Genomic DNA, 110,000 nt, shown 5'->3' on the forward strand with positions numbered 1-110,000 from the left:
ACACACACACACACACACACACACACACACACACACACATTATGCAAACCACTTCTACCACGTCTGTATCTGGCACTTAAACATGCATCAGTCGCACTCACATTCTCTTGGTCTCGCTCTCTCTCTTACACACACACACACACCGAAATAGACACAGAATTGCCTCTTCCTTGTACTGCATCAGGAGTTGTGTAACAGTGTGTGCGTGTGTGTGTGTGCAGCTGTCTCCGTTCCCCTTCGACCTGGTGAAGGCCGAGACGGACAAGTACCCAAATGCTGACCTGCTGTGGAGCCAGGAGGAGCACAAGAACCAGGGTTACTATGACTACGTCAAGCCCCGCATCCGTACCACCATCGACCGCAGCCGCCCCGTCTGGTGAGGCCTGGCGCTCAGCGCTCCTCGCTCTCTCTCTCTCTCTCTCTTGCTCTCTCTCTCTCTCTCTCTCTCTCTCTCTCTCTCGCGCTTGCTCTTTCTCACTTGCTCTCTCTCACACACATTCTCTTTCTCTCTGCCACATTCTTTCGATCTTTCACTGTCTGGTTTTTCTGGTTCCTCTGCTTTTCATACCTTGTCTTGTGTGTGTTTTGTTTCTGTCTGTCTGTTGCTCTGCCCATGTGTTTGTCTCTGTCCATCCATCCGTATTTATGTGTGTGTGTGTGTGTGTGTGTGTGTGTGTGTGTGTGTGTGTGTGTGTGTGTGTGTGTGTGTGTGTGTGTGTGTGTGTGTGTGTGTGTGTGTGTGTGTGTGTGTGTGTTCTCAGGTATGCTGGCCGTGGGCCCGCAGCAGCCCCAGCCACTGGTAACAAGAAGACCCATCTGCACGAGCTGGAGCGCTTCATGGATACGGCCTTCAACCTCAACGCCTTCGAGGGCCAGTCCTAGCCCCCCTCCCCCTCCCCGCTCCCCCAGCCTCCCCCCTCCCCCTCCGCTCTCCTCTACAAGCCTCTGCAGTACCGTCCCCCCTACCCAAATCACCCCTGCTATTCACCTTTTCAAACACAATTGAAAAAAAAAAAACATATACATATATATACACACATTCCGTGTTTATGTATATATATACACCTGTATAACCGGCCAGATGCTCTGGAGTTCTAAGGCCCAGGGGTTCTAACCAATGGCCTTCAAAACAGCCCAAAGAGAGCAATAACTTTGCAAAGCTGTGGAGATAAGATCACGGCAATCATGCCCACCCTAGACCAGACATCTCACCTAGTGCAAGTCGACGCAAATGTCTAATTCCTTCCTGCGCCATCCAAAACACACATACACACACATACACTGGTTAGATCTCAGTCCCTTTTGACGCTGGGCAGCCCATTTAGTAGTGCGGGAAACAGCACTCTCAGAGTACGTTTGCTTAGTTTGGGAGAGCACTTTGAGTATCACAAGTCTTAAGCATGTTTCCCTGCCAACGACCCCTTTAGCTGCGGAGTCGGAGTCTAAAATGCATTGCATTCTGGGAGTTATCTGCTTACGGCCGTGATTATGACCTCACAACCTTTTGCTCCTCTTCCGTTTTTTTTTTCTTTTCTTTTCTTTTTTTTTTTTTACAATAATTATTATTATTATTGCTATTTATGTTATGACTGTATACTTTTAAGGAGCACTGCTAGAAAAGACAAAAAAAAAAATACATTACAGGAAAGAAAAAAAACGCTATTTTTTTTTGCCATTTTTAGGGGGATACCTCATCAGACGCACACCATAGTGCTCCCTCAGTGGGGCATGGCTTATCTATGAATTGACAGGTGTTACAATGAGGAATGTATGTAACAATAAACCTTTTTTTTCAAGTACAATATTATTTGTAAATTATTCTTATTATTATGATCATTATTAAAAAGTCATATGTGTGTCCAACTTATTTGTTTGGATATGATTGACCCTGTTTAGGAATGGGAGTATGAGGGAGAAAGAGGAGTGCATGGCCGTGCATGTGTTTTATAAATGTATGACTGTAAAGAAAGGGATGCCATTGTCTTGGCTGATTGAGTGTTTTAACCCCTGGGACGTTTAGTGTGTCTACACCCCTACTGTGTCCAGATTGGCTCAGGAAGAAGTGGACGTACATGAACGTAACAGCTATCTTTAAACTTGGTGTGCTAGCAAATAGTGCTGTGCTTTCATAGGGTGCCTCTCAACATGCCTCCTCGATCCTCGATCCTCGATGCTCGATCCTCGAGGGGCGTTCCCACTGATCTATAACTAACACTGGATAGACTATCCCATTGTTTCCCCCCATCATTCTTTATGTAGATCAGTGAGGATCGAGGCCCGAGGAGCGAGGGAGGACGTATAAACGCTGCATGAGAGGCAACTATAGCCATTCAATCATGATTCTCGACTCCACACGCACAGCAACGGGTTTGACCCCGCCTTCACCTTGACACCGCCTCTAGCCCGCCTCTAGCCCCAAGTGGCCCAACGTTTAGGTTGTGTAAGCTACATCGCCTCTCAGCCCTCTTCTCCGAGTCGCCCTCTTTATTTCTTGCTCTCAATCCTGCGGCCAAAACACAACTAAGTGGTGCACCTGACCCCAGAACAGTCTCGTGCTCATAGTGGAAGCCATGGTGCTATGAAAATGCACTAAACACACACACATGATTTGTTGGTGATGACAGGAAAGGAGGTCTGGTGGGTGGTGTGGGGGATTACTCAAAGAGAATCAAATTAGAATTTATTATTTTATTAGTGTTCCTTCTGTTTCCAGACCAATCCCAGTCATTCAATAAAGTCTGCACGTTTCTCTCCATGCGTTTTTCCAAACCAATATTTCCCTTAAAACTACAGAAAAAAAGTTCCTTGTAAAGCGGCTTAAATGAGCATTATGGCTCCATAAATTACAGCTTATCAATATAATTTACAAGTAAAAGCCAAGTGTGATTTTACTCGGCCTACTCTGTAAGGTTAAAATTTAGTGAATGTTGGAATAAAACTATTAATGTGCTGGCTAAAGTGTGTTAGTGGTTTAGGTATGTAGACTACCTCAAACCATGGCATTGTTATGGTTCAGTATATGCTATTACTCACAAACAGGGCAAAACCTACAACAATCTTATTAAGGTCACTACCAGATAATTCTAAGTTGGTCCTTTTTCACATAGAATGCATTTCTGCTTGGGACATTTTAGTATGGTGCATAGGCCCAGTTCATGAGATAAAAAGATGTCTTCTAGCCACAACATATTCAAAATGTATCAAATGGTCATACAAAATTGTGCGTTTAACTTTTCATATAGGCTAATATTGCAGATACAGTAGGCATAGCCCTGTGCAAATTGGGAAAATCTAAATGTTATGAATAAATGTTCATTGTCAATGAATGAGTTATTCATTCGTATTAACTATGTGATACAAAAATGCCCCAAACAGAAATAGATTCTATGTGAAAAGTAGGCTACTGAGAAAAGCTTGGTATTGACCTTAATCAGATCCTTGTAGGTTTTGCCCTGTGTATCAGGCAAACCAAACCAGACACATCATAACAGGAAATTAAATCTGCATGCATCTGTGGTAAAGTTACATTTTGAGCATTACTTGCAGTGATGTAATGCGGTAAAATATAGCCTAATAATATCGGAATTTAATCCTGACAAAACTACCATTAAAAATAGGCATTTATTGTGTGTGTGATGGTTAATGCAATGTTGACTACTGATGTAATCAGCTGTAGGTGAGAGGTAAGGGCATTTATTTCCAATATTTTGCAACTTAGCCTACAATATTTGTGAGCACTTGCCATGTAATATCATGCCTATAGCCTAATACCGTTGCGCAGAAATATGTTTAGGTTGTTTCAGATTACGCTAGTTATTATCTAGTTATTATTTGGAAAGGACAAACAAATGTGACCAGCTTTCCAATCAGATCATTCTATTGAAGTCAATGGTGTTTCTTGAGTATGGTTCATAAGTTAGCTTGTGTGAGCTAAGCAGAGGCAAGTGAAGAATCAAAGTTGCAAGTGCAGTACTGCAATTGTGCCACTAGAGTGCAACATTGAGCAGGCACTAGTCAGTAATAGTGCCCTAAAAAAGTGCTGTTACTGTCACTGACCTGCTTCAATATTTACATTAATTAATTGGGAAAAAGAGTCTGCATTACCTGGGCTCCCTAGATATACATTTATGAAAACACTCATCCATGCCTTTATCACATCTAGACTAGATTACTGTTATTCCCTATATTTTGGGTAGGCCTACACCACTGTAGCAAGACTACAATCATTCAGGCAGGTTGAGCTTGCACTTGTTATCAACCAGACAGGATGCATAATTTGAGTGTCAGAATTGATGACCGACTTCATTTCTGAGTACATCTGATTTAACCGGTTTGTCCCGGGAATAACTGGAATCACTATTTAATCATACTTAAATCAATCTCATAATCCAATTTTATTTTGAATAATTTCATTATATTGTTTTAACCATGAACCCTGAGATTGTTCTGTTGTTTTCTTCTATTTCACTTGATTCTCTAAGAGATGAAGGCGACAAATCACTGGTGCCTAAAAAGAGTAATCTAACTCAGATTGACGGAAGACTATCAAAACAAAATACAATTGGTGAAGATGTGTGAGCTACTTAATAGATGTGTGAAATACTTAATAATATTATAAGACACAAGAACCACAACACGCAGTATAGTTTTTAGCAACGACTCCCGACCGAGAGGAGAGAGTGACCAGAGAGGAGAATTCTCCCTTCTCCAAAGCAGTCTCTGACCTCTCCAACGCAAAGAGGTTCTTTTATTAAAGCCAAGCAGAGCAAAACATGTGAGCACAACCTTCGGTTAGAACTTCATCATTCCTCCCTAAATTCATCCTCTCGCTCATCCCCAGTTTCTTATCTCTGCAGGTGCATAGCTTTCCTGTGAGGCCCCTATGTGTTCCTGTGAATAACAACTTTGAGCACACATGTGAAACTGTGAATTATAACTTTGATGCACACAAGTGAAGTTAACCATGATAATACATGTTATATGCATTTCTTTGTCATAATGTTAATCAATTATGGTTCATAGTAACATTAGGTAATCTTCGAAATCCAAACCCAAATCCACAAGAGATTGGAGGTCTGGCTATGACTAATGAAAGTGGCCCAACTCGTGGCACCAAGCATGATAACTAGGGCTGTCAAAATAACTGATTAATTTAGATCAATTCATTTGAGATAAAATAACTGATTAAAAAAATTAACGCAGATTAATCGATGACCTTTGACCCGGAGCCATTCTAGTCAGTAACCATTAGACCGTAAAATGGGGAGACGAGAATGTGCTGCCTGGATCATTGATTGGAACATTTACTTTTTAAAAAAAATGGCCTGACGGTGTTAAAAAGAAAGTGTTGATTAAGTCCTCTGCAATGTCTGCAGCACAGAATTTGCATATCACCGGAGTTCGTCAACTCTTAAGTACCACATTACTGCAAAGAAATAGTGTTGACATTGCGATTTTGCGATTACATTTTATATGCGATTAATTTAGATTAATTAATCACAGAGTATGTAATTAATTAGATTAAACATTTTAATCGATTGACAGCCCTAATGATAACACTACGACCAATGTTAACTGACTGGTCCGGACTTCAACACAGCAGCGCTGTTATCATCTGTTTAGCTCGCCTCTGGCCCACCTGGCTATATCAGATATACCGATGTGATTGGTGCAGCTCGCCTCTGGCCCACCTGGCTATATCAGATATACTGATGTGATTGGTGCAGGTCAGCTCCAAGGACATGGTTAATGAGCCTCATTACTGATTGCCAGAATTAGTCTGGCTATCACCATACTGAGCTCAATCTTTTAGGATTGAACATTAGTATGGGGAGTCTGTGCTTTATTTCTACTGCACAAGAGGCGTGATCAGTCTGTACGCTTTTGGATAGTCCTTAAGCCAATCAGACCGGGTTTGCCTTTTGGATAAGCTACAGTAGTTTATGATTAGACCCAGTCGATGTGGACCAGTCCAGCCAGTTGGATCTTTGCTCATTTTTTTAATTAAGGCATTAAGAACAATTTCCAAAACGTCGCTAACTTCTAGGTCTAGATCTAGGAGGGTGTGGCCAGGCTACTTGAATACGTGAAGTGTGAATCAGTGCCAGTTTGGGTGACCTCCTTTAACCGTTCCACTGTAAACCGCAACCGTATAAAGTTTCTGTCTGTACATCCAGATGTCTTTTTTTTTTTTTTTAAAGGAATGTTAAATCCTTCAAACATGTCCAAATTACATAAGGCACGAATTTGGCACATAATAATTTATTGTTTAAGTAGTGCAGTATATGGCTTTGTGCATTAGGCATCAGGCTCTGCAGTTTGGCTGCCCATTCAGAGTGAACTTCTGTTGTTCTTGTAAGTCTGTATGAAGTGATAAAGGTCTTGTGGTCTGCTTAATTTGCAGTAGTTGTCCAGCATGGTGTATAAGTCTCCTGTTGAGTGAAAGCAGAGAAGAGATAAATACACACAACTGAAATTATTCAAAAATATTTCAGTGATTTCACCACCCGGGTGAAACCAAAGATTGTTAAAGAGACCCTATGCAACTTTTTCATAGTCATAAAATCGCTTAGAAATCATTGTTTTGCTTGACTGACCAGTTTTTATCGAAAACAGTAATATTTCCTCCCGCCCCCAATGTCCCTATCCGCTATTGCAACCTTGCAGTTTGTTCAGGAGACGATCGTTCCCTTCCCATTTACATCTGGAAGGCTGAGATGCATAAAGAACAAGAAGAACCACACTGGCAATTTATATATTTATATATAGCCTATATATGTATAAATATACACGTTAAAGCTGTCGGGGAAGCTCTGCAGAGCTAATTTACATCATTGAAAGCAGGAAGTCCTATTCATGGATTTCATTGACATCCATATTTCTCCCATCTCAAGGCAAACTGAAGGAATGATGCACGACCATTCAAAAACATGACTGGTTTTCTAAAGATACAAAGCTTAATGCTAATCGGTGAAGTGTCCCTTTAACAATCTTTGGTGAAACCAAGCCAGATACGTAATGAATGTATGTAAAATACCACACAAAAGGAAGTGGTTCATAAAAGCAAAAATACAGAAGTACTATGATGTGGGGTCCAACCCAATATTACTATATATGGATATTGTTTTTTTGATGTTTTGTGTCTTACCAACGGTGGATTCGCGCTCTTTAAGAAGTGCGTGCATATTCCGCAGTTTCCTTTCCAGGTCTTTGTCTCTGAAAGAGAAGTATACCATGTCTCTCTGCGCCACAGCGGCAGCCATCATCTGAATGAGACCTGAAGACGCACAAATGAACCAATTGATTGACCAGTCATGACGGAGGGAAAATGTCATTAACTCAAAAGATCCAGGTCAAATGAGGAGTTATATTGTGAACTCACACCTCACTAAGCATCTACATACTGTAAATATCAGGCACAACATACATCAGCATCAAGTTATACATTCAGTTAACAGTGAACAGTATGTTACAGTATAGTATAGTAGTACTACTGTATATAGTAGTAGTAGTAGTAGTAGTATGCCCTCTGTAGTGCAATACCTTTGAGGATGGGATCTCCATTGAAGGCCCCACAACCCCAGTTCCCTGTGGCAACAGTTGGTATGTCATTAGCAAAACGGCCTTCCTCCCAGAACCCAACAAAAGCCTGCGAAAGAAAACAACAAGTTAGATATGTAATGTCATGACTCAGTCCTAATCAGAATATCGTTCAAAGGAGGTATGTGGAATTGTATAGGATTTGAGCCACACGGCTCTGTTCCATTGACTTGTATTTGACATAGTGCCACATGTGGTGGAGTGAAGCAGGCCAGCGCTAGCTGGTTTGCATGCTAACTCCTTTGGATATCTGGACCACACAGCACATCGGTATGTGTGTCATTTTGTCATGTTGAATCTTCACAATATCTTGTTATTCCTCTGTAACTTGTTCACATTTTAAATAAAAGAATTCCACATATCAATGCAGAATGCAGATGATACCAAGCTAATCCATGTCAGTCATTAGATTTGATTGAGGGGCCGTGGGGTGATAAGTGGTAAAGAGCAAAGCCCAAATACAATATGCAAAATATATTAAAATATAAAAAATATAATACAGGAACTCCTTCAGTCATATCATATTCATACTACCGTAATTTCCAGAGTATTAGCCGCGGCTTATACATTGATTTTGCAAAATTTCTTCCACTATGAGGTTAATACAGGGGGGCAGTTAATATGGTGTTAATATGGTTTTGTTTCTTTTAACTTGTATAAAACACTGTTCTGCGGCAATACACAATGCGGCTTATATGCGGGAAATTACTGTAATATACAAATTACACTGCAAGAGTAAGGGTTGCTCTAAACATCGTTAATGTAACTTATCTTCAAAAGTAAACACTGACCTTGTTCAGCTCACGCTTTATCTTTTTCAACGTATACTGCTCCATCGAATGTTTAAAGTTCAGAGCGTCTATGGCGACTATCTTACGATGAAGCCTCCTCCAGTCATCTCTAATAACACACAGTTTTCAGAGTTACAGGATTACAAAGTCAGACCTGCAAACTTTGAAGATTTTGAATAATAAAATAAATAATTTACATTAGCTCTTTAGCACAGAAATATACCCTTAAAAACTCACAGATATGTTCTTTTAAGCATACTGCCCAGTCACAAAACATTTCATACCCCAAGTCCAAATATGAAACAGCACATAAATAGACAGCAAGACAAATATTGAATTGCTTTTTTTTTTACTAATATTCATACAATTATGGCGCAATACACTGAATTTGCATTTTCAATAATTGTTCATTAACTCGTTCCAAACATTATGATAATAATTCACATGTCTGAAGCATTGTACAACACTGTACATATCAGGGGCCTGATGGCCCATTTTACAGTTCTGGTTTAAAGGAACACCCCAGCTTTTGGGGAAATAAGCTTATTTGCTGTCTACTCCAGAGTTAGATAAGTCCTTCTCTTCTCTGTGCGTGCAAAAACCAAGTCTGACACCATTAGCCTAGCATAGCATGCTAGGAATGCTAAACAATGTTAATTAATGTTCATGTTTGGCTTCACAGTGCCAACAATTTAGCGAATGCAAAGGATGATGCACGTATTTAACCCTCTACTGCATGAATTATCACCTATACTTAAAAAAACGTTTTAATGTATTTTTCTTTTTAAAAATTGTTTAAATAATGAAAATGTTGAAAAGAAAATGTTGCCATATGGCAACACTGTGCAATCGTGGAAAATGCTGTAAAATCCTTATTTTTCTTTAAAAACTTATTTGTATTTCATTATAAATATTTTAGAAATTAACCAAATTAAGCTTACATTAGTTATGCTCTGATACATCTAGTTGTAAACCTAACATAATACAAATTTAACTGTATTTTAGGCAATAAAGTGGTGTTGCCATATGGCAACAAATACATTTTGCCAATTTACAAAAACTAATTATATATAAAGTTGTTTTTAATGATAAATGCTTCATGCTTACGTAGTCCATATAGTGTTTTATTTTTTTTTTCAGAGGTAGCGCATACAGTAGGTGGTGATGGTCACCTAGGTGCCTGAAATAGAAGTACTAGCAATATATCCTAGTCATGTGACCCAACAATTATTTTCTTATATCAAAATTGAAATCCACTTTTTCAAATATAAACAGTAAAATGTAGGTTTCGTGTTACAGCCAATTAGAAACACTAAGATAAATCATTTGTTGCCATATTATGACAATGCCATGCAATGGAGCATTGAATCAACAGCTACAATTGGGAGCAATATCTCCAAAAACGTCAGCAAGCCTTGTGTGCTTGAACACATCTATCAAAATGGCGGGGCGTTTTTAAGCAACACACCAGTGAATCGCCAGAACACCAATTAGCCTATCTGTCCCCGGTGGACTGAGGACGGTCCACCAGCCTCTTGCTGTCAGAGATCTTAGTGATTCGAGGTCTTACAGCACCTGTAGGCTGCTGACATATGCTTATGACATATGCTGTGTTCAATGCCAAGAGTTCTTTCACCTTGACAATTTGTCAACATGGGGTCCACTCCACTCAAAGCTTCTACTGTAGCCTGTGTATTCGCTGTACTGCTGGGCTCCTGAATGGAACACAAAACACAGTGCTGTTAGACTACAGTTATAAGGACAGAGCTCAAACAAATGGTGAAGTTGGTATAGTTTAGGAGATGTGTTCATTTAGGAAATTAAATATGAGTGATGCACACTATCTTGAAGTACCAGGTATTATCACAAGTCTTTTACTCCCTGTGCTGTATCTTTACTTTCCTACATACCCACTCACATACTTATGCTTGGCCCTGGTTACCGTAATTTCCCGACTATTAGCCGCGGCTCATACATTGATTTGGCTAAATTTCTTCAGCTATGAGGCTAATACACGGGGACAGTTAATATGGTATCAATATGGTTTTGTTTCTTTTAACTTGCATAAAACACTGTCCTGCGGCTTATACACAATGCGGCTTATATGCTGGAAATTACTGTAGCCCTCTGACAGACGTGGGCAGTTTTACCTGTAATCTTGAGGCACTCGTTATCGCTGAGCTTCTCTGTGAAGAGTCTGGACACAATCAGCTCCGGGTTGATGAGGAAGAGGATCTCCTCCTGGACCAGCCCAGAGCCCAGCACGCCTCCCCCCACCATATTGCAGGCAAAATCCACCTGCACGCAGTGACGGCACCAAACATGGCAGGGCAGCCGCTAACGCACATAAACCTCACAGGACAGCCGCTAACGCACATAAACCTCACATTTCAGCTGACATTTGACATTCTTATCCATCTTTTTTTTCTGGGGGAACGCTACTGTGAAGAAGAAGCTGTTTGAGAAGGACATATTTCATAATGATAAATAGTAAACTCAGTGTTTCCCTACAATGTGTTCAGCAGTGGCGCAGCACCACGGCTGGATTTTCAGCACCACTGCAACATCTTCACTAGTGGTGGGGGGAAAAATCGATTCTGTTCAGTATCGCGATATTTTGGGCATGCAATTATATCGATACGAGTAGCTCAAAGTATCGCAATACTTAATTATATAATCTAATTATCTATTTTACTTTTATTTGAGGCGAGTTTACCCAGGGTTTACGCTGATCACATTAAATTAGCTAGATAGATAGATATATAGATAGATACATACTTTATTGATGCCCAAGGGGGAAATTCAAGATATTACTCTCACAAGGTGGCGCTTGTTGTGGCGTTTCATTGTGTATTCAACGGCAATTTCAAATCGAAAGTGTGGGTGTGTTTCGGTTTTCAACAAAAAGCAAATAGTAAGGACCTTGATATGCACCATGTCATGACAAAGTGTGTTGAACAGTGTTATTTTACTTATTTTTTGTAATGCCTTCGAATGATATGGGAGACATAAATGGCAATATATCGCAGAATCGAATCGCAATACTTGTTATATCACAATATGTTTAGAATCGCAATCATATCGAATTGTGGCCCAAATATCGCAATAGTATCGAATTGTCATTCTTTTGCCAATTCCCACCCCTAATCTTCACATGATCAGTAATGTCACCACAATTAGGCCTACTTCCACATTCTAAAAGCACAACAGTCAATGCCATCGTTGAAATTGGGGTACTTGACAGACCCTAGCACCACTGCTGGAACATTTTTTAGGGGAAACACTGAAACTGATGAGGTGAAATTAGTATTGTTCAACACACTCGCCTGCAACATCCCTTTGCCTTCATTTTCAATGGTTCCCTCAGAAGTGACACGGACATTTCCCAGGTGTTCAGTCTTCCTACGGCAATAGAGAGCAAAGTTAAGAGATGCAAATGAGTGGTGTGCTTTTGATAGTGATAACAGAAAAGAAACTAGAAAAGCACTCAGAGAGCACAGACCTCCGCCTGCATTGTTTTTCCTACATTGTCATACATTTGAACCTGCACTACTCAGATCGCCACCACGTGGCCATACCATGCCATTACACCACTAAGCGAAATACATAAACGGCTCCGGAATCCCGAGGGAATTAAAGATCACTCCCAAAATGTAATCGTTTCTTCCTTGGGTAATTTCTGACCTTTTTGAGTTATCTTGCTAACAAACAGACAGACAGACAAACAAACAAACAAAACGCCGGTCCCCGATGAAAACATACACCTCCTTGGTGGAGGTAAACAATGTGTTAGCATGTGTAAACACTGTGACGGTATGGTGGCTCTACAGTAATGTAAAAGCATTTGAACATCTCAAATCAAGTCCTTACTTTCTCCAATGGGGAAGTTGTTGATCTGGGATGCAACATCTCTCAAAGGTAACCAGCCCCTGTGGCCGAGAGCCTACCACAAACAGAGCCGAAATCAATGTGATTGGTTAGGCTGGACCAACAATTTCAAAGTTATTGCAAAATCTATGTCTATCACAATGCAAGTGTTGGAAACATTTCCCAATCGTGAGTCCCCAGACTCTATTCATGAAGAGAATGGGTCTGGTTTCAACCAGGCTGTTGGAGGTTCACATTCACATTACCATAATTTCCCGACTACCCGTCATTTCCCTACTATTAGCCGCGGCTTATACATTGATTTTGCAAAAAAAATTTATCTATGAGGTTAATACAGGGGGGCAGTTAATATGGTGTTAATATGGTTTTGTTTCTTTTAACCTGCATAACACTGTCCTGCGGCTTATACACAATGCGGCTTATATGCGGGAAATTACTGTATTATACATTGATTATGCTAAATTTCTTCAGCTATGAGGTTAACACAGGGGGGCAGTTAATATGGTGTTAATATGGTTTTGTTTCTTTTAACTTGTATAAAACACTGTTCTGCGGCAATACACAATGTGGCTTATATGCGGGAAATTACTGTAATATACAAATTACTGTGCAAGAGTAAGGGTCGCTCTGAACATCGTTAATGTAACTCATCTTCTGCGGTTTATACACAATGTGGCTTATGTGCGGGAAATTACTGTAAATATTACATTATAACAGCTACTCCCACACATAATGCAATTCATACACATCTGAAACCTCATCAGAATGACACTAGAGTCACGTGGTAATGGTATCTTACTTTCACTGGTGACAGTGTTGAAATAATGCACAATGGCTCTCAGTTTCTCAATCGTGGGGTGAGAAGAATTGCCAAATAAGCTGAAATTTTAAAAAGAGGCACAAATCGTTTCCGTCTCTCATGAAAATGATATTGAAATGGTTGTAATGACCTCCGTGTGAACATGTCCTTTTGTGTTCATTATGTACATCATTTCGTCTTTTTATGTCATAACTTTTTAAATTTTTGTTTAACTGCAGAAAGCAATAATGATCATCCTCCTACATAGTTACTAGCCTGACTCTCGCCAGACCCTTGTAGTTCCGCCATGCTCCACCAGAGGCTGAGCTCCACACAAGGGTCTGGACGCGAGGGCAACCCAAACCCCTGGGCCAGTGATCAAAAAATAAGCAACCAATCAGGAGCGCCGAAGCGAGTGTTTGATTCAAATAACAATGGCGGCACGCAGCGAGGAGTCTTGTGCTGACATTGATTCTGCTATTTCAACCGTTTTGTCGAATCTATCGAGTATTCATTCTTTAAAAGATTAACAGAGAATAGTTTTGAAGACATTTATTGGTGGCAAGGATGTTTTTACTCTTCTTCCGACCGGGTTTGGCAAGAGCTTGAAGAAGCCTAGCACGTCATTCAAGATAACAGGCAAGTGGTTTATCGAATCACATGCGAGGATGTTTTACAAGGACCCGCCTTCAGAAATACATCTCCTATCGAGAAGTCCCAGATCCTTGTGTGAAGCAGACAGCGAACTACAGGATCTGGCGAAAGTCAGGTTACATAGTTACAGTATGTATTATGGAATTACTACAATACACTGAGAACTGTGTGTGTTTGTCTGTATGTGTGTGAACCTGCTGAAGTTGATGGTGGGGTAGTTGCTATATTCCGCGTTCTTAGCACTGGTGTTGCGGTGGGGGAAGGTGCAGAAAAAAGCATTGGCCAACAGGGCGGCGATCTGGACCTGGGAGAGAGTGATGGAACGGCTCTTGCCCTGCTGAAGCAGAGGAAGGCCCTGTGTGGAACCCCAAAAAAACACACACTTGAATAGAACAGTTTACACAGACACCCACCCACTTTCAGTACATCTTGGAAGTAGATATAATTGTATGTCTTACCCGTGGAACATAGTCTGTCAGTTTCAAAGCCAAGTCTGCTATTTTGGGAATGACCTTAGCAAATATCTCTTTCTCTTCTTTTGGAATTTCCTTAAAAAAATACAATATTAATATATATACTGTATGTACATTATATATGCGTCTGTGTGTGTGTGTGTGTGTGTGTGTGTGTGTGTGAAACCTAAGGTAATCATTCATAAATCATCAATTAATCCAATATCAAATAGTTTAAACTGTATCTAAGCCTTCTACAGGCTTGCAATTAACAGCATTTTTCAATGTAAATAAAACAAATGGTCTTAGAGATTTTTTGTGATGCTTGCAAAAACATTCTTAAACAAACTCTCTTATCTCTTTCTTACCTCTAATCTGAGATTGTCATAGATTATTGAAAATAGTAGGCTTACCTTTTCATATTGCTGAAGTCCTACAAAGGACCAGGAGCTGTACTGAGGGTTATACTTCTTAATGGCTTTCTAAAATGGCAAGAATCACACACACACACACACACACACACACACACACACACACACACACACACACACACACACACACACACATGGAGACTTTCTACATACATCATACATTATGTCATGCCATTAAGCTATTAAAATATCTAAGTTCTTCACAAGTTTCTTGAAACACTTCATCAATGTTAATGTCAGGGTCTCAAGGTGCTAGTCATATGACATATGATCGGGCGGTAGGGATTTGTAGTTATTTGTACAGTAGTTGTTAGTTATGGGCACAATATGAATAAGAGTTCAGCGGGTTCAGGCGATGCCATGCCCAACACAATTTGATCTTCAAACCCGAGAGGGACTTCAGTCATACCTGTAATGTCATACAGTGTCATACCTCAATCTTAGCCACAGTCCCTGAGCTTGATCGAAGCTTCTGCAGTTGTTTGGAGATGGCATTCCAACGCGGCTCTTTCTCGCCCCCCTGATGTAATCCACAAGAGATCAAGAGTGAATAGACTCACCAGCAGCGGATGCTGCTCTTACATGGGACAGGAGAAGACGAACGTTCATAGAGGACGGTCATGTAATGGTCACTTAGATACAGTATGTATCAGTGGCCTGGCAAAAGAATGAAAGTCGACAAGATCGAATGCTCGACGATTCAAATGAGCTACAGGAGCAATTAGCTGTTACTAGGAGTGGTTAACTGAATTTAACGAGACGTTTATTGGATTGGAATCACCCTCTACCCCTTTAAGAGTAGCATGATGTTGATTTAAGGGTGCATCAGTTGTGAAGTTCTGAGTCAATAACAATACTGATGTTTAAAGGAGTCATAGAACGCATTTTTTGACCATTACAAATTGATCTTTGAGCCTAAATAATGTCATATGTAAATTTGTGGGGCTGAAAACGCCCCAGGAGCACTGCTAGATCGCCTAATACAAGGTCATAAATAAGCCTTGCAATGAAACAGTTTGTTTTTCCCGCCCACTCAGCAAGTTCATGAATATTCAAATGAGATGCGCGCTGATTGGTCTATTGGCCGATATGTCCTGAAAGTTGATTGGCTCAATCCACCGGTCTGAAGCTAGAGCAAAGTGAAACTACGTTTACTGATGGTAAATAAAGTCTTTGATAAAGCTATCAACAATGGATTTAAATAAGGAATACAGCCGTACATGTATAAACCGAGTCAAAAGAAGGTTCTGACGAAGATGAAGTGCAGCAGATTCCCCAACAGAATGAATGTGTTAGATTGGTAAGTTTTATCAGTACATTTCTAGTAACTCTCCAAAGTTAGCTGTAATAACGCTAGCATTACAACGTCTCTGCCATAGACCACATATCTAGATACTAGCATCGTAAGAGCAGTTTAACAAGAATTATTAATCGAAGGTATGCAAATGAGAGGGGGTGTATCTAAAGGGGGATGGGCGCCTATTACGTGCTATCTGAGCTCTGTTCAGATTGGAGCATTTCAACACGGCTGTTTCTATTTTCCAATTTGCATACGAAAACAGGCGGGGGACGCGGTAAAGTCTTTGGTGTTGTCCTTTGGACACTGCTAGCAGCCTAAATTCAACAGGAACAAGGTGAATGTGGTTTTGAATTCTAGGACTCCTTTAAAATAACAATTTGGCTGAAAACCTGCTGATATTTTTGTTTGTTTGCTTGTTTACTTCAGTATTGTTGTTAACTACACCCTTTATTGGCAAGGAAAATTAGTGGCTAAGGGGTTTAGCCCTTGAACATAAGTTAAAGATATTGTATGCTGCATTTTTAGATGAGGATATGGATCAACAAGGAAAATACCTTAGATTACCTTACCTTGGTCATGAAGATACTTTCATCGGCATGTGGCATTTTCACATGGAAGGCATCCCACAGTGGCTTTCCATGTATGGCTTTCAGTTGTCTGTCCTGAGTGAACACATTCACCTGTATAGACAGACAGATATGAAACAGGGCAGAAAACTAACCTGCATTTTATTCAGTCTTGACATTTTTGAACAATGTAGTATTGCTACAGTGAACAAAACGTAATTTGCTACTTTGACTGGATGCCATTTTAAAAGTACTTTATGAAGAATAACATGTTTCAATTCCTTTACAAATTGGCAAACCACGGTAAAACATCTCATGATAATGGCTTACATCTGGTACGGTGTGGCCTACACTTACATCAATCAGTACGGTGTCATCTGCACTGTAGAACAGCGGGGCCAGGACTAAGTTGCAGTCCCAAGCCATCCTGGCGTTCCATCGGGGTGCCTCCCTGGTGGTCAAGGAAGCAGCACCTGAGTGCTCACACTGCATGTTGTCTTCACTTCTTCTTGAAGCCCCTTCATCAAATCTACCCCTGTCGTTGTAACTAGAGGCGCTAACTGGTTTGGGTGTGTTTCTGGTTCCAGAAGCAGCACCTGAGTGCTCATACTGCATGCTGTCTTCCCTTGTTCTTGAAGGCCCTTCATCAAATCTACCCCTGTCGTCGGAACCAGAGGCGCTAACTGGTTTGGGTGTGTTTCTGGTTCCAGAAGTAGAACCTGAGCCCACTTGCTGTTCTTTGACCGTTTTACCTCCTGGAGTCCCTACCTCTGCTCCTGTTCCATCTCTGGACCCCCTCCTGGAACCAGAACCAGAATCAGAATCAGAACTATAGGCAGCTGCGCTGTGGGCCACTGTTGAAGGAGTCGGGTGGACAAAGCTGGTGATGGTGGTGAAGTCCATTAGGTCTCTCTTGGGGTCTTGGCGCGTCCAACTTCTGTGCTGCTCTGGGCCTCGCCCATCATCCTTCTGGCGTCCACCGGAGTCTGACCAGTTCAAACTGGCGCTAACCGCATCACTTCGATTTCTCACGTTATTGGCCATCTACAAACATACAGTGAGAAGATGTGAGGGTTTTAATCATAGCACTTTACCCTGCAATTTGATGGTCTACATCACAACAATAATGGTCTTTCAAGTTGCTTTATCTTTTCACCAAGGTGTTATGGTGATGCAATAAGTTTCTCATTACTTGCAAAAATTGTAGTCAAACACCTCCCAGCTCTGTGCAATTCTATGGTGGATTTGGAATTGTCACAAAGCCTACACAAAGATATAGCCAACTGTAGGCTATACTTGAGAGAAGTAGGCTATGAGAGGCAAAAATGCACATTACAATGTAAACACAAGGTGGTAGCCTCTGTTATCGGAGTGTCATACCGAAAGAGTTAACCCTCTATGGTACGCATTATGATCTGAGGGGGTAAGATTATTTTTTTTTAATGTTTTTCCTGCTTAGTAATAGTCACTTTAACAAAATTAATGAAGATTTTTTTAAAAATATTTTTTACTTTTAGTTTTTATAAAAATGTTGCCTGTAGGCAACGTTGTACCATAATGGAAAACATTAAACTACATGTTTTCTTATAAGAATATGGCATATTTGTTTAGAACATATTTTTATATAGCCAGAAACATAAAAAGCAGAATTATGTAGTTTTTACACAATAATATTATCTATTTCTTGCAAAAAAGTATCATATCATTTTCACCCGTTGCCCACAGGCAACATTGTACCACTGTGGAACACTATCATAATCAAACTATAATATGTTAAAATCATCATGTATATTATTTTAAATGACTATTTATTGAAATTACAAGTAGAAAAAAGCATTACAATGAGTAAAAAACACCCTCCAACCCCTAAATTATATAAAGTATGGCCTACTGTGATTCCATTACGGTACAATGTTGCCTGTGGGCAACATACAGATTTTTGCTATTTTCTAAAATATACATTATTTTATATTAAAAAAAAATATTGAAAATACATGTATGCTTGTCAATGAAGGCTGTCAATTTTTTTGAAGGATACAAACTTGAGGGAAATTAGTGAAATTCACACTTTTCTCGGGTGAAAATATGACACCCAGCCAAACGTGTGCATGTGCTGAAAGAAGTGTCAGAGAATGTCTAATAAGGGGAGAAGGACCACTTGCTAAATACTTCCGCATGGTACTGCAACTAGAGGGCGATCGCGAGCAAGTGATGAATGAATGGGTAGCAATGGAGCTGAACCCCCAATACCACATTTGTCTTTATATAATTTTTTCTCTTGAAATTGCATTAATGCATGCGATGCAGGATAACTTGACTTGACAATTAGCTGACCAAAGCAATTTTCAATATTTGTTGTTATTCCTAAAAACCCTTTCAAAGTTTTCAAGTCACGTGACACAAAAGCGAACCACTTTACGGCCATAGACCTAAATGAAGGTTCAGCCAAAGATCCTTAAATATTGACTCCGCTTTAACCCTCTCTGGTTCAGCCCATAGACTGTAAAAAATATGGACAAAGCATCTGTGACTTCACCCATAGATTTCTGAAGAACTCAAATGAAGCCGTTATCTCTAGATTAATCTCACTCTTATGGGTCAAAGCAAAGTATGAAAAATCATTTGGAAATAACTGGGAACTACTAAAATTTGAATTAGGCAAATATTTCAGAAAATTCGGTGCACTGCAAGCCAAATCTAGAAGAGCTGAAGAAACTAATATTGTATCAGAAATTACTCAACTATCACAGAAAAGCCTTGAAAGATGAACTGACAGAGCAGGACAAATCGAATTTAAATGACTTGCAAACTAAATTAGATGAACTATACAACCAAAAAGCAAAGGGTACATTCATTAGATCCAGATCAAAATGGCTTGAAGAAGGAGAACAGAATTCTCACTATTTTTTTTAATCTAGAAAAACATCGATCAAATACTGGGACTACTGATGACCATAAGTTGATCGCCAGCTACTGCAGCAATTTTTATAAAACTCTCTATACATCCGATTTTTGCCAAGAGTCTGCGGATACATTTTTGAACCCTCTAACAGTCAATCCTATAGATTATAGTAATATGGAGTTATGTGACGCACCAATTACATTAGAGGAGGTTAAAACGGTGATCACTCTCCTGAAGAACAATAAATCACCAGGAACAGATGGGCTTGTTTCTGAATTCTACAAGGAATTTAGTGATGAACTGGCTCCCTTTTTGTATGAAGTTCTTGTAGAATGCATTAGAAAAGAACATCTCCCAACTACTATGACCCAAGGTCTAATCACCTTAATTTTAAAGCCCAATAAAGACTGTTTGTGCATTGAAAATTGGCGACCGATTTGTTTGCTCAATAATGATTATAAAATATTTGCTCTATATTTGCTAGGAGACTCAAAAATGTATTGAATTCAATTATTGAGGAAACACAATCCGGGTTTATGCCAACAGACACATAACAAATAACATTAGATTAGTCCTAGACATTATTGATTACCCCGATCTAATTGAAGATAACGGTTATATTCTCTTCCAAGACTTTCGTAAGGCGTTTGATACTATTGAGCATCAGTTTATCTTTCAGTCTCTTCAGAAATTTGGTTTTGGCAACTTTTTTACCACTGCAATCAAAACCCTCTATAAAAGTAGTAATAGCTCGATTAAGTGGGCGAGTGGCACCTCTCCCAGGTTTAACCTATCCAGAGGATTTGCGACAGGGTTGTCCAGTCAGTCTGAAAATGGTGGGCTCAATTTTTTAGACTTCTGTACTTTGAATAATACATTTAAGATGAATTGGCTGAAACAATTTTTTAGAAATCCCTTTTCCATATGGAATGTAATTCCGCAACATCTGCTATCTCAAATGGGTGGATTAAGTTTTTTTCTTGTTTGCAACTATAACATTGATAAGGTCCCTATGAAACTATCTGCTTTCCATCGTCAGGCTTTCTTAGCATGGTCTCTCATCTACAAACACAATTTTTCACCTCATAACTATTACTTGTGGAATAACAAGGACATTCTGTATAAGCATAAGTCTCTCTTCATGAAATATTGGTTTGATAATAATATAATATGGGTAGATCAGTTATTTAATAGGGAAGGTATCCTCTTTTCTTATGAAGACTTTTTGTCAGAATATGGTATACCTGTAACACCTGGACTATGCCAAAGTTTTTGGTGCCATACCGTCTGGAGTCTGTATGCTTTTTAAAGCACAACAGAGAGCAGATCCTTTACAGTTGTCCTTGTTATCTCCATCATGTACATCCGTAGGTAAAATATGTTTTTCTAAGACCCATGGTAACAATAGATGTATAAGAGCTCTGCTTCAGAGAGATGTTACCTCGCTACCGTATGTAATTGCCTTCTGGTCTAATTTTGTTGATAATATTGTGTGGAAGAAAGTCTGGCTCCTTCCTAATCGCTACCTAATAACAAACAAGGTGAAAGAAGTGTCCTTTAAGATTATTCATAGAGTTTACCCGACTAAAGCATATATAGAAAAAAGATTCAAGAAAGATATAGATGTGAATTGCACCTTTTGTGGAAGATCTCCTGAAACTATGGTACACTTGTTCTGGGAATGCCTCATTGTAAAAGAGTTCTGGTGTAGTCTATGTCTTTTTATTGTGAATAACATTGATGAAAATTTTGAACTATTCTGGAAAAATGTACTATTTGGTCTTGTGGAAAATGAACAAAATTCTAATGCGCTATTCTTAAATGATCTACTTATTATAAAGGCTAAATTTTATATTCATAAAAATAAGTTTCTTGGGAAAATACCGTGTTTTATTGCATTTAGCAATGAGTTTAAGCAATACATTTGCTCTATCAGATTTTGTACTAAACCAAAAGCTTTTAAAACTATTAGCCTACTGCTTGTGATCTTTTCAATGTATTTCTTTAGACTGTTCCCCTGGCAATGTGATAAGTACACTCTGTTTTATCTGTATGGTTGATATGCTGTTGAATATGTACATGTTGAATGGTATATGAAATAATTGATTGATATAACATGTAACTTGTATTTTTGCAATTAAAAAAAAAAAAAAAAAAAAAAAAAAACTAGAATGCATTTCCCGGTGGGAAAGTGCGAAGTGTGCTTGCTCCGACGCGCCGCGAGAGCGCCCCGGCAGGATACGCGACAGCTCGCCCTCAGGTCAAAGCGCCAAAGTTTGGCCAAGACGCGAAGCTTCGAGTTTGGCGACGTTGCCCTCGATTGCCGAATTCTTACACTGACCTGACGAGTTGCCTAGGTTTATCAGTGGTATGTCCCAGAGCACCTCCAATGTAAAAATGTAGATGTCATCCCAAAGACGTAAAGAGATATGAGCCAAAATGCATTTTTGCTAATTGCGGCGCCCCCTAGTGGCCAAATTACATCACATTTACTGAGGCTACTTTGGATGGTGTCCAAAATCATCCCGCCAAATATGGTCTCGATACCTCACAGCGTTTCCGAGATTTGACCTCACTTCCTGTTTGGACGCTTCACCATCGAATTTGATTGGCTGTCACGGGCGAACGCTTTGATGTATGAAAATGAAATGTACACCTCTAAGGTCTGTAGACCTTGTGTTGAATTAAGTATGAGTTGTTCACGTGTAGCTAGCATGAAACACGTAACCACTGAAGGAAGGAGGGAGCCTAAGGCATTGTTTCCCAAAGACTGGGTCGCGACCCACAGTTGGGTCGTGAAAGATTTTGTTTGGGTCGCCTTGTCACGATGTAACCTATGCTTGATGAGAGCACTGACGTCTCAGATTGCGCAACCTTGATGGTTTACGTTAGGTATGCGTGGGAAACTGTATTTAATGAGGACTTGTTGTGTTGCTTGAATATTCCTACGGGAAGAGCAGATATTTCGCGTCTTGAACGAATGTTTGTGGACTTGACTGGGGTAATTGTGAGGGCGTAACGAGCGATGGGGCCGCAAACATGACAGAATTGTAACGAATAAGGAGGCAGCAGGCAAGGAGATTATGGAATCATTGTTTCATACACCACCAGGCATTGGCATGCAAGGGTATACCCCCCGACCTTGACAAAACACTTGGCAAAGTTATTTGCTTTGTAAACTTCATTAAGGCAAGCGCACTTAACAACCGCTTGATTATGCACAGACATGGAAGCAGAACGCACGCACTTATTGTTTCACACTGAAGTGCGCTGGTTGTCAAAAGGCAGAGTTTTGACCAGATGCTATGAACTTAGAAACGAAATCCATTAGTTCCTCATACTGAAAAAGACCGCTCTTGCCGAATTATTTGACGATTGGCTGCTCAAATTGTCTTATCTGGCTGATATCTTTTCATCGCTCAACGAACTAAGTTTTAAATTACAGAGACGGCACGACAATGTTTTCCAGGCAAATACTTTTTCACAGCACTGTAGGTCCACATTTTAATGTCCAAATGGGCTTATTGGATACCTTATTATTTTGCTGGGTCAATTGCAATGTTTTCCATTGTTTAAAACTTAAGGCCTAGTACTAATTGTTCAGAGAGGCCTGATGATTACTCAGCCTGAGATGGCTTATTAAAAATGGCATTAGGTCTTTGAGTTCTGACATAATAATAAAACATTGCTTATAAAGTTAAATAACAATGAAATATCATCATAAATGTTCAGAAATGGTCAAATCCACCTTTATTTTGTGATTTACGAATAATGTCTGTTGACTTGGGTCGCGATGGCTTGTGACTCTTAAAATATGGGTCCCCTGAAAAAAAGTTTGGGAAACACTGGCCTAAGGAACTAGGCATGTTTCTAGAACAAATACGAGTAATGTTAGGAGTATAGCTATCCTGTTATGCGGGAACATCCGCAGTTTACTCACTGTTGAATAAGTTGCAATGTGTTATAGCCTCAAATGGATGGTAAAATAAACAGGACGACTCACCTGTTCAGATGATGTAATAGGATCAAATTTGGTTTTGATATGTCAAAGCAACCAGGCTGTTACTGGTTAACGTTTCTGAATATGAAATCGATTTTGGATTGGTTGCATGTGATAAAAGCTATGCCATTTCCTGTCCAGACAGCATTCATATTCAGAAATACTGTACACCGGCAACAAAGACACACACACACACACACACACACACACACACACACACACAAACAACTCTTTCAAACAGAAACGTCAGTCCGTTACATCTGCCTCTTGTCCACAAACTGCATGTCGCTGAGTTGACTAGCAATGAAGACTTTCACATAAACACACACACACACACACACACACACTTACACACACACACAGACACACCACCCCTTCAAACACAAATATCTGTCTGTTACGTCTGCCTCTTGTCCACAAACTGCATGTTGCACAGTTCACCCACATCTACCCACAATTCTTTGATTTATAAATAACCCCAGCATTAAAAAACTGCAATGTGTCAAATCTTATTATACAACAATTGGGTTCTATGAAGCTGTTTCTTTGTTTCTGATTGGCCGAGAGACGTTCCATGAGTTGAAATATCCCACGATAATCCACTCTGACTTTTCACAGCTAATAATAAATCACTCCGCGATACAATGTCAAATTGTCAAGTGTAAAACGAACTGTCACGTTGCATCCAAGCTGAAATACAGATACTCAGAACATAGAATATGACGGAGGTGGATATTAGCTAGTTGGATGGCATGTAGGCTAAGTAAAATAGTGATGTTTCAAAGCTAAAAGCATGTCCTAACCCAGTGGTTCTCAAACTTTTTCTTTCATTCCCCACTTTAATCAAGCTTGGCTTTCCCGAGCCCCACCTGTCCATCATCGCTCTAAGAAAGTATAGGTCAAGCTCAAAATTGTCACATTTATAATGTCACTTGCTAAATATACATCAGTAACCAATAACAGTTAGGCTAGGCCTACTACAGATAAATATCAGTTAAAAAATAGAGAAAATAAAAATCTAAACCAATGACCAATAACGTCAGTTTTTTGTCATTGACAAGGTGTCAATCCTTGCTTCAAAAAAAAGCTAATTTCCAAAATTACAGCAAAAGGGCCAACTATATGCTACCATTGTGTTAGAAATGAAGTTCAACACTCTCACAACCTCGTTCAAAATCTTATTCAGCTCAAGCCTTGACGCGAGCGCTTCCCTGAATGAAACAGTCCGTCTGTTGCGCATCGGGCACTAGGCTACCCTCTTTATCACGACGATAGCATTTATTTTACCTGCTATCGTCTGTGCGCCAACCAAGCAAAGTCCCTCACAGTTTTCCCATTTGATGTCCTGTTCTGCGAGGTAGACTAATTGTTGAGATCAATGTTGAATAGTTCATCTGCAGTGGCCCTACTTTTGGCATACTCGCAGAATAGAATATCTTCGGCCGCTGTCAAGTTAACAAAGCAGACATAAGCTAAACCACCTTTGTAAAGTCAGTGGCCTTGTCCACTTGCAAGGCAAAACATGAGTGTTTGCGTTTGTCAAGCAGTTGTTCTTCGAGATCGCAGAACAGCAATTGTGTCGTCGGACAGATAGCCAAGATATCCTTCAATTTCACTGCGCTCGTCTCGAACATGAACGCTTTTTTTTGTTTCCGCTGCAATTAAAATTCCGACGTCAATCATTTTTTTCGGACTACGGTTCCAGGACAGACTAACATTTTCATCTGGTCAATGATAGCCCTACAAGACTCTAGATGACCTCGTTTGTGTTTGTTTTGTGAGATGAAGGTGCATTCTCGTAATTATCAATAAAGGAAGTAGTCAGGGAGCCATGGGGTCAGACCTGGCTTTGTCGGTTAAAGTTTTTTTTTTTGCAGAATCTAGTAGACTAGGGGTACCTCTTTAAGATTTAAGAGGGTGCCCGGTGATATCCCTTGGGCAATTTCGTATATTAAGCCTTTCTTGTCCAATGTGTTGACTATAAGGCGGATATACTACAGGTGAATAGGGTAAAAAAAATAACAAGCAGATATCACTATGAAACTTCACCAGTTGATTACTTAGATCAATATGAAAAATAAATGTATTACAAGTTTTCTGAAATGTAATGTTTGAATATGCAAATTAGGTATGATGTAATTAAATATGCGCTGATTTGCATAAACGTAAAAAGATCAAATCTGAACATTGGATAAAGCCAGTTTCAATTTTTTTCTTTTCATTTTGTTGACATAAGAGATGAAAAGTATTTTAGAGAGGGAATTATGGATATCTCATTTAGTTATTCAGTAAATCAGAAAATACTATACCAGCCTTTAAAAAATCAATTTTCGCCATGTTTTTTGGAATAAAATGTCATGTAAATCTGGCTAAGAATAATATATCAACAAACCCCTCTGCAAAAACCTTCTAAACATGGTTAGGTATAAGACTGAAAAGTTTGGTGTATGTAGATGCTTGTGAAGTGGAGATTTTGTTCTCCGAGTGAGAGAGGAAACTCATCCATATCCGCCTTATATTCAACACATTGGACAAGAAAGGCTTAATATACGAAATTGCCCAAGGGATATCACCGGGCACCCTCTCAAATCTTAAAGAGGCACACCTACTCTACTAGATTCAGCAAAAAAAAAAACTTTAACCGACAAAAGTGAAGTGTTCCTTTATAGTACAGGACCTGAGAGAGATTTGTATGCGCTTCATTTAGCGGAGAATATCTCAACTGTTCTAGACTAATATGACCCCATTGAACAACGTGGGATGTGTGCCAAAATCTCTATCCGGGACGAAAGTCCTGAAAATGACCACAATAGGTGACACTATAGATAACACTATTATTACACTAGAGGTGAATGGGACTTTTTTTCCCCTTTATAGATATCCTCATAAACTTCTACCAGATTAATGTTCATATTAAGAGAAATACTTTTTGTATTACACTTTGTCTAACTTGTTTTCTAAAATATGCAAATGAGGCAATATCTGATTAAATGCGCGTACATACTGTACACTCTTGAAGCAACAGCTTTTCTGAGGTGATCGCAATGTTTATCTGACCATGTAGTGTAAGAATTCTGGTTTGATATTTGGTGGTCTAACAGCAAAGCTGAAGAGTTTCGATACGCATAAGCGTTTATTCAATACAGCCAATCAAAATTGACTGCGAAGCCGGCAAACAGGAAGTGAGCTCATATCTCACCAACGCTTTGATATATGAAGTCCAAACATTGGTAAGGGGACTCGTTAACTGATTGTGATGACGCACTAGGAAATTGGCATCGTTTGGACTCTATAGGGGGCGCTGTGATACAGGAAGTAAGCTCGTATCTCAGCAACGCTTTGATGTACGAAGTTCAAACTTGGTATGTGGACTTGGTACCTGATAGTGAGGACGTGCTAGGAAATTGGAATTATTTGGCATCCATAGGGCGGGCTGCGATACAGGAAGTGAGCTCATATCTCAGCAACACTTTGATATACGATGGCCAAACTTGGCACAGGAACATGGTATCTGGTTGTGAGGACGCACAATGTATCTCTGCAACGTTTTGTTGTACGAAGGCCAAACTTGACACGGGACATGGGGTGCCTCTCATTTGGTCTTTTATACAGCCTCCCTTCCTTCCTTGATCCTCGTCCTCACAGATCTAGATAAAGAATGATGAGGTGGCAACAATGGGATAGTCTATCCAGTGTTAGTTATAGATCAGTGGGAACAAGCCTGGAGGACTGAGGAGAGAGTTTGAGAGCCACCCATGGTATCTGTTTAAGAGGACGCACTAGGAAATTGGCATCATTTGGCATCCGTAGGAGGCGTTGTGATACAGGAAGTGAGCTCATATCTCAGCAACGCTTTGATGTATGAAGGCCAAACTTGTTACAGGGAATTGGCACCTGATTGTGCGGACATGCAAGGTTTGTGGCATCATTTGACCTCTAGGGGTGCTGTAATGAAGGAAGTAAGCCAATATTTCAACCATTCTTTATGCAATTGCCGTGAAAATTGCTGTGAGTGCTTGCTCATGCCATGGCAATGCCATTTCTGCGATTTTACTGCTAGACCCCCACATTGCAAGTGTGTTGCAAGGTCAAACTTTCAACTTTTTCTCAACAGAGTCCAGATATGGGGGATGATGATAAGAACTCATTCGGTGATAGAATTTTTACATCTATTTCCTATTTTGCATTTGCAGTACTTGCAGCAATGGATACCAGTTACCTGATAGGGACAGCCATTCTTGTGTGCACACTTGCCACACGAGCAGAGATCTGGCAAACCTTCAGGCTTTGATATATTATATAATAAACTGCCCTTTCTCACAAAACCATAAGCATTCTGCATTTAAGACCAAGGTGGTGCATTTAAGACCAAGGTGGTGTATTGTTTTAAGTATGAAAATACTTACCTAGTGCTCTCTCATAAGATAATTTTGACTTAATTTAAGACGAGTTAGACTTATTTTTAAGTCTAAGACAAATATACTTACTGTACTGGCAGATAATTGTGCTTGTTTAACGACAAATTTACTTATTGCACTGGGAGATAATTTAGCTTGTTTTCAGGGAGAATTGATTAGTTTGATTTCATTAGACAAGCAGCTTTTTGCAGTATTGTATTTGTAATTCCACACAGCACAACACAGGACATCCTCCTCACACACACATCCACACTGAACATCTACAGAAACACAATTAAAAATATCAAACCAGAATTCTTACAATACATGTTCATTGTAAACATTGTGATCACCTCAGAAAAGCTGTTGCTTCAAGAGTGTATCTACGCATATTTAATGAGATATTGCCTCATTTGCACATTTAATTATTAGAAATGTATGAGGATATCTATAAAGGGAAAAAAAAGTCCCACCAAGTAATGCCAATTTCCTAGAATGTCCTCACAATCAGGTACCAAGTCCACATACCAAGTTTGAACTTCGTACATCAAAGCGTTGGTGAGATATGAGCTCACTTCCTGTTTGGCGGTTTCGCAGTCAATTTTGATTGGCTATATTGAGTGAACGCTTATGCATATTGAAACTCTGCAGTTTTGCTGTTAGACCCCCAAATATCAAACCAGAATTCTTACATTACATGGTCAGATAAACATTGAGATCACCTCAGAAAAGCTGTTGTGCTGTCAAGAGCGTATGTACGCATATTTAATGAGATATTGCCTCATTTGCATATTTTAAAAAACAAGTTAGACAAAGTGTAATACAAAAAGTGTTTCTCTTAATATGAACATTAATCTGGTAGAAGTTTATGAGGATATCTATAAAGGGGAAAAAAAGTCCCATTCAACTCTAGTGTAATAATAGTGTGATATATAGTGTCACCTATTGTGGTCATTTTCAGGACTTTCGTCCCGGATAGAGATTTTGGCACACATCCCATGTTGTTCAGAGGGGTCATATTAGTTAAGAACAGTTGAGATATTCTCCGCTAAATGAAGCGCATACAAATCTCTCTCAGGTCCTAGACTATTAAGGTTCTCGTGAGCTTTTGGCAGACCAGACCAGTCACTAAGCCATGGGGTCAGGTTGCAACCAACCCAGGTCAGACCTGGTTTTGTTGGTTAAAGTTTTTTTTTTTGCTGAATCTAGTAGAGTAGGTGTACCTCTTTAAGATTTAAGAGGGTGCCCGGTGATATCCCTTGGGCAATTTTGTATATTAAGCTTTTCTTGTCCAATGTGTTGAATATAAGGCGGATATGGATACGGATATAAGGCTGGTATAGTATTTTCTGATTTACTGAATAACTAAATGAGATATCCATAATCCCCTCTCTAAAATACTTTTCATCTCTTATGTCAACAAAATGAAAAGAAAAAAAATTAAGCTGGCTTTGTCCAATGTTCAGAATTGATCTTTTTACGTTTATGCAAATCAGCGCATATTTAATTACATTATACCTAATTTGCATATTCAAACATTAAATTTCAGAAAACTTGTGATACATTTATTTTTCATATTGATCTAAGTAATCAACTGGTGAAGTTTCATAGTGATATCTGCTTGTTAATTTTTTTACCCTATTCACCTGTAGTATATCCGCCTTATAGTCAACACATTGGACAAGAAAGGCTTAATATATGAAATTGCCCAAGGGATATCACCGGGCACCCTCTTAAATCTTAAAGAGGTACCCCTAGTCTACTAGATTCTGCAAAAAAAAAAAACTTTAACCAACAAAGCCAGGTTCACCTAAATTATGGCATTTGGCTCCCGGACTAAAGGCACAGGCTACAGATTAAAAAGAAATCTCCGGTTTTTCACGTCAGCTCGCGCCCCACCTGGCATGTCTCTGCGCCCCACAGTTTGAGAAACGCTGTCCTAACCAGACGCAATACGAGCTAACGTTTATTAGGCTATATTCTGCATTGCTTGACAACGGGAGAGATAGAACTAACGACTGGCTTTTGACCATAGCAACGTGCTTTTAGAACTAACGACTGGCCTTTGGCCATAGCAACCATCCATTTAGAACCAAGGGGGCAGCGAACGTTCTGAGAGTGTAGACAGTATGGCGGCCGCCATGCTAACGAGAAGACCGTGGCTAGCTGGCCATTCCATTGAATCCTATGGGGCGTAAGCGCCACTTTGACATCAAATTACGTTAGAGCTGAAGCCTTTTAAGCCTTTATATGAACATTTTCTATTGTCGGGGTACATACTACATTGTGAAATTGACATAATAATCTCGTAACTGTCTTATCGGCTGAGTAATTAACGTTTTTCGAAAGTCAATGCTAAAGTGTTAAAGGCGCATGCGTCCAGCGAGAGTAAAGCGTCGCCATAGGTCAGACTACGTGCCTACGTCACATGTACGACATCTGAGCCTGCGCAGGAGACCTATGACGGAATAAGAAGACCTAAAAAAACCGTTGAAATTTGCTTCCTCGATCTCTGCTGCTTTCTACGTGATAGCTCTGTCCATATCTTTTACTGTCTATGTTTAGAACTAGTAACGGCAGTTTGTCCTGCAAGTAATAGAACTTTGTGGCGGAGAGAAGTTATTTCTACAAACAAGACAGTTTTGGCGATTTACATTATAATGGGAAATTAGCGCAAAAAACAAGTGGTAGAATTGTTGTATAAAAGCAATATAGCACTTGTGATCGTGGGTTGTTGCTGGATATTCCCACGGGTGTAGTTGCCTGCGCCACTCGGCCTCGGGCCTCGAGGCTACGGCCGAACAACACCCGTGGGAATATCTAGCAACAACCCACTCCCACTCGTGCTATATTGCTTAAATATTTATACTGTATGTATATATACTGTATGGCCAATTCCATGCAAAACTGTCAAGTCCATAACCCCACACAGCATCATACTATGATGTGGATGATGATTTCTTAAAAGTTTACCATTTCGCTCGCGCAAAAAAAAAATTAATCGTTCCTACATCGTTTTTTTCATCGTTCCTACAAAGGCTTCGTCATTGTTTGAAGAACATTTATCAGAACCAACATTTCTAGATGATGTTGGGAATGGGGTAGGCCTACTATTACTAAAATAAATGCATAAGGTAGCCTATGCCTGTTTTTTACATCCTGACTATTTAATGTAGGTTTTAGGCTAAGCCTACACAGTGAGAGCAACAAGTTGGCCAGAATTATATGAAATAAGGGCCAGTGTTGGTAGTAACGGCGTTTAAGTATAACGCCGTTACTAACGGCGCTACTTTGTCAGTAACGAAGTAATCTAATTAATTACTTTTCTCATCGTTGCAACGCCGTTATCGTTACTGAGAATTTAAAGCGTCGCGTTACTACAATTTGGCTGAATGAAGCGAGTTCACTGGATAGGATCATATGGAATACCCTCCCCTGAGCTATATATTATGTATATTAGCCTAATCACCCTTGGCCTTGACAGACTAGGCATAGCTACCAAGATACTGTACATCAGAGTGGAATATGGAAATAATTTCATTAAAGGCACACTTCCAACTTCAGGAGGGGAAAAAAGACTTGAATAGGCTACTCACCAAATCCAAGCCATTTCATTTGCACGTAGCGAACTTCCCACGATAGCTTATAGGCATACTAGTGACAAGTAGGCCTAAATGTGCACTTTCTCTGTCTGTCGGATTTCTATAGTTTCTTGACAGGGCTACTTCACTGAAACTGAACGTTATCTTCAAAGGAGGACCCTATACATTTTAAAGATAGCCTATTTTATTTTTGAGGGCTTTTGATATCGGGGGTTACCTTACAGTGAAATTAATTATTAGCCTATTCGTCTCTGCTGCATAGCCAACGTCAGGGCCGTTCAACTGGAGAAGGGGTTGTTAATTTACTCCTGTAGATTGCAAATATAAACTTGCTGCGACTACCGAACAGTTTTGTGAGTGCTACTTTGTTAATATTTGGGAAACTGCGAGTAAGGGGCGGCCGCGACCGCGCAGCCCTGGCTGCTGAAGTGCCACGAGAGCGCAACAAATCGTCAGAAACAATATATTTAAGCTCACAATGATCAGACCGGCCCAAAACGTTAACGGCCCACCGGGAATCCTCCCGCATCTCCCGATAGCCACCCCGGGCTTGGGCTGGGTGGGCGGATGCCATGCGCACGTTCTAATTGTACCGAATAATTGGTTTTATTCTTCAATCAGTTATAGGCTATAATAAATATGTTTGACGTTAACGATGTTATAGAACATAAAAATGAACGTCAGTTACTTTGCTGAGTAACTAATTACTTTTACAGTGTGGTAACTGAGTTACTAACTCAATTACTTTTTGGCATAAGTAATTTGTAACGGTAACTAATTACTTTTTTAAAGTAAGATGACCAACACTGATAAGGGCATAAAGGGCATGAATAAGACAATTCCTTAGGAGGGGTTGGGAATGCCTGGGTTGAGTTTGAGATGCATTAGGCCTATAGCCTACACATGGATCATCACTATTTGTTTTGTGTTTTTATCCAACTTTGATAACATGCATATGGAGATTACTTTCTTTTCGCCTTTTCATTGTTATTAGCCTATGCCAATCAACTGAGTTGAATGCTGTGCATGTTGTCTCTACATAGGCTACACATATTGCTGTGCATGTTGTCTACACAGCCTATAGTAGCCTACACTGTTGGCTAATCTAATTAGGCTACACACTTTGCGATAAGGTGACATTTCTGATTCTGACACAACCATCATACAAAATAAAACGAACTCAGTCAAAAGCTTGTTGCAAAAGCCAAGTTCAGCGGCCACAACGTTTTGAAACTTTTCCTCCGGTTCCCATTCGGCTTATGTGACATTTGCAACGTTTAATCATCTTTAACATCGTTCATACCTTTACTGACCTCAATCACGCAGACCACCGCAGCATCAGTCTCTCTCTCTCCTGCTCCTCACTAACTTCTTGAAACATCTTTGTATCATCTAGCCAATGAATTGAAAGACAGTCTAAATGTTCCCATGCCAAAAACTAATGCTATACAATGTCATTTAGTTTTCACTCGCAATAAGAAGCTGTTACGCCGCCTTCACATTGGCACAGTAGATACGGCTGCGTAACGGCCGGAAGTCATTCATTTCCTATGGAGATTCGCAGACCGTATGCGAATGGGTCCGAACAGTGCGGTGCGAAAAAAATCGGGTCCGTTGGTCATCCGCATGCGATGAAAAAATTGAACTATGACGACAGCAACTGACGGTTCCTATCCGACGGAAGTTAGCGTTGCTATACAACTTCAACTTAAGTCTCACTCTATTAATATATGTAAAGCTAACGTCATGAACTTCACCAACACTGTGTAGTTAGGCTGATAAGCAAAGCAATTGTGCATTTTATGACTAAAGCATGAAAGTTTCACCATATAATCTTGACCCCCTAAGCTTTAATTTCAGACGTGGAGGCACTTCAGATCTGACCTCTGGGGCTAGATATTTGCTGTACAATATAAACATCTTTGAGGAGTAAAATATTTTTACAAGTCATTCCAGAATTCTACTGTGAAGATCTAGAACTTACATTGACTGCCATTCAAACGGGTAGCTTGAGTTCATTATGACAGTGTCATATGGAACCTTTAATTGGCAACATTCTAATCACCTGCAAATGTGATTTCTTTTTTCACCATTATAGGCCTACTGCTATTATGCCTATAGATACAGTAGGGAGCATATGTATTTGAACCCATGCTAAAGTTGAGTAAAAAGAGGAATATAAAATCATTTGACAATTGATCTTAATGCCTTAATTAAAAAAAAAATGAGCAAAAATCAAAACGCTAAGGACACCAATTTTCTTTGTGATTGAAGAATGTATCTTAAATAAATCAATGTTCTTCCTTAAATACAGGGGGCATAAGTATTTGACCCCTATGTTAAATCTATCAGCCTGTCCGCAACAAAAACAAAACCATGCATGGAAGTTGTCTGGGAATACTGAATGTAGGGGTGAGCTAACTCTCTGTTTCATTTGGCCCTTGGTTAAAATATAATGTAGCCTATACATTGTATTTTGCAGAGATGTAAAGAAGTAGAAATACTAGTACTCAAGTATGAATGCGGAGTGTTTGTACTTTAATTGAGTTTTTGTTTGGTTTTTCCTACTTTTACTTATACTTCACTTCATTCTTTAAATTAAATGTAGGCCTATACTTAAAGGAACACTTCACCGATTAGCACTAAGCTTTGTATCTTTAGAAAACCAGTCATGTTTTTGAATGGTCGTGCATCATTCCCTCAGTTTGCCTTGAGATGGGAGAAATACGGATTTCCTGCTTTCAATGACGTAAAATGATGATTTTTACATCATTGAAAGCAGGAAGTCCAACATTGAAATACGTATTTCTCCCATCTCAAGGCAAACTGAGGGAATGATGCACGACCATTCAAAAACATGACTGGTTTTCTAAAGATACAAAGCTTAATGCTAATCGGTGAAGTGTCCCTTTAATGAAACTGTAATTTCCCCTTGGGGATGAATAAAGTATATCTATCTATTTATCTATCTATCTATCTACTTGTCATTAGCAGCAAGTATAAAGTAGGCTAAAATAGTGTGCAAATGAAAAAAAAAACAAGTGACCCTAAGATGTTAAGACCTGATGTCACCATGGGACACGGCAATGAATTAAGATAGTGACAGTGTTAAGGCCCAGCAAATATAGCTAAGACATATCACACCATGTCCTGGTGTAAGGAGCTGAATTAAATTAAATGCTTTCTCCACTTTTGTTTACACTTTCAAATAAGATGGAAATAGGAACATTTCAATCTTTTTGAACTTCTGCACAAAGTTAAAGGAATACATGTTCAACATTCAATGTTTGGACAATTCGTTATAAGGCATAGAGATAGGTAAAGACTTATTTGGGAACTGAAATAAAATTGATATTGTGGATTTGCATACATTTGGATGGATTGTTTATGTATTATTTTGTATTGCATACAGTTGAGGGCAACATTATTAGCCCCCCTGAAATTTTGGAACACTACTCTAAAATTCTCCCTACATTTTTCATCCCTGAACAAATTTTAAAAATCAAACATTCACCAGTTTGAGCTTAATCTCAAATTGTGTGAAAAGTGGAGTGATCAAAATTATTAGCCCCCATGTCATTTTTTTTTTTTTTTTGCTTTTAAACACACACGTCACGACGCACCTTTGCAGTCAGTTAATGTCCAGACAACACCTGAACATCCAATCAGCATTGATTGTTTACCTAAAGACTTCAAGGAACAGGCCTACAGGCACTTGAACACCTGTCTGAGAGGGGACTGCCTTCACAGGCATGCTGAAAATGAAGGAAATCTGTCTGGACCTCAGAAAGAAAATCATTGAGGCCTATAATATGGAAAAAGGCTATACTGTAATTTCTAGATGCTTCACAGTCTGTAGAACAGCCATGCAAGCCATCATTACACAGAACAAAGAGTTCCAAGTTTGTTTATAACAAACCTAAGTGTGGATGAAAATGCTAAATATCTCAATCTATAGAGAGAAAAATCATCAGGGATGTTAGCAAGCATCCCCGCACATCTGCCAAAATGATAGTTGCAGACCTTGAGACCTCTGGGGTTAAAGTCTTGAGGAAGACAGTAGCGAGAAAAAAAAACATTACTCCGAAAGGGGCACTTCAAAGTCAGACTGAACTTTGCCCATTCATATTTAAAAGCTAAAAAATTAGTTTTGGAAAAATGTTCGTTGATCTAATGAGATTAAACTGGAGCTGTTTGGGCACATGGATGTTGCCTATGTTTGGCGAAAAAAGGGAAGGCCTGCAACGATAAAAATACAGTTCCCACAGTGAAATATGGTGGTGGGAGCATCATGTTCTGGGCCTGTTTTGCTGTCTCAGGCACAGGGAGCCTTGTTTGGGTGCATAGGATCATGAAAAAGAAAGATTATGTTGACCTTTTGAGGGATAACATCAAGACGTCTGCTCTTAGGCTTAGGTCGCCACCAGGTCCTTCAGCATGATAATAACCCAAAGCATAGTGAAAAGTGGTCTAAAACGCCCTAAAGGATACCAAAATCAAGGTGCTGGAATAGTCTACACAAAGACCAGACCTCAACCCCATTGACACGTACCACTTATCTAAGCATTGTTGCAGGAAACAAGATGGACATGGACAGCAAACATGGTTTGAGGAAGGAACATTATTCATCAAATAAATATACAAATACTGTATGTTCACTTCAGGGTTATTGAAAAAAGCATTGAGCTTGACAAATTATATGATGATCAATTCTGGTGATCAAAGATTTCCTTTTCACATTATCAAGCCAAACTATTGGTCTGAACAGTTCATTAATTATGTTATATGGGGTCATTGTAGTCCTTGACCATGAAAACATGGGGGTAGCTCAAGAGATGTGACACAAAGTACTGTATTAAGGTTATGGTGAAAAGTAAAATGGCTGCCATGGCCACCAGGAGGGATGCATGATGTTGTTTATGGTAGCTATCATAGTAAGCCTTGATCATCAAAACATAGGGGTAGACATAATCCTATCTGCTATCATGTTTTGTTCATTGAGAACAAAATGTCAATGCTGAGACAAATACTTGTGCTTTTTGAAAGGGGTTCCCTATTAAATTGATTATCTATTCTACTATCTATCTATCTATCTATACGCATAATAGCAGTATTAGGCCTAAAGGTGAAAAAAGAAATCACATTTGCAGGTGATTAGAATGTTGCCAATTAAAGGTTACATATGACACTGTCATAATGAACTCAAGCTACCCGTTTGAATGGCAGTCAATGTAAGTTCTAGATCTTTACAGTAGAATTCTGGAATGACTTGTAAAAATATTTTACTCCTCAAAGATGTTTATATTGTACAGCAAATATCTAGCCCCAGAGGTCAGATCTGAAGTGCCTCCACGTCTGAAATTAAAGCTTAGGGGGTCAAGATTATATGGTGAAACTTTCATGCTTTAGTCATAAAATGCACAATACTTCTTATAATGTGAGCTTAACCGCTCCACTATGTGGTAATACTACAAGATCTAACGTCTCTAATGAACTAACATGAGGCTGCACGAGAGGGCGTCACTAGGCAACCACACCTCAACAAAAGAAGAGTAGCCTACAGAGATGCTAGACTACGTCCTTACAACAGTAGAAACGCTAAACAGATTCTTAAGCTAAACACATGAAGTATTATAATTTCAGAGAACACTTACAGTATATTACTTCATGGAAATCATGTCAGGAGCAAGTTTAAGTGTATTAGCAAACCTCTTGCATACCAGTGAGAATTAAATCGATGTAAACATCAAACTTACTTTTCGTCAATGATCGCATCTCTGAATGTCAAGGACTGGATTACTCAGGATAACTGCAGGAATTGTCTAAGGGTAAATTAATTATCTCTTTTTTTAGTGCACAGCCGTCTTCTCATCATCACAACAGAAAACGAAACTTAACAGGAAAACAAGCGACGTTACGACGGGAGTGATTTACCCAGAATGCTCGAAGTCAATATTGGTAGGCCTATAGGCTATAACAAGAAATAAAATCTCAAAACATCACAAATATATGAAACGATGTCCTGTAATCATTACAATCTTTTAAATAGTAATTCATTACGAGGAGAAACTATTACAAATTGTCAAAAACGAAACACCGTCACAGTGAAAGCTCGTGTGATTGCCACCATAAATCGCAACTGGACATCCACAGAGATTATCAACGAGTAAGTCCGTACTTGCCTCTCGAGGCCATGGCGTCGTTAAGATCTACCCAGTCTCGGGATGAGACACGTTGCCGACAATCCAAATCGATCTTGTGCAGTACACAGATGTGGAACATCTCAGATAATTAGTTTAGACAAACACAATGAGAAGACGTTGCGGTATGACGGAGTTGGGTTGAATCGTGTTACAAATAGTACTCTATAATGGGACTTGTGCCAGTTCCTTTTGCAAGAATTGGCATACTTTGATTTTTTTTTTTAAATATCAACATTGTATCTTAAATCACTCTGGAATGTCCTTTTGGCATTACTTAAGCAATTTAAGATGAGCTATTCTGCTTAATAGTATACATTCGCCAACACACACGTTTTTGCTAATTATAGAGCCATCGAAAGACCAAATAACACCAAATTTATTGAGGGTGCTTTGGATGGGATCTCAAGTCATCCCACCAAATATGGCTTTCATACGTCACAGCATTTCCAAGATAGGCACACTTCCTGTTTGGCGGCTTCGCTCGCTGAATTTAATTGGTTGTCACAGGCGAACGCTTGGATGTTTGAAGGCGAAATCGAGGCAGTTGATCCGCCTTGGTCTGTAGATCACGCGTGCCAAGTTTCATGATGATCGGATGAACTATGCGGCCAGAGTCGCTTTACTTTGACTTTGGACAAAATTCAAAATGGTGGAAAATCCATCATGGCGGATAATTACGTCACATAGTGCGTTGGAATCGGCCGAGTCAGAGGATTCCAACAGTATAAGTTTTATCAAAATCGGCCATACGGATCAAACGTTACGGGCATTAACGTGTTTTCCAACTTTGACCAGTTGGTGGCGCTAGGGCGTGAGAGTGGCAAGCATGAAATCTGGTGGTGTCAATCAGGGTAGTCTCCTCTATCAGTGTACCAAATTTCATGACTTTATGTCTTACGGTTTGGGCTACAGGTGGACAAATGTATGGGCATGAGCGCTCAAAAATCACTTTTCCATTCATTCCTATGGGAAAAAATCGACCGGAAAAACTGGAATAACGGGAGAACGACAAGGCGTATCAAAAAGCTGTATACAAGCCACCATCCTCGCATCAGGACCGACGCGTGAGAGGTGGAACGGCGTCTCTAGCTCTAAATCCCTAGGACAAGATAGGGAGACAAAAGTTTGACTTAAGATAAATAATAAGTATATGAAACGCACGGAGAACAATAGTGTGCTTTTGCAAGCACACTAACTAAGCCGTTTATGGGGGGTATGGGCGGCGCCATCTTGGGAAATCATAACCACGCCCACATTCTGGCCAATCCAATCAAATGGGTGAAAGGGCGGGCTTTGTGCGAAACTGAGCCGAACAGGTGTTCTGTTCTGTTCTGCTCGGCTTATTCAGCTAATCAGCTAATACGTTACGGTTACGAGACTGGCAAGCTAGGCTACTGCTACGTCTACTGCGAAGCCACCGAAGTCGAAGACTGATTCTTACTGCGTTCATGCAGCTCGGAACCTCGGAAATTTCTGACCTCCGATAGCGGAAAAATGACATGAACGCTAGGTCGGGTTGGATTTTTTGCTCGGAGACTCGTGCGGAAGTTTTGTGCCCCGAGGTGTCCGACTTGACGTCACTATCATATTCTCCAACCACGACGGCCTCCCTTGCAACAACACAAGAGGTGAATTTCACTGTCATTACGAATAGGCAAGGTAATTTGTCACTAAATTAACAACACAGACAGAAACACTCGCCCAAGACAATTTCCTTCTTGCTCAACCATACTAAGCAGTTGTAATAAGGTATTTATGCGTTTCCTGTATTTATTTTCCGAACTGATCTCATGAACACAATTTTTTCGGAGGTCGGGACTTTTTAAAGGCAGGTCCTCCGAGGTTCCGAGCTGCATGAACGCAGTATCTAACCCACCTGAATTTGCTGGTAAGTTGAACTGTGTTCATGTATGTCTCTTAAAGGCATGTGTTCAGACATCTTATGATTATGTATCCTGCAAGCTAACCGGGTAAACTCATGTGAATAGTTAGTGCTGCTAACAAGTTAGCCTACTACAAATAATGAACGGAGTTGTGTTTGCACCTTCTAGCAGGTGAAACAAGCTAGCTGTTAACGTTACGTTACCCCATTTACAATAAACGATAGAGAAAGTTAGACTCCACTACAGATACATTGATCTTTAGCTTTAGTGATTAACGTTACCCATCTCTGTTCTCATTTTATTATTGGTAATGTAGGCCTAGTTATGAAACGTTGAAACGTATGATCCTGTGACATTGAATGTGGCGGTCATTTCATTGTAACATTAACAATAATTTATGTCAACATCAAGCTCGCTTTATTCCGTCAAGTTATTGACAAAATCTTAGTCTAGTCAAAGATACTTAAATATTAAAGCCTCCTGTGAATCGTCTCGCTTTTTCAACCGTCTCTGGTCTAGTATTAGTTGTACATCATTGATGTGTTTTATGTTTTAGCAATAATCATGGGTTTCATCAGGTCCCTTTCCACAGGTGTATTAATCAAACACCATGCTGTCTGCATTCATAGTCAAGGTGCTTGATTTTATACACCTGTGGAAAGGGACCTAATGAAAACAATGAATATTCATGGGTTTCATCAGGTCCCTTTGCACAGGTGTATCAATCAAGCACCATGCAGTCTGCATTAATAATCAAGGTGCTTGATTGTATACACCTGTGGAAAGGGACCTGATGAAACCCATGTATACAAGGGTGTTGTGCTATGGATTATGCAATGAGTAAAACTAAATACAATTTTAGAGCAATGATTTGCACAATATGTAATTTTACTGTCAAAATCACACTCGTGAATACTGGTGATTACAAGTGTTAGTTGACACTTGTGTTGGACTTCATTTCATTGGACTTCATTTCATTGCATTTCATTGTAGGTTACACAGGTATGAATGTAATTAAATGTTTACCTTTCTATTTTGGCAGTACCTAATGTGTGGATCATTGAAGACTGCTATGTTTGCTGTGGAGAGGAGGTGGCAAGGAGGTCCCTGAGCTCTAACCTGGTACTAAATGCAGGTGAAATGGCTTGGCTGAGGTCGACTGAGGTGGCATAGCATCCTTCTCCTTTTTGCCTAGTCCCTGAAGAGTGGATTTTGCCGCAGAGATGAAGCAGAACCTGTGTGATCTCCATCTGCGCCTGAACTTGCACTTACAAATGGTTATGGAACTTTTCTAAGAGATGCTGTTACTGATACTGATGGACTGTTACACCCTTTCCTTTACTTATGTCAAAACCAATGTCTGTTCATTAACAAAATTACTGTTGATGGCACTGAAGTTGAAAATAAAAACACAAATGTTTATGGGACTTTTCTGGTCAACTGTGACCTACATTTAACTTGTGTCAAACCAGTTTTGTCTATGCTGTCAAACATTTACGATTAAATTGCAGTGGGAGCAAAAACAATCAGTAGGTTGAATTAAAGACCCAGATGCTGAAGTACATTTGCATTTTTATGTCTTGAGCATTACAGGTAAATAACACAATGTTGTAAGCTAGTAAATAGTCAGTATATAGACTGCTTTGCAAACTCAGATGTAAATAAGGTAATCATGAAGGGGTCTGCTGGTGAAGAGTCTTTGAAATCAGAAGTTGCCACTGGTCGAGAACTGTTAGGAGCCAGCTCCTCATGTTCAGCACCCACTGGTTCAGCCTGGCTGGATCACCTAAAGAGAAACTTGACACAGGCAAGAATGGTAGATTGTTAATCATTGTTATAATCAAATTATTTGAATTACACTCCAATGTGGGACATATCAGTCTGTTCTTGTGTTGCATATTTTGATTTGGCACACGCATATGTTACAGTACACTTTTGTTTCCTTGTGTCTAACCTATAACTGACAATGGTATGTTGACTAGATGTCGCTCGTTATCACAGCTCCCGTGTTCAAAGTATATACAGTCAGGTTCATAGCGGTTCACCTCAGCAAGCCGAAAGCAAGCCGTTTAATGTGAGGATTGAGGAATCTTCGGCTTAGGTTAATGTCTTCACAAACGTTTTGATCTTAAATGCAACAACCGAGGCTGTAAATTGACAACAGACTAAGTATTCCCTAAAGGTTTTTTGAAGAAAACACATATGTTACCCTTACACAGTCTGTTTGTTGATTAGCTGCTACAGCTAACTCAAGTACCTGGGGCTAGTAACATTAACATGAAGCTAACTCACAACAGCGGTTTTCACTACATTTCTTAAATGAATATTTGTGGGTGCTTCTGCCATTAGGTTTCAACAATAAGCAAATTAGTTCATTACTTCCTTAACGTTACACTTACGTGGGGATTTCCGATAGTAAGCCAGCATGTTTGCGGTAGGTTAAACCCTATGGTTAAACCAGAGACATACCACAAACGCTAATTTGTCCTAGCGATTTGCTAACGTTAGCTTGCTACTGATGCTAAATAGTGCTAACGTTCACATAAGCTAGCAGCTACGTGAAATAATAGTGGAATGTCACTTACCGGAAAACTAGAGTGATGTCCTCTTCTGGTGTCGGTTAGTACAGTTAATAGCAGAGATATTTCAATAAAAATGTTCAGAGAGGATACGGTGATGAAGATTCAGGATCACGGCTGAGACGCCCACTCGGCTGGCAACGTCAACCTCGACATTGGTCAGCTGTCAATCAAGTTGACGACGTCATTAATTTTTTATATCCAAATGCGATCCAAACTAACGAGTTAGAAAAAAATTCACCCCCCTCACAGTTGTCAGGGACCGGGAAACTACCGAAAAATACAATAAAAGTCCATGGGACCAGGCTTTAAAAACACGAATTTACGCCGTGAAAACGGACATTTTAACATGGGCGTCTATGGAAATTTGCTCTGTTTCGATACGTGAGGTAGGCTATGCACCTTTCACGTTATTTGTCTGGCGATGAAGCAGACCTAGACTCAGATCGTCACAGGCATATTTTCTCATCACTAGACAGGCCCATCGTACGGCCGCAAGTTTATGACTGGGTACCTGGCGTCGGGGGGAGTGCATGCGGCAGAACGTCGAGTCGGGAAGGTACTGCAAAACATCCATCGGCCGTAATATGAGCAACGCTGTCAGGTATTGGCTCTCTTTGTTTTTTCATGTCACTATATTCTTAATATAGCTTGTCATGTTATGTGTACTGTACATTCATGTGACAATGTCCAATCAAACAGGGTGCACGAAATCTGAACCCCATCCCCTATCAATGCCGCTACATGGGCCATAAACATATGGACCAAAATGAAAACGTTGGTCATGTTTGGCGTGACTCATGTCCTAGCCATGGATGGATACAGTGGTAACCAGAGGAGGCTTCTATAAGACTACAGGTGAAGCAGTGCTTCACCAAAAAAAAAGTAAACATAAAAAAAAAAAAAAACCCTTACAATAATCCCCTTTTCACTGTTTTGAAACAGAAAGACAGTCATTAAGACGAGCTGTTTTCCTGAATTCAATTCTGTGAGTGACAACAGCGCTATCCCCACACCCGCGGTGAAACAGACAATTGCAGTGAATCAGACGATTTTCTTGCTTCACTACCATCGATATATTTTCCCATTGACTTCAATGTAAATCGAGTGAAACCCCCCGTAGTCCGTGAGCCAGAGGGGTTGGTCGTTACCGAAAAGGTGGCAAAGGCTACCATACCTTTTCTGAAAGCCTGGAATCTCAGCTTTTCAATGATGTATGATGGCCATCTGACAAGAGTAGCTGTTTTGAGTTATGACGCATAATGTAAACTAAGGTTGAAGAAATAATGCGTATAAATCAAGCAGAACACTGAAATATTTTATTTTGTTATGTTTGGTATCATTTTAAAGGGGGGACTCTGAGCTTTCATTTAAATCCTTTTGTGAACATTTTGGATAAGTACAGCCAACCCTGGAGCTCTTCAAACCTTTAATCACCCACATTTTCCTGCCATTTCCCTGCCATCTTTTGTCTTTTAATCCTGTGGCACCTGGGAGCATCAGAGAAACAAAATCCAAACACTGAAATACTGGCATGACCCTAAGGATTCAGAAAATGTATAATTTACCCATATTATCTGATTTGGAGGGGTTGATTTTCTGTCTTATATCAGACATGGCGTTTTTTCAAAGACATAAACAGTAGTGTACTATTACCCTTAAGGTTAATTTGTTGATATGTCGAGTTGAAAGACTGAGGTAAATATATTTGAAATAATAATTATTGATACAGATCATTTTGAAAAAGTTGTTATACAGTGCATCACACTGACATGAGGAGTGACACAGTCACAGTCACAGGACAGAAACTCAAGTACTGCTTGTGGACCAATGGAGACATTGAACCAGTCTATGGAGAGCTGCAAGTCACCATCTTGGTCCAGTCTAGACCACCCATGCTCAACTGGGGAAGGAACTTCAGGGTTGTTCTCGAGGCATCTTCTCCAGATAGCACCTTGATAGTTAGCTCTGAAACCGTGCTTCCTGAGAGAATCCGAGCATGGAGTTAACTGCCAGGATTCTACGCCTTTCTTTGCATAAAAAAAGTGCATACTTCATTTCATTGATGTTGGTGATTCTGGACTTGGAGCTGTACATTTGACATGTGAACTCCTTTAAGGCTGCATACAACGCAGGTGTCATTGCCCAGTCTGCCCCAACATTCTGAAAGGTCTCACAAAAGTTTTCGGGCTGACACTTTACCATGGCCTGCAAATGCACTTACAGTATCGCAGCCTGTGTATACGTGTATTTTCTTGCCTGAGAACAAGGCATTCATTTTTTTATATAAATTCCAAGAAAGTAGGGACCTGATATAAATGATATGTGGTGGATATGTATTAAGGACCTTTTTAACTATCTAAAAATGCTGAGAATGCTGAATAACAACTTTTTCAAAATGATCTGTATCAATAATTATTATTTAAAATATATTTACCTCAGACTTTCAACTCAACATATCAACAAATTAGCCAAGGGTAATAGTACACTACTGTTTATGTCTTTGAAAAAACGCCATCTCTGATACAAGACTGTAAATCACCCCCTCCAAATCAGATAATATGGGTAAATGATACATTTCCTGAATCCTTAGGGTCATGCCAGTATTTCAGTGTTTGGATTTCGTTTCTCTGATGCTCCCAGGTGCCACAGGATTAAAAGACAAAAAAATGGCAGGGAAATGGTAGGGAAATGTGTGTGATTAAAGGTTTGAAGAGCTCCAGGGTTGGCTGTACTTATCCAAAATGTTCACAAAAGGATTTAAATGAAAGCTCAGAGTCTCCCCTTTAAAATGATACCAAACATAGCAAAATAAAATATTCCAGTGTTCTGCTTGATTTCTACACATTATTTCTTTAACCTTAGTTTACATTATGTGTCATAACTCAAAACAGCTACTCTTGTCAGATGGCCATCATACATCATTGAAAAGCTGAGATTCCAGGCTTTCAGAAAAGGTATGGTAGCCTTTGCCACCTTTTCGGTAACGGTTTCCATAATTTGAGGCCCTGGCTCACGGTCTACCGCGGCTCGTGGATTTTTCCCGTTTCAATGGATCCTTATGGAAGATAAGTCCCACCCGTGAAGCAGTGACCGATAGGGTAGAATTTTGCACTTCCGTCACTTGAATATGATTGACACAATACTCTGGCCAGTCAACGCCTTCATAAGGAAACTATCGTTAACTGACTTTGACAGCGACGATTTAGGAGAGCTTCATAATCAGCAACAACAACAACACATCATTTGTTGAACAGTCATTTCATAAGACATATCTTTATTTATCAGTGTAGATGAGGATTTTGTTACTTAGGGTTAGTGAATATCTTTTTTGTTTCCTAATATAATTTGTTTAGCAAGAGCCCTTACAAGCTAGGGTAGCCTATTGCTAGGAGGGTATCTAGCTAGCTTTGTTTCAAGTCATATTCATATGGATAAATTACGAGTGGAAGCAGAGGGTAGACCAAAACCTTCTGTGGAAATTACACAGCTCGTTGATGCTACGGTAAGGAGACATTTCAATTGTAGAATGTGAGGAAGAACCGTGAGTAAGGCTGAACGATATACCGTTATGTAAGGGATAATCAACGACGCGCCGTGCGTCTATAGGAAAATAATGCACGTTCGAAGTGGTAAGGTCCCGATGCCGCAACTGCGTCGGTCGATGGGGTTTGCTTCACCAAAAAATGTGATGACCAGCCGCCACTGGTGGTAACATAGTCGCTCATTCCAGTATGCCTGTTAAAAACAACCTGGTCATCTATGAGGAAGTCTACAGGTGACTCTCTCTCTCTCTCTCTCTCTTTCTCTCACACACACTCACACTCACACTCACACACACCATGGGACATATTTTGGAAAATATTTTGCCGAATGTTTTGTTAAAGTGCTTTAATATGCAGTGTAAGTAAAATTACACGCTAGTGCCATATTAACCTCATTTGCACCTTAATCCAGATCTGCAGTGATGCGTAATGGGATGTGGGATCAACTCCGCGTTGATCATGGCAGGGAGTTTTACCTGTGCCTGTACATGCAAGAGAAGCTATCAGGACGCAGACACAACACCAGTGGCCCACCATACCGACAAACTGCATCTACAATGGTAAAATTATACAAATGCAGATTGGGGGTGGGGCACAGAAAATTTATTAGTTAGGGACTTATATGACTAATAGTTATACTCCCTGTGATTTTTGCTATCAACAGAATCATCGCGTGGAGAGGATATGGTCAGAGGTGAACCAACGAGTGAATTATCCACTTAAAGAAGCCCTAATTCAGCTGCAGGACCATGAACAGATTGATATGGAGGATGCTTTAACTAAATACTGCACCTCAAATCTTACCCGCACGTTAAGTGAGATAGGCTTATGCAGAATGATTCAAGCATGGAATGCCCCCAGAGTACCAGGTGTGCTAAACTGCCGAACACGACTACAGCATCATCAGTAGCCTATATGCGGCCCACAGTCATCAGATCAGCTCTATGTGTCATTGGATGAGGAGCGCTGCTGTTTGGCCCTTGTCAATCCTGCTCAAATCCATACACCTTCATTTTCTCTTTCCTTGATGTAGGACGTGGGATACCCAATGACCTGGTAGCAGGTGGCTGTCCTGTCAAAATCACAGAGGCGCTACTTCCCAGTGCCTCTATCGTGGCCAATATGTATGAAGCGGAGTTGGGTTCCTCGCTGACTTGGGCATCTGAATTTTCAAATGACCCTTTTCCATCTGAGGAGGACAAATGTCATGTGGAGGAGATGTTTGCACACCAATACCCTGATGTCTCGGTGTTGTTTAATGACGCTGTAAATGCCAACTACATACCGCTTCAAAACGCATTGTGCAACCTTATAGATGTTACCCGAAGACAGATATAAATACACCTGTGTACCCAGCTGTTAGTGTATGGCCAGAATTCTTTGTATTTGTACAATTGTAATAAAGGTAAAAAATATATAGATCGTTTTCTTTTTTTCCTTTAATAGAAGTTCAGTATGCATCAACAATACATACCGGTAATAACATTTCTAGGAACACTTTCTCTGATAGAAATGAACATCTGTTTAAAAGAACAGAAACAGATCTTTTTTGAGGTCACCTACAGTAGTACTGTACGTTAAAGTTAAACTGACTTGGCAAATGTAACACTGTACTTTAGAAAATCTATTCATACGCATATATATGAATGTACAGTATATGTATTCATTCATTCATTACTCCAATAAATCCCCCAGAGCCGACATGGCTTCAGCCAGGCCACCGAGCTTGTGCGGGTAGAAATGTTCTGCCCTGCATTTAGGGCAGGATGTGGTGGTTTGTTGTAGTCTGTCGATACAAACAGCACAGCCAATGATGCTGTTGCAGCAGGTTGAGACGTATGGGTCTTTGACTGGATCTGAAATAATGGAAACAATATTTAAAATATATAATACTGTCTGATGGGATGGAGGGATCTCACATCAGCTGTTTCACTGTATTTCAAACTATCCAATGGTTGATGTAAATGTATGACATGCGCTAGGTGCCCAAAAAGGCTCTAGGAAGGCTTGTTAGTTTCCTGTGGAGCCAGGTGTGTTTGAACCTGCCACTATTCTGAATGTAATTAGTGTCTACACAGACCCAGTTGGGTGTTGCACCTAGTGAATCAGTGTGTTACAATAAAGAAGGACTTGTAGACACTTATTAATTTCAGAATAAAGCCTTATTAAACCTTACTTGTACAAATGATACACGCAAATGCGTGTTTAACGGCATCAACCTGGGCTGACGTCAGGTACAGTAAGGTCCTACAATCGGTGCCCACGGAATCCACCAGCTTGTTGATCTTTTCCAGTACTTCTCCAAGGCCCTGGGATGCTAGAACAACTTCCTCAATTTGACACTTCACCTCATCAAGGCCTGTATCTTCATGGCGACTGAAAAGCAGACAGAGCAAACAACACAAAAAGATAGGTCAAAACAGTGTCATCCGTTAAAAAAAAAAGTGTAGAAAACGTACGTAATACAAGCCTCTCAGCTATAAATGACAATTGACATCTATCATTTTGGCTCTATCTTGGTCTCATGGCTGTCTTTACACAGAGGGACTTCAATAGTATTCTTTGCCTCTGCAAAGCACACTTACTGTAGGCTAGGTGAGACCTGCCGGCGAAAGACCAGACATTAACAGAAGACAGCATATACTCTCTTGGACAGTGGTTGAATCTAAGCTTAGATGAGCGAGAAAGGTGCGCTCAACTCAATTATAGTAAATGGGGTTTGAGTGCATTTCGGCCTATGCCGTCTTCAGGGTCTTGCTTCCATTAAACAAGTAAAGAGAGTATGGCCCAATCCCAATGTCCGGACTCACGGACTCACAGACTTTGGTGCGCGTTCTCGCGAAATTCGTAAGGGTTTAGGGCTGTCCCAATGTCGAATTACAACGGGCGGGAGGGTTTGAGTACAGACTTACCGAGCCCTTTCCGTGAGTCTGCATCGGTGCAGACTTAACCTAAGGGAATTACCCACAGTTCAAAGTGTTGTGACGTTTACCGCGGAGATCATAAAAAAATCCGGAAATGAAGGTAAACAACAGCACGCACGACAAACGTGCATGTTGCAAATGTTAGCAACGTCTTTGTTAGTAAACATCGCCAAGGTACATGTGATCTCGTGAAGTGCTGTCCCAATCCCAAATACCTATCTGAGCCTATGTGGCCTCACACACTCACTCACTTAGCACCTGAGATCAATTAAGTCTGTGAGTCTTTAGTTCTTAGTCTTTAGGGCTGACATTGGGATTGGGCCCATATCTCTCATAGCACTACTACAGACAATTGCACTCATTGATGCACTTATTACACTCATTGATGTACTTATTGTGGTTTTGAAATTGTTGCTAGAAGCACTCTAAAAAGCTTAAATGTTTTTACCATGTTGTAAGTCACTTTGGTTAAAGTGTCCGCCAAATGTAATGTAATATCTTGAGTGTGTTTACTTTTTCAACACCCTTGAATCTAAGCTTACCACCCCGCTACATTTTAGAAGTTCCATTTCCTTACTCAAGTTCAAGCTCATTCAAACCACCCACCCACCAAGTAGTTGTGGTAGAAAATGTAGTCCCTCAAATAAGTGCAAAGTTCATAGACTGACCTTTGAAGGGCCTTCGCGGCGGATGCTCTGGCTGCTGCAGAGGCCCTTAAAGCAGAGGCTGAGCCAGATGCTGCGGTGGGCAGTGGCCGGGTAAAAGAAAACCTAGCTGCCTGGGCTCCAGGTAGTTCAATACTATCGCCGCAAACCTCATAATGGGCCTTGTCCACCAGTGCTATGGAGCTGAAATGGCCATCACTTTCCTCAGGGAAAATTGCGGTGTTTGTGTCATCAGTTAAGTAGAGGGTATGCTCAACCACCTATCCAAATACAAGTAGTGCAAGGTTAATCAAGGAGCAATATTTATATTGGTATTATGGCAGTGGTTCCGAACCTGGGGGTCCGCACAATGTTGCCTGGGCTGAGGTGGTGAGGTCTACATTATATTTGCGCACATTAAATGTATAAAATCCCAATAACACACCCAATAATCAAAACACTGTATAATCCAAATGAAAACATTTTTGTTCCACATTTAAATTCATGTAGCTATTTCTTGCCTCTGACCTCTGAACTTGCGTAAGCAACCTTCAGGTCGGGCTTTAGGCAAGGCATTGGTAATTCATCCCCGGACCCTGATTGTTGAGTAAAACAATGTCTTGTGTGTGTATGTGGGTAGGAGTTCAGGTAAGGGGCCCTGGCTTGTCTTAGACACAGGCAGGGGGACTTCAAGAACCCATAAAAATACATTTGAATGACCCTGACGTATCCTACATTCTTAATAGTAGTCCTTGAAGGTATTTTTTTTGATTCATTAAAACTTAATATCGTATGGATCAATTTACAGCAAACCATCACTAAGGGATCCAAGAGGAGATTCTAAAAGCTAGCTTACTAACTGTCCAACACTAGTGAAATGAAGCATTTTGTGACGTGGTTTGCACTGACTTTGGGGCTCATGATTGCCCAGCACAAACTAGCCTTTATATTGTACCACGTGCATAAATACTAGTACAATTCTTACAATCAGCATCAACTTCACCACTCTCCCACAGACTCCTATCTCCAGCACTGTCTGGTTTTCCCATCCTTTCTGCTAGTCGAGCAGTGATAAAGCTAAAGCTAAAGCTAATGATTTCTTCCTTAGCTACGATAGCTAGCCTAAAAAACCGTTTAGGGCCAAGCCGGCCGACATGAAGCTATATTAAATGACATCGTTTTCCAAAACCCGAAGAGAAACGTCAGTCATGACGGCCACTACACTGTCAAAGTGGGATAAAGCATGTTTTCAGGAGCAGCAGTAGCAGCACCCACGCAAGCGATCAGTTAGAGAATAATGTTTTTTAAAAAAATACTTCAGGACTTACCTGAAAAATAGTCGCAACTTTGTGGACAAACATGTCATCTTCTTTTATAGAGACGCGTTTATTTCCGCGTCTCAGAATGTAATTGTTGCACTCAAGTTGTTGCATAGACTCTAGAAATAGAGCTCCCCAGTCCCGCCCCTCCTCCGAGAGAGGTGCTTGTCCGGAAGTAAAATTCTCATTCATTTCTCCCATTGACTTCTGGAAAAATTCGGATATAAAGAGTTTTAGACCATGCCTTAGGCTAACCAGCTACGATGTGACTCATAAGCATATAACTTATAATTTCGAGTGAAAAAATGAACAGAAAATGTAAAAAAGGCGAAAGGTACAAGACTGTTAGCCTGGCACGCCCTCCCAGTGACGCAACGCCTTCAGGCTTTTGCTGCTGGTCTGGTCAACTGCTCATTGAGAAGGATTTCTGAGTTCCCGAAATCTGCGGAACTGCCCCCTTTGGTCGAGAACCAATCAACTTTGAGCAGCTCCAACGGCTCTGGGTAGAGGCGTGTTCAAGGCAGAGGAAAGAGTGTTGTTATTGGTTTAAACTCGACAAACCGCTTTCTGACATCTACCAGTAGCAAATCCAGGCACTTAAAGGAGGCGGGTCAACCAGCGCTTGCAAGAAACCGTGTTAGTACCATAGACTGTAAAAAATATGGACAAAGCGTCTGTGACGTCACCCATAGATTTCTGAAGAACTCAAATGAAGCCGTTTATGGGGGGTATGGGCGGCGCCATCTTGGGAAATCTTGGGAAATCATAACCACGCCCACATTCTGGCCAATCCAATCAAATGGGTGAAAGGGCGGGCTTTGTGCGAAACTGAGCCGAACAGGTGATCTGTTCTGCTCGGCTTGTTCAGCTAAACAGCTAATACGTTACGATTACGAGACTGGCAAGCTAGGCTACTGCTACGTTTACTGCGAAGCCACCGAAGTCGAAGACTGATTCTAACCCACCTGAATTTGCTGGTAAGTTGAACCGTGTTCATGTATGTCTCTTAAAGGCATGTGTTCAGACATCTTATGATTATGTATCCTGCAAGCTAACCGGGTAAACTCATAGTTAGTGCTGCTAACAAGTTAGCCTACTACAAATAATGAACGGAGTTGTGTTTGCGCCTTCTAGCAGGTGAAATAAGCTAGCTGTTAACGTTACGTTACCCCATTTACAATAAACGATAGAGAAAGTTAGACTCCACTACGGATACATTGATCTTTAGCTTTAGTGATTAACGTTACCCATCTCTGTTCTCATTTTATTATTGGTAATGTAGTTATGAAACGTTGAAACGTATGATCCTGTGACATTGAATGTGGCGGTCATTTCATTGTAACATTAACAATAATTTATGTCAACATCAAGCTCGCCTTATTCCGTCAAGTTATTGACAAAATCTTAGTCTAGTATTAGTTGTACATCATTGATGTGTTTTATGTTTTAGCAATAATCATGGGTTTCATCAGGTCCCTTTCCACAGGTGTATTAATCAAACACCATGCTGTCTGCATTCATAGTCAAGGTGCTTGATTTTATACACCTGTGGAAAGGGACCTAATGAAAACAATGAATATACAAGGGTGTTGTGTCATGGATTATGCAATGAGTAAAACTAAATACAATTTTAGAGCAATGATTTGCACAATATGTAATTTTACTGTCAAAATCACACTCGTGAATAGGTACTGATTACAAGTGTTGTTAGTTGACACTTGTGTTGTACTTGTATTGCATTTCATTGTAGGTTATACAGGTATGAATGTAATTAAATGTTTACCTTTCTATTTTGGCAGTACCTAATGTGTGGATCATTGAAGACTGCTATGTTTGCTGTGGAGAGGAGGTGGCAAGGAGGTCCCTGAGCTCTAACCTGGGACTAAATGCAGGTGAAATGGCTTGGCTGGGGTCGACTGAGGTGGCATAGCATCCTTCTCCTTTTTGCCTAGTCCCTGAAGAGTGGATTTTGCCGCAGAGATGAAGCAGAACCTGTGTGATCTCCATCTGCTCTGCGTCATCGATGGGGATCCACAAACCCCAAGAAGATCGAGTATGGGTGAACAGCAGCTTTGTGTTGGGTCATGCCCCATCCACACAACTTTGCATTGTTTCTTAGAGACCAGTGGGGTGTCCTACGAAACTCGATTAGTGGCTTAGCGAGGTATGTTGCGCTCAAAACCAGGGTATGCTGTCATACGAAAGTGGATTTGTTTTAGCGTCGCTGTATCACCATGGTGTCTTATGCTCGCAACCAAACCTGGTCGGGAGCGGGTTATGTGCTTAGTTATAGCTCAAATCGTGAAATATCACCGCCCTCTGACCAATTCTAACCAATCAATTATCTTGAAAAACGAAGTTATCTCACGTGTGCTAATCTGTCATACTTTGAAGAAGTCCAGCCCCGCCTCTGCAAACATTTAGAATCTCGAAGGCGCTTTTAACTATGTTGTGCGTGCAAATATGTCACTACAATGGACATGCATGCCATACAATATCTGATGACCATCGACTTTTTGAAGTTATAGGTTAGACACTAAAAAAGACCACCCTAGATTTCGCTACCGCTCATAAATGCGGAAGTAATCGTTTTTAAACCTAGGCTGTCTTGTGCGTCTCCACGTTTCCCGATTGGTCAAAATCACCCCAACCACGAGAACGCGCACAGATCTGAGCTGAAAGCCTAGTTTGACAAATTTATCACCTACCTGCTGTCGTAGGATCACTTAACTTAATACCCAAGTTGAGGCTTTGTGCAGCCTCGATATGTCTAGATAACCTAGATTTGTCTAACTTGCTTCGTAGGACACCCCATAGGTTAATCTGTCTGGGGCAATGAATATTTTTTAAATATTGTTGAATGTCTATCCAGCCGAATTCAGTAGGCAACCTGCATTTTGATGGCACTGAACTTGCACTTACAAATGGTTATGGAACTTTTCTAAGAGATGCTGTTACTGATACTGATGGACTGTTACACCCTTTCCTTTACTTATGTCAAAACCAATGTCTGTTCATTAACAAAATTACTGTTGATGGCACTGAAGTTGAAAATAAAAACACAAATGTTTATGGGACTTTTCTGGTCTGGACTTTTCTGGTCAACTGTGACCTACATTTAACTTGTGTCAAACCAGTTTTGTCTATGCTGTCAAACATTTACGATTAAATTGCAGTGGGAGCAAAAACAATCAGTAGGTTGAATTAAAGACCCAGATGCGGAAGTACATTTGCATTTTTACTTATGTCTTGAGCATTACAGGTAAATAACACAATGTTGTAAGCTAGTAAATAGTCAGTATATAGACTGCTTTGCAAACTCAGATGTAAATAAGGTAATCATGAAGGGGTCTGCTGGTGAAGAGTCTTTGAAATCAGAAGTTGTCACTGGTCGAGAACTGTTAGGAGCCAGCTCCTCATGTTCAGCACCCACTGGTTCAGCCTGGCTGGATCACCTAAAGAGAAACTTGACACAGGCAAGAATGGTAGATTGTTAATCATTGTTATAATCAAATTATTTGAATTACACTCCAATGTGGGACATATCAGTCTGTTCTTGTATTGCATATATTGATTTGGCACACGCACATGTTACAGTACACTTTTGTTTCCTTGTGTCTAACCTATAACTGACAATGGTATGTTGACTAGATGTCGCTCGTTATCACAGCTCCCGTGTTCAAAGTATACAGTCAGGTTCATAGCGGTTCACCTCAGCAAGCCGAAAGCAAGCCGTTTAATGTGAGGATTGAGGAATCTTCGGCTTAGGTTAATGTCTTAATAAACGTTTTGATCTTAAATGCAACAACCGAGGCTGTAAATTGACAACAGACTAAGTATTCCCTAAAGGTTTTTTGAAGAAAACACATGTACCCTTACACAGTCTGTTTATTGATTACAGCTAACTCAAGTACCTGGGACTAGTAACATTAACATGAAGCTAACTCACAACAGCGGTTTTCACTACATTTCTTAAATGAATGTTTGTGGGTGCTTCTGCCATTAGGTTTCAACAATAAGCAAATTAGTTCATTACTTCCTTAACGTTACACTTACGTGGGTATTTCCGATAGTAAGCCAGCATGTTTGCGGTAGGTTAAACCAAAACCAGAGACATACCACAGACGCTAATTTGTCCTAGCGATTTATGCTAACGTTAGCTTGCTACTGATGCTAAATAGTGCTAACGTTCACATAAGCTAGCAGCTACGTGAAATAATAGTGGAATGTCACTTACCGGAAAACTAGAGTGATGTCCTCTTCTGGTGTCGGTTAGTACAGTTAATAGCAGAGATATTTCAATAAAAATGTTCATAGAGGATACGGTGATGAAGATTCAGGATCACGGCTGAGAGGTCCACTCGCTGGCAACGTCAACCTCGACATTGGCCAGCTGTCAATCAAGTTGACGACGTCATTCATTTTTTATATCCAAATGCGATCCAAACTAACGAGTTAGAAAAAAATTCACCCCCCTCACAGTTGTCAGGGACCGGGAAACTACCGAAAAATACAATAAAAGTCCATGGGACCAGGCTTTAAAAACACGAATTTACGCCGTGAAAACGGACATTTTAACATGGGCGTCTATGGAAATTTGCTCTGTTTTGGGACCAGTCCCCAGCGGATTTTCGAGGTATTGCAGTTTTTCGAACTTCCGGGTAGGCTTCATTGTTCAGTTTAGAATGTTGCCGCTTGGTTAGTACAGGCTGTTGGTCAGACTAAAGTCTCGCAGAGCCTTTGAAAGTCGATGGTAATCAGGCTACAAGACTGTGTACATATCTTAAATTCCGAGATAGAGAACTCAAATCCCAGGATGCTTTGCAAACGTAAACACATTTCCAACATTTGCAGCCTAAAGATAGTTTAACATGGTTCCATATTAATCTGAGAAAAGAAGATGATTACTTCCTACCGTTTCCATTGAGTAAATTCAACCTTCAAGATGAGAAAACCGTTATTTTTCGGAAGACCACACATCGGTCCTGATCAGCCCTGCAGCCATTTTAAGTTTTGAAGTTCCAGCGAGACGAAGCTGGACGATAGGCGCGGGAAAAGCTGAGTACAGTTTGTTTGGCATTGCCATGGCAACGGCGATCTCTACCAATCAAAGGCTCTGCTTTCACCAGTTTTACACGTTAGGGTGTCGGGTAGTGTAGTACTCTCTCGTTAAATCGTGAATAAAGCATTGTTTTCTCAAAACAAGGTTGATGCCCCCATTAACTTTTGACATCTATATGAGCAGGTATAATCGCTTAGTCACATCGTAGCTGGTTTTAAGTCTACCATGGACGGTTACGATGTTATGGCTTATTCTCCAATTGTCAATGGAGAAATTGTATTGGATTTTTACTTCCGGACTAGGCTGTGGGCGGGACTGGGGAGCTCTGGGTTAGCGATAAACTCTCCTTTGCTCACATGCGGCGCGCTAAGCAGCATAACTTCCGGGGCATAGAAACTTGACAGAATGAAATATCAAAATTGAAATAGTCACGAGGACTGTTTTTTGATTGGTGTATATTTGAAATAAACTTAACATTGAATATTGTAAATAGAGGTTGAAATCTGTTTTCTTGTCTGCCATTAAAACGGAATAATGAAATAACAGCTGGTATTGAGTTGTCCAGTTCTTAAAGTGGTATTAACTTATTTAAGGGATGCCTCATTTTATTATAACAAGGCAAAATAGGCTATGTTGCCTACAGGCAACACCGTACCAGAGGCGCTAACTGGTTTGGGTGTGTTTCTGGTTCCAGAAGCAGCACCTGAGTGCTCATACTGCATGCTGTCTTCACTTCTTCTTGAAGCCCCTTCATCAAATCTACCCCTGTCGTCGGAACCACAGGCTCTAACTGGTTTGGGTGTGTTTCTGGTTCCAGAAGTAGAACCTGAGCCCACTTGCTGCTCTTTGACCGTTTTACCTCCTGGAGTCCCTACCTCTGCTCCTGTTCCATCTCCGGACCCCCTCCTGGAACCAGAATCAGAATCAGAATCAGAACTATAGGCAGCTGCGCTGTGGGCCACTGTTGAAGAAGTCGGGTGGACAAAGCTGGTGCTGGTGGTGAAGTCCATTAGGTCTCTCTTGGGGTCTTGGCGCGTCCAACTTCTGTGCTGCTCTGGGCCTCGCCCATTATCCTTCTGGCGCCCACCGGAGTCTGACCAGTTCAAACTGGCGCTTACCCCATCAGTTCGATTTCTCACGTTATTGGCCATCTACAAACATACAGTGAGAAGATGTGAGGGTTTTTATCATAGCACTTTACCCTGCAATTTGATGGTCTACATCACAGCAATAATGGGGCTCTCAAGTTGCTTTATCTTTTCACCAAGGTGTTATGGTGATGCAATCATTACTTGCAAAAATTGTAGTCAAACACCTCCCAGCTCTGTGCAATTCTATGGTGGATTTGGAATTGTCACATACACAAAGAGGGAGAGTAGGGACAGTTGCAACGTGTGGCAGTTGCAACATTGTAGATTTCTCCAATCAGAAACAAGCTAGAGTGATGAAACTCATTTTGCACATGCTCAGTTGGACCCGCCATCTTTCTGTAAGATTTCTGCCAGTTTTGAACTTCTCTTCTGGGAGAACCAAAAAGCAGGGTCAAAAAGTAAAATTTTTTATGATCAGAATTTTTCTCCGTGTCAAAACTATTTGCAGAAAGTATTGTTAAGTTGTATCATTTAAATATGCAGTTTCTTAGCTTTTAATAGGCATAGCTACCATGTGTCAAAGCTAATGTGCTAAGCTTGTATGGGTGTTTTTAAAATGGCTGTCCCTGTGGGGACGGTTGCTGTCCCCACAGGTCCATTTAGGCCAGTCAATCTAGCTCAAAAAAGGGCCAAACCTGTAACTAATTGCAATAGTAATGGTTCATACTTTTTATTGATCCTTAAACCCTCCTGCATCACATATTAAAAATCTACCCATTTATATTTAGTGGAACATGCTTTTATTCAAGGTCAAAGGTAGCAATTTCCAATGCATTTTGCCATTGGGATTTACTACAGGTGAAATGGGTGAAATTTTAAACTATAGATATCAAATTGAAAATGTCACAGTTGTTTACTCACATTAAGGCAAATATTTTTTGTATTGCAAGTTTTCTGAAATGTGATGTTTAGATATGCAAATGAGACCGGTTTTACCTAAATATGCAATAATTTGCATATATTTCTAGAAAACTAAATCTGAACAATAGGTACAGTCAGCTTCAAAATAATTGCTGCATTTTGCTTCTATATTGGATACCAAAAGCCTATGCAAAGGGAATATTAGATATTGCTTCATTTCACCTCAGAAATGAGGAAATCAAGTCAAGTCAAAATCAATGCGTTTCAATGGAAGTACATTATAGAACAAATGATTGTCAATGATATGGTATGATGAAAGTATCTCAATGCATGCCAAGTCACATAAAGAAGATATTGACCTTTAGACATAAACATATCAAGTGAGTTGGCATGCACTGAGATACTTCCATCATACCATATCATTGACAATCATTTGTTCTATAATGTACTTCCATTGAAACGCATTGATTTTGACTTGACTTGATTTCCTCATTTCTGAGGTGATATGAAGTAATATCTAATATTCCCTTTGCATAGGCTTTTGGTATCCAATATAGAAGCAAATTGCAGCAATTATTTTGAAGCTGACTGTACCTATTGTTCAGATTTAGTTTTCTAGAAATATATGCAAATTATTGCATATTTAGGTAAAACTGGTCTCATTTGCATATCTAAACATCACATTTCAGAAAACTTGCAATACAAAAAAATCTTTGCCTTAATGTGAGTAAACAACTGTGAAAGTTTCAATTTGATATCTATAGTTTAAAATTTTACCCATTTCACCAGTAGTAAATCCCAATGGAAAAATGCATTGGAAATTGCTACCTTTGACCTTGAAAAAAAGTATGTTCCACTAAATATAAATGGGTAGATTTTTTATATGTTAATTAGATATACCTAGGGATCACAAAAAACTTTGAATGATTACTATTGCAATTAGTTATGGGTCAAACGCTAGATTGACTGGCCTATTATGTATACCACAACTGTGAATCAGACAGTGAGTAATTTTCTGTCTGATGTTGATAAAGTCAAGATGGCTGTTTTGTTAGGTCTGTTTCTTTAATTAATTAATACAGGCAACACCGTACCAGAGGCGCTAACTGGTTTGGGTGTGTTTCTGGTTCCAGAAGCAGCACCTGAGTGCTCATACTGCATGCTGTCTTCACTTCTTCTTGAAGCCCCTTCATCAAATCTACCCCTGTCGTCGGAACCACAGGCTCTAACTGGTTTGGGTGTGTTTCTGGTTCCAGAAGTAGAACCTGAGCCCACTTGCTGCTCTTTGACCGTTTTACCTCCTGGAGTCCCTACCTCTGCTCCTGTTCCATCTCCGGACCCCCTCCTGGAACCAGAATCAGAATCAGAATCAGAACTATAGGCAGCTGCGCTGTGGCCCACTATTGAAGGAGTCGGGTGGACAAAGCTGGTGCTGGTGGTGAAGTCCATTAGGTCTCTCTTGGGGTCTTGGGGCGTCCCACTTCTGTGCTGCTCTGGGCCTCGCCCATCATCCTTCTGGCTTCCATCGGAGTCTGACCAGTTCAAAATTTTGCTCATCTCATCAGTTCGATTTCTCACGTTTTTGGCCATCTACAAACATACAGTGAGAAGATGTGAGGGTTTTTATCATAGCACTTTACCCTGCAATTTGATGGTCTACATCACAGCAATAATGGGGCTCTCAAGTTGCTTTATCTTTTCACCAAGGTGTTATGGTGATGCAATCATTACTTGCAAAAATTGTAGTCAAACACCTCCCAGCTCTGTGCAATTCTATGGTGGATTTGGAATTGTCACATACACAAAGAGGGAGAGTGGGGACAGTTGCAACGTGTGGCAGTTGCAACATTGTAGATTTCTCCAATCAGAAACAAGCTAGAGTGATGAAACTCATTTTGCACATGCTCAGTTGGACCCTCCATCTTTCTGCAAGATTGCTGCCAGTTTTGAACTTCTCTTCTGGGAGAACCAAAAAGCAGGGTCAAAAAGTAAACATTTTTATGATCAGAATTTTTCTCCTAGTGTCAAAACTGTTTGCAGAAATATTTTTAAGTTGTATCATTTAAATATGCAGTTTCTTAGCTTTTAATAGGCATAGCTACCATGTGTCAAAGCTAATGTGCTAAGCTTGTATGGGTATTTTTAAAATGGCTGTCCCTGTGGGGACGGTTGCAACGCTTTGTTGCAACTGTCCCCACAGGTCCATTTATGTATACCACAACTGTGAATCAGACAGTGAGTAATTTTCTGTCTGATGTTGATAAAGTCACGATGGCTGTTTTGTTAGGTCTGTTTCTTTAATTAATTAATTAATACTGAGCCATCAAAATGAACTGTAATTATTAAAATAAAATAAAGTTTTTTTTCGCACTCTTCAAAGTCAAGATTGCACATTACAACAGTTCTGAGTGTTTTGTTAGGTCTGTTTCTTTAATTAATTCATTAGTTAATACTGAGAAGTCGAACTGTGGTTTCAAAAAATAAAATAAACTAGAAAACGTAATTTCGAGGAAATTAGCAGTGCATGCAAAAGCAAGACATAAGATAAAATGTGAAACAAACTTAAATTTACAAACCGAACCAATACGTGATTGAACTTTTACTCTCTGAAGCTTGACTTTTCCACCTCTGAGTGTGAGTGCGTGTGAGTGTGCGTGTGTGTGTGTGTGTGTGTGTGTGTGTGAGTGGATGTAAGGAGCATGGCTTTCTATGATGCAGTGAAATGGGGGAGTTAGGTTAGAATGTTGTGGAGTGCATGGAGAAGTGTGGTATATGAAGTGCTGCAGTCAGGTGTGTGTGTGTGTGTGTGTGTGTGTGTGTGTGTGTGTGAGTGAATGGGTAGACAGAGAGAGCTGATAATGCAGGTTCAATTTAACTGGCTGTCAATTAAACTTGATAGGCCCTTGAGCAGCTGGCTCTTGACACAGGTGCAAATCAGCTTAATCAGCAGTGCAGTGCGATAGACCTCTGAAGTTCGCCTACAAAAAAGCTTGCCATATATGGGCAGTTGGCTTCAATTAACTCCCGGATCTCCTTATATGGGCAAGGATAGCTGCTTCAGAGGTCTATGAAAAGTCAATGGGGAAACATATTTTGCTAATATCTCAAAAAGTATCAAGTTTACAGAACTGAAATATACATAGACTTAGTCTTATTTTCAAGACCTACGTAACAAAGTTTGAACCAAGTTTCTACGTTAAACGGTTGAAGCTAATTAGGACCTGGTTAGGAGAATAATAATAACTAGAGAATGTAATTCCAGGGAAATTACGAGTGCATGAAAATGCAAAAATGTATAGATACAGTAGATAATGTAGATATAGTTACTAAGGTGTAGCTAGGGTAAACATGGTGGTTGCATAGTTTAAAGAAAGCTGATAGTGTGAAGGTAGACAGTTTAAAGCTTAAACATTACAGTTCTAACTGAACTAATGATTTCTAGCAGTTATGCTAACAATGCTAACTATGCTAACAATGCTAACCAGGCTGATTAGCTAACTAAGCTAATCATTTCTAACAGTTATGCTAACAATGCTAACCAGGTTGATTAGCTAACTTAGCTAACCATTTCTAGCAGTTATGTTAAAAATGCTAACTATGCTAACAATGCTAACTAGCTAACTTGCTAGTGAGGACTTTTATTTTGAAACATTTGTTGATAGGGTATCTATGGTGGCCACTATCAGGAATAAAGAAGTTACTGTAGTAAAATCATGTTGGTTGCTATGGAAACGGTCATAAACGCTTAATTTTAATGGTTGCTATGTTGGTTGCTAGGTACATGGAGGTTTCATGTAGTTGACTGGAGGCATAGTTGATGATAACTGACAGTTGGAATGGTTGAACAGTTAAATAGTTGAGTAGTTTCAATGGTTAAATGATTTAATAGTGTATTATTGCAGTGAGGACTTTTATTTTGAAACAGTTGTGGACAGAGGAAGTATGAAACAGGATCTGTAGTCTTAATGAGATTGTATGCTTAAAGCCTGAGAGAGAGAGAGCTGCTGCAGGTGGGGCTGGCCACCTGGCATAAGATTCTAATTGCCCTATTATGATGTCATAGTCCAATGTTAAGTCTATGGGAGAAAAAATGTTTTAAAAAATTAATATAAATTCAACGATAAAGTTTTCAAAGTTGAAAAATACAAAGCTAAAGTCACCTAAGTAAGACCTACGCAGCGCAGTTTGAACGAAGTTTCTACGTTAAACGGTTGAAGCTGAATTGGACGCACAAAAAGCGTTAGAAGAAGAATAATCGCCTATAATAATAACTAGAAATGCAATTCCAAGGAATTACCAGTGCATGAAATGCAAAAATAGATAGATAATGTAGATATGGTTGCTAAGGTGTAGCTAGGGTAAACATGGTGGTTGCATAGTTTACAGTGAGTTGATAGTGTGAAGGTAGACAGTTTAAAGCTGAAACATTCCAGTTCTAACTTAACTAATGATTTCTATTCATGTTAAAATGTTGATTAGCTAACTTAGCTAATGATTTCTAGCAGTTGTGCTAAAAATGCTAATTATGCTAGCAATGCTAACTTTACTAACAATGCTAACCAGGTTGATTAGCTAACTTAACCGATGATTTCTAACAGTAATGCTAAAAATGCTAACTATGCTAACAATGCTAGATTTGCTAACAATGCTAACCAGGTTGATTAGCTAACTTAGTTGATGATTTTTTGCAGTTATGCTAAAAATGCTAGCTATGCTAACAATGCTAACCATGCTAACTAGATAACTTGCTAGTGAGGACTTTTATTTTGAAACATTTGTTGCTAGGGTATCCATGGTGGCCACTATCAGGAAACAAGAAGTTACTGCAGTATAATCATGTTGGTTGCTATGGAAACGGTCATAAACGCTTAATTTTAATGGTTGCTATGTTGGTTGCTAGGTACATGGAGGTTTCATGTAGTTGACTGGAGGCATAGTTGATGATAACTGACAGTTGGAATGGTTGAACAGTTAAATAGTTTAGTAGTTTCAATGGTTAAATGATTTAATAGTGTATTATTGCAGTGAGGACTTTTATTTTGAAACAGTTGTGGACAGAGGAAACAGTTAACAGGATATGTAGTCTTCAGAGAGATTGTATGCTTATAGCCAGAGAAACTGACAGTTGATACAGGTGTGATCAATTTAACTGGCTAATCTTAAGAGAGCCAGAGTGTATTATGCTTAAAGCCTGAGACAGAGTAAATGATTTAAAAGTTGAATGTAGATAGTCTAATTAATGTTGATAGACAGAGAGTTTAATGGATGTTGATAGGCAGATTGTTTAATAGATGTTGATAGACAGTTTAATGGGTGGATGAGTGAATGGTCTGAAGAAGATGAATGGATAGAAAGTTGGATGGAATGTGCCTTATATTCTTGTAGAGTGGAGAGACACAGCTCTCTACTGAGAGTAGTGGATACAGATACAGGTGTAATCAATTTAACTGGCTAGTCTTAAGAGAGCCAGAGTGTACTTAAAGCCTGAGACAGAGTAGATTGTTTAATAGTTGAATGTAGAACGTCTAATTGATGTTGATAGACAGACTGTTTAGAATAGGTGGATGATGGAATGGTTTGAAGAAGATGAATGGATAGAAAGTTGGATGGAATTAGGAAGACTTAAGTTGATACAGTTGATACAGGGGAACAGAAAATGTAGTCTCAAGAGAGCCAGTGTAGCCTATGTTTAAAGTCTGAGAGAGAGAGAGAGCTGCTGCACCTGGACTGGCCACCTGGCGTAACATTCTAATTGCTGCCATGATGTCATAATGAGCAATGTTAAGTCTATGGGGAAATTTTTAATAGTTTTTAATTCATAGTTTAAAAAGTATAAAAGTTACAAAGTTGAAAAATATATTCCACAGGTCTCCTAAGTAAGACCTACGTAGCAAGGTTTGAATCAAGTTTCTACGTTAAACGGTTCAAGCTGAATTGCGAGCGTTAGAAGAAGAAGTGGAACTAGAAATGCAATTCCAAGGAATTACCAGTGCATGAAAATGCAAAAATAGATAGATAATGTAGATATGGTTGCTAAGATGTAGCTAGGGTAAACATGGTTGTTGCATAGTTTACAGAGAGTTGATAGTGTGAAGGTAGACATTTTAAAGATGAAACGTTCCAGTTCTAACTTAACTAATGATTTCTATTCATGTTAAAATGTTGATTAGCTAACTTAGCTAATGATTTCTAGCAGTTACGCTAAAAATGCTTATTATGCTAGCAATGCTAACTTTACTAACAATGCTAACCAGGTTGATTAGCTAACTTAACCGATGATTTCTAGCAGTAATGCTAAAAATGTTAACTATGCTAACAATGTTAAATTTGCTAACAATGCTAACCAGGTTGATTAGCTAACTTAGTTGATGATTTTTTGCAATTATACTAAAAATGCTAACAATGCTAACCATGCTAACTAGCTAACTTGCTAGTGAGGACTTTTATTTTGAAACATTTGTTGCTAGGGTATCCATGGTGGCCACTATCAGGAAACAAGAAGTTACTGCAGTATAATCATGTTGGTTGCTATGGAAACGGTCATAAACACTTAATTTTAATGGTTGCTATGTTGGTTGCTAGGTACATGGAGGTTTCATGTAGTTGACTGGAGGCATAGTGGATGATAACTGACAGTTGGAATGGTTGAACAGTTCAATAGTTGAGTAGTTTTTAATGGTTAAATGATTTAATAGTGTATTATTGCAGTGAGGACCTTTATTTTGAAACAGTTGTGGACAGAGGACGTAGTGAAACAGGATCTGTAGTCTTAATGAGATTGTATGCTTAAAGCCTGAGACAGAAGGTGCCTCTCATATAGCGTTTACGCGTCCTCTCTCGCTCCTCACTGATCTACATAAAGAATGATGGAGCGGCAACAATGGGATAGTCTAGCCCTTCTTCTATCTTTCTTTATGTAGATCATTGTGGATCGAGGAGCGAGGGAGGACATATAAACGCTGCTTGAGAGGGACCCACAGTAAATACTTTAAAAGTTGTATGTAGATAGTCTAATTAATGTTGATAGACAGACTGTTTAATGGATGTTGATAGGCAGATTGTTTAATAGATATTGATTGACAGTTTAATGGGTGGATGAGTGAATGGTCTGAAGAAGATGAATGGATAGAAGGTTGGATGGAATGTGCCTTATATTCTTGTTAAGAGAGACACTACAGCTCTCTGAGAGTAGTTGACACAGGTGTAATCAATTTAACTGGCTAGTCTTAAGAGAGCCAGAGTACTCTTAAAGCCTGAGACAGAGTAAATAATTTAAAAGTTGAATGTAGATAGTCTAATTAATGTTGATAGACAGAGAGTTTAATGGATGTTGATAGACAGATTGTTTAATAGATGTTGATAGACAGTTTAATGGGTGGATGAGTGAATGGTCTGAAGAAGATGAATGGATAGAATGTTGGATGGAATGTGCCTTATATTCTTGTAGAATGGAGAGACACAGCTCTCTACTGAGAGTAGTGGATACAGATACAGGTGTAATCAATTTAACTGGCTAGTCTTAAGAGAGCCAGCCTGAGACAGAGTAGATTGTTTAAAGGTTGAATGTAGATCGTCTAATTGATGTTGATAGGCAGACTGTTTAGAATGGGTGGATGAGTGAATGGTTTGAAGAAGATGAATGGATATAAAGTTGAATGGAATTAGGAGGACTTATTTTGATACTGTTGTGCGCAGAGGATACAGGGGAACAGAATAGTCTTCAGAGAGGAGCCTGAGAGAAACTGACAGTTGGTGCCCAGGTGGCCGGCCACCTGGTGTAAGATTCTAATTGCTGCCGTGATGTCATAATGAGCAATGTTAAGTCTATGGGGGAAATTGTAATAGTTTTTAACTAATAGTTTAAAAAGTATAAAAGTTACAAAGTTGAAAAATATAAAGCAGGCATGGCATAAGCAAGACCTACGCAACAACGTTTGAATGAAGTTTCTACGTTAAACGGTTGAAGCTGAATTGGCTGCGTTAGAAGAAGAAGTTTAACTAGAAATGCAATTCCAAGGAATTACCAGTGCATGAAAATGCAAAAAAGATAGATAATGTAGATATGGTTACTAAGGTGTAGCTAGGGTAAACATGGTGGTTGCATAGTTTACAGAGAGTTGATAGTGTGAAGGTAGACTGTTTAAAGATGAAACATTCCAGAACTAACTTAACTAATGATTTCTATTCATGTTAAAATGTTGATTAGCTAACTTAGCTAATGATTTCTAGCTGTTGTGCTAAAAATGTTAATTATGCTAGCAATGCTAACTTTATTAACAATGCTAACCAGGTTGATTAGCTAACTTAACCAATGATTTCTAGCAGTAATGCTAAAAATGCTAACTATGCTAACAATGCTAGATTTGCTAACAATGCTAACCAGGTTGATTAGCTAACTTAGTTGATGATTTTTTACAGTTATGCTAAAAATGCTAGCTATGCTAACAATGCTAACTATGCTAACTAGCTAACTTGCTAGTGAGGACTTTTATTTTGAAACATTTGTGGCTAGGGTATCCATGGTGCCCACTATCAGGAAAGAAGAAGTTACTGCAGTATAATCATGTTGGTTGCTATGGAAACGGTCATAAACACTTAATTTTAATGGTTGCTATGTTGGTTGCTAGGTACATGGAGGTTTCATTTAGTTGACTGGAGGCATAGTTGATGATAACTGACAGTTGGAATGGTTGAACAGTTAATAGTTGAGTAGTTTCAATGGTCAAATGATTTAATAGTGTATTATTGCAGTGAGGACTTTTATTTTGAAACAGTTGTGGACAGAGGAAACAGTTAACAGGATCTGTAGTCTTCACAGAGAGATTGTATGCTTAAAGCCTGAGACAGAAGGTGCCTCTCATATAACGTTTACGCGTCCTCTCTCGCTCCTCACTGATCTACATAAAGAATGATGGAGCGGCAACAATGGGATAGTCTAGCCCTTCTTCTATCCTTCTTTATGTAGATCATTGAGGATCGAGGAGCGAGGGAGGACATATAAACGCTGCTTGAGAGGGACCCACAGTAAATACTTTAAAAGTTGTATGTACTGTAGATAGTCTAATTAATGTTGATAGACAGAATGTTTAATGGATGTTGATAGGCAGATTGTTTAATAGATATTGATTGACAGTTTAATGGTGGATGAGTGAATGGTCTGAAGAAGATGAATGGATAGAAGGTTGGATGGAATGTGCCTTATATTCTTGTTAAGAGAGACACTGATACAGCTCTCTGAGAGTAGTTGACACAGGTGTAATCAATTTAACTGGCTAGTCTTAAGAGAGCCAGAGTGTACTCTTAAAGCCTGAGACAGAGTAAATAATTAAAAAAGTTGAATGTAGATAGTCTAATTAATGTTGATAGACAGAGAGTTTAATGGATGTTGATAGACAGATTGTTTAATAGATGTTGATAGACAGTTTAATGGGTGGATGAGTGAATGGTCTGAAGAAGATGAATGGATAGAATGTTGGATGGAATGTGCCTTATATTCTTGTAGAATGGAGAGACACAGCTCTCTACTGAGAGTAGTGGATACAGATACAGGTGTAATCAATTTAACTGGCTAGTCTTAAGAGAGCCAGCCTGAGACAGAGTAGATTGTTTAAAAGTTGAATGTAGAACGTCTAATTGATGTTGATAGGCAGACTGTTTAGAATGGGTGGATGAGTGAATGGTTTGAAGAAGATGAATGGATATAAAGTTGGATGGAATTAGGAGGACTTATTTTGATACTGTTGTGCACAGAGGATACAGGGGAACAGAATATGTAGTCTTCAGAGAGATTGCCTGAGAGAAACTGACAGTTGGTGCCCAGGTGGCTGACCAGCTGGAGTAAGATTCTAATTGCTGCCGTGATGTCATAATGAGCAATGTTAAGTCTATGGGGGAAATTGTAATAGTTTTTAACTAATAGTTTAAAAAGTATAAAAGTTACAAAGTTGAAAAGTCATAGCACACATGTCCTAAGTAAGACCTACGTAACGCAGTTTGAATGAAGTTTCTACGTTAAACGGTTCTAGCTGATTTGCGTGCGTTAGAAGAAGAATAATAAGAAGAAGAAGAAGCCTAGGAAGAACAGTACAGTGCATTTTCATGCACTGTAATAATAACTAGAAATGCAATTCCAAGGAATTACCAGTGCATGAAAATGCAAAAATATATAGATAATGTAGATATGGTTGCTAAGATGTAGCTAGGGTAAACATGGTTGTTGCATAGTTTACAGAGAGTTGATAGTGTGAAGGTAGACATTTTAAAGATGAAACGTTCCAGTTCTAACTTAACTAATGATTTCTATTCATGTTAAAATGTTGATTAGCTAACTTAGCTAATGATTTCTAGCAGTTACGCTAAAAATGCTTATTATGCTAGCAATGCTAACTTTACTAACAATGCTAACCAGGTTGATTAGCTAACTTAACCGATGATTTCTAGCAGTAATGCTAAAAATGCTAACTATGCTAACAATGCTAAATTTGCTAACAATGCTAACCAGGTTGATTAGCTAACTTAGTTGATGATTTTTTGCAATTATACTAAAAATGCTAACAATGCTAACCATGCTAACTAACTAACTTGCTAGTGAGGACTTTTATTTTGAAACATTTGTTGCTAGGGTATCCATGGTGGCCACTATCAGGAAACAAGAAGTTACTGCAGTATAATCATGTTGGTTGCTATGGAAACGGTCATAAACACTTAATTTTAATGGTTGCTATGTTGGTTGCTAGGTACATGGAGGTTTCATGTAGTTGACTGGAGGCATAGTGGATGATAACTGACAGTTGGAATGGTTGAACAGTTCAATAGTTGAGTAGTTTTTAATGGTTAAATGATTTAATAGTGTATTATTGCAGTGAGGACCTTTATTTTGAAACAGTTGTGGACAGAGGACGTAGTGAAACAGGATCTGTAGTCTTAATGAGATTGTATGCTTAAAGCCTGAGACAGAAGGTGCCTCTCATATAGCGTTTACGCGTCCTCTCTCGCTCCTCACTGATCTACATAAAGAATGATGGAGCGGCAACAATGGGATAGTCTAGCCCTTCTTCTATCTTTCTTTATGTAGATCATTGTGGATCGAGGAGCGAGGGAGGACATATAAACGCTGCTTGAGAGGGACCCACAGTAAATACTTTAAAAGTTGTATGTAGATAGTCTAATTAATGTTGATAGACAGACTGTTTAATGGATGTTGATAGGCAGATTGTTTAATAGATATTGATTGACAGTTTAATGGGTGGATGAGTGAATGGTCTGAAGAAGATGAATGGATAGAAGGTTGGATGGAATGTGCCTTATATTCTTGTTAAGAGAGACACTACAGCTCTCTGAGAGTAGTTGACACAGGTGTAATCAATTTAACTGGCTAGTCTTAAGAGAGCTAGAGTACTCTTAAAGCCTGAGACAGAGTAAATAATTTAAAAGTTGAATGTAGATAGTCTAATTAATGTTGATAGACAGAGAGTTTAATGGATGTTGATAGACAGATTGTTTAATAGATGTTGATAGACAGTTTAATGGGTGGATGAGTGAATGGTCTGAAGAAGATGAATGGATAGAATGTTGGATGGAATGTGCCTTATATTCTTGTAGAATGGAGAGACACAGCTCTCTACTGAGAGTAGTGGATACAGATACAGGTGTAATCAATTTAACTGGCTAGTCTTAAGAGAGCCAGCCTGAGACAGAGTAGATTGTTTAAAAGTTGAATGTAGATCGTCTAATTGATGTTGATAGGCAGACTGTTTAGAATGGGTGGATGAGTGAATGGTTTGAAGAAGATGAATGGATATAAAGTTGAATGGAATTAGGAGGACTTATTTTGATACTGTTGTGCGCAGAGGATACAGGGGAACAGAATATGTAGTCTTCAGAGAGGAGCCTGAGAGAAACTGACAGTTGGTGCCCAGGTGGCCGGCCACCTGGTGTAAGATTCTAATTGCTGCCGTGATGTCATAATGAGCAATGTTAAGTCTATGGGGGAAATTGTAATAGTTTTTAACTAATAGTTTAAAAAGTATAAAAGTTACAAAGTTGAAAAATATAAAGCAGGCATGGCATAAGCAAGACCTACGCAACAACGTTTGAATGAAGTTTCTACGTTAAACGGTTGAAGCTGAATTGGCTGCGTTAGAAGAAGAAGTTTAATAATAATAATAATAAGAAGACTTGGAATAACAGTACAGTGCATTTTCATGCACTGTAATAACTAGAAATGCAATTCCAAGGAATTACCAGTGCATGAAAATGCAAAAATAGATAGATAATGTAGATATGGTTACTAAGGTGTAGCTAGGGTAAACATGGTGGTTGCATAGTTTACAGAGAGTTGATAGTGTGAAGGTAGACAGTTAAAAGATGAAACATTCCAGTTCTAACTTAACTAATGATTTCTATTCATGTTAAAATGTTGATTAGCTAACTTAGCTAATGATTTCTAGCAGTTACGTTAAAAATGCTAATAATGTTAGCAATGCTAACTTTATTAACAATGCTAACCAGGTTGATTAGCTAGCTTAACCGATGATTTCTAGCAGTAATGCTAAAAATGCTAACTATGCTAACAATGCTAAATTTGCTAACAATGCTAACCAGGTTGATTAGCTAACTTAGTTGATGATTTTTTGCAGTTATGCTAAAAATGCTAACTATGCTAACTATGCTAACCATGCTAACTAGCTAACTTGCTAGTGAGGACTTTTATTTTGAAACATTTGTTGCTAGGGTTTCCATGGTGGCCACTATCAGGAAACAAGAAGTTACTGCAGTATAATCATGTTGGTTGCTATGGAAACGGTCATAAACACTTAATTTGAATGGTTGCTATGTTGGTTGCTAGGTACATGGAGGTTTCATGTAGTTGACTGGAGGCATAGTGGATGATAACTGACAGTTGGAATGGTTGAACAGTTCAATAGTTGAGTAGTTTCAATGGTTAAATTATTTAATAGTGTATTATTGCAGTGAGGACTTTTATTTTGAAACAGTTGTGGACAGAGGAAACAGTTAACAGGATATGTAGTCTTCTGAGAGACTGTATGCTTAAAGCCAGAGAAACTGACAGTTGGTGCCCAGGTGGCCGGCCACCTGGCGTAAGATTCTAATTGCTGCCGTGATGTCATAATGAGCAATGTTAAGTCTATGGGGAAAATTGTAATAGTTTTTAACTAATAGTTTAAAAAGTATAAAAGTTACAAAGTTGAAAATTGCATTGCCCACATCGCGTAAGTAAGACCTACGCGACAAAATTTGAATGGAGTTTCTACGTTAAGCGGTTGAAGCTGAATTGCGTGCGTTAGAAGAAGAATAATAATAAGAAAAAGTTGAAGAAGACTAGGAAGAACAGTACAGTGCATTTTCATGCACTGTAATAATAATAATAAGAAGAAGACCGAGGAAGAACAGTACAGTGCATTTTCATGCACTGTAATAAGAAGCCTAGGAAGAACAGTATAGTGCATTTTCATGCACTATAATAATAATAAGAAGAAGACTTGGAATAACAGTACAGTGCATTTTCATGCACTGTAATAAGAAACCTAGGAAGAACAATATAGTGCATTTTCATGCACTATAATAATAATAATAAGAAGAAGATGCCTAGGAAGAACAGAACAGTGCATTTGCATGCACTGTAATGATAGCCTAGGCCTAATCAAGAGTGATTTTTGTCATTTTCAAGACTGTTGCAACCGTCACCTTGTGTGGGGTCCAACTTCTGTGCTGCTCTGGGCCTCGCCCATTATCCTTCTGGCGTCCACCGGAGTCTGACCAGTTCAAACTGGCGCTTACCCCATCAGTTCGATTTCTCACGTTATTGGCCATCTACAAACATACAGTGAGAAGATGTGAGGGTTTTTATCATAGCACTTTACCCTGCAATTTGATGGTCTACAATACATCACAGCAATAATGGGGCTCTCAAGTTGCTTTATCTTTTCACCAAGGTGTTATGGTGATGCAATCATTACTTGCAAAAATTGTAGTCAAACACCTCCCAGCTCTGTGCAATTCTATGGTGGATTTGGAATTGTCACATACACAAAGAGGGAGAGTGGGGACAGTTGCGACGTGTGGCAGTTGCAACACTGTAGATTTCTCCAATCAGAAACAAGCTAGAGTGATGAAACTCATTTTGCACATGCTCAGTTGGACCCTCCATCTTTCTGCAAGATTGCTGCCAGTTTTGAACTTCTCTTCTGGGAGAACCAAAAAGCAGGGTCAAAAAGTAAAAATGTTTATGATCAGAATTTTTCTCCTAGTGTCAAAACTATTTGCTGAAAGTATTGTTAAGTTGTATCATGTAAATATGCAGTTTCTTAGCTTTGAATAGGCATAGCTACCATGTGTCAAAGCTAATGTGCTAAGCTTGTATGTCTATTTTTAAAATGGCTGTCCCTGTTGAAACTGTCCCCACAGGTCCATTTATGTATACCACAACTGTGAATCAGACAGTGAGTAATTTTCTGTCTGATGTTGATAAAGTCAAGATGGCTGTTTTGTTAGGTCTGTTTCTTTTTTTTTTTTTAAGTATATTTTTGGGGCTTTTGTGCCTTTTAATTCTGACAGGACAGTAGAGAGAGACAGGAAGCGAATGGGTGAGAGAGTCGGGGTGGGATCCGGAAAGGACCACGGGGCGGGAATCGAACCCGGGTCGCCGGCGTGCGGTGCAGGTGCCCCAGCCAGTTGCGCCACGGCTGGGGCCAGTCTGTTTCTTTAATTAATTAATACTGAGCCATCAAAATGAACTGTAATTATTAAAATTAAAAACAGCTTTTTTCACACTCTTCAAAGTCAAGATTGCGCGTTGCAACAGTTCTGAGTGTTTTGTTAGGTCTGTTTCTTTAATTAATTCATTAATTAATTAATACTGAGAAGTCGAACTGTGGTTTCAAAAAATAAAATATCGAAAGAGTTAACATTGATCCACTTGATTTTACCACTGTCACATGAAATGACATTAGCTAAATTGAATAGGCCTATCAAGTCAAATTCATGCCAAGACAATTAAGCTCGAGACGTACGGCCTATACTGACGGGAGGCGATTGAGGACCGCTTCCTCAATCCCTCACCTGCGCCCTCGATGAGACTGATAGCCTAACTTGTCACATGCATGCACTTGTTGCAATCTCTGCTGATGGTGCTGGTGTATGAGTGTGCGTGTGCGTGTGTGTTGGGGCGGGGGGTCTATGGTGCGGAGTCGGTGACGCTTTCATGCCGCCTAGCATAGATAAGTCATTGCTAAAGACACATTGAGATACGTTTCTTTTCTCGTTTTGGCATAAGCGCGATAATGTATTCTCGATGTCAGGTTCCTTCGTCACAGTCCTCCGCCATATTGGAATGGGGGAAAGAACGATCGTCTCCATTCAATTTAGCGTCAAAAGGTAGGTATAGGCCTATAAGTCAAACTTTTAATTAACGTGTCATTGTTTAACTTTGAGTCATATATCAGGCATAGTCTCTCCAGATAATGACTCAAAATATAAAAATGACATGTTAATTAAAAGTTTGACTAATACCTTCTGACGCTAAATTGAATGGGTTCCTATGGCGGAGACGATTTTCTTTCCCCCATTCCAATATGGCGGAGGACTGTGACGCCGGTCATTATCGGCCGTTTTGATGGTTTAAAATGGGAGATGACATAGACATATACATATGGGAGATGACATAGATATATATGTCTATGGGAGATGAGTTCATGACGCCGTCAGTTCCAGTTCTGCCGCTTCGAACGTTACCATTTCACGACTACAGCACTTTCAAGCTGTCCGACAACCAACATTCAAATGACGGCATTTGACAACGTAGCCTACACAAGAGTTAGAATATTGAGTCAATGTTTGACTTTCGAACTTCTGAGGAGAAAATCCCAAGTGTAGGCTACTAGCCTACTCAATGCAAAAAATAAAACACGCAACAGTCATCAATTTACCGAGTAGGCTAGGCCTAGGCTACTCTGAAAAATGAATAGCCTACTTGAAATTTTAAAACATTTTTTCATTATTTTCATGTGAAATCTGCAAATAGAACAAAGCACTGCAAAGCGTTACACGGACCATCGAAGGACCGCCACTGACATTAGGCTACTCACCTTATCTGATCACTACAGAAGGTGATGAACGATTAATGATTTTGAAGTTTTGTCCAGTTATAGGCAGAGAAGCCACCTAACCTTCAAGGTCCACTGTCAGACAAGCATAACCGAATGTGAAAGTAATCACGGACTGCATAATGGCTAAAGCTGTTGAACTGGTTGAACGGTTGAACTGGTTGAACGTTGGGTGAACAAAGTAGCCTACGTAGGCCTAATCGAAACAAGCTTGATTTTATCAAAGTGAAATGTTACAATAGGCTACCCCGGTTGTTGAAAGATTTTTATTTTATTATTGTCGCTTTTTAACGTCAGAAATCAAATCACCCATCCTCGTTTGATAATTACAGCAGTAGGCTGGAAAACTATAGATTATAGATTTGAACTAGGCTACAGGTTAGGATAAAGATCGGAAAACGTTGATTAGGCCAAATTAGTTGTTCACATGTAGGTTATTTAAAAGTTAGGCTACATAGAGAAGCCAAATGTTTTCATCTCAAGACGTTGATTACAAGTTTCCATATTACGGTTATAAATTATCAAATTATATCCTGACATCAAATAAAATTAGAAAACATCAGAATTCTTTAGCATATTACATTTCAAATGAATTAGGCCTATTCCAAATCTTCAAACAGAGGCCTATCTGATCAGTTTCGCCTAGGGCAGCCAATGGGCTAGGGCCGGCCCTGTGTGTGAGCTAAGCAGAGGCAATAAGATAGATAGATAGATAGATACTTTATTGATCCCCAAGGGGAAATTCAAGAAATCTGTGTGAAGAATCAAAGTTGCAAGTGCAGGCTACTGCAATTGTGCCACTAGAGTGCAACATTGCGCAGTCAGTAATAGTGCCCTATATCATATATGTATATATACATATAGGGCACTAGTCAGTAATATAGCTCCAAGGAAAATTAGGGCTGCACAATTTGGGGAAAAGATGTAATTGTGATAACCTTTTGAAATGCGATTTGAATGGGGGGGGGGGGGGGGGGGGGGGAATCAAACACTATTCAAACAATGGGGAAGGAAATTCCTCAAGAGTACACTATCACTGACCCCCTACAATATTAATTGGCAAAGAGTTTGCTAATTGCACCTGGGCTCCCTTGGTGGAGGACTAGGTAGACATATAGACAGACGCAGATTCAACACTATCCATACCTTTATCACATCTTGGCTAGATCACTGTAACCCCTTGTATTTTGGTTTGACCCCCTCCACTGTAGTACGACTACAACTAGTTCAAGAAGCAGCTGCTAGACAAACTGAAAAAGAGCACATCTCTCAAGGGTTTTCTTGACAGCACTGGCTACCTGGACTAAATAAACCCAGCCCGATCTGCTGGCGATTGGATTTCGCCCTTCAGCTTAGGCTGGAAACCTGCACATTTATCTGTCCTGCTTCCGTTCCACTTTTGCTGACCAATCACAAACTGGCTTATCCACCTGGCACACCAGGATCATTGGTCTGATTGGTCGAAGAGCTATCGAATCGTAGTCATTTGAACTATGCCCACACCTCTTGTGCAGTAGAAATACAGTGCAGACTCCCCAGACTAATGCTCAATCTCAAAAGGTTGAGCTTGGTCTAGTGATAGCCAGGCTACTTTTTTGTCAAAGATTCTTAAAAAGTTCTCTTCAAACAAGTTTCTGATTTCGTCTCAGCATTATTTTTCAGACGTTAAGCAGTCTGGTTTTGACCATTCTACTGAAACTATCTGTGACTGAAGCATTGACAGTAGCTAAAGCCACTGCTCAGTCATCTGTTGGCACAGGATGGCAATACCTTCCCCAAGCACCAAGAAGCCTGAAACATATACCTTATACCTTAGCATAAGTGCTGTCACTGTCACTGACCTGCTTCAATATTTACATTAATTCATTGGGAAAAAGAGTCTGCATTACCTGGGCTCCCTAGATATAAATGTGAAGACACTCATCCATGCCTTTATCACATCTAGACTAGATTACTGTTATTCCCTATATTTTCGGTAGGCCTACACCACTGTAGCAAGACTACAATCATTCAGGCAGGTTGAGCTTGCACTTGTTATCAACCAGACAGGATGCATAATTTGAGTGTCAGAATTGATGACAGAATTCATTTCTGAGCACATCTGATTTAACCGGTTTGTCACGGGAATAACTGGAATCACTATTTAATAATACTTAAATCAATCTCATAATTAAATTTTATTTTGAATAATTTCATTATATTGTTTTAACCAATGAACCCTGAGATTGTTCTGTTGTTTTCTTCTATTTCACTTGATTCTCTAAGAGATGAAGGCGACAAATCACAGGTGTCTAAAAAGAGTAATCTAACTCAGATTGACGGAAGACTATCAAGACAAAATACAATTGGTGAAGATGTGTGAGCTACTTAATAACTAGTGGAGAATACAGTACAGCCAACATTAACACTAACCATGTGAACCCCAGCATCAAATCAGTATCAGTGACACAGTACATATACAGAGTTCTTTTCCAAAACGCGATATCCACCATTTTAATACAGTTTCATAAATCATTTTTTTTAATTTTGTTTTTCAAGTAATCTCAGTGAAACTGTATTGGGTTATGTTAAGTTGATGTATCTTTACTCAATAAAAACAAAACAACTGCATTTTTATTGATATTACCTGAAATACGCAATTAAATAACATGATTTTTTAATATTTTCAAAAATGGATTTATAGCGCTTTGGAAAAGAGCTCTTCATATACAGAGTTGTAGTAATGTGTCAGGAAAATCTTCCCAATATTATAAGACACAAGAACCACAACACGTAGTATAGTTTTTAAGCACCGACTCCCGGCCGAGAGGAGAGAGTGACCAGAGGAGAATTCTCCCCTCTCCAAAGCAGTCTCTGACCTCTCCAACGCAAAGAGGTTCTTTTATTAAAGCAAAGCAGAGCAAAACATGTGAGCACGACCTTCGGTCAGAACTTCATCATTCCTCCCTAAATTCATCCTCTCGCTCATCCCCAGTTTCTTATCTTTGCAGGTGCATAGCTTTCCTGTGAGGCCCCTATGTGTTCCTGTGAATAACAACTTTGAGCACACATGTGAAACTGTGAATTATATAACTTTGATTCACACAAGTGAAGTTAACCATGATAATATAGTTATATGCATTTCTTTATCATAATGTTAATCAATTATGGTTCATAGTAACATTAGGTAATCTGAGAAATCCAGACCCAAATCCACAAAAGTTTGGAAGTCTGGCTATGACTAATGAAAAAGGCCCAACTCGTGGCACCAAGCATGATAACACTACGACCAATGTTAACTGACTGGTCCACACCTCAACACTGCAGCGCTGTTATCATCTGTTTAGCTCGCTTCTGGCCCACCTATATCAGATACACCGATGTGATTGGTGCAGCTCGCCTCTGGCCCGCCTGGCTATATCAGATATACCGATGTGATTGGTGCAGGTCAGCTCCAAGGACATGGTTAATGAGCCTCATTACTGATTGCCAGAATTAGTCTGGCTATCACCATACTAAGCTCAATCTTTTAGGATTGAACATTAGTCTGGGGAGTCTGCTGTTATTTCTACTGCACAAGAGGCGTGATCAGTCTGTATGCTTTTGGATAGTCCTTAAGCCAATCAGACCAACGATCCGGGTGTGCCTTTTGGATAAGCTAGTTTATGATAAGACCCAGAGGATGTGGACCAGTCCAGCCAGTTGGATCTTCACTCATTTTTTTTTAATTAAAGGGATAGTTCGGGTTTTAAGACACGAAGTTATATGGGTTCCCTGTCAGCAACGTTGTGCATCAGCACTGATTTACCCCCCGACAGCGTCCTGTGAGCCGAGATCCAGCCGGTTTTTGATCGTTTTTGATGCCGGACTATTTTCTTCAGCAGGTTTCTGGGGTCACGAAAGTAAAGTGTTTTTCTTCTCAAAACCATATGCGTTCAACAGAGTGATATATTTGCACCACAAAAACGTTGTCCAGCTGTCAGTAGCGCGCAGTGATAGGAAGCGCGAAAAATAAGTAAGTGATAACGAGGTTTGAATTTTTCCTGGACAACGTTTTTGTGGTGCAAATATATCACTCTTTTGAACGCATATGGTTTTGAGAAGAAAAACACTTTACTTTCGTGGCCCCAGAAACTTGCCGGACTACTTTCTTCACCATCAAAAACCGTCTGGATCTCGGCTCACAGGACGCTGTTGCGGGGTAAGTCAGTGCTGATGCACAACGTTGCTGACGGGGAACCCATATAACTTCGTGTCTTAAAACCCGAACTATCCCTTTAAGGCATTAAGAACAATTTCCAAAACGTCGCTAACTTCTAGGTCTAGATCTAGGAGGGTGTGGCCAGGCTACTTGAATACGTGAAGTGTCAATCAGTGGCAGTTAGGGTGACCTCCTTTAACCGTTCCACTGTAAACCGCAACCGTATAAAGTTTCTGTCTGTACATCCAGATGTCTTTTTTTTTCTTTTTTTTTTGAAAGGAACATTAAATCCTTCAAACATGTCCAAATTACATAAGGCACGAATTTGGCACATAATAATTTATTGTTTAAGTAGTGCAGTATATGGCTTTGTGCATTAGGCATCAGGCTCTGCAGTTTGGCTGCCCATTCAGAGTGAACTTCTGTTGTTCTTGTAAGTCTGTATGAAGTGATAAAGGTCTTGTGGTCTGCTTAATTTGCAGTAGTTGTCCAGCATAGTGTATAAGTCTCCTGTTGAGTGAAAGAGAAGAGATAAATACACACAGCTCAAATTATTAAAAAATATTTCAGTGATTTCACCACCCAGGTGAAACCAAAGACTGTTAAGGCAGAGCGAGATGGGAGAAATACGGATTTCAATGTTGGACTTCCTGCTTTCAATGATGTAAAAATCATCATTCATGGGTTTCATTGACATCCATATTTCTCTCATCTCAAGGCAAACTGAGGGAATGATGCACGACCATTCAAAAACATGACTGGTTTTCTAAAGATACAAAGCTTAATGCTAATCGGTGAAGTGTCCCTTTAACAATCTTTGGTGAAACCAAGCCAGATACGTAATGAATGTATGTAAAATACCACACAAAAGGAAGTGGTTCATAAAAGCAAAAATACAGAAGTACTATGATGTGGGGTCCAACCCAATATTACTATATATGGATATTGTTTTTTTTATGTTTTGTGTCTTACCGACGGTGGATTCGCGCTCTTTAAGAAGTGCGTGCATATTCCGCAGTCTCCTTTCCAGGTCTTTGTCTCTGAAAGAGAAGTATACCATGTCTCTCTGCGCCACAGCGGCAGCCATCATCTGAATGAGACCTGAAGACGGAAAAATGAACCAATTGATTGACCAGACATGACGGAGGGAAAATGTCATTAACTCAAAAGATCCAGGTCAAATGAAAAGTTATATAGCGAACTCACACCTCACTAAGCATCTACATACTGTAAATATCAGGCACAACATACATCAGCATCAATTTATACATTCAGTTAATGAACAGTATATTATATAGTACTATATAGTAGTAGTAGTAGTAGTAGTAGTAGTAGTAGGATGCCCTCTGTAGTGCAGTACCTTTGAGGATGGGATCTCCATTGAAGGCCCCACAACCCCAGTTCCCTGTGGCAACAGTTGGTAGTTCATAAGCAAAACGCCCTTCCTCCCAGAACCCAACATAAGCCTGCGAAAGAAAACAACAAGTTAGATATGTGATGTCATGACTCAAAAAGTGAATGTAAATAAAATATGAGTCCTAATCAGAATATCGTTCAAAGGAGGTATGTGGAATTATATAGGATTTGAGTTGTCTTGAACTCAGCCACACGGCTCTGTTCCATTGACTTGTATTTGACATAGCGCCACATGTGGTGGTACACTGGTATTACGAGTGAAGCAGCCCAGCGCTAGCTGGTTTGCATGCTAACTCCTTTGGATATCTGGACCACACAGCACATCGGCATGTGTGTCATTTTGTCATGATGAATCTTCACAATATCTTGTTATTCCTCTGTAACTTGTTCACATTTTAAATAAAATAATTCCACACATCAATGCAGATGATACCAAGCTAATCCCAGTCAGTCATTAGATTTGATTGAGGGGCCGTGGGGTGATAAGTGGTAAAGAGCAAAGCCCAAATACACTATGCAAAATATCAGAAGAACTCCTTCAGTCATATCATATTCATACGACCGTAATTTCCCGAGTATTATCCGAGGCTTATACGTTGATTTTGCAAAATTTCTTCCACCATGAGGTTAATGCAGGGGGCAGTTAATATAGTGTTAGTATGATTTTGTTTCTTTTAACTTGCATAAAACACTGTTCTGCGGCATTACACAATGCGGCTTATATGCAGGAAATTACTGTAATATACAAATTACTGTGCAAGAGTAAGGGTTGCTCTGAACATCGTTAAAGAGGAATTATGCAGGATTGGCGATTTCATCTCTGGCTTCGGTTTCGTTTTTCGTTTTCGCTCGTTTTATGCTTGCATTTTCTCTGCAGAGCTTCCCCGACAACTTTAGCGTGTATATTTATACATGTATAGGCTATATTTAAATATATAAATTGCGTGGTAAATAGCGTGGTTCTTCGTCTCAGACTTCCAGATGTAAATAAGGAGTGATCGTCTCCTGCAGAAAGTTGCATAGGGTCTCTTTAATGTAACTTATCTTCATAAGTAAACACTGACCTTGTTCAGCTCACGCTTGATCTTTTTCAACGTATACTGCTCCATCGAATGTTTAAAGTTCAGAGCGTCTATGGCGACTATCTTACGATGAAGCCTCTTCCAGTTGTCTCTAATAACACACAGTTTTCAGAGTTACAGGATTACAAAGTCAGACCTGCAAACTTTGAAGATTTTGAATAATAAAATACATAATTTACATTAGCTCTTCAGCACAGAAATATACCCTTAAAAATGCACAAATATGTTCTTTTAAGCATACTGCCCAGTCACAAAACATTTCATACCCCAAGTCCAAATATGAAACAGCGCATAAATAGACAGCAACATAAATATTTAAATGCTATTGCTAATTCTAAAACGGATAGTTCCGGTCCTTGATTATGATTGGCCTGTTGCTGTCAGAGATCTTAGTGATCCGAGGTCCTACAGCACCTGTGGGCTGTTGACATATGCTTATGACATATGCTGTGCTCAATGCCAAGATTTCTTTTACCTTGACAATGTGTCAACATGGGGTCCACTCCACTCAAAGCTTCTACTGTAGCCTGTGTATTCGCTGTACTGCTGGGCTCCTGAATGGAACACAAAACACAGTGCTGTTAGACTACAGTTCATAAGGACAGAGCTCAAACAAATGGTGAAGTTGGTATAGTTTGTTCCGTTTTACTTGAGATATTCATTTAGGAGATGTGTTCATTTAGGAAATTAAATATGAGTGATGCACACTATCTTGAAGTACCAGGTATTATCACAAGTCTTTTACTCCCTGTGCTGTATCTTTACTTTCCTACATACCCACTCACATACTTATGCTTGGCCCTGGTTACCGTAATTTCCCGACTATTAGCCGCGGCTCATACATTGATTTGGCTAAATTTCTTCAGCTATGAGGCTAATACATGGGGACAGTTAATATGGTATCAATATGGTTTTGTTTCTTTTAACTTGCATAAAACACTGTCCTGCGGCTTATACACAATGCGGCTTATATGCGGGAAATTACTGTAGCCCTCTGCCAGACGTGGGCAGTTTTACCTGTAATCTTGAGGCACTCGTTATCGCTGAGCTTCTCTGTGAAGAGCCTGGACACAATCAGCTCCGGGTTGATGAGGAAGAGGATCTCCTCCTGGACCAGCCCAGAGCCCAGCACGCCTCCCCCCACCATATTGCAGGCAAAATCCACCTGCACGCAGTGACAGCAACAAACATGGCAGGACAGCCGCTAATGCACATAAACCTCACAGGACAGCCGCTAACGCATATAAACCTCACATTTCAGCTGACATTTGACATTCTTATCCATCTTTTTTTCCGGGGGAACGCTACTGTGAAGAAGAAGCTGTTTGAGAAGGACATATTTCATAATGATAAATAGTAAACTCAGTGTTTCCCTACAATGTGTTCAGCAGTGGCGCAGCACCACGGCTGGATTTTCAGCACCACTGCAACATCTTCACTAGTGGTGGGGGGAAAAATCGATTCTGTTCAGTATCGCGATATTTTGGGCATGCAATTATATCGATACGAGTAGCTCAAAGTATCGCAATACTTAATTATATAATCTAATTATCTATTTTACTTTTATTTGAGGCGAGTTTACCCAGGGTTTACGCTGATCACATTAAATTAGCTAGATAGATAGATATATAGATAGATACATACTTTATTGATGCCCAAGGGGGAAATTCAAGATATTACTCTCACAAGGTGGCGCTTGTTGTGGCGTTTCATTGTGTATTCAACGGCAATTTCAAATCGAAAGTGTGGGTGTGTTTCGGTTTTCAACAAAAAGCAAATAGTAAGGACCTTGATATGCACTATGTCATGACAAAGTGTGTTGAACAGTGTTATTTTACTTATTTTTTGTAATGCCTTCGAATGATATGGGAGACATAAATGGCAATATATCGCAGAATCGAATCGCAATACTTGTTATATCACAATATGTTTAGAATCGCAATCATATCGAATTGTGGCCCAAATATCGCAATAGTATCGAATTGTCATTCTTTTGCCAATTCCCACCCCTAATCTTCACATGATCAGTAATGTCACCACAATTAGGCCTACTTCCACATTCTAAAAGCACAACAGTCAATGCCATCGTTGAAATTGGGGTACTTGACAGACCCTAGCACCACTGCTGGAAAATTTTTTAGGGGAAACACTGAAACTGATGAGGTGAAATTAGTATTGTTCAACACACTCGCCTGCAACATCCCTTTGCCTTCATTTTCAATGGTTCCCTCAGAAGTGACACGGACATTTCCCAGGTGTTCAGGCTTCCTACGGCAATAGAGAGCAAAGTTAAGAGATGCAAATGAGTGGTGTGCTTTTGATAGTGATAACAGAAAAGAAACTAGAAAAGCACTCAGAGAGCACAGACCTCCGCCTGCATTGTTTTTCCTACATTGTCATACATTTGAACCTGCACTACTCAGATCGCCACCACGTGGCCATACCATGCCATTACACCACTAAGCGAAATACATAAACGGCTCCGGAATCCCGAGGGAATTAAAGATCACTCCCAAAATGTAATAGTTTCTTCCTTGGGTAATTTCTGACCTTTTTGAGTTATCTTGCTAACAAACAGACAGACAGACAAACAAACAAACAAAACGCCGGTCCCCGATGAAAACATACACCTCCTTGGTGGAGGTAAACAATGTGTTAGCATGTGTAAACACTGTGACGGTATGGTGGCTCTACAGTAATGTAAAAGCATTTGAACATCTCAAATCAAGTCCTTACTTTCTCCAATGGGGAAGTTGTTGATCTGGGATGCAACATCTCTCAAAGGTAACCAGCCCCTGTGGCCGAGAGCCTACCACAAACAGAGCCGAAATCAATGTGATTGGTTAGGCTGGACCAACAATTTCAAAGTTATTGCAAAATCTATGTCTATCACAATGCAAGTGTTGGAAACATTTCCCAATCGTGAGTCCCCAGACTCTATTCATGAAGAGAATGGGTCTGGTTTCAACCAGGCTGTTGGAGGTTCACATTCACATTACCATAATTTCCCGACTACCCGTCATTTCCCTACTATTAGCCGCGGCTTATACATTGATTTTGCAAAAAAAATTAATCTATGAGGTTAATACAGGGGGGCAGTTAATATGGTGTTAATATGGTTTTGTTTCTTTTAACCTGCATAACACTGTCCTGCGGCTTATACACAATGCGGCTTATATGCGGGAAATTACTGTATTATACATTGATTATGCTAAATTTCTTCAGCTATGAGGTTAACACAGGGGGGCAGTTAATATGGTGTTAATATGGTTTTGTTTCTTTTAACTTGTATAAAACACTGTTCTGCGGCAATACACAATGTGGCTTATATGCGGGAAATTACTGTAATATACAAATTACTGTGCAAGAGTAAGGGTCGCTCTGAACATCGTTAATGTAACTCATCTTCTGCGGTTTATACACAATGTGGCTTATGTGCGGGAAATTACTGTAAATATTACATTATAACAGCTACTCCCACACATAATGCAATTCATACACATCTGAAACCTCATCAGAATGACACTAGAGTCACGTGGTAATGGTATCTTACTTTCACTGGTGACAGTGTTGAAATAATGCACAATGGCTCTCAGTTTCTCAATCGTGGGGTGAGAAGAATTGCCAAATAAGCTGAAATTTTAAAAAGAGGCACAAATCGTTTCCGTCTCTCATGAAAATGATTATTGAAATGGTTGTAATGACCTCCGTGTGAACATGTCCTTTTGTGTTCATTATGTACATCATTTTGTCTTTTTATGTCATAACTTTTTAAATTTTTGTTTAACTGCAGAAAGCAATAATGATCATCCTCCTACATAGTTACAGTATGTATTATGGAATTACTACAATACACTGAGAACTGTGTGTGTTTGTCTGTATGTGTGTGAACCTGCTGAAGTTGATGGTGGGGTAGTTGCTATATTCCGCGTTCTTAGCACTGGTGTTGCGGTGGGGGAAGGTGCAGAAAAAAGCATTGGCCAACAGGGCGGCGATCTGGACCTGGGAGAGAGTGATGGAACGGCTCTTGCCCTGCTGAAGCAGAGGAAGGCCCTGTGTGGAACCCCAAAAAAACACACACTTGAATAGAACAGTTTACACAGACACCCACCCACTTTCAGTACATCTTGGAAGTAGATATAATTGTATGTCTTACCCGTGGAACATAGTCTGTCAGTTTCAAAGCCAAGTCTGCTATTTTGGGAATGACCTTAGCAAATATCTCTTTCTCTTCTTTTGGAATTTCCTTAAAAAAATACAATATTAATATATATACTGTATGTACATTATATATGCGTCTGTGTGTGTGTGTGTGTGTGTGTGTGTGTGTGTGTGAAACCTAAGGTAATCATTCATAAATCATCAATTAATCCAATATCAAATAGTTTAAACTGTATCTAAGCCTTCTACAGGCTTGCAATTAACAGCATTTTTCAATGTAAATAAAACGAATGGTCTTAGAGATTTTTTGTGATGCTTGCAAAAACATTCTTAAACAAACTCTCTTATCTCTTTCTTACCTCTAATCTGAGATTGTCATAGATTATTGAAAATAGTAGGCCTACCTTTTCATATTGCTGAAGTCCTACAAAGGACCAGGAGCTGTACTGAGGGTTATACTTCTTAATGGCTTTCTAAAATGGCAAGAATCACACACACACACACACACACACACACACACACACACACACACACACACACACACACACACACACACACACACACACATGGAGACTTTCTACATACATCATACATTATGTCATGCCATTAAGCTATTAAAATATCTAAGTTCTTCACAAGTTTCTTGAAACACTTCATCAATGTTAATGTCAGGGTCTCAAGGTGCTAGTCATATGACATATGATTGGGCGGTAGGGATTTGTAGTTATTTGTACAGTAGTTGTTAGTTATGGGCACAATATGAATAAGAGTTCAGCGGGTTCAGGCGATGCCATGCCCAACACAATTTGATCTTCAAACCCGAGAGGGACTTCAGTCATACCTGTAATGTCATACAGTGTCATACCTCAATCTTAGCCACAGTCCCTGAGCTTGATCGAAGCTTCTGCAGTTGTTTGGAGATGGCATTCCAACGCGGCTCTTTCTCGCCCCCCTGATGTAATCCACAAGAGATCAAGAGTGAATAGACTCACCAGCAGCGGATGCTGCTCTTACATGGGACAGGAGAAGACGAAAGTTCATAGAGGACGGTCATGTAATGGTCACTTAGATACAGTATGTATCAGTGGCCTGGCAAAAGAGTGGTTAACTGAATTTAACGAGACGTTTATTGGATTGGAATCACCCTCTACCCCTTTAAGAGCAGCATGATGTTGATTTAAGGGTGCATCAGTTGTGAAGTTCTGAGTCAATAACAATACTGATGTTTAAAATAACAATTTGGCTGAAAACCTGCTGAAATTTTTTGTTTGTTTGCTTGTTTACTTCAGTATTGTTGTTAACTACACCCTTTATTGGCAAGGAAAATTAGTGTCTAAGGGGTTTAGCCTTTGAACATAAGTGAAAGATATTGTATGCTGCATTTTTAGATGAGGATATGGATCAACAAGGAAAATACCTTAGATTACCTTACCTTGGTCATGAAGATACTTTCATCGGCATGTGGCATTTTCACATGGAAGGAATCCCACAGTGGCTTTCCATGTATGGCTTTCAGTTGTCTGTCCCGAGTGAACACATTCACCTGTATAGACAGACAGATATGAAACAGGGCAGAAAACTAACCTGCATTTTATTCAGTATTGACATTTTTGAACAATGTAGTATTGCTACAGTGAACAAAACTTAATTTGCTACTTTGACTGGATGCCATTTTAAAAGTACTTTATGAAGAATAACATGTTTCAATTCCTTTACAAATTGGCAAACCACGGTAAAACATCTCATGATAATGGCTTACATCTGGTACGGTGTGGCCTACACTTACATCAATCAGTACGGTGTCATCTGCACTGTAGAACAGCGGGGCCAGGACTAATTTGCAGTCCCAAGCCATCCTGGCGTTCCATCGGGGTGCCTCCCTGGTGGTCAAGGAAGCAGCACCTGAGTTCTCATACTGCATCCTGTCCTCACTTCTTCTTGAAGCCCCTTCATCAAATCTACCCCTGTCGTTGTAACTAGAGGCGCTAACTGGTTTGGGTGTGTTTCTGGTTCCAGAAGCAGCACCTGAGTGCTCATACTGCATGCTGTCTTCCCTTGTTCTTGAAGGCCCTTCATCAAATCTACCCCTGTCGTCGGAACCAGAGGCGCTAACTGGTTTGGGTGTGTTTCTGGTTCCAGAAGTAGAACCTGACCCCTGACCTGGAGTCCCTACCTCTGCTCCTGTTCCATCTCCGGACCCCCTCCTGGAACCAGAATCAGAATCAGAATCAGAACTATAGGCAGCTGCGCTGTGGGCCACTGTTGAAGGAGTCGGGTTGACAAAGCTGGTGCTGGTGGTGAACTCCATTAGGTCTCTCTTGGGGTCTTGGGGCGTCCCACTTCTGTGCTGCTCTGGGCCTCGCCCATCATCCTTCTGGCTTCCACCGGAGTCTGACCATTTCAAACTTTCGCTTACCCCATCACTTCGATTTCTCTGGTTATTGGCCATCTACAAACATACAGTGAGAAGATGTGAGGGTTTTTATCATAGCACTTTACCCTGCAATTTGATGGTCTACATCACAGCAATAATGGGCTTTCAAGTTGCTTTATCTTCTCACCAAGGTGTTATGGTGATGCAATAAGTTTCTCATTACTTGCAATTGCAAGTAATGAGAATTACTCTGTGCAATTCTATGGTGGATTTGGATTTGTCACATACACAAAGATATAGCCAACTGTAGGCTATACTTGAGAGAAGTATGAGCGACAAAAATGCACATTACAATGCAAACACAAGGTGGTAGCCTCTGTTATCGGAGCGTCATACCGAAAGAGTTAACATTGATCCACTTGATTTTACCACTGTCATATGAAATGACATTAGCTAGCGTATATCAGCTACAGTTTCGTGCCGTGGCACTTACACTTTTGTTATGTGGTTGCTCAGACCTTAGTCTGTGATATCGGACCCCACCCCCTCTATTTTCAAAAACTCTATGTTCTTGAGTGTAGACAAAGCTCCGCTTTAACCCTCTCTGGTGTAGACTATCACAGGTTTGTCATTGCCAATACGGACAATAGGCTGTTTAGATCACATCTTACCCTACGGGACAAGGCTAGCCTATATAGCTGTGTAGCCTATGCAACATTCAACCAAAACGAAACTAAAACTCTTCAAGATGGAGTAGGCTAGTCCTTCGTCAATAAAACATTTTGCGTTAGGATCGAAGGACCGCCATCCACTAAAGGTGACATTACTCACATTATCTGATCACTACGGTAGATGATGAACGATTTATGATTTTGAAGTTTTGTCCAGTTATAGGCAGAGAAGCCTATAGCCTAGCCTTCAAGGTGCACTGTCAGACAAGCCATAACCGAATGTGAAAGTAATCACGGAATGCGTAGTTGGCTAAAGCGCTCTGACTGGTTGAATGTTGGGTGAACAAAGTAGCCTACGTAGGCCTAATCGAAACAGATTTGATTTTATAAAAGTGAAATGTTACAATTACCCCGGTTGTTGCAATATTTTTATTTTATTATTGTCGCTTTTTAACGTCAGAAATCAAATCACCCATCTTTGTTTGATAATTGCAGCAGGCAATCGGAAAACGTTGATTAGGCCACAATTTAGTTGTTCACATGTAGGTTATTTAAAAGTTAAGCTACATTAGAGAATCCAAATGTTTTCATCTCAAGACGTTGATTACAAGTTTCCATATTACGGTTCAATGTTGTTCACAAAGTGTGAAAATGGCAATTTTGTTTTACCACTAGATGGCGTGTGAACTCTGTGCTATCGCAATGGCGTTAATGACAGAGAGCGAGTGTGTTCTAACAAAGTGAAGAAATTACATATTATGGGCACGATAAGTAAACTATATCTTCACATAAACCCAGTTATTATTCGTTTGAGTGCTAGGCTACATTTGTGAACCGAACCAGTTGTGACTAGTCTAAGCCTAAGCCTCTCCATATGTGTAGGCTAGCTATATATGACATTAATTCAAAATGTTCCTTATTACTTAGGTCCAATTTCTTGGCCATGAAAATGTTCAGAATATAAATTAGGCTAAGAGTTTCAGAGGACCCCAACATGTTTTTAAAATGTCATTGTATCATCTTGAAGCAGAATCTTAATGAACGTTTAATCCCACTTGAATGTGTGTGTGTGTGTGTGTGTGTGTGTGTGTGTGTGTGTGTGTGTGTGTGTGTGTGTGTGTGTGTGTGTGCGTGCTTGAGAATCCCTCTCTCTGAAATCACATGATTCTCCCCTGGCTGTGTGTGTGTGTGTGTGTGTGTGTGTGTGTGTGTGTGTGTGTGTGTGTGTGTGTGTGTGTGTGAGAGAGAGAGAGAGAGAGAGAGAGAGAGAGAGTGTCTATGTGTGTTTCTGTGTAGCTGTGTTTGTCTGCATGTGTGTGTAACTGTGTTTTTCTGTGTGTGTGTGTGTGTGTGTGTGTGTGTGTGTGTGTGTGTGTGTGTGTGTTTCTCAGCCACTACTGGACTCTGCCCTTGTCTCTTGTAATAGTAGCAATATGACGCTCCTCTCCATGGCGTACAGAGGAGCAACCTTTGACCTCAGTGACATCAGCACTCTGGTCCAAAAGTTAGACATCACCATTAGCAACATGGCCGTCACTCTGCTGACTATACTCTGTGATTTCATGTTGTATTTCACTCCTCTGATCTCTTCTCCTTCACTATCATCCTCTTTCTCTCTCTCTCTCTCTCTCTCTCTCTCTCTCTCTCTCTCTCTCTCTCTCTCCTGTTTCATCGTATCGTCACTCCTCCTCATTCTCTCCCTTGTTCTCTTTCCTAATTCAGCCTATTGTTGATAATCTCTCTCTTTCTCATTGCTGTTCAGTTCTGTGTGCTGGTATGAAAGTCTCTGTCACTGTCCCCTCGCTTTACATGGTCTCTCTGCCACAGATCACTTGAAGTGAACCTTTTTTTTTTTTATCTCTTACACATTTACCAAAACACCATCAGTCAGCGGTTGCTGTGACATGTCAGTCACTCTCCCCATAGAATCTTCCGGACCAGCAGATTCTCTCTGACGCACATCCTCTCTCCTGCGCTTCCCGACCCTCGGTCTCTAATCAGGCCCGATGGCGTCCGACAGCAAGGGATGCGACGTGACACAACGTCTCCTGCAATTGCTCGTCTCGCCTTGTGACGGGGATCGCCCATCCACATGCATACCCCCCCCCCCCCCTCGCTGACAGAAGCCACTTCCTCACATTCAGAACTCTGGGAGGCTCCAGGCCGCCTTCCCCGGCACCCAGGATCACTGCCATAATCCGCTGCCTTAGGTGAAGTGTTGAAAGAGGCTGTCGCTTTGTTGAGTGTTTGTCGCTTTGTTGAGTGTTTGTTCCGGTTGCTCTATATTGTGCCAGGCAATGAAAAGACTGGAGTGTTGATGATTCTGATAATTGCACACACCTTCAGACCGCCAGTACGAATGTGTGTGTATGTCTTTGTTGGAATTAAGTCTGTTTGTGTAGGTTAAGTCCTTTTGTATGTGTGAATATTACAGCAAGTGTTTCTGTGTGTTTTGTGTGTTTTTTAATGTGAAAACCAGTATCTATGTGTTTGTATACAAACTGTATGTATATGTACATTCTTGGCATGTGTGTGTACTACTTGTAAATTAAAACACAGGTATAGGCTATGGTTATGGTGAATCAATGCAGGTGTGTGTGTGTGTGTGTGTTTGCACGTGTGTGCTTTTAAAACACTAGCGTAGATGTGAACCAACCCAGGTGTGTGTCTGTGTGTCTGTGTGTGTGTGTGTGTGTGTGTGTGTGTGTGTGCTTTAAAACACTGGTCAGAGTTGCTGTGCTGTGCTGAGGGGGTGTATCCATACAGCATGTGAGCTCCTGGGCCCTGCCCTCTCTGCGGTGATCCAACCCCCCCCCCCCCCCCCCCCCCCCCCCCCACACACACACACACACACACACACACCTCCACCCCCCCATACGGCCCAGCCCACTGTTATTGTCGGTCAGTCTCCTCCCAGGAATGTTCCTCTGCAGACGAGGGAGGAGAAGTCACTGCTAAGGAATGCAGAGAGGGGAGAGTGGCCCAGTCAAACACAATGTTGACTTAAAAAGGCCAGAAAGTGTTAGAGAGAGAGAGGAGAGGAGAGGGTGAGGGCTACATGGCTTTGTGTTTGAGTGAGTGAGTGAGAGAGTGTGTGTGTGTGTGTGTGTGTGTGTCAGGAATTATCCATGACGGTCATTTCCATGCTGTTATCTAACGCTCACCATTTCCATGTAGAGTTACAAGATACAAACGGACAGCATTGCACAACACACGTCAGCCTGCTGCATTCCGAGGCAGTGTCCGCGGGTGTGTGTGTGTGTTGTGTGTGTGTGTGTGTGTGTGTGTGTGTGTGTGTGTGTGTGTGTGTGTGTGTGTGTGTGTTGTGCGTGTGTGTGTGTTGTGTGTGTGAGTGTGAGTGAGTGTGCTGTGGTGCGTATGTTGTTACAGAGTGATCTATCCTTTTGTTCCCATCCTTAGCTGCTCCATAGGGAGCACAGAAATCACACGCGGGCTTTGCAGACACTGGCATGCAATGCTCCTCCTGCCCCTCCCCCAAACACTGCCGTCGCCCGTGGAGATCATCTGGGGTGGGGGCAGGGGTAAGGGTGGGGGTGGGGGAGGGTTAGCGCTGGGAGGGGGCAGTTTGTTTGGGGTGGGGGTCGGGGGTGGGGGGGGGGTAGTTGTTGGATTGGTAGTGTGTTGGATTGGCGCGCCAAACCTCACTGCAATGCATTACGCTGTCTGGTGAGCCCGGGATCAATAGCAGAGAGCGTTCTGACCCTGATAGAGCAGGAGCTGTGTGAGCCCCGACCAGAGAGCAGTGCTGGGGGATTGGTTATTCTGGCCTGTGACATTGCTAAATGACTGCAGTAGATTGGGATGAGGAGGGGAGGGGATGGGAGGGGGGGGATTGCGGCAGGTCGGGGATTGGAGTGGAATGGGGGGGTGGGGGGGTGGGGGGTGGAGGGGCATTGACATCGATAGCGAGGGGAGAGATGAAAAAAGGCAAAGAATCTCAGTACCTGTTTCCAGGGCAACAGGGAGCTGGTGAGCATAAGTCTGACTCCCCCCCTCCTCGCCACCGCCGCCACCCCCCTGCCTTGCTGCAATGGCCTCATGCAGTGATGCACGAACACACACACTCAAACACACACACACACACACAGACACACTGAAAAAGATAGATTTTTTATGTGGCCATACGTAAGCACAAGCTCTAAAGACGACTTGACATTTCCACACACTCTGATTCGCTCTCTCTTTCTCTATGTTGTTCTCTATAATGCTGAATATCAGAATTATGTATTATGTATTAAACGACCATCAATATTTATCCCGAATGTCTCGCCGTGTTGTTACTTAAAGGTTATCTATAGGTCGCCGTTACCATATCCATAAGTTAACGATCTGCGCCTCTGTCTGCCTGCACAATGCCTTCTTTGTGCCACGCGGTGTGACTGGAAGTGATTTGCATGTGGGCTTTGACTGTATGCCTGAGTCTGTGTCCGGCGGCCCCCTTGTGGGCTGAGCGGTCGAGACCTGCGGTGTGTCCTCCTGGCCGCTATACCTGGTCGGCGGCGGCGTCGCAGCAGAGAGCAGCAGTGAGCGGAGCAGCGCTCGCTTGGACTCTTCACTCTTAGTACTCGTAGTGCTGTGCACCAGGGGCTCGTTAAAGCCACACATCCATTGTTCTTTTCTCAGCAGCTTCGGTCTGGCACCAGTAATCTTTTTCTCTCTCTCTCTCTCTCTTTCCCTCCCTCCCTTGTCCTCTCTCCCCCCACTCTCTCTCGCCCTCACTATCCCTCTCTTTCCCTCGCCCTCTCTCTCTCTCTCTGTCTTTCCCCTCCCTCCCTCCCTCCCTGTCTTTCCCCTCCCTCCCTCTCTCTCACCCTCTCTCTCTCCCTCCCTCCCTCTCTCACACGCTGGCTCTCACTCTCCCCTCTGTCTCTGCTTCTCTCTCCCTCCCTCCCACTTTCTCTGTCTCTGCCCCTTTTTATCTTTCTCTCTCTCTTGCTCTTTTTCTCTGACTCTGCCTTTCTCCATCCCTCTCTCCTCTGTTTTTTTGCATCTCTCCATCAGCCTCCCTCCCTCTCTCTCCCTCTCTCCCCCTCTCTCTCTCTCCCTCTCTCTCTCTCTCTCACTCACTCACTCACTCACTGCTGGATAATTCCCATGATATGTTATTGCCATTGGCATGGGATGTACCATGCTGTTGAGAGGGACAAGAGAAGAGGGAGGATTCTGCTGCATCGAAATATCATTTCAAAATTCCTGGAGTCCCGTTGCTCAAAATGCCTTTCTAAGATCCCACGATGCTGTCATCGTCCCTGACACAGTCCTTACTCAGAGAACCAGAGGAAGCCGTGTGTCATTTGATATCATACTTTGACACGTGGGCAACCCTTGGCTCACGGTCTAGAATGGATTGCTCCGTTCCCTTTTGGCTTGGTAAAGTGTCTGTTTTATTGACTGCATGTCTTAAGGGCAGCTCCTTCCCCCCCTTTTCCATAATGATGGCACGATCCTCTGAGATCTTAACAAGACAAGGATGAGGAAGGAATATCAAGTGTGCAGCACTCACAGCTAAAGGTTATAAGGACAGACATGATAGATAGAAATACAGACAGACAGATAGACAGACAGATAGACAGACAGATAGATAGATAGATACGTAGATGCACTTAACTGAATGTCAAACAGCAACCATAACAAAATATGACATGACAAACAGGGTATTAAAGACTATTTCACAGGTTAGGATTGGGTGTGTTTGTAAAGAGAACTTCTCAATTGGCAAATTAAATCCATATTTCAGTGTTCAGCTCTTAATGGCTTTTTCTATTTGTGTCTGTGTTTATGTTTGTAATTCAGGTACTCACTCGCCAGTACAGATTGGAAAACTCCCGTTGTCCTGAGTGTGGTGGTTGAATTAGAAACGTAATTAAACTTTTTCATTTTGACTTCCTTTCCCCCATGTCAATCAGGATTATGTCTGATAACTCAGGGGCCATCACTGATGCTTTGGGGATTAACATATTTATAGCTCTGGGTAATTACACTGTTGATAAAATGCCTTTTACAGACAGTGAATATGACATGGATTGCCTACCATAAGCCATGTATGCGATATCAGCAGCAAAAGCGAGGGAAATTCCTCTAAGATTGCTAGTCAAAGAGTCTGTCTGGAAAAATCTGGATTTCATAACTACTCGCAAACAAAACGATAAAGCCGTGGTCAAATATCGCACATAATAACTGTTGTCCCGATTAGCTATAGCCAAGCCACAAACTAAGATCTTTTCTCGGCTGATGGGGAATAATGAAGTTTGAAGCCCTCCCCTCTCATTCAGTGACCCTCACTGCACTCTGGAATGTCTCTTGCCTGTTCAGTGGCCCTGTTGTGTGGTGGGTGTGGCCAGGCTTGACCTTAGGTGACCTCTACGTTGACCTCAGGTGACCTATGTATTGTGCTTGGCACAGTGAATTTCCACTAGGATGCTCTGCTCTCCCGAAGAGTCTCTCCACAGACCGGGCTGCCTGGCCCCTCTGTGAAACCTGTCTCTGTCTTTCAGGGTTTGTGTGTGTGTGTGTGTGTGTGTGTGTGTGTGTGTGTGTTTCTACAAATTCAGTAGACATCTGAAGATTCCTGTTAAGAAAGGTGCTAAACAAACAAAAACAAAAAGGCCCTGTGCAGTTTACGTCAACCACACGATCTCAACTAAATCTGTCAGTTTGAAGCTTTCCAAAGTTTTTCCCACTAAGTGGACTCGCTGTGACGAACCTGTGAACATCTAATAAAATCTTTACCAAACGCTGAAGACATGGACAGATCTGACTATCAGACAGGACGCGCTTTGCCGCATATAAAACGCGAGGTGAGCTGACATCATAACACAGGGCACTTTTCCGCTTGGAATACAATTCGAGGCACTCAGGGCGCCTTGGCAAAAACGTGAGGAACTGTAGGCGCAAACAGCGCCATGCGCTCTTGGTGCATATAAGCAACATGCAAAATACTGCCAATACGAAACAACAGAAAAATGGCGCACTGCAAAAACAACGCGTCCTGTCTGATTGCGCCATAAATGAAGGTGATGATGGGAGGGGCTCTGTCACTGGTGTCTCAAAGATCTTCTCCTGAACCTGTAACCTGTAGCCCCATATTGACCACCTCAGGGATGTGTGTGTGTGTGTGTGTGTGTGTGTGTGTGTGTGTGTGTGGGTGTGTGTGTATGTGTGTGTGTGTGTGTGTGTGTGTGTGTGTGTGTGTGTTTGTGTGTGTTTGTGTGTGTGTGTGTGTGTGTGTGTGGGTGTGTGTGTGTGGGTGTGTGTGTGTGTGTGTGTCTGTCTCTCCGTCTGTCAAGCTGCAGATTCACTGGCACGGGCTAGGTTGGGTTTTGCTCTGGCATTTAGCTGAGTTCCAATGAGGTTAGTGGTCTGATCCGTCCTTAAGCCAAGTCTGCGGCATTGGTGTCACTAACTCAGATTAAGGGCAAGGTTTAGAAAGATTGGTGTGTGTGTGTGTGTGTATGTGTGTGTGTGTGTGTGTGTGTGTGTGTGTGTGTGTGTGTGTGTGTATGTGTGTGTGTGTGTGTGTGTGTGTGTTGCAGTAGGTCATCTGTGCTCTTCCTACCACAGAAACTTCAAACAGCCAAAACGCTACTACAAACAAAAGTGACAGTAAAGACTAATGGAACAGATCACAGATCACTGAGAAGATCATGCTGCCCTATCACTGCTGATTCTTGAATATCTAAATCTAATCAATCAGTGGTGGTTTTGGCCTTTTCTGGGCCACGTCGGAACCAAAACCAACCATATTCAAGAATAGACTGCTGTCCGTATGTAGGTCACCCAGAGGTCACCCAGGGGTCATATCCATCTTGATGAGGGCAGAAATTGATCAATAAGGTCACCGAGAATGTTGGGGACAGCAGTGAAATATGAACATGCCCCAGACCTTAATTCTTCTCCTTCAAACGCATATAATATGTATAGCTTATAGGCTATGTGTGTGGTTGATGTATGCGGCCTATGCTATGGCTATGGCTATGGCTATGGCTATGGCTATGGCTATGGCTATGGTTATTTAGCAGACGCCTTTGTCCAAAGCGACATACAAACAAATAACAATACAAATCAAATTAACAGTGAACAATTACAAACTAGGGAGAATAGTAATATTATCAGTAAAACAATAATTTTAAGCACTAACCTAATGAGAAATAAAACAGTGAAATGAGAATAGCAATCAAATAAGTCACTCAGTTAATTATATATAATAATAATAACTAAAGCATGGTATTGCTAAATTTAAGGACAATAGCAAAATAAATTTCAAATTCTATCAATAGACAAATTATAACAAAATAATACTATTATACAAACCATAACACATCACAAACTCAAAGGACTAAGTGCATATTAAATAAATATGCCTTAAGACCCCTCTTAAAAGATCCAAAGCTGTTGCTGGAACGGAGAGCACTGGGCAACTCATTCCACCAACACGGAACCACTGAAGAATAGGATCTACAATTTGACCTAGCATGTATGGTTGGTCGACATAACAGACGCTCCTCAGAAGATCGCAATGGGCGGTTGGGAATGTACATCGTGATTAAAGAACTGAAGTAGCTGGGAGCAGATCCAGTCAGTGTCCTATAGGCCAGAGTGAGGGATTTAAATTTAATTCTGGCTACTATAGGGAGCCAGTGGAGAGTAACTAGGAGAGGGGTTACATGTGTCCTTTTTGGCTGATTGAAGACCAGTCGTGCTGCAGCATTCTGAATCAACTGTAGTGGTCTTAATACACAAGCAGGTAGGCCAGCTAACAGAGAATTACAGTAGTCCAGCTTGGAGATAACCATTGCCTGTACAAGAAGCTGAGTGGAATCTTGTGTCAGATAAGGTCTGATCTTCCTAATGTTGTACAGGGTATACCGACATGACTTTGCAATTGAGGCAACATGCTCAGAGAAAGTAAGTTGGTCATCAATTATGACACCCAAGTTACGTGCCGATCCGGTTGGAGTCAGTGAGGATGAATCAAGCTGGATATTGATCTGTTGGGGAATAGCTGTTTTTGCTGGAAACACCAAGAGCTCAGTTTTGGAAAGATTAAGCTGAAGGTGCTGATCCTTCATCCAGATTGAAATGTCCTTCAGGCATGCAGAGATTCGATGGGAAACACTAGAGTCCTCAGGTGGGAAGGATAGGAAAAGTTGAGTGTCGTCCGCATAGCAATGATATTCAAATCCATGAGAGCGAATAATCCCACCTAAAGAAGTGGTGTAAATAGAGAAAAGGAGGGGCCCTAATACTGATCCTTGGGGGACTCCTGTAGTGAGGTCATGAGACTTTGATATCTGTCCCTGCCAAGACACGCTAAAAGAACGCCCTTTAAGGTAAGACTTGAACCAGTCAAGAGCTTTCCCAGAAATTCCCAGTTCATATAGTGTAGAAAGGAGAATGTCATGGTTAACCGTATCAAAGGCTGCAGATAAATCTAACAGAATTAACACTGATGACTGAGCAGAGGACTTAGCTACTCTCAATGCTTCAGTCACAGATAGAAGAGCAGTTTCAGTAGAATGACCACTCTTGAAACCAGACTGCATGGGGTCTAGTATAGAGGAAGTCACACATTTGCTTGAAGACCACTTTCTCCAAAACCTTTGACAAGAAAGGAAGAAGGGAGACAGGTCTGTAGTTCTTCACATCAGTTGAATTAAGTGTACTTTTCTTCAGCAAAGGCGTAATTCTTGCCTGTTTAAAAGAAGAAGGAACTATTCCAGAACTGAGTGAAGTATTAAATACATGTGTGACTGCCGGTATAATAGCGGGTGCTATAGACTGCAGGAGCGTAGACGGGACAGGATCCAAAGGGCATGTTGTTGGACGGCTTCGCTGAAGCAGTTGAGAGACCGCTTCCTCATCAAGAGGAGAGAAAAAGTCCAATGATGGCATCATGCTAACACCAGGCAGAGTCCTTCTTATAGGGTCATCAAACTGAGCACTTATCTTAGCAACTTTCTCAGTGAAAAATGTTGCAAAGTCATCTGCTGACAGTGAAGTAGCTGATGGCGGTGGTGGAGGATTGAGAAGAGAGTTGAACGTAGCAAAAAGTTTTCTGCTGTCAGTGGCGTTCTCAATCTTACTCTGATAATATGTTCTTTTTGCAAGTGTGACAGTGGATGAAAAAGATGATAGATATGCGATCGAATGTCTACCGATATTACTCAGAAGTCAATGCCTGTGAGGAGACTTTGGGTGAAAGGGTGCAGGAGATTACAGAGGACACTGCAGCCCTGTAGAGGTGTGAGGCATCTCTTTGATGTTGCAGATGCTGACTGAATCAACAAAAACACTTCAGAGTCCATTTCTCTGCACTGTCTGTCTGTTTCTTTCATGGCTGATGCCATGGTGCGGTTTTCTTTTGCAACAGTCAAGTGATTAACCGTCAAAGAGAATTACAAGATGTCATAGGCCTACTAATTAAACTTATGCATATTTGACATTTTACATTTGGCAGATTTAGTTATTTACTGACTTCCTTTCCATAATCAAATATCAATTTCTTTAGGTCTATCCAAACATAATTCAGTAATTGCATAGAGCAGAATTACAAAAACATATTATGTTGAAATTAAAAATATAAAAACTAAATGAAGAAGTATACTACGTTAATCATTTTTGCTGGACCCTAGTCACTTGGCATGGTTGAAAGAAAGCACGACTGGAGCCAAAATGGCTTCAATTCCAACAATGCTCGAAAGGAGTGCTGGTGTGCTGAGGCAACTGTGTAACATCGCATGGATCACTTCCTGCTCTGGTTGTCGATCAGCTAATCTGGTCTGAGGGCTAGGGGAAGTCAGCCGAGAAGGCGATGAGGGGGTGAGTGACAAAAAAACGGCTTCTTTCTTCCGAACCTCCATCCCCATGAGCTCATGAATAAATTATAGCGGCTCATTGTGCAATAGAGGGAGGAATGCTGCGCAGCTCAGGGAAATACTGCCGAGAGCAGAGACTACACAGACCGCGACTATACAGAGACCCAGTGGTTATTCTACCCGTACTTTTTAAAACTACCCAATAGCTGGTTGGGTCCGTCTTTGTAGCCAGCGAATTTCAACTAGCCACACACCGGGTCTATGCAGTGATACACCGATTTTATTTTCCAAATGCACATGGATAAAACAAGGTAGCCGGATTTACTTGTTCGCGATTGCTAGTGGTGTTAAGCCGTGGACATTTCAGATAGCATAACCTGCACAGATGCAACCCATTTGGTAGCCAAAAGGGGAAAAGAGACATACCGAAAACTATCCACTTATATCGGCGTTTGCAAAACGGATCGCACTGGTCCTTTTCATTGAAACACACAGAGGATTCCTACCGCGGATCACGGAATCACCAGTCAGAGACCGGAGCAACCTCGGGCAGCTGTGGTCGGAGGTAAGCTAACTAACGTTTAATCACAATGCTCCAGGCTACTGTCCTTGTCTCTTTTAACGTCAGTTAATAATAATGTTGACATCGCTGCTGCCGCCGCATTCACATTGCATTGCATTGCATGATTGACAAGGAAGTAAGCAAACGACTGTAAAAGCACGCTCTTCAATTCTGTAGGTTAATCCAACAATTAATTGACCATGCTGTCCTCGCTGCGATTGCTGGCTTTGGTTTTGCGATGGCCAGTTAGCGAGTACGATTTAAAGACCGTGGAGAATATCGTAATTGACCAAATGTCTCAGGGAAATGTGTGAAGCCATGGCTGGCTGTGTTAGTGTGACCAAGTGGAGACTTACCCTACACGGTGTTTGATAAAAGGCATTACAAGGTGATACAAAATGTCGCCCATTGTATTATCTTCTGCAGGCATGCCATACTACTACAATCTTGCTCTTTAAGTCGCTAGTGGCACCACAGTGGCAGCTGACCAAATGGTTGAAGCTTGCAGCGTAATTGTTGGGAAAATGTTCATTTAATTCCTAAATGTTTGTTGGGAAAGACTTACCCACACGGATCTGTTGTTGTTGTTTTTTGCTACTCACCCTGTTAAGATGCCTAACATGTTAAATTATTAGAGCTGTAGAAACTCCGTCTTTAGAGGTAGACAGAAACCCACCTGTACCTCATTGTCCACAAAGATGTAGCCATCAATGTATTCTGTAGGTAATTTAGATAACAATAGTATAGCTTGTAACCAGTCTTAATGATTTCAGAGGTCCTTTTCAGCCAGAAATGTGACCTAGCTGATGATGCCTGAATGTAGGCTATTAACACAAAGTTTTAGTCCTTTGCTTCCTTGTAGGTCTTGGTAGAGTAAGAGTTTGGAAACAAAAGCAAAAGCAGAAACAAAGGCATTCCTGGTACTGGTTTTGTGGAAGTTTTGCATGCGCTTTCGTCCACTGACTGATCTCTCAGATTTGGTCTCTGACACAGGAAGCTGCAAACAGTGGAACTGTGGACTCTAGATCAGATCAGATCAGAGGCTGATCCCAGGCAGCAGATCCACGCCACAGTCAGGTCTAGTAGCGAGTCCGCTACAATCTCGGCTGGAATTTGTGTGAACAGGTTAAGGGGTGTTTATGGTTGTGCTGCATTTCAGTTTCAGTTGATGCAGTGTGGTGTTGGGATATTTTTAATGGAAGCTGGGTTTTAGTGTACTGTGTGTGTGAGTGCGTGTATGTGTGTGTGTGTGGGGCCTCAGGGCGGTGCAGATTGGCGTAAAAAGGTGAGGCTGCATGGTGGACAGATGGCGAGGATCTCGACCTGATCTCTGCTGCCGCCGTGCGCTGCAGGGATCATTCTCAGGCTCACGCCAGGATGACCGGCCCGGCAGACAGACAGACAGACAGGGCCACAGGAAGTCAGCCAGAGCCGCATGTTCCCACGGAGACGGGGCACAGGCAAGCCGAGGTTCCCAGAGAGTGGCCCTCTCAGAGCCAGCTCCGTTCCAGAACAAATTCAAATTTCAGTTTCAAGGGCCATCTTTGTTGGACTGTATAAAACACAAGAAAAAAGGCAAAGACGTATTTCGGTTTGGGAATTGTTTTGAATGTTGTTAGTGCTCCCAATAAGCTTTTATTCAGTGATTGTGTGTTGTTTTTTTTGCTGTGCAAACCAAGGGCTCATGGGTATTTTACTGCTAGCGGCTTTGTGGTGTACAGCTGTACTTGTATTAGGCTAATGCGTTGACCCTTCTTGAGGGCTGTGGTTTGAAGTTGGTGAAGTATCAATGGTAATTTGTTTATCTTAACCCCCGGCAGACCTGTGCTGCTCTCCCTGTGCTTGCAAAATGTGTCTTTATTAATAGGCCCCATCAGCCAGCTTGTGATGTGCGTCCGGGGTCCCTTTTCCACCGGCTTGTAAAAATAGCCGCCGCAGCGCATACGGAAATCCATCACTTTTTTTTTTTTTTTTTTTAACCTCGGGGGTCGAGCAAGCTCTCCTTGTGGTCTTGGCTCGGGGAGTTTTTCGGCGCGAGGATTACAGTTTTATTTTATTTATTTGTATATTTCTGTATGTCCATGGATGTGTCAACACAACAGCGCTGGCCTGGGTTGGCTGCTTAGAGAGGAAACAGAAGGAGCTCCAGGTAATCTTATCTGGGTGCTGGTGTTGGAGGGCGAAACAATGGGGCTCACCTGAGGCGGCTACTTTGTTTCGTTGGGCCTGAATGGCCGACTGATAAGAGACTCGCAGTCTCCTCTCTCCTACCCATCTGGTTGGAGCGATGTCCTCTCTTGTTAGTCAACACGGGCCCCCCCCCTGGAATGTGTGTGAAGTAGTCTCTGTTTGTGTGTGTGTTTGTTTGTTTGTTAGTGCTGCTGTTCATTCTCTCTGTTGTTGGAAGAGAAGCTCTTGAGATACCTCTGGACACTTTCTCAACGTCTGGTTCTTCACTCGACAAAGATTTCAGTCAAAGAGTCTTGAGTTTCAGTTTCAGTAAAGTGTGTGTGAGTGTGAGAGACAGAGAGAGCGAGCGAGAGAGAGAGAGAGAGAGTGAGAGAGAGAGAGTTTGCAAAAGTGAGAGAGTCCTCCACTCTACTGTTGTGTAAAGTAAGACATTAGCATAGCAATCAGAGTGGAGCTCCGCGAGGTCAACTCAGTTCTATGAGCGAGGAGCCCTGCCTCTCCCCCCACCACACACACACACACACACACACACACACACACACACACACACTTCTCCTCCATACTGCACACTGAAGAGATGCCTCCACATTGCCAGTCGGCTTTTTATATCCACAGACTGAAGTGTGTTTGTGTGTGTGATCGAGAGGCTGAGGAGCTGTCTGGAACAGGGATATATACAGTGTGCCGCCCGTCAGTCCGCGTCTGGACTCAGGACTATTCTGGGGGGGTTCAGGGGTTGAGACGGGGGGGGGTTCAGGTCAGAAGGGTATCCCAGCATGCACGCTGAGCTCCGGCGTCTGTCTGCCTTCGTCTCCCTCTGTGTTTCCTGACACAGCCAGTGTTGTTTCTGCTCTCGGATGAGTTTCAGAGCAGTTCAATGGCTGTGGATCAGTGTACAGTGGTTTGGGCTGAGATATCCTGTACCCCACACACTTCCCAAGAGTACATGAGGACATCAACACACACACACACACACACGCGCACACACACACACTCACTCACACACATGCACACTCACTCACTCTTGGGAAGCGTGTGGTGGCTGAGATCAGATGTCACTGTGGTCGAGGGGCATACCTCAGATTCGTGTTCACTGAGACGGTGTGACAGCATGAAGAATTCTCTCTGCAAGCATGGGAACCAGGATGCTGTGTGTGTGTGTGTGTGGTTGGGTCATTTGTCAAGGAGACAAGCATCTATACACTCTGTATACTACCAGCAAGCCATGTGATAACTGTAGCTTTTCTGTTCCACATGGAGCAGCGGCTCTCCAGTTCAGCATCCTCTCTAGCAATGGGATTGAGGTGAGAATCTCTCTCAAAATGGCAGACTCTGGATCCCATCCCCTGAACGGAACCCATCCCCATCCCCATCCCCATGGCCTGCGACCAGCTGCCGCTGTCTGGGTGGGAGGCGAGAGGCTCCATCTCCATCTCCGGCTCCTCTCCACCCCCGGTGCTGTTGGCAGTGCTGCCACTGCCACCGCCGCTGCCACGGATTCCAGACAGTCAGAAATAGTCGAATCAATTTGTTTTACCGCTCTCATGGAGATAAAGAACAACAACAAGATGCTTTCTCGTGCATGTATGCCTGGGGGTTCTTTGGTCTGGCTTCTTAAATCACTCCCGAGTCGACCTGTCTTCTACATCACAGGCTTTCAGCGGTGAAAACAGAGAGCCTCGAGCTACATGCATTCTTCAGAGTATTTTTGAAAAGAAGCCGGATCACAGATTTCCTTTTCCTCGGTTTTGGCTATCATGGTGCAGACTCTGGAGCATGAAGGTCTGAACCCCGCGGTTCCTTTCGTTCTGAGCAGGATCACCATTGCAACAACACACCATCAGTCGGGTAAAACTAACCTGTCTCACGACGGTCTAAACCCAGCTCACATCCCCTATTAGTGGGTGAGCAATCCAAGGCTTGGTGAATTCTACCTCAGAAAGTGTTCCCATATCTCTTCGCTCCTCTCTCCTCTCAGCCAATCAGAAGGGTCGCAGTAACCCTCTGAAGTCTCAGGCCACGTCCACACCAAACGCAAGGCCTAACTTTTTAAAAAATTTAGGAAACAAAAAAAATCCACCAGTTTCAAAATAACTAGCCTGGTGTGGACGCCGGGGCCTCAAGCTAGCGTCCATGCTGTGTAGCATGCAGCAGTGGCCATAAAGAGGCTCTGTGTGTGGGTGTGTGTGTGTGTGTGTGACTGCGTGTTGAGCTGGTGGGGAGGCAGGTGGCCGTCCCGACAGCCTGGACACAGCAGGGGTGGCAGCAGATAGGGTTAGGGTTAGCTAGCCTGGACACAGCGGATAGGGTCAGGGTTAGCTAGCCTGGACACAGCGGATAGGGTCGGGGTTAGCTAGCCTGGACACAGCGGATAGGGTCAGGGTTAGCTAGCCTGGACACAGCGGATAGGGTCAGGGTTAGCTAGCCTGGACACAGCGGATAGGGTCGGGGTTAGCTAGCCTGGACACAGCGGATAGGGTCAGGGTTAGCTAGCCTGGACACAGCGGATAGGGTTAGGGTTAGCTAGCCTGGACACAGCGGATAGGGTCAGGGTTAGCTAGCCTGGACACAGCGGATAGGGTCAGGGTTAGCTAGCCTGGACACAGCGGATAGGGTCAGGGTTAGCTAGCCTGGACACAGCGGATAGGGTCAGGGTTAGCTAGCCTGGACACAGCGGATAGGGTTAGGGTTAGCTAGCCTGGGGATGATCAGATAGAGCGGGCTGTGCAGGCCTGCAGTAATCCGCCCGCTTCCTCTCCCACATGCCTCCAGCCTCTCCGCTCCACACAGCTCTCGCTCTCACTCTCCTCCCTCTATCTCTATCCATCTATCTATCTATCTATCTATCTATCTATCTATCTATCTATCTATCTACTGTATCTGTCTCTCACTTCCTTCCTCTCTCTGACCCTCTCTCTCTCTATCTATCTATCTATCTATTTATCTATCTACTGTATATGTATCTGTCTCTCACTTCCTTCCCCTCTCTCTCCCTATCTATCTATCTACTGTATATGTATCTGTCTCTCACTTCCTTCCCCTCTCTCTCCCTATCTATCTATCTATCTGTCTGTCTGTGTGTCTAAGTAACAGTTTTGACTGTTGTCGTGTTGCTGTCAGCCCAAACTTCTAACCCGATACATGTTTTCTGCAACATTTAAGGTCAAATTCCTTAATTCCTGCAATGTTTGATTTCAGCCCAAGTGCCAAGCAATGACACCTCTTTAACCATTAGATAGATAGATGGTCTTTAGTAGACCTGATATTTGCAGAGATTAGGTGGATGGTATGGTCGTGACGAGTATTTGCAGTATTTGCTAGTATGGTCTAACCCGGAAATCCAGAGTTCTTGTGAGGGCGCAATTTGAATTTGCTCAGCGAGTCACTCTGGTAATCAGTAATGATGCTCATCGGCCATGTCCTTGGAGCCGAGCTGCATCTGATATAGGCGGGCCAGAAGTGGGCCAGAGGCAGGCCAGAGGCGGGCCAGAGGCGAGCCAAACATATGATGACAGCGCTGCTACGCCCAAGTCCGGAATTAGTCAGTAAACATTGGTCATATTGTTATCCAATTGCGCGCAGTGATATTTTCAAATGCTTGCTTGGTGCCGCCCCTCGAGTTAAGCCATTTTCATTACTCTTTTGCCTTTACGGTAACCAGCATTAATGGAAAAATTGCCATGTAGACGGAGGGGGACGGTCGTGTGGCTTTGCATCTAACTACGGTCCCTGGAGCTTGGTGATCTGGTTTTTATTTGTTTTATCTGTACTGGGTTTGCCACATCCTGTGTAGAATAGGGGCTGTGCATTGTGGGTAAAATCTCCTCCGTCGCGCAGCACAGAGAGGGGAGGCAGCACCCAGGCCGAAATCTCTGTGCCTCTGACTTCTGTCCTTTCATCTGCATGGCTGCCAGTGTGGCTGGCCCAGGCCCAAGCAAAGCTTGACAAACAGCTTCTTTACTTGTGTACAGGTGAGGTATATGTGTGTGTGTGTGAGTGAAGGGGGGGGGGGGGGGGGGGTAAAGGTCACTGAGCCTGCCCGACTTGTCTCCTGAGAATTAGAGTTCCTGTTGTGCCAAAGTGCTGCTCTCGTAATAAGTCGACCCTCGTTCTTAAGGGCCGTGGTTTGAAGATGGTGAACTTTCAATAGTAATTGACTTAAATCCTAATCCATAGAGGCCTGGGCCTGCTGTCTGTGCAGAAGCAGAAGCAGAGGCTGTATCTGTCTTTATTAAGAGGCCTCATCAGGGCGCTCGTATGGTGTTTGGAGCCTCTCGTCATCCAAGCCCTCTCTGCCTCTCAGTCCCCCAGCCCAGCAGAGCTGTTTGCTCAGATGACTCGCCCGTACTCTGTAAACAACACAAGCAGGCTAAGATCCTGCCTGGGGGGTTAGGGGGATGGGGGGCGGGGGGGGGGGGGGGGGGGTATTGGGCCTTAAGACTCTGTAAGGCCTCCTCTGTTTCCTCATCTCATCTCCTCAGATGAAGGCTGGGGCCTCGGGGGGGGGGGGGAGTGTGTGTGTGTGTGTGTGTGTGTGTGTGTGTGGTGTAGGGGGCCTACGTGTGGGGGCCGGGGGCCTAGCAGGACGGGCTCCTGAGCTGCTGCTTGTGTCCCAGATAGCAGCTCACTACAGAGCGAATCACACCGGGTTTGGACAACGTGCAAAACCGCTCCCGATCCAATCCTGCTCAGGGTCGCAGCTGTCTGAGTTTAGGCCTGATGGGGAGAGGTAAGGGGTGCATTATTCTCAGAGAGAGTATGCTAATCTGTCTAAACATTCTCAATAGATGGGAACTGTTGGACTATTGGTCAAGTTTGACATCATATTGTTGCGTTGAGATTTAGCTGAATTCAGGCCAATGGTTTGCGTGTGTTATTTTGGCTCTTTGTCAGGTTATTGTGACTGATGGGAAGAGTAGTTCAATTCTGAATTGTGCTGCTAGGGGTTAAGGAGTATGTGAGAGTATCTGGGTGGAAGGGTCTTCCCCAGAGAGAAATCTTAAAGTGTGTCTCCCTTGAGAAACACACACACACACACACACACACACACACACACACACACACACACACACACACACACACACACACACAGAGAAAGGACAGGGGCAAGGGCTGCAGTGAAATGGCCTGAGGACGTGAGGACAGGATGGGGGTGCGGGGGAAGGGCAAGCTGAGGTTAGGGGTGGGGGCAGGTAACTCATGTCTGTCTGTCCCTCATTCTCTCACTCTCTTTCACAGCTGCTGTGTGTGTGTGTGTGTTGTGTGTGTTGTGTGTGTCCATCCATTGCTTGCTTGGTGGCTTTGATCTCCTCTGGCCTTGCCTGGCTTCTCCTTGCTTGACCAGTGACCACACAAAACCCCCTCGCAGTCACAATGGCGGATGCGCGCTCTTGGCTTGTGTTTACTCTGGAGGAGAAAAAAGGTGAAGACGCTTTGTGTTGGATATCAATGCGCGGGGTCAGCAGGGTCAGTGCTGAGTACCTTTCTGCCAGTAGCAAGGAATCCTGGAAATGCGTTTTGGGTGGCGGTAGGGGTGGGGGTGGGGACATCCACATTGCTAGGAACCCGGAAATTTCTAGATGCACTGAAATCAGTTTGTATAGAGGGACTTCACGGTCTTGTCTTCAGCTTGAATCAGGCTGCTTTTCCAGAAAGTTCCAAAAAAATATTAGTCTTGAAAAAAAAAACAAAAAAAACATCAGTATGTTTGTGTATATGAGTGTGTAAGGAAGGACAAATAGAATTCAGTAAGACCTCTGTACTCCGTCCGTACTACTGGCGCTAATGGCTATAGAGACCATGGCTATGGAGACTAGAGTGGCCATGGACTGCATGGTGTCCTGCCCTTGAAGGCTGGAGAAGCCAAAATGGGCCTTGACCAAATGGCAGCCAGTATGAGTGCATTAAGTGTCCAGAGCATGCACAGGAACAATAGAATCCTCCAGATCCGACCATATTTGGATAAATCTCCGCCATTTTTTACCCCCCCCCCCACCCCCCACCCCGCTCCAGTGGTTTTGACTGAGTGTATGGCAGTACGCTGTCTGTCCGTTGTTTTCATTTTTTGAGGGTTGTGGGCTGATACCAGGCTTCCTGGTCTAGTGGGCCAAAAGATGGTGCCGAGACCAGCAAACTCTGGCTTGGTACTGCCCCAGTTCCGGCCCTCATGTTACCCAGCTCAGGGTCTGATTCCCCCCCCCGGGGGGAGTCCAGTCGGCCAGTGGATGATTGAGGGGATTGCCTGTTCCTAATGTTAGTTAGAAGTGTATAGTTTCTTCCTCATTCGTTTGTTGTTCAGTTTCCATGAGCCCTTCTGGACTGCATGCAAGAGCCCTGATAACCACAGTGACCTTTGATGACTCTAATCTGATGATGCTCACTGTCTGTGGCATTAGGAGCTATGAAAGAGGAACGTTTCGATTTGTGTCCTGTCCACATTTTGTGTGTGTGTGTGTGTGTGTGTGTTGGGGTATGGTGCAACACAATTTCCCTAATGGTGTGCTACTTCAAGTTCAGTGCTAATGCAGAGAAACACAAAGAGAATGAGATGCATCAAAAGCTCATCCCCATATACATACACACACACACTCACTTACACAAACACACACCACTTGGCTTTATTTTTAGATCACCGTGGTGACAGCTGTTCCAGATCAGAAGGATTAGGTGGTGTGTGTGTGTGTGTGTGTGTGTGTGTGTGAGAGAGTGTGTGTGTGTGAGAGAGAGATGTGTGCTTAGGCAGCAGGCTACTCTTATGGCCACCTGTGAAAGATCGGCACCTCTGTGAGCATCTCTCTCCACTTAGATCATCGACCGTCTCTCTCTCCCCCCCCTCTCTCTATCTCCATCTCCCTCTCTCCCTCTATCTCTCTCCCTCTCTCTCCCTCTATCTCTCTCCCTCTCTCTCTCTCTTTCTCTCCCTCTCCCTCTCTCTCTCTCTCTCTGTCTGTCTTCAGCTAGTAAGAATGATTAGTGTTATAGTTGTTGCGGTGACCCGCCCCATGTCACCTGGCGGCTTCAGGTCTGTGGGCGTGTCGTGTGAGAGTGAGAGCACAGGTGTGTGTGTGTGTGTGTGTGTGTGTGTGTGTGTGTGTGTGTGTGCTTGGTGCCTGTGAGATGGAGTGTTGTAGATCCTCTCAATCTAGACGGCTGCATGCTTGGTGTTGTGTGAAACTGTGTGAAGTGAGTGTGTGTGCTTGTGTGTGCTTGTGTGTGTTTGTGTGTTGTGTGATTTTTTTGAAGACCTGTGTGTAGTGTGTGAAACAAGGAAGTGTGTTATGTGTGAAAGTGTTGGAATGCTTGTGTGTTCCTGTTAATCCTGCACATTCCATTAATGCCATGGTGTTCCTTGAGGTTGTGAAGATCTTGACAGAAGAGTGTATGAGTGTGTGTGTGTGTAAGTGTTTTCTCTAAATTGCCCAGATTGGACACTAAGTAGATGTTGAATAAACTTGAAAGGACTTAAGTGTCAGGGACCTTGTTTCAAACCTGCGTTGAGCCTGTGGGGCCCAGTCTCGTGTTTGTGATTTAAAGCAATAAAACATGTTGCCAATGTTATGCTAGCCTAATGCTGCTGCTAACATGAGAAATGACATCTGGTGCACACACACACACACACACACACACACACACACACACACACACACACACACACACACACGTACACAGAGTGAGCCTCATCTGTGATGTCAGCCTATTGACTAATAATATGACCTCTAACGCCTGTCCACTCGACCTCTGAGATGCGGTGTGGTGTGTGTGTGTGTACGCATGACTGTGTGTCTGTCTGTCTGTGCCCCCTCATGAGTAAAACTAGTCACCCCTGTGTCATCTAATGGTCATAGGCCTCCACCTCTCCCTGCTCCCTCAGTGATCGCATCCTCCATCCAATCACACCACATTCGACCTCCCCTACACACACACACACACACACCACACACACACACACCACACACACACACACACACACACACACACACACACACACACACACTCAACCCCCCTTGCGTACTGGCCATGCCCCTCCCAACTCACCCAGCCTAAAACATCCCCCCTTCCCATGTTAGGCCTCTCACCCCCACCCCCACTGAGCCCCACTTATGGTCCACTGCTGTAATTGAACAGCAGCAGCAGCAGGAGGAGGAAGAGGAGGAGGAGGAGGAGGAGGAGGAGGAGGAGGAGGAGGAGGAGGAGGAGGAGGTGGTCTGACTCTGAGGGTTCATCCATCATGGAGGAGAGACACGTAACAAGAAGGAGGGGAGGAGAGAGGGATAGAGTGGAGGGGGAGGGGGAGGAGAGAAGCGGAGAAGAGAGGAGAGAAGATGAGACACTAAAGACACTTGGGTTATTTGGAAAAATGCACAAACGCACAGACACAAATACCCACACATGTTGTATGTAGACCTGTACAAAAATGCTTACATCTACCTTTGACCTACCTGACCGAGACGACCTTGGGTGAGTGTAATTACAGCATGTGTGTGTGTTGTGCGTGTGTGGAGGGATGGGTAATGGCCTGGGTAGCTTCATTTCACACCCTCCCATTCCACAGTACACACACACACACGCACACACACACGCACACGCATGATTGGTTCCTGTTCACTTTCTCTGACCTGTCCCACGCACACACACACACACACACACACACACAAATCCTTACTGGCTTGTGCTCGCACACACACCCTGTGTAATTCAAGGTCGCTCAGGTTAATAGACCCCCCTGAGCACTGACGGCTGTGGTGAAGCGCTCCTGATGTCCAGTATAAGCCAAACCTATTGCCCACTGATAACCACTCGTAATAGCTACAGTTAAGCTCCCACTCAGTGACCACCAGCTTGCACTGACCCTCA

General features: G+C 41.4%; 5 protein-coding genes and 1 pseudogene across 8 annotated transcripts in view; 3 read left to right on the forward strand and 3 right to left on the reverse strand.

Moving 5' to 3' along the window:
* ogdhb (oxoglutarate dehydrogenase b) overlaps positions 1 to 1,802 on the forward strand; it is a 35,664-nt gene extending 33,862 nt beyond the window's left edge. For both annotated transcript variants that reach the window (XM_062555156.1, XM_062555155.1), the window contains exons 22-23: positions 222 to 376; positions 762 to 1,802. In XM_062555156.1, coding sequence (XP_062411140.1) covers positions 222 to 376; positions 762 to 882 — 276 coding nt within the window. In that variant the 3' untranslated portion in view covers positions 883 to 1,802. The remainder of the gene's footprint in view (positions 1 to 221; positions 377 to 761) is intronic.
* Positions 1,803 to 6,245: 4,443 nt separating this feature from the next.
* Positions 6,246 to 87,985, reverse strand: LOC134101448 (poly(ADP-ribose) glycohydrolase-like). 2 transcript variants are annotated; one of them, XM_062555157.1, is made up of 20 exons: positions 87,721 to 87,985; positions 86,689 to 86,964; positions 71,260 to 71,385; positions 58,867 to 59,142; positions 56,416 to 56,691; positions 16,838 to 17,524; positions 16,484 to 16,594; positions 15,048 to 15,134; positions 14,597 to 14,665; positions 14,190 to 14,279; positions 13,926 to 14,086; positions 13,078 to 13,157; positions 12,261 to 12,333; positions 11,717 to 11,792; positions 10,541 to 10,688; positions 10,027 to 10,105; positions 8,391 to 8,499; positions 7,543 to 7,648; positions 7,148 to 7,276; positions 6,246 to 6,431 (listed from the first exon to the last, which is right to left on the reverse strand). In XM_062555157.1, exons 2-20 carry the CDS (start codon positions 86,962 to 86,964, stop codon positions 6,331 to 6,333), a joined length of 3,060 nt encoding a protein of 1,019 aa, XP_062411141.1. In that variant the 5' UTR covers positions 87,721 to 87,985; the 3' UTR covers positions 6,246 to 6,330. The 2 variants fall into 2 exon arrangements, with proteins under 2 accessions (XP_062411141.1, XP_062411142.1); XM_062555158.1 differs by lacking the exons at positions 86,689 to 86,964; positions 87,721 to 87,985 and adding an exon at positions 73,659 to 73,781.
* LOC134101181 (uncharacterized) lies at positions 42,443 to 46,929 on the forward strand (annotated as a pseudogene).
* LOC134101449 (uncharacterized) lies at positions 47,071 to 52,288 on the reverse strand. Its single transcript, XM_062555159.1, has 4 exons — positions 50,488 to 52,288; positions 49,184 to 49,440; positions 47,768 to 47,967; positions 47,071 to 47,447 (listed from the first exon to the last, which is right to left on the reverse strand). Exons 1-4 carry the CDS (start codon positions 50,677 to 50,679, stop codon positions 47,266 to 47,268), a joined length of 831 nt encoding a protein of 276 aa, XP_062411143.1. The 5' UTR covers positions 50,680 to 52,288; the 3' UTR covers positions 47,071 to 47,265.
* On the reverse strand, positions 78,181 to 84,232 carry LOC134101450 (poly(ADP-ribose) glycohydrolase-like). Its single transcript, XM_062555160.1, has 9 exons — positions 83,908 to 84,232; positions 83,091 to 83,163; positions 82,547 to 82,622; positions 81,372 to 81,519; positions 80,830 to 80,908; positions 80,337 to 80,445; positions 79,217 to 79,322; positions 78,829 to 78,957; positions 78,181 to 78,366 (listed from the first exon to the last, which is right to left on the reverse strand). The coding sequence occupies exons 3-9, from the start codon at positions 82,553 to 82,555 to the stop codon at positions 78,266 to 78,268; spliced, it is 681 nt and encodes a 226-aa protein (XP_062411144.1). The 5' UTR covers positions 82,556 to 82,622; positions 83,091 to 83,163; positions 83,908 to 84,232; the 3' UTR covers positions 78,181 to 78,265.
* A 10,429-nt stretch (positions 87,986 to 98,414) lies between the features above and the next one.
* Positions 98,415 to 110,000, forward strand: part of zmiz2 (zinc finger, MIZ-type containing 2) — a 52,939-nt gene continuing 41,353 nt past the window's right edge. For both annotated transcript variants that reach the window (XM_062555117.1, XM_062555118.1), the window contains exon 1: positions 98,415 to 98,960. The gene's annotated coding sequence lies outside the window, so the exon portion shown is untranslated. The remainder of the gene's footprint in view (positions 98,961 to 110,000) is intronic.

The sequence above is a fragment of the Sardina pilchardus genome, chromosome 14 (assembly GCF_963854185.1).
Source record: "Sardina pilchardus chromosome 14, fSarPil1.1, whole genome shotgun sequence".
In the NCBI taxonomy this organism is placed as follows: domain Eukaryota; kingdom Metazoa; phylum Chordata; class Actinopteri; order Clupeiformes; family Clupeidae; genus Sardina; species Sardina pilchardus.

Excerpts from the sequence above, each read along its gene's own strand:
- LOC134101449 (XM_062555159.1), bottom strand. The coding sequence starts at position 50,679 with ATGGGAGAAATGAATGAGAATTTTACTTCCGGACAAGCACCTCTCTCG. Across the intron at positions 47,968-49,183 it reads GCCGCGAAGGCCCTTCAAAG|TCGCCATGAAGATACAGGCC; the intron begins GTCAGTCTATGA and ends TCTGCTTTTCAG. Across the intron at positions 47,448-47,767 it reads TGCGTGTATCATTTGTACAA|ATCCAGTCAAAGACCCATAC; the intron begins GTAAGGTTTAAT and ends CCATTATTTCAG.
- LOC134101450 (XM_062555160.1), bottom strand. Across the intron at positions 80,909-81,371 it reads CGAGTGCCTCAAGATTACAG|GAGCCCAGCAGTACAGCGAA; the intron begins GTAAAACTGCCC and ends TGTTCCATTCAG. Across the intron at positions 79,323-80,336 it reads TCAAGCGTGAGCTGAACAAG|GCTTATGTTGGGTTCTGGGA; the intron begins GTCAGTGTTTAC and ends TTTCTTTCGCAG.
- LOC134101448 (XM_062555157.1), bottom strand. The coding sequence starts at position 86,964 with ATGGCCAATAACCAGAGAAATCGAAGTGATGGGGTAAGCGAAAGTTTG. Across the intron at positions 12,334-13,077 it reads CAACACTGTCACCAGTGAAA|GCTCTCGGCCACAGGGGCTG; the intron begins GTAAGATACCAT and ends TGTTTGTGGTAG. Across the intron at positions 6,432-7,147 it reads AGAGCGCGAATCCACCGTTG|GAGACTTATACACCATGCTG; the intron begins GTAAGACACAAA and ends TTCACTCAACAG.